Source organism: Lepidochelys kempii, chromosome 6 (genome assembly GCF_965140265.1).
Source record: "Lepidochelys kempii isolate rLepKem1 chromosome 6, rLepKem1.hap2, whole genome shotgun sequence".
Lineage (NCBI taxonomy): Eukaryota > Metazoa > Chordata > Testudines > Cheloniidae > Lepidochelys > Lepidochelys kempii.
Genome location: NC_133261.1, coordinates 67,038,878 through 67,154,067, shown reverse-complemented (window position 1 = coordinate 67,154,067; position 115,190 = coordinate 67,038,878). Strand labels below are relative to the sequence as shown.

At 43.7% G+C, this 115,190-nt stretch overlaps 1 protein-coding gene across 1 annotated transcript; it reads left to right on the top strand.

The window, feature by feature from the left end:
* Positions 1 to 651: 651 nt before the first annotated feature.
* MAP3K9 (mitogen-activated protein kinase kinase kinase 9) lies at positions 652 to 90,433 on the top strand. Its single transcript, XM_073348505.1, has 11 exons — positions 652 to 1,256; positions 7,904 to 8,317; positions 40,015 to 40,195; positions 50,149 to 50,297; positions 59,987 to 60,162; positions 67,562 to 67,802; positions 69,078 to 69,200; positions 70,227 to 70,380; positions 77,833 to 77,945; positions 79,098 to 79,895; positions 81,590 to 90,433. Exons 1-11 carry the CDS (start codon positions 902 to 904, stop codon positions 82,069 to 82,071), a joined length of 3,186 nt encoding a protein of 1,061 aa, XP_073204606.1. The 5' UTR covers positions 652 to 901; the 3' UTR covers positions 82,072 to 90,433.
* The last annotated feature ends 24,757 nt before the right edge of the window (positions 90,434 to 115,190 follow it).

Sequence of the window (115,190 nt, the reverse complement as noted above, 5' to 3'; positions counted from 1 at the left end):
GGAGGGAGAAGGCCTGTGAGCGCTCTGAGGGGACGAGAGCTCGCACCCCTGCGGTGTCCTTTATGGGTTCGCTAGTGACTCACGCCGCCCCCAAGAGCGGTACATAGGGGCAGCCCCCCGGTAAGCCAGGCAGACACCACTTGCCGCGGCTACTGCTGGTACGCCACCTCTCCGGCACCACACTCAGGACCCCCAGCCCACTTGACGTCTACTACGTTGCTGTTGGGCGGCAGTGTCTTACTTTAACCCCCCTCCCAACCAATGGCAAACAAACAAATGTTCTCCTCGGGGCCAATTGCCCAATCCAAATGAAGCGTTTAATTTCATGGTTCACGCCCACATCCTCCGAGCCAATGAAAGGAGTAACACAGAGAATAGACTCCTCCACCGCAAAGAGGCAGAAGGGGCGGTGCTCTGGCGGTTTAACTGACGTAGGCCGTCAGGCCAATGAAAAACCACCGCTGATGGGGCGTGGGGCCAACTGTCCCCTGCCGGTAAGCGCGAGACATCAGGAACGGGTGGGTGGGGATTTTCCTGAGAGGGGCGCGGCTGAGTATCTTCAATCAGGTAGGGGAGGTCCTGATGGACAACCTCATCAGCCAATAGAGATGATATCTGGGAGAGGAGGGCAGGGCCCGCGCTCCCGAGCAGAAGCTGCGGGAGAGGAGAGTCAGGTGGCTGGGGATGTACGGCAGTCAGAGGCGGGGAATGCGGCGGCGGCGGCTCAGGAGTGCCCGGCGCTTGCCCGTGCCTGTCCCTAGACTGGGCTAAGGAAGCCCCCGCTGACCGCCGCCCGTACCTGATGCGCTGCCTGGAGGCGCCCCTGGGTCCGGCTGCATGAGCAGTGGACGCGGCGGCGCCCGGCTTCTGCGGGCGCCTCGCCCTATGGAGCAGCCGCTCCATGGAGCCCTTCACAGCGCGCAGCACCAGTCCGCAGCCGGAGGCGGGGGCCGACGGCGCCGGCAGCAGCGGCAGCCCCGGAGAGGAGCCCTCTCCGGGCGGGCCGCTCTGGACCGCAGTGTTCGAGTACGAGGCGTGCGGCGACGACGAGTTGAGCCTGCGGCCGGGGGACGTGGTGCAGGTGCTGTCCCGGGACGCGCTCGTGTCTGGGGACGAGGGCTGGTGGACGGGGCGGATCGACCAACGCGTCGGCATCTTCCCCAGCAACTACGTGAGCAGCAGCAGTGCGCACAGCCGCCGCCAGGGCGGCGCCCAGGAGCTGCGACCCCACTACCCGCCGCCCCCGGCCATACACCGTAAGGGAGCAGCGGGCCATTGGCGGGGGGCGGGGTGGGTATTATTGAGGGGCTGGAGACCCCCATCGGTGGGCCCGGGTCCGGTCGCACTGGGGCGGAAAGGGGTGGGGGCGGCCCATTGGCGGCCTAGCCTGTCACCATTTCTTGTCTCTTAATTTTAGCCAGTAAGTGACATCAAGGAGTTGCTTCCTCTGTGCTGAGGAGCCTGCAAGGGGTGGGTTGGGAGGCAGCTCCTCAGCCGCGGTAGGGCTGCTTGGTCAGGCAGTGCCAGGCTTCTGCTGCTCAAGTGTATGATTTATCATGACCTTGTCCTTAAAGTGTCTACACTGACTCCTCACCCACCCCATGGATTTTGGTATTGGTGTGGAATTATCTAGGCCAAGTGGGGCACACTGTCAATCTGGTACAGGGTTTGAGGTCACAGACACAGCTTTTTCGTCCTATTTATCCTGTCACTTGCAGCAGGGAGCTTGCAAGCTAGAAGTCAAGGTTCTAGGATCCTTACTTAGCAATAGCTCATGAAAGGATTTGATGCAGATGAAGTACTGTATACAATCCATCATGTCCTGTCTGAGAGGTGCAGGGATCCCTGTAAAAAAAATTCAGTTTCTTTACTAGTACATTACATATCCTGTTCCACCAAATGTCACTGTTCTCCTTATCCTAACACACATTTCTTCCTTTTCCACATCCTTCTCTAATTTCCAGAGGACTACACCTCCTATATTATAGGTGTAGGTCATCTCATTGTTGTTTCATTAACCTGAATATCTATCACTTTTTGCTAAACTAACCTGTTTTCAAGATGGTATGGTCATGCATGATGATAAAAATTTCAGGGTTAAAGCTTCCAAGATTGTTTATGTAGTTTGGTGTTTCTCCCAATACACTTAGGGAAGGGTTGTTTGGAAAGAGACCAGTTAATTCTTAATTAGACATGTCAATGTACTGCTGCTACTTATCCCATATATTCCAGTTACAGTTGTGGAAAGCAAAACATTCTAGAATGTCTGCATCTAGAATATGTTTCTATCTTCTCTGTTAATATCTTTTCCATTAATGCTGGGAATTTAAACCCAAAATTAAGATTTTATTTTTTGAATAAGCTTATTTTGTTTAAAGCAGTGATAGAGTATACAAAAATGCTCATATAGGACAGTAAACTCCTTCAAGGAAGATCAGTGAAATGTCTTTCTCTTAATGTCTTTCTCTCTGGCTCCCTGTATGCTCAAAAGTATGTAACTGGGATTAAATAGTAAATCATGTTGCCTATGGGAGAATCCTGGTTTATGAGCACCAAGAAACAGACGCTGTTCAGATCGTTAAAGCTGAGTGTTGGAGCAATGATTCTGCCCTCCTCTGCTTAGCAGTTGTATGGTCCAATCTTTCCATTCAGGGAACAGCCCAAATATTTAGTGGTATGCTAGATAGCTCTGAGGGAGGCGTGGAAAGGAATCCCTCCATCACAGAGCCATTTCTGCTTCCCTGAGACTGCCCAAGATCCTGTGGCCCTAACTTTTTATTGGGAGTGCAGGGGAAATGTACATAGCAATGGATTCTCCAACCCTGTTCCATTCCCTGTGCATTGGTGCTCAGAGAGCTGCTGTAGAGTACCCCCCTTCCAGCAGCCCCAAATCCTGCTGCTCCACATGTACAGCAGAACTGTAGTGCCTCTGCTGTATAAGGCCTCTTTGCACTTCCTGCTGATAGGATTTGCCTCTGTGCATTAGGGATTTTGTGTGCCCTAGTGTCTTGCTACTAAGAAGTGATGGAATTTGATCAAGCTGTATACTCATCTGTTGTGTGTGTGGCTCCTGTTGAATTGGGTTTTTACCTCAATGCTTGCGAAAGGTGCTGGACTGAAAGTCCTGGCAACTTCGTTCATGCAGATAGATGGAATAGCTTGGGCAGTAGCAGGACATTCTCTTCCACCACTCAGCCAATGTGCCTCAGTCCTAACTTGGACGGATTACCTCAAGAGGTGAAAGGATAGGTCAGGGTTCCATGCTCTGTTAATCCATGGCCTCTTTTTTGAGGCTGCCAGCAGGGGTGCTGAAGGACTGTGAATACCAATATGTGTTGTGGATTCTTGTCCACTAGCAAGTGAAATAATCATTGATGAAATGGTAATTATGCTCACATTCAACTTAGTTTGGGTGTGAACCAGTGATCTATAGGCTCTGCAGCTTACAGTTTTTTGATTGAGGAATCCGTATACCTTTAATCTACTTCAGTTTATTTGATTTCTCTGTTAATTCTTAGTAATGTTACTGTCTTGGGATTTAAGTATTGTTAAAATATTCTTTCTCTTAATTTTTACACATTACATTTGAAATTAGAAAGTGAGTTAGTACTTCCAGCAAGGTGAAGAAAAATGAGGATTTCTAAAACAAGTAGTTTTTTGTGCATGTCTACATCCTTGCACTACAGTAGACCAACTCATACATCTCAGTCAGTGGATTTTTATAACTATCTTTATGAAGAATGAGAATCTAGTCAGTCATAATACTTAGTCCTGCTTTGAGTGCAGGGGACTGGACTAGATGACCTCTCGAGGTCCCTTCCAGTTCTGTGATTGTCTTTTATTTTGTTGATTTCTCCAAAGGTAAACTCCTAGTTATTCCCTTAGATTTTCTTGATTAGACTGTCCGTGGGTGAAGGAAGATTGTGAGGTTGCTATCCCAATTTACCTGAAAGCAACATACAAACAGAAAATGAAACTGAAAACAAACTTTTAAGTTCACAAGTACTTTCTTATTCTAACAACAAATGAAGTTTTGCTGTGAGACGCAAGCTTATGTGTGGAGGAACAAAGACTCAAATAATCACTGGGCATAAAACCACATTCTGTTTCCAGCATGACAGTATAACTTGCAAATCAGGATAGAATTACAAGATACAAACATGGCAGTTCTGTCTCTCCCCTTCCTTGTGGAGAATCTGTCATGCTTTGGCTTTCTTTTTAATAACCCATTTCTTCCTTCCATCCCCAGCACTGCCTTCTACATTTTCTGTGTTTCCTTTGTATGTCAGTTTTTAGGGTAAGCTTTGTAATGGAGCAGAGCGTCTGGAAGAATTTTATTACTACATCCAGAGTCACTTCTGTTCCTTCCCCAGCTTTTGAGCCATTAACTAAACAAGATGCATTGCCAGAGGAACTGTCCATTCAGCACCCCTGGGGTCACTGGACTCTTTTCACTGGAGTGTGTAGGTTGATATCAAATCTGGGTGTAAAGATTTTGCTATATGTCTCAAGTTTCTCTAACTAATTAACATCAGGCCAGCACTGATTCATCACTTTTCTGCACTCCTTTCCTCTACCTTTTTAGCTTATTAGCTAAAGTACATATGGGAAAATCCTATGATCAACAGCCTCTCTAAAGCATTTTCAGAGGGTAGATTGTTGGATCCATAAAGCTAGTTTTGTAGTTGTGTATCTGCACATAAAGTACATTTTAACTTCCCTTTTTCTCTATAGAAGCAGGCTATAGGGAAACTGTGCAACTGCTGGAATTCAGCTGAAAGATTCAAAAAGTAGAAGAGGGGCACTGTTTCCTGTTTTGAATCTTCTTCTAGCAAGAGGTACCAGGGCTAGTCCTTGCACTGGAGGGCCTCAACACAACTGTAATAATGCCTCTTAAATGCTTTCGGTGCCAAAATAATTGGCTCATGTCAGTTATTGCTCTTGTCTTAGAAAGGCTTGATTTAAAATATCACTAATATTTTTGGTCAGAAACTGGTACTGTGATTTCTGCAGTCATGTAGATAACCAGTGTTAGAACACCAAAGTGCCATTACTGTAGGAGTGACACTGTCTTCTTGTGTAGGAGAAAAAGGCTGCATACCGTTAGCTTTCCAGCTCTGTTCAACAGGGTGGTTACATGAAGAAAAATAGATCTTCGGAATGATTGACAAGTGTAACCTGGGCTCCCCTGTGTTAGGCTTTCTTTTTTCTTTCTTTTTTTTTTTTTTTGGTCTTTTGGACTACAAAGGACTTTTCCCTCTTGTATTGAAAGAGTCATAGGAGTCAAGAAAGCTGTATGGGTTGAAAACTCCTGGTGCTGAAGGAAGGCAGTGTAATGCTAGATGAAATAGTTGAGGTGTTGAAGGTGAGAATTCTGTTGCGCTGATGCTATTGTGTGAGGAAGCTTTATAGCTAACCTTGGCAGAATTTGATTTTTAGTAACAATTTTGATGCATATTGATCTTTTAAAGCATTCTTTTCAGTTTAAATTTTCAGTTGTGGGAAATTTGGGTGTGGGTCAGACCATTATTTAATGAAATGTTGAGATTCAAAAAGTTAAAAGTTTATGATTATTAAAACACATTATCAACAGCACATGAAAATATACGAAGCAAATACCCTTAAATCAGTCTCTAAATTCTCAAGCTGCATTTTTCTTACTTTGCCTATCTGTAAAGTTGGAGTATTATTGATGGAATTATTTTCTTGTGGATTTGTGTGTGTTTGGTGAAATTGATGTTTACTGACATTCGCTGATTAAAAATCTAATCCTTCCAAGCCTAATTATAGCATCTCAGTCTTGCTTGTGTCTAATCCATGTTTTCTTGATCTTGGTCAGAAACAAGTCAACCAAAATTACAAACAAACTTAATTTTGTGCAATTACCAGTCCGATGAGCCAGTATATACAGTTCAAGGTTCTGTTGTGTTGTGTTTGGGTGTGTTTAAATAAATCTTTAAAATGATGACCCTCTGGTTTTCCATATTAAATATTTCCTTATCAAAGACACATTATGTGTTGGTCTAAAGATGACTTCTCTTTTTATCAGTTCTGCAACCTCAGTGTGAAGTCTGAAAATCCAGCTGTGCTCTCTGTCAAATAATGTCAGTGACATCAGAATTCTGCTGACAATTCTGTTGACCTGTTCGGCAGACGGCCCTGCAGCCTATACACCCAAACAGTAGTGAAAACATGTTTTGTAGCAGTTGAATAAGCATAGACACAGAAGGAGCAAATGCAATTTTTGTTTGCTTTTGACTAAGTCTGTAGCAGTGACTACTATGTGAATAGAGTGTAATCCTGACACATCATGTGATGGGGTCAGGAAATAAAAAAAATAGTATTTTAACAGCATTTATTTGTGTCAAACTGTGGCTGTTTTAATAAAGGTGCATCACAAACTAAACACACAGCCTGAAGATAAAGCTCAATGAACTTGTGTGCGGATGAAGAACATTTTGTACTCCTGAGGGCATTCTGCACCAAAAAATTAAAAATTCTGCGCACAGTATCTTAAAATTCTGCAAAATTCTGTAAATTTAATTTGTCAAATAAATGTGGAGGCTCCAGCATGGCATTGGGGAGCACAGGCCACTGGCTGCACAGAGGTGGGAGATCACTCTGCAAATCGCGCCCTGGAACATGGACTCAGTGGTGAGGCTGCACCCAACCCTGACACAGCACAAGTACTGGACCTGCCCCAGAAACACCCCAGGGCCTTGCCCCTCCATACCAGGTGCACCAGGTGTGGGCAGGCAGGCTCAGCCCAGCAGGATCCAAGTATGGAAGGGCTTAGTGTGGGGGGGATCCAGATGTGAGTTGAGAGGTTTCTGTGTGGGGCAATCAGGGTGTGGGCGGCTCAGTGGGGGATCCGAGGGCAGGGAGGATCTGGATGCACAGGGGCTTGTTGGGTGGTTATGGGTGCAACTGTAATGGGACTCAGCGGGGTGTGGGGGGGATAGAGCTCAGCAGGGGGGTATGGGTATGGGGGTTTACTGGGGGGTTGCTGGGGGAGTGGGGCTTGGTGGGGATCGGGTTGCAGGTGGCTTGGTGGGCTGGTCTGGGTGCAGAGGGGTTCATGGGGGGGCAAGGTTCAGAGTGCTGTGAGGGGTGGCTCAGTGGGTATGAGGTGGTCTGGATGCATGGGGGTTGAACGGATGGGGGAGCAGTTCCCCATACAGTGATCCCTCCCCCTGCAGCTGAGGAGTGATGTGCGCAGGAAGCGGGGCACAGGTAGTTTGCAGATCTTCCTGCAGCCTGGGGAAAAATCTGGGGGTGGGTCTGATCCAGCCCCGGATGCTGTGCAGGGGAAGAGGAAGTCCTGTCTTCCCCAGCCCAGCCAGGAGTAGCAGCTGAGCCTGTCGCAGGGTAGGAGCCACCAGTTTGGTCTTCCCCAGTCCTGCCCCCTTCCCCACAGTGATTTAAGTCTCTGCTGGCTGCCCTGGGCACCCAAAACATACTGCTGAGGTGGGGGGGAGGGGGTGGTGTCCCGTGACTGCTTTTATGGCTTCCCTTTGCTTCCCCATCAGAGAGGGTTTTTTTTGTTTTTATTTTGGTTTTTTGGCAGGGAAGCAAAGAAATCTGCAGGGGGACATGAATTCTGCACATGCGCAGCAATGCAGAATTCCCCCAGGAGTAATTTTCACCATGGGTTTTTACAAAGTATTTATAAAAATTTGCCTGCCCCCAGAAGATCTCTCAGATCACAGTAGAGAGGCACAGAGCTATCTTTTTCATTCCTACTATTTAAGGGGGAGTCTAGTAAGTAGTTCACTTATGGCTTCTATTAGAGATTGACTTATTTTGTAAGGATGGCATTGGGCATCACAGACTTTTCCACGTATGAACTAGTGGTTGGGTAATTCTTAAGAACAGTTTAACATTTATTTTTCTCTCTCCATAGTACTGGAGATTGACTTCTCAGAGCTGTCTCTGGAGGAAATCATTGGCATAGGAGGCTTTGGAAAAGTCTATCGAGCTGTTTGGGAAGGAGACGAAGTTGCTGTCAAGGCAGCTCGTTATGACCCTGATGAGGATATCAGCCAGACCATTGAGAATGTCCGCCAAGAGGCCAAGCTCTTTGCTATGTTAAAGCATCCCAACATCATTGCCCTCAGGGGAGTGTGTCTGAAGGAACCTACCCTCTGCCTGATCATGGAGTTTGCCCGTGGTGGGTCGCTAAATAGGGTGCTGTCAGGTAAAAGGATCCCCCCAGACATACTAGTCAACTGGGCTGTCCAGATTGTCAGGGGAATGAATTACCTGCATGATGAAGCGATTGTTCCTATTATCCACCGTGACCTCAAGTCCAGCAACAGTAAGTACTATGCATTATGTGGCCGGGGTTGGGATTGGGTTTTGAAAGGGAGTGCTAAAGGAGGAGGAATATTGCTAATTTAAATCCTGTGTTGTGAACCACTGTATCTTCTAATGCAATCCATTGGAGGTAAGAAAACTGAGTGTTGCAAGGAAGCTAAGTTCTCAGCGATATGGTGGTAAGCATCTTATAAACAAAGAGTTAGAGCAAGTGTTAATTTCACAGTGTCAGTCGTGTACTTTGCAGAGGTAACCAAGTTGCTTGCATGCAGTAAAGGACAATATTTCCCCAATAGGAAGCATATTTGTACAGTGAGCTAATATACATACTTATTTACAAACAACCAATACTCCTGAGATCTCAAAAGAAGTTGAATTGAGTCACTTCAACATATATCAGTATGTAGGAAAGTACCACTGAATTTAAAATGCAAATTTGCATTATCCTTTGGTAGGATAATGAGTCTCGTTAAACCTGAGGTAAATGTAAGTAATACTTAATATTAGGAACATAGGAATTGCCATACTGGATCAGGCCAGTGGTCCAGATGTGGTTGAGTTTGCTGTTTCTAACAGTGGCCAGTACCAGATGCTGCAGAAAAAAGTACAAGAGACCTTACATTTGGCATATGTGGAATGATCTGCTCTCATTGTTAGGTCTCCCCTTAATCCCTTATAATTAGAGATTGGGATTAAGATCTGAAGCATAATGTTGCTTTCAAATTTGTAAGCATTAACTGTTATAACTTTAGATATCCTCCTCCCTGTAAATGTTCAATCCCTTTTTGAATCTTAAGTTTTTGACCTCAGGGAAATTCTGTGGCTATAAATTTCATAGTTGAATTATGAGTTGTATGGAAAAAGTGTTTAGTCTTTGTTACATTTTTAATCAATTGAATGTCCCTCTGGTCTTGTGTTTCAAGACAGGGAGCACAGACATTCTCAACCAACTTTCTCTATAACATTAATTCTTACATGCTGCTGTCATTGCTCCTTTTATTCATCTCTTTTCTAAAGTAAATAATTGCGGTTTTTAAATGTCTTCATAGGAGAGTTTTTCCCAGAATCCTAAACATTTTCATTTCCCTTCTGTGTTGTGGACGTGTTAAAGGCATATTAGTAAATGCGCTGAAGTGAAGAGTTGACCAGAGTAGGTCCTAGCTCTGACGCTGACCTATTCGTGAATTGTTGTGCCTGTTTTCTCCATTTCATAAGGAGGCTGTGAGACTTCATTCATTAACACTCTCAGAACATTTTGCATTATTCAGTGAAAGGTACCATAAAACATAAAACTTATTTTAAAACTCTTTTTGTCTGTACATTTCATTTTGAATTCGTTGAGTCTTAAAAATGTAGAGCATTGCAAGTTGCATGATAAGTTAAGTACCTCAGCAAAGCACAGAGTTTTGGTCAACATCAGAGGGATAGAGAAGCAAAATGTTATAGCTTATCCGTACCATCTGTTCTGTGAAGAGCAACAGTAAATGTTGACAAAGTAAATTGGTGGTGCCTGCTCCACTGCAGATGAAGTCAGGCCAACTAAGACGTGAGAGAATTTTTCAAAAATCCCACCCAACCCGATTTGGGAGGAAACAGTACGTTAAGTATTAAGCGGGGGGGGGAATGAGTGAGTGCCTGGATGAGGTAAAGGCAAAGAGAATATGAGAATTATTTTTCAAGTCCAGAGGCCTCTCTTGTTGAGAGGGGAAAGGCTGAGAATATTTTGCATCAATGCTGTGCAGCTGTGCCATTTAGGCCTGCCCAGCAGCACTCCATCGAGGACTGTGAGTTAAAGATGTTATCAGAAAAAAAAAACAGGAACATTGGAAGGGGAAAAGTTTCTGCTCTAACCCAGCAAGAGCTGCAGAAAGCAGCAGGACAGTAAACAAGCTAAATACCAAGGTTGGTAGTAGAGGAAGGGGTGTTAAAATAATGGAATCTTATTATAGATAATCTGTCTCCCACAGTTTGCAAATATGGAAGCAATCTAGTTGGTACTACAACTATGGACTCAGCATAGTATAGATGCTTGATTGCTCAGTTTTTTTAAAGTTTATCTGTCAAACTATATAACTGCAATGAGTGACTTTGTTTTTATTGTTTTACATCCAGAAGAGAGTGTCTATATCTATGAAATACTTAAATTCCCAGATTATTTTGGCATTGAGGACACAAATCAAGTTGTAAACTTTATTTTCCTGTGGTGCATGATGTATGACCTTCAGAGCCTCAGAGTTTAGAAAGAGTTCATGTTTGAATGTATACTCTGTATAAATATTAACAAACAAGAGTTTTGAAAAAAAAATATGGAATATTTTTGAGGGACTGAATGGTTTAATTGGCAGGTACTGGAGAAGCTGTGTCTTTCAAAGTAGAATCCTATTTCTATACCTTCCAAAGGTTTTGAAAATAATGGGCTTGGACTTGTTCTTTGGGAAGATGTCACAGGTTGGCTGACCCTCTTTTAAGGGGTATTGGGCCCAGCCTTGCCTGTGACAGATCAGCTACCCTCCCAGCTGATTCTGATGGGGCCATCTGATAACTAGCCTAATTATTAGACCTAACTAAGAAGGGGTCATGGGCTGCCTACAAAAGAGCTGTGAGAGCTCAGTTGGGAGAGGAAACTGCAGAAGGACAGTTGGCGCCTATGGTAGGTCCTGTAGAAGGGTAACTCCCAGATAAATTGCCTGGAGGAGGATTGAGCAGTGTTGCAGGAGGGAGGCTGGCTCCTGTGATTGGGAGCTCTGAGGATCTGATACGAGGGGTTTGGTTGTTTCGTGGACAGTGTCAGAAAACAAATGTAATCCTTAAAGATGGCTGACCCTGTACTCATGACTTTTGAGAGGTCTGTGCCGTACTTTAGGGTGCATAATGATATTTTGCTGCCAAGTGACTTCCAACAAGGACAACACTTAGGACAGAAGAATCCCATGCACTACTACAGACGAGGGACCGAATGGCTAGGCTGCAGTTCTGCAGAAAAGGACCTAGGGATTACAGTGGATGAGAAGCTGGATATGAGTCAACAGTGTGCCCTTGTTGCCAAGAAGGCGAACGGCATTTTGGGCTGTAAAGTAGGGGCATTGCCAGCAGTTTGAGGGACAAGATCGTTCCTCTCTATTTGACATTGGTGAGGCCTCATCTGGAATACTGTGTCCAGTTTTGGGCCCCACGCTACAAGAATGATGTGGAAAAATTGGAAAGAGTCCAGCGGAGGGTAACAAAAATGATTGGGGGCTGGAGCACGTGACTTACAAGGGAACTGGGATTGTTTTGTCTGCAGAAGAGAATAATGAGGGGGGATTTGATGGCTGCTTTCAACTACCTGAAGGGTGGTTCCAAAGAGGATGGATCTAGACTGTTCTCAGTGGTACTAGATGACAGAACAAGGAGTAATGGTCTCAAGTTGCAGTGGGGGAGGTTTAGGTTGGATGTTAGGAAAAAAAATTTCACTAGGAGGGTGGTGAAGCACTAGAATGGGTTACCTAGGGAAGTGGTGGAATCTCCTTCCTTAGAGGTTTTCAAGGTCAGACTTGATAAAGCCCTGGCTGGGATGATTTAGTTGGGGATTGGTCCTGTTTTGAGCAGGGGGTTGGACTAGATGACCTCCCGAGGTCCCTTCCAACCCTGATATTCTATGAATTGTATTGTAATGGACAGACTTAGAATCTGTTAGGCAAGCTTTCTAATGGTTCCTTCAATGGGGTGTATAATTCCAATTATGTGACTGTGTAAGTACAGCAGCTGTTTTGGGATTTATCCCCCGCACAATGCCTTTTCTCCTTTAAAAAAAAATGGAGAAAGGTGTTTTTTTTCCCTCTAGTATGTTATTAATATGGTTTCCCTTTGAATTGCATAGTGTTTGATAGGCTCAGAATTTATCCAGCATAAGGAATTAAACAAATTGGCCAAGACTTTCAGATACTGATCATTCCCCATCTCTGACTTCTACCCCTTTTTGTGTTTCTAGTGGGATAAAGGAAGTAACATAGCTTTTCTTGTTTACTTCTCTCATGCATCAACCTTAGAGATGGCCGCACAGGAATAATGCCAATTAACTGATGCTGCAAGGAGCCAGCCAGCAAGGGATACTTGGTTGGTTCAGTAAAATATGGTTATTTTTTGCAATATATTGTGGGGTTATTTTTCAGATATTACTCATCCAAGATCTTAAAAGCACTTTACAAAAGGCAGTCTCTATTTTACAAAAAGTGAAACTGAAGCGCAGGGCAATTAAGTGATATGGTCAAGGTGATATAGTGTGGTAAGGGCAGAGCTGAGAATAAAACCCAGGAGTTCTGATTCCAATCTTGTGTTTTTAATATATCCTTCCTTTCTAACACATTGAATCTAAAAGGTATTGCAGTTTTTGGTGTATCCTGTAAAGTACAAAATATCCATATCGATACTTCAAAGCTGCTGCTTTCTAATGACTTCCCATCACTGCCATGCTTTTGGCTCCCCATTCTATAAAACTGTGAAACCTCCTTTCCAACAACTCCCAAATACAACTAACTTCAGCATGAATCTGAACAGCTGACCCAGCAATTCATAATATTAATTGATTTTAAAAAAATAGGTGTAGCGCATTTAACCTTTATTTCCAGGTAAGTATCTTAAATCCAGCTCAAGGGTAATAGTGACTGAAATTTGTTACTGTTTGATAGGTCTGTATGAAATGGTGGCCTCAATTAATTTTCTAGGTATAGCATAGCCCAATTACAACTGACCCTCTTCCTGACAGTCTCATCAGAGGGAAAAACTGAGTGGATATGAAACCACTGCCTTTCTCTCCTCTCTTCCCACCCTCAACTGCCACAATCCCAGAGTTGGATCCATTCAGGGCAAGGTTAAGGTGCACTGGCAGGGCAGCATGGAAGTCTGCTGTGTGTGTGTAAACCGCTGACTAAACTCTCCCAGACTTTCAATCTGGCATCTTCCATCAGAATTGAACTTGCTCACCAACACTACTTTCTTTAAAAAGGTAAGATTTCTATATAAGGTGAGGGAGGCTGTTTTATGAGGTAATCAGAGTTATTTGTTCTTAGGCATAGAGATTGGTGCCTCCCCACCAATACGAGGGTGAGAGATGGGAGCATTGTCACTTTCTAGCCGATAAACTGGTATGAAGAAAAGGAGTACTTGTGGCACCTTAGAGACTAACCAATTTATTTGAGCGTAAGCTTTCGTGAGCTACAGCTCACTTCATCGGATGCATACTGTGGAAAGTTTAGAAGATCTTATTATATACACACAAAGCATGAAAAAAACCTCCTCCCACGCCACTCTCCTGCTGGTAATAGCTTATCTAAAGTGATCACTCTCCTTACAATGTGTATGATAATCAAGTTGGGCCATTTCCAGCACAAATCCAGGTTTTCTCACCCCCCCCCCCCACACACACTGTAAACTGGTATGCTAATTTTACACACATACATGTAGGTTCAGTAGGGAGTGCAGGGAGCACTAATTAGTTCTGTATTTTTTTAAGATCATAAAGGTGAGCAAGAATATATACTTGAGGAATATTGTAGACTGACCTTTCGAGGTTCTGTCGTTTGTCAGTTTGCCAGTCTTTGTGGATACATTTTACAATGCTACTAGAAATCTACAGGATGTGGTGAGCTCTCTACTCCTGCATTATTCTCTGCCAAAAAGAAGTCTCTCACTTACTGCCCACTCATCAGTCACAATATTGGTTATTGGGCCTGAGGAGTTATTTCCCTGTCTGCATGCAATTATATGCTGGTGCTAACTTTTTATTTTTGCTACTGATATATTGGAAAATCCATTCATTAAGACTTTCAAGAGAGTGGGAAAGTTTTAGTTAGGCCCCTACCTTGGTTCTTTGTTTTTCTTAACTGGTCTAAATTAATGGCGCCTCTTTTTTCTTAAGGAGATTATACAGATACTTTCTTGTTTTCAATTATACAACTTTGAAGGCAGTTGTTACTCTAATTCTGTGATCTAAGGGGGGGCTGTTACTTTCATTTTGAAAAGTCTTTTGGTTCAGTATTTTAATAAATATTACATTATACCAATTCTAAGTCGCATGCTCAAAACGCAGAGACTATATGGGGTATTTGATACCCATGAGACCAGTCTGAATAAAACCACCAAATATTATTAAGACAAAACTGAACAAACAGAAGTTCTTATTTCTTTGGGCAGAAATAGAATTACCTACTGGAAGAGTCAAAATTCCATTCATATTAAACAAGGTTGTATTTTTAAACCTGGTTAATAACTGATTGCTGCAGGGTCTGAGATTCTGCTGTATAATAACTGTTGATATCATTAAGTCATAATCTAATTGCTGTGTAGTGAGACCACATGAGATATAGATATAATACTGTTTGGGGTGGGGGAACTAGGTGATTCACCTTACCACCTCTTCTGTATTACAGGGCTTCCTATTGGCTCTCTTTATTGAGTGTGCTTGTGGTATGAAAGGGAGGAGACAGACTAACCTTTAAGGGGGAACTGACTGCATTGTAGCAGGAAGCCTTTTACCTTCCAGAACCTCATTTGTTTCCTGGTAATAGGTAGGATCAACTCTGTGCACTCCCATCAGGTTGCTGCCTCTCCTGTCTTGGGATTTGAGTGTTTTTTTGTTTTAATTGTAGCACACAGTCAGGTTGTGATGCTAATAGTACTGTCAGCTGTAGTTTGCAATCCATCATGGATCTGTGAGCCTCTCTGTAGCCACTGTTTAGAAGCATGGAGTTAGTTCCATTTTCTGTTAAAATCGAAGTTAGATTTAGATATTAAACATCAACTTCTAGGGTACTGCACTTATACTGATACCTAGGGCCCAACGAAATTCATGGTCCATTTTGGTCAATTTCACAGTCATGGGATTTTAAAAATCATAAATTTCATGATTTCAACTATTTAAATCTGAAATTTCATGGTGTTGTAGCTGTAGGGGTCCTGACCCAAAAGGAGTTGTGGGGAGGTAGCAAGGTTATTGTAGGGAGAGTTGCGGTACTACTACCCATACTTCTGCACAGCTGCTGCTGGCGGCTCTGCCTTCAGAGCTGGGCAGCTGGAGAGCGGCAGCTGCTGGTTGGGAGCCCAGCTCTGAAGGCAGAGCCACCATGAGCAACTGCACAGAAGTAAGGATGGCATGACATGGTATTGCCACCCTTATTTCTGTGCTGCTGACTGCAGAGCTGGGTCCTCACTCAGCAGCCACCACTCTTAGCAGCACAGAAGTAAAAGGCAGCAGCACAGAAGTAAAAGTGGCATTGTATGCTATTGCCACCCTTAATTCTGCGCTACTGCTGGCAGGGTGCTGGCTTCGGAGTGGGTGTCCGGCCATCAGCCGCCGCTCTCTGCCCTCCCAGCTCTGAAGGCAGCACAGACGTAAGGGCGGCAATACCGTGACCCTCCTAAAATAACCTTGTGACCCTCCCCGGCAACTCCCTTTTGGGTCAAGATCCCCAATTTGAGAAACACTGGTCTCCCCCGGTGAAATCTGTGTAGTATAGAGTAAAAGCACACAAAAGACCAGATTTCACGGTCCATGACGTGTTTTTCATGGCCATGAATTTGGTAGAGCCCTACTCATAGCTATGGGGATATACTGCCCCCCAGTTACTATGGAGCTGTGCTGCGGTGAGGGAAGGAGGTTAAGGAGAGAGATCTCACGCTGCATATAACTAAAAGAAAACTGCACAAAGTGGAAACGTGATGGCAAATGTAGCAACAAATCTATTCCACTTTACCTTTATATTTCCAGCTGGAGATGGCTCCTGCTGAAGCTTTGTCAAATATACTGTAATAAATATATATAGATACTATTATAATAGACCTATACTTTCAAAAATCTTAGTGGACCTAATTCAGAAAATGTCATTAATGCGATTCCTGCCTGATACTCCCATGACATTGCTGATGTTTCTTGATTTTGCTGTCTTGATTCCAGGAAGTCCCTTTATCCTCAAACTTTCAAGTTGATGTGATTTGAGAAAGAACTGAGCTGGCTTCTAGACTTAATTATTTCCCATGGAACACTTAAATGATTATAAAGTGCAGGCTAATTCAAGCCTAAAAAAGAAAGGTGCTCTAAATGAAGCAATTGGCAGGAATTGAATCTCAATCCACAAAGGAGAAACTACACTTTTTTTCCAGGGTTCTCTTCTTCCCCCCCCCCCCCCACCCCAAACATTCAAGATGTTTTTACACTAAAATAAAAAAACTTACTTCACCCTAGCTGAGTGAAATATATCAATTCTAAATTTATCATGGCTCTGGAGGCCTTCCCCTTCCCCCATTAAGCATTAGCTCTTTAGTGTTACTGTACAGTACATCTTAAACTCCAGGAAGCTGTCACATTCATCACATCCTCCAGATTGATAGACTGGGACAGCTGGCGAGCTTTGCTGGACTCACACACATCTGATAATTAAAATGCTTTTGCTTCCACGATGTAGGCAAATATGTTCCCCCTTTTAATATAGCTGATGCTGGATAGGGTTGGGTGTGGAAGAATATCTGCTTGTTAGCAGAATCAGCATTCACATCGTGTTTTTTCTTTCCAAATTATGGAATTTCAAGGGTGGCCAATGAAGTCCTTGCTACAGAATCTTTTAAAATGTTTAACTTGTGGGGCTAAATTCACACCTGGTGTAAGAAGACACAGTCCCCCTGAACTAGTGGCAAAGTATCCAGCACAGCAGGTGATGACAGGGCCTATAATCATGTAATGAGGGGGAGTATGCACATAGTGTGTAGGGAAGCCCAAACCTAGTCCATATGCAAGTCTGTTACTCACTTCAAGTACAGTAGTTGAAAGAATTTCTTTCCTAAATGCAGGATCACCAAGAACAAATTGCACAAGGAAGTGACTCAGTCATTCATGAAGCAGAATTATGTAGGCTGAGTAATTGAAAATTGGAGTAGGGATGAAGTTTATTTCAGTAAACCAGTAAAACGTGTTTTGATGAGAAGTTTATGTATACAAAACATGGAAGGTTGTTTTATTTAATAAAAATACATTTTGTATGCTGTTTAAATTCCAGTTACCATCCTATGCAGCTTGACACAAATCATGAACAAAAAGTTACTTGTCTAGTAAATAGTGATATATCATTCACCATTTTCTAATATATTAAAGGTGTTACAACTAGTAAGAATCTGAAAATATTAAGCTATATAATGCTTAAATAAAGGTGTGTATATATGGTATACCCTTTTAGGCCTGGTCTACACTACATGGTTAAGTTGACATAAACTGCTTTGTGTCAACCTATCTGTGGAAGTGTTTTCACTTAATTTTGGCTCCTGCTAAAATAAGTGCCTCTCCACACTGCTTTAGTAACACCACCGCCCTAAATGGCGTAGAGTCATGGTCAATGTCATGAAATTGACAGTGTCTGTGTAGATGCTGCATTGCTTATGTTGACTGTTACTGGCCTTCAGGAGCTGTCCCACAGTGCCCCACGCTGACAATACAATCAATACAAGTGCTCCTGGTGAGGATGCATACCACTGACACAAGGAGCCAAGTGTGCACACACAAGTAATTTAATAACTGCAGTGGTTGTATGTTGACATAATCTAGGTCGACAAAGTTTTGTAATGTAGATCTGGCCTTACGTGTGGAAGGTTTTTCTTGCTGTGCTGCAGATAACCGCTCTGAGGCCATCTCCTACTCTTCAGCATGTATTAGACTTCATATTGATTCCCTTTAAGAAAGAGGGTTCTTTTAAGCTATACAGCTCCATAAAAATGTCTGAGGCAGCATGGTCTAATGCAGGGGTCTCGAACTCCCGGCCTGCGGGTCATCTGTGGCCCGCAAACCTCCCCATTTTATATGCCGCGGGACTCCAGCGGTTTTGAGGCCTGGTCTCTCCCTTGGCCTCACCTGCTGCCCCCGGGTGCTCCCCCCAGAGGCCACAGCAGAGCTGAGCAGCATCTGCTTGCTCGCTCCAGTGGCTGCCGGCCCTGCCCTGGGACGGGACAGGGCTGTGCCTCTGTGCGCTGCCCCCTGTCCCGAGCACCCCTGCGGCCAATGGGGAAGCTGCAGGGGCAGTGCTTGGGGGCAGCAGCACACTGAAGGCCCCCTGGCTTGCCCTGCCTAGGAGCCCCAGGTAAGCGCTACACCCCCAACCTCCTCCCAGAGCCTGCACCAGCACCCCTTTCCCACACCCCACCTCCTGCCCCCAGACTCCCTCCCAGAGCCTGCACCCCAGTCTCCTACCCCAGACCTCCTCCCCTGACCCAAATGCCCTCCCAGAGCCTAGGCAGTCGGGGGACGGGTTCTGGGTGGCATGAGTGACATTACTGGCCCGCTGGGAAGAATTGAGGACTGGTACTGGCGCTAAGGTAAATTGAGTTTGAGACCCCTGGTCTAATGGCTAGGAGTGGTGATTGGATTCTGGTTCTGACTCCAGCAGTGACTTGTTTTGGGCAAGTAACTTAACCCCCATTTCCTTATCTCTAAAATGGTAGTAATACAATAATTAGTAAGTCCAGTCCTGTACAGTGCTTTGAGTTCCTACTATAGAAGGTGCTATGTAAATTCTAACGGTTTCCAGGGCCCATAGCTTAATCACATCTCACTAGTGTTTGGTGAAGGTCAGCTTCTTCAAGCTCATGCCTGTTGTACTGATTTTCATATCCTGGCCAGCAGTTAACACACACCAAGTAGAAGACACTTTTGTCAGGGGTAGGGATTAGGAACCCATCCCATAGCCGCAGAAGCAATGGCAGCAACCCAAAAGGGAATGCTAAAAGAGGAATAGGCAAGTCCACGTGTGAAACTATTAGTTGCTCTCCTGTACCTTGCCATTTCCCATCCTTTTTAGTGCATTCCCTCTGCTGACATCACAAGGCACACTGTGCCGTTATTTGATACTTGCCAGCTAGTCCCAGATGAATGCATGTTTGAACTGCATTAGCAAATAGGTTTCTGGTCCTCATGTGCCAGACTCATTTAGCAGCATCATGCATAGGCTGATGAGGTGTGGTGAAGTGTAAGCTGGAGAGTGCTAGAAACTAACCGTCTTGCAGGATTTTCTGCCATCTCTCGCCTGCTTGTGAGAGAATGTACATTCCAGGCAGAGAGGATAGGGAACGCTGATCTAGCTGCTGACATGAAGGTGCGGGGGAGTTGCTAAGCAATGTGGTGATCCTATGAAGTAACGGCCATCCTTGCTATTCGGGTGTATATGAAAATGTTGGTCCATAGTTCTTAATAGGAATGTAGGACTATACATTTGAAATATAGGGCTGTTGAACATAATTTTGTTTCTTTCCAGCCTCTTCACCTCCCTCCAAAATGCAATGAGCTAGTGGGATAGGTGTAGAAACTGCTTAGGGGAGCCAAGGGCTTGTGTTTGTAAAACAGTGCTCAGGTGGTACAGGAGCCAAATGCTAAGGCTGTCAGTGACACAAAAGTTTGAGATTTATCCTGAATAAGAACATTCTGAAAAGATTTAAGGCATGAACTAAAACAGGAGAGAAAACACATTTATCTGAGTATCTGATCCAGACCTCTTCTATAGGGCTGGCTTGCTTACTTTCTCAACTCTTACCAGCCCTGACTTGTGCTGCAGCATCACATTTCCCCTTGCTTTACACATCTCCCCACTGTGGTCTGTTTCCCCCGTTCCCACAAGTGTTGCTGCATTATAGGAACCTCCATTTTTCCAATCTCTTTCCCTCACCAATTCAGGCTTGCACTGCTGTTCACATGTGTTTCTGTGTGTTCTACTTTTCCTGTTCTTTTCTTTTCCCTTTAGACATTGTTAGAAATGTTCCATCCTGAAACGCAAGCCATTTAATTAAAACAGCTTTTGTCAATTAAATATTCTCATTCCTGAAAGAAAGCCCAAACGCTTCTTGAATGGGTTGTGGAAAGTTGGACTGCCTTCTACTGGTGTGCATCTATGGGAAATTACCTGACTAAAGAGATAAGGGGTCAAGGAGAAAAAAGCCTATATTGAAACATTCTCTAGGAATAACCTCAGACAGATGTATAAGCTCTGATTTAATAAAATAAGATAGACTTCTTGAGGAAGTCTGGGAAATTAAACACTGAGCCCTGGTATTGGTGATGGCAGTGTGGTGTCGGTGCAATTCTTAGCTAGCTACTTCCCTCTGGAAAGGGGCTATTTTGCTCTCACGTGACAGATGGCATCTGATAGGGTTAATGCAACACTTTACAGAGCAGATCTTCAGTGGTTAGTAAATTTAGCAGTAGTGCGATGTACTCAGAAACAGAGTGACCCTGGGTGAAAACAAGGGTGCTTACAATCGGATTAGCTGTTTTGATAAGGTGCTTTGTCAGTGAGCTTTTCCACCTCAAAGTCGGAAAATATAATTTAGTCTTCAGTTTTTTTATAAAAAGAACAAGGAGTACTTGTGGGACCTTAGAGACTAACAAATTTATTGGGCATAAATTTTATAGTGCACTATGAATTAATTCAGAGCTGCCAACTATAAGGCCACTAGAAGGAGCTGAAGCCACCCAAACCAGGAGGTGCTACCATGACCGGCAGTTAGTTCTGTATTTTGTGGGATGGAAACTGCACATAAGGGTGGGGAAGATGCTAATGACAAGGTGTTTTACTCTGAATAATCAATTTGGGATGCTCCCTCCTTTCTTCACTCTGTCTTTGCAAGAAGCTATGCACAGCTTTCAGCATGGACAAGGCAAGGGGCTGCTTTGAGGCCCCATTCAGGATTCTTGCTCACAGGAAGACGCCATGTCTTCCTTAAGAAGTGGGACTAGAAAAAGAGGCAGCACTTCACCACGTTATGCTGCCTTCCAGCATTGCTCTGGCAATCAGATGAGGAACAATCTTCCACCTTTCTGCTGGCCTCTTCCTTCTTACTGGCAGTAGGTCAGTGTGGTTTGAACCCTTTCTTGCTGTGCCCATTTCCCTGCCTGGTCAAGGCAGTGAGATAATTGTGAAGTGGATATGCAATTTTCTATCTGATCTTCCTCTCCAAAGACTTTTGGCTTTGCAAGTGATGAGGCTGGCCTTGTGACTGATAGTAGAAAGCCTGCCTCATGCTTCTAGGTGGTGTTTTAAATGCCCACTGGTGGTGGCTGAAATATCAGGTTTCCAGCTCCAGTAGAAGTGTATGAAGAGGATATAGGAGCAAAGAAAAGTGGTTTTTTCCTTAAAAGCCTGTTTCTTCTCCCTGCACCTGGACTAATAACTTTTCTTTTGAGACTTCCCTGCTATTACAGGAGTTCATCCAGCTGTTGAGGTCCCTTTCCACTTGCCGTGATCCCCCATCCACCAAACCTACTCTGAACACATCTAACATCCAATAAAACTTTATGCATAGTGGCTAGGAGGGGAGGGAGTCTCTCCCTCCCCACCACTCTCCATATGGAACAGCCACACTTCCAAGTCTGGAGGCCTCCTGCTCTGTCCAGTAATGCCCTGTACCATCTTGAGTAGCTGGTAAGGCCTGAATGGCTATGCCCAAATTGAAGTATCCCTGTGTTCAAGCTCAAAGTGTTACCAGTGTTTCTGATCCATGAACAACTTGTAAGTACTCTGCATTGCAATTCAGAGCATGATGGGAAGGAGACTAGAAGGCCAAAAAAAGAGGGAAACCTTTCTAAAGCTACCAGTTAATATGGAATGATTGAAGAGCAGTTATTACTTCCTTCTCTGTCTGCAGCAGATGTAACACTTTCCATAGCAGAATGCACATATTGCCACTTGCTCCTCTGCATTCACTCCTGTACATGTGTAACACCTCCAGAGTGTCGGTTTAGTTTTTTATAATGGCCTGCATTACCATAGCAACAGAGTGCCTCATGCACAACTCATTGCTCTTCCTGTCACTTTGGCTGCCACTAATATATATATACACACACACACACACACACACACACACCACAATTATTGTAGAAATAAGAAAAGGAGGACTTGTGGCACCTTAGAGACTAACCAGTTTATTAGAGCATAAGCTTTCGTGAGCTACAGCTCACTTCATCGGATGCACGAAAGCTTATGCTCAAATAAATTGGTTAGTCTCTAAGGTGCCACAAGTCCTCCTTTTCTTTTTGCGAATACAGACTAACACGGCTGCTACTCTGAAACCTGTAGAAATAAGGATATTCCCAAACCAAATTCTTATTGTGGTAATCTTATTCCTTGTTTATCAACATAGCTGTGAAAGAGTGTTATAATTGCAAGGGTTAAACACAGTTTGGAAATTATTAGTGAAGGCTGTTGGTGAACGTGCTCCTTAACAACTTTGTACTATTAAAAATGGAACTTAGTCCTTCTGTAGCTCTTATATTGCTATTTTATGCATACTAGAATATAAATTTAATAGATTATACTTCAGTGAATGTTAGTTTCTTCTCCATCAGTCTCACAATGCCTTCTTACATTTGAACAATCTTCCACACTGTGAATGTCGTTATATTCTTATATGTTGTGTACATGTGTAATCTGGCTGCATTAAGGGCCTGCTTTCTGAAAAAGTAAGCATGGAGTTGTACATATAAATGTATGCACAGTTGTGTAAATTTACATTCATACAAAAGTCCAAGTATGGCTATAATTTACTAGTTGTGCATGTAAGTATCTAGCATGTACATTCAGAGTAATTGTTCGCAAATAGCAAAAATGATGTTGCTTGTTTGAGAACTAGGCCTTCTGCCGTAATTGTTTTTTTTGTTTTGTTTTTGCATTAATTTATTTTAAAGTTATCACATACAGTTTGAATTAGTTTACATCAGTAAGGTGAATGGGGTGTGAAGCAATGACTTCCAACCTCCAGCCACTATTGTGGGCTTGGACATAACTTTCTGCACAGCTCAGGTAACAGTTGGCTTCCATTTTGGTAGCTTCCCTTGGAATGGCAAAAATGATTAACTTACACTTTAAAAAAAAAGTAGCTTAAAATTTACAGGATAGTGAGAGGATGTGGCAAAAATTGAACAATTAAACTCTTCAAACAACTTACTTCCATTATTTTTACCTATTCCTAAATTAATGGGATTTTTATACTTGTAAGATTGTTTTGTGTGGCAAATACTTACTTGCAATCTCCCTTGTGTATCAGCAACCTGAAACCTGGTCATGCAGAAAGAATGTGCACTGTGGTGATAGTGCTGGAGAATTTCTGATGTCCAAGCTGTCTCTTCCTGCAGATCTGTTTCCACCCCACCCATCTCATCCCATCCCATGTGCTTTAATGGGTGTGGAAGAAGTCTGTTATCCTGCATTACCTTGGAAGGCAGAAGGTTAAAAGCAAAAGTTGTCAAACTGAGTCCACTACTTCTAAAGTGGAAGTTTTCAAATACTCTGCAAAGTAGCTATTCATCAGCTGAAAACCCTATACTCAAAATGTACAGAAGATCTTTTGGGCTTCCTGGGTAAAGGGGTATTAACTCTAAATCAGTTATTGAGTCTGTAAGGCCCAGGGCTGTGCTCTGTGTGGCCCTGTACGCTGTTGGGTGCCTTCAGCTCCTGTTGACTTCACTGGGAGTTCAGTGCTTGGCACCTGGCAGGATCAGGCCTTTAAATAAGGAAGTCTAAATTCAGTGGGAATTTTCTTGGTTGTGATCAATATGGGTAAGAAAAGGTGGAATTAGAATTACCTTTTTAAATAACCAGGAATGATGCGGGGAAGACTGATACTTTGTGTATAGAAAATTAACAATTTATTGTTCAGTAACTTGGACAACTGTTACTTCCTACCACCATTTAGCACTGACTCACTGACACTGAACCAAGATATTTTTGTAATAGTTGATGTTTCCATTTGTCCCCAAATCTCCAAGCACTCTACACCCATCTTTCTGTTTCTATAGATGGAAGGCTAAGATACCAAGAAGGTAAGCAAGTTGATCAGGGACATACAGGAAATTTTTGACAGAACCACAATTTCCTGACTCCCCACCCTGTGCTCCAGTTCTTGCTTTTTTAAAAATTATTTTTGGATTGTATAATGACAGAATGAGAATCAAGAGCCAAGCACCAATTTTTCTCCTGTTCCTTTTTGGTAGTCAATATTTGTGTGCTGGTAGGCTACAAGAATGTTGTTTGTAGAATGTGGAGTTGGGCAGCAAAATTCTCTGAAGACTACATCTCCACTCCAGGCCCTCAGTTCCTTTGTGCTGTCTGAACTGTGCAGATGCCAGTCCCACAGAGCCACTGTGCTTGCTCAATCCAGGGATAAGAAGGACTTTGCCTGACTTAACCTCAGAGGTGTTGAGCTGGACCAGGGGATGGGGAATAGATTGGGACAAAGAGCTGGGGGAGGGGTGGGAAGAATGAAATTGAGGACCCAGGAGGAGGAAACTGGACCTAATGAGTATGAGGAGGGGCGGTAGACTGTGACTGGGATGAGGAGCCTGGCAGGCTGGAGACTGGGACTGCCTTGGTGTGGAGTTTGTGAATAGGACAAGGAGATGGGAATTGTGGGTGGCAGACAAGGAGACGGGTGAGAGAGTAAACAAGATTAGAATGGAGATGGGATAGGGACAGGGACTGATGGTGTCAGGTTTGCAGGGAACGTGAGCAAAAGGATCTTGTCACTGGAACACCCTCCTTTAGAACCCAGAATGGAACTCAAGATCCCAGTGTCAGCAAATAGCTGTGAAACCCACTACCAAAGCATTCACAAAAAGAAAAGGTGTACTTGTGGCACCTTAGAGACTAACAAATCCGATGAAGTGAGCTGTAGCTCACGAAAGCTTATGCTCAAATAAATTTGTTAGTCTCTAAGGTGCCACAAGTACTCCTTTTCTTTTTGCAAATACAGACTAACATGGCTGCTACTCTGAAACCTACCAAAGCATTGTTGTCCTCCTCTAGTGGCTGGCTCACAGAGGATGACAAACCTACTATCAAATACTCTGCTCAAGTGGAAGAGCGATGGGCTGTGGATAGAAGGATTCGAACTCTGCTCATGACCCATGTGGGTGTCCATATATTTCACATGATGAAATTTTCTGGGGGCTTTTCAGTTTGCTTTTGTAAAAACCTAACAAATTACATCCAAAAAATCTTACTCTGTGACCTTAATGTTCTTTTCATGTATTTTTATTTGTAATTAATATTTAATCCACTTCACCACCCATATTTGCATGTCTACAGTTTATCTTTTCCACTGTGCAGGGCGGGGAGGGGAAGGGAAGTGGTACTGTCTGTACGCACAGGAATAGATTTTTGCATAGACCAGGTTAGAGCAGGCTAGCAGTGATTGATGACTAACAAGCTAACAGTCTGGATGTTCCTGCTGAATCAGCCCTCCTTGTGCGCAGTGTAGTTGAAGACCAGGCCCTGCATCTTGGCTGCCAACCAGTTCCTTTTTTAAAGATGGGAGTGACACTTTAAAAGACGTTTACACCTTGACCCCTGCCCTCATTTTTCTTTTTCATCCTGCTGAATTAATAGACCTGCAGGAAGTAAATTTTCCTGTTAACGGATGGGTTTGGGGGAGGATGGGTTGTATGGGTGCCCTATTCCTATACTTCCCCCATAGTTTTACTAGACAACACGTAAGAAAATAAAGCTTCCCCTGTGCAGGCAAAGCAGTTTCTTCTGGATCTCACTTCAGCTGGCTCACCTTGCTATAGGTTCTATCTTGAGCATACCGACTAGTGCTATTAAGAGATGGATGGACCTATGACACTGCTCTGTGAAATGTGACTAGCTATTATAAGAAGAGGGGGATGCATGGTAAAAATCAATGATTCAAGCTTGGGCTGCAGTAGCATGAAGCACAGCAGTTCTAGTGAGGAAAGAGTGTAGTCCAATGACTTAAATATATAAATGGGGAATTTATAATGTCCGCTTTTACATGGTCTTCCTCTGTGGACTTTGTCATGGGACTGTGTCTCATTGGCTTAGTCTGTATGTGAAACAAGGACTTAAATAAATATAAGTGAGCACAAATTCTTTTGTTAGACCTTAATACAAAGAAAGCTAACTTTCTGAACACACTGTAAATTAAGCAACCAGATTTAGATGATCTCTTGCCCAGGATGGACTGCGGACCCTAAAAATGTCTCTTACCTTTCCCTTGCTGCGATGTGGTGAACGAGACCTGTTAATCACAGACACAGGGATATGATCCTCCTTCCAAAGAGCCTGACAGTTGTTCTGCTTCCAGCAGCTGCAAGGGAGCGTCATACCTTTCTGCAGAGCTTTGCAACAGCACTTGCCAAATCAATTTTATTTTCCTCTTCAGAAATCCACTTCAGTTCTATTTTGAGACCCAGGTATAACTGGTTTCACATTTTAAGTTCAGTTTGATTGTTCTGGGTTGAGCTTTTACGAGGGAGCTAGAAATGGTATATGCCATAAAAATGAACCAGATAGAAGATGCACTCCAGGAGTTCATAAGGGATCTATGTATTTATTCTCTGGGAACTTTCTTCCCAGAAGAATAAATACATAGATTATCCAGCTGGTAGGGTGGTGATTATCTAGCTGGTAGGGCTTCTGTCCCTCAGCTTAGGTCAGCTGGGAGCTGGGCACTGCTCAGGGGCACCAAGGATAAGCCTCTCTGAGAATGCCTCAGTTGCTTTGCTGTGCTGCAGATTGTGGCTCCAGCAACATGTATTTCCATTCTCAGGGAGATGGATTATACATTCTTAGCTCCACACCAGGGAGTAGCTTTGCTCTACTCCCATACGCAGCAGAGATAAGAGAGGGAAGTTTTAGTCCTGTTCAGCTGCGTGTTAGCTAGTGCTCCTTCAATGAAGCTCGGTGTGAGGGAGCCAGGCAGTACTTTATTAGGGCTCCAGCCTTTCCTTTCTCTCCTCTTAAGAATATAAGCATGGAGGAAATGGGGCATTCAGTGGCATTAGTGTGACATTACTGACATAACCTGGAACCTTATAAATCATTATTGCAACCACTGTTATATATTTGCAGCAAATATTCTACAAAGGTTGTTGTGTAAGGTATCTATGGAAAGGTTATGATTTGCTAATTATGATTATGCTATCTGTGTGTGTGTACCATTTTTGTAGTTGAATTTATGAATATTGGTTATGTACTTGTATCTCAATGTGTTTTGATTCTAAGTAGCCTTAAAAAGAAAAGGAGTACTTGTGGCACCTTAGAGACTAACAAATTTATTTGAGCATAAGCTTTCGTGAGCTACAGCTCACTTCATTGGATGCCTTAGTAAAGCATTTGGTCAGCTTCTTGAGAAAGGAATTTGCAAGTTTAAGTGCCCAATCAAGAAACACTTAACTGACAATAGACCTCGGGAGACTCCAATCCACAAGTCTTTCTGGGGACGTTCAAGATGGCATGCAGGCAATGGCTGCCACCTGTAAAGAACTAAGTCATGCATGGACATGTGACTCACCCATATGACTCCAAACTCCATTTTGTGGTAATTTTCCATAGTAAGAACAAAGAGGTGTTCTTACACCTGGAAGAGACTATAAAAGGCAGCTGCCTGATCTCCATCTTGTCTTCAGTCCTGCTTCTGACCTCTGGAGGGACTTTGCTACAAACTGAAGCTTTGAACAAAGGACTGAATGACCCATCCCAGCTGTGGATGTACTCCAGATACTTTTATTTGAACTTGCAGTTTATTCTATCACTGCTACAAGCCGGAACCAGTTGCCATTACTGTATGTAATTTATTCCATTTAACCAATTCTAGCTCTCATCTGTATCTTTTTCCTTTTATGAATAAATCTTCAGATTTTAGATTCTAAAGGATTGGCAACAGCATGATTTGTGGGCAAGATCTGATTTGTATATTGACCTGCGTCTGGGGCTTGGTCCTTTGGGGTTGAGAGAACCTCTTTTCTTTTACTGGGGTATTGGTTTTCATAACCATTTGTCCCCATAACGAGTGGAAGTGGTGGTGATACTGGGAAACTGGAGTGTCTAAGGGAATTGCTTGTATGACTTATGGGTTAGCCAGTGGTAAAACCTTCTCTGTTTGGCTGGGTTGGTTTGCCTTGGTGTGCATAGAAACCCCAGCCTTGGGCTGTAACTGCCCTGCTTTAAGCAATTTGTCCTGAATTGGCACTCTCAGTTGGGTCCCACCAGAACCAGCATCATTACAATTAGTAAGGCGACTTTATGGAGGGAATTTCAAGTTCATCACCTCCCACCCTGTCCGTTATTTTTATTGATTCAAGAACTTTCTAAAGTACCGAAAATGAGGTGGTCATCCTCTGGCTCCCATTACCCACAACCAGAGCTGGTCAAAAAAACTTGAACTGAACAACATTTTGTAGAAAAATGCACTTTTGTCAAAATTGAAATGTTTCACATAAATATCAATCTTTGACACAAATTTGGGGGGGAGTCAATGTTTTGCTTTGACTTTTATATTATATTAACTATAAGATGCATAAAAATCTAATATATCATCCGACAAATATTATAAAAGTCTAAACAAAATGAATCAAATTGGAAAAAGTTGAAATGAGAGTTTTGATGGTCCTGAATCAGAAATCTGAGGGTGTGTGTGTGTGTGTGTGTGTGTGTGTTAAATCTCAAAATTTTGGCTTTTTTGTTCAGTTGGAACAGTGTTTTGTTTTTTTTTTTTAAAGTCAGAATTTCCTGCAAAATGGAAATTTTGATTCCTGACTGTCCTCAAAACCTTTTTACAGTTCAGTTTAGGATCTCTTCCTTGCTCCGAGTCACTGAATTGAGCAGAGAAGCAATAGAAGATGTGTGTATTCATTTAGTTAGCTAGGCAGCAGGCAAAATTCCATCTCCAAGCTACCTTCCTCCATCAAAAAGAAAAGGAGTACTAGTGGCACCTTAGAGACTAACCAATTTATTTGAGCATAAGCTTTTGAGCTGTAGCTCACGAAAGCTTATGCTCAAATAAATTGGTTAGTCTCTAAGTGCCACTAGTACTCCTTTTCTTTTTGCGAATACAGACTAACTCGGCTGTTCCTCCATCAGTGTCTTTTTTTGGTAGCAATTAGCCAGGATTGGGTACTTCTGGGAACTGGAGGAAAGTGCCACAAATAAAATCAACCAAAAAACTCCCAAACAAATCTGAAGATTTCTTAAATGGTGAAGGGGCGCCTGTGGCTTAGGGTGCTTGAAAAGTTACTTTTAGCAGAATTGCTTTTGCCGGAGTTTCTGTTGTATTCGTATGGGAGAAAGTCAATGAGGTTAAGCACCCCCGTTAAATTTAAATTTTCGAATAATTGAAGGCCTTCTCCACCCAACCCAAGCACTTGATACTTAACACACTATTTTCCCAAACGAATATCAACCTAGAAGTTGAGACTTCTTGTATCTCTGTGGAATATGAAAGGAAGTTTTTCCTGTCTTCAGAAAAGAGCTGTGTTTTTAGGCTGAGGTCTGAAATGTCTCTTTGATTACTAGGATTGCCTTGATCTCTGCTCTGGAGCTGGACCAGTTTGTGGAGAATGCACTATTAATTGATGAATCTATGCTTGATTGGAGTAATGAGTAGCTCCAAAGAGCCAGAGTGTTGATGCTCTACCTCTAACCATGGTGTCTGCTAATAATACAGAAGCAGTTTGTAGGGGGTTTTAGCCTGTTTGTGTGCTAATGCCATGACTTTCAATGCACTTGGAGGGAGCTTATTCCTGGTGCTTGATTGGCAGTAAGTATGCCTCCCACCAATTGCAGATGGCCTTGTAAGCTGCCTTTACTGTTGGACTGGGAGAGCAGGCTAAACTGAACACACAGTTCCCCACCCATAGTGATTTATAGACTGGCTGCTGTGTGCAGCCCTCAAGCCTGGAGAACCACACCAGTCCCACTTGGTGGTGGTGTGGAAATCTTAAATTCTCCCAAGTATGGTTTTCCTAGGCTTCAGTCATAATACAGATGCCCTGTGACTATACATTTAAAAGTCTGATTCCCCCCCGCCCCCCCATACAGTAAATGTGGCTTCTGTTGATCCGGCTGTTGGAGGAAATGGCCGTCATATTTTCCCCAGCTGACAAGTTACACCGCACAAGTTACTGTTGCCTTCATAAGGTTTAGAAATTCTGCTTTCCATGCTGTCTGGCCACCATGTCTCAACCCTGAACTAATGCCCCCTCCCTGAGAAGCCATTCTTCATGGCTCTTAGTCTGCCATTCTGGGATTGTGTGCAAAGACTTTTTGTATGGACACGTATCTACTGGAATTAGATTGAGAGCTCCAATTTATTTGTCCTACATAAATGAAAAGCTGTCTGATTGGTTCTGACTGAAAAGTAATCACAACCTCATTCTGTATAAACCTGTAGTCTACAGGAGCCATATAAGGCACAATATCCCATTACTAACTTCTTGAGCCAACCAATCCCACACAGGTGAAGGGATTCTAAAGCGTGCAAAAAAAAAATGGCAGGACAAAAATGTGCCCTTTTTTGGGGCTGATAAAGTTGTATAAATGAATACTTGTTCTGGGTCAAGAACAAAAAAAATCTCATATGCAGTGAATCCTAAGTAATACAAACCCAGCACTCCTCCTATGCACCATTCCATTTGTCATAAATATAAAGGGAAGGGTAAACCCCTTTGAAATCCCTCCTGGCCAGGGGGAAGCTCCTCTCACCTGTAAAGGGTTAAGAAGCTAAAGGTAACCTCGCTGGCACCTGACCAAAATGACCAATGAGGAGACAAGATACTTTCAAAAGCTGGGAGGAGGGAGAGAAACAAAGGGTCTGTGTCTGTCTGTAGTCGTCTTGGCCGGGGACAGAACAGGAATGGAGTCTTAGAACTTTTAGTAAGTAATCTAGCTAGGTATGTGTTAGATTATGATTTCTTTAAATGGCTGAGAAAAGAATTGTGCTGAATAGAATAACTATTTCTGTCTGTGTATCTTTTTTGTAACTTAAGGTTTTGCCTAGAGGGGTTCTCTGTTTTTGAATCTAATTACCCTGTAAGATATCTACCATCCTGATTTTACAGGGGGGATTTCTTTATTTCTATTTACTTCTATTTTTTTATTAAAAGTCTTCTTGTAAAACACTGAATGCTTTTTCATTGTTCTCAGATCCAAGGGTTTGGGTCTGTGGTCACCTATGCAAATTGGTGAGGTTTTTTATCCAACATTTCCCAGGAAAGGGGGGGTGCAAGTGTTGGGAGGATTGTTCATTGTTCTTAAGATCCAAGGGTCTGGGTCTGTAGTCACCTAGGCAAATTGGTGAGGCTTTTTACCAAACCTTGTCCAGGAAGTGGGGTGCAAGGTTTTGGGAAGTATTTTGGGGGGAAGGACGCGTCCAAACAGCTCTTCCCCAGTAACCAGTATTAGTTTGGTGGTGGTAGCGGCCAGTCCAAGGATAACGGGGGTAATATTTTGTACCTTGGGGAAGTTTTGACCTAAGCTGGTAAAGATAAGCTTAGGAGGTTTTTCATGCAGGTCCCCACATCTGTACCCTAGAGTTCAGAGTGGGGGAGGAACCGTGACATGGTGGCACAGTGGTGGGATTAACCTGAAATCATTTTGAGATCCAGTTGAGATTTTTTGAACTAGAAATACAGATTTTAAAAAATAATTTTTTTTTCCTTTGGAAAGGAAGCAGTTGAAACTGAAAGCAGATTGTTTTTTCTCTGCTTTGTGGCCAAGCAGAAACAAAAGGGGATTATCTTGTGAATTGCAGGTTTTCTTTGCCTGGAGGCAGGGTACTTAACTCCTGCAGGGAAATTCAGTCTTCCAACCCAGAGGTTTTTTTTTTTTTCTTTTCTTCCTAAAAGTAAATAGGGGGTGTGTGCTCTACCCATTTGCCTGGAGACAAAAGTGGCAGGGGTTTTTTTTAGGATTTTGATTTTTTTTTTGTTTTACAAGGAGCACAGGTTTGAAAAGAAATTTTTTTTTTCTTTGGGCTGGGTAAGCAGGTTTCCAAGTAGTTGGAGGTTTTTTGCTTTAATTTGGGCCCAGAGCAGAGACAAGGGAATTGTCTTTTTCTGTAGGCTGACCATCACTATCAGAGAATAGGTATTCTATTCCAGCACAGCAAAATTTTACAGCCAAGTTTTGTTTATTTCTAAACCTCGGGTGTAAAGTTAGTTAAAAACAGAGAGGTTAGAATGGCCAAATCCTCGGCTCGACTACAGCTGGAATTAGCCAAATTTCAGGCTGAGGAAAAACAAAGGGAACATGAAAGACAAATAGAACTCATGCGGCTGGAGAAGGAGGTACAGGAGGCTGCCCACAAGAGGGAAATGGAGGCAAGGAAGCATGTGGAGGAGATGGAGAGGATAAAGGCCCAGCAGAATATACCAACAAACCCTAGCAATCCTTCTCCAGGTACCACTTCCCATCCCAGAAAGTTCCCCACCTACAAGGCAGGTGATGATACTGAGGCCTTCTTAGAAAACTTCGAAAGGGCCTGCCTTGGGTACAACATCTCTACTGACCAATACATGGTAGAGCTGAGGCCGCAGCTCAGTGGACCCTTAGCTGAGGTGGCAGCTGAAATGCCTAAAGAACATATGAACAAGTATGAACTGTTTAAATCCAAGGCGAGAGTCAGAATGGGGATAACACCCGAGCAGTCTCGTCAGAGGTTCCGAGCCCTAAGGTGGAAACCAGACATGTCATTTACCCGACATGCCTACCACATTGTGAAACATTGGGATGCCTGGATATCAGGAGCAAGTGTTGAATCTCCAGTAAATTTGCCCTTCCTAATGCAAATGGAACAATTTTTAGAGGGTGTTCCTGAGGAAATAGAAAGATACATCCTAGATGGGAAACCCAAAACTAATTGAGGCAGGAGAGATTGGAGCCAGATGGGTGGAGGTGGCAGAGAAGAAGAAAACTGGTCGCAGTTGGAGCGGAGACCAGAAGGGACCACCCCAGACCACACCCTATTACCGGGGGCCGCCCAAAGCCCCACCTACCTCCCAAAGAACCCTCCAGACCCCTTATCGTCCCACCACCCCGTTCTCCAGCAACCCACCTCGCCCCGGTGACCCGTCAGCTGGACGATGTTTTAAATGTAACGAGCTGGGGCATGTAAAGGCCAACTGCCCCAAGAACCCCAACAGATTACAGTTCATTGCACCGGAATCACACCAGAGGTCCACAGGCCCAGATACCTCCCAGATACCCTTGGAGCGGAGGGAAACTGTGAGTGTGGGCGGGAAGAAGGTCACCGCGTGGAGGGACACCGGAGCACAAGTGTCAGCTATCCATGCTTTCTTAGTGGACCCCAATTTAATCAACCCAGAGATCCAAGTGACGATTCAACCCTTCAAGTCCAACTCTTTCAATTTGCCTACAGCCAAGTTGCCTGTCCAGTACAAGGGCTGGTCAGGAATGTGGACTTTTGCAGTCTATGATGATTATCCCATCCCCATGCTGTTGGGGGAAGACTTGGCCAATCACGTGAAGCAGGCCAAGAGGGTGGGAACGGTCACCCGCAGCCAGGCTAAACAAGCCGTGAGGCCTAGCTCTGTTCCGGAAACTTCTATCAGGGCCCGGTCAGAGGTGATGGACCCGGACCCCAGGCCAATGTCTGCAACAGCAGTAGTGGATCCAGTCCCAGAGACCCAGACGGAACCAGTCCCAGAACCGGAACCAGCCGAACAACCAACACCAGACCCCGTGTCAGCACTGAATCCAGTACTTGCAACCTCAACACCAGAGGGCCCCACTGAACCTGAACTGGCAGCAGCCGATAACCCTACCCAAGAGGCTCAGCCGGAGCCTGAATCCCAACATAGTGCACCAGCGGAGAGCGGTTCACAGTCAACAGAAGCAGCTCCATCCTCTATATCGCTTCCAGAGGGACCAAGCCTATGTCCCCAATCCAATGAGGAACTGATGTCTCCAGCATCAAGGGAACAGTTCCAGACCGAACAGGAAGCAGATGAAAGCCTCCAGAGAGCGTGGACGGCGGCACAGAGCAACCCACCGCCTCTCAGGTCTTCTAATCGATCCAGGTTTGTTGTAGAAAGAGGACTTTTATACAAGGAAACTTTCTGGGGGACACCAGGAAGACTGGCATCCTCAGAGACAGTTGGTAGTTCCCACTAAATACCGGGCCAAGCTCTTGAGCTTAGCCCATGATCACCCTAGTGGCCATGCTGGGGTGAACAGGACCAAAGACCGTTTGGGGGGGTCATTCCACTGGGAGGGAATGGGCAAGGATGTTTCTACCTATGTCCAGTCTTGTGAGGTGTGCCAAAGAGTGGGAAAACCCCAAGACCAGGTCAAAGCTCCTCTCCAGCCACTCCCCATCATTGAAGTTCCATTTCAGCGAGTAGCTGTGGATATTCTGGGTCCTTTTCCGAAAAAGACACCCAGAGGAAAGCAGTACATACTGACTTTCATGGATTTTGCCACCCGATGGCCAGAAGCAGTAGCTCTAAGCAACACCAGGGCTAAAAGTGTGTGCCAGGCACTAGCAGACATTTTTGCCAGGGTAGGTTGGCCCTCCGACATCCTCACAGATGCAGGGACTAATTTCCTGGCAGGAACTATGAAAAACCTTTGGGAAGCTCATGGGGTAAATCACTTGGTTGCCACTCCTTACCATCATCAAACAAATGGCATGGTGGAGAAGTTTAATGGAACTTTGGGGGCCATGATACGTAAATTCGTAAATGAGCACTCCAATGATTGGGACCTAGTATTGCAGCAGTTGCTCTTTGCCTACAGAGCTGTACCACATCCCAGTTTAGGGTTTTCCCCAGTTGAACTTGTATATGGCCGTGAGGTGAAGGGGCCATTGCAGTTGGTGAAGCAGCAATGGGAGGGATTTACACCTTCTCCAGGAACTAACATTCTGGACTTTGTAACCAACCTACAAAACACCCTCCGAACCTCTTTAGCCCTTGCTAGAGAAAACTTACAGGATGCTCAAAAAGAGCAAAAAGCCTGGTATGATAAACATGCCAGAGAGCGTTCCTTCAAAGTAGGAGACCAGGTCATGGTCTTAAAGGCGCTCCAGGCCCATAAAATGGAAGCATCGTGGGAAGGGCCATTCGTGGTCCAGGAGCGCCTGGGAGCTGTTAATTATCTCATAGCATTCCCCACCTCCAACCGAAAGCCTAAGGTGTATCATATTAATTCTCTAAAGCCCTTTTATTCCAGAGAATTAAAGGTTTGTCAGTTTACAGCCCAGGGAGGAGACGACGCTGAGTGGCCTGAAGGTGTCTATTACGAAGGGAAATGTGCTGGTGGTGTGGAAGAGGTGAACCTCTCCATGACCCTTGGGCGTATGCAGCGACAGCAGATCCAGGAGCTGTGCACTAGCTACGCGCCAACGTTCTCAGCCACCCCAGGACTGACTGAACGGGCATACCACTCCATTGACACAGGTAATGCTCACCCAATTAGGGTCCACCCTTACCGGGTGTCTCCTCAAGCTAAAACTGCTATAGAACGGGAGATCCAGGATATGTTACAGATGGGTGTAATCCGCCCCTCTGAAAGTGCATGGGCATCTCCAGTGGTTCTAGTTCCCAAACCAGATGGGGAAATACGTTTTTGCGTGGACTACCGTAAGCTAAATGCTGTAACTCGCCCAGACAACTATCCAATGCCACGCACTGATGAACTATTAGAGAAACTGGGACGGGCCCAGTTCATCTCTACCTTGGACTTAACCAAGGGGTACTGGCAGGTACCGCTAGATGAATCTGCCAAGGAAAGGTCAGCCTTCATCACACATCTCGGGCTGTATGAATTTAATGTACTCCCTTTCGGGCTGCGAAATGCACCCGCCACTTTCCAAAGACTTGTAGATGGTCTCCTAGCGGGATTAGGAGAATATGCAGTCGCCTACCTTGACGATGTGGCCATATTTTCGGATTCCTGGGCAGACCACCTGGAACATCTACACAAAGTCCTTGAGCGCATAAGGGAGGCAGGACTAACTGTTAAGGCTAAGAAGTGTCAAATAGGCCTAAACAGAGTGACTTACCTTGGACACCAGGTGGGTCAAGGAACTATCAGCCCCTACAGGCCAAAGTGGATGCTATCCAAAAGTGGCCTGTCCCAAAGTCAAAGAAACAGGTTCAATCCTTCTTAGGCTTGGCCGGTTATTACAGACGATTTGTACCGCACTACAGCCAAATCGCTGCCCCACTGACAGACCTAACCAAAAAGAATCAGCCAAATGCTGTTCAGTGGACCGGAAAGTGTCAGAAGGCCTTTAACAAGCTTAAAGCGACACTCATGTCTGACCCTGTACTAAGGGCCCCAGACTTTGACAAACCGTTCCTAGTAACCACAGATGCATCCGAGCGTGGTGTGGGAGCAGTTTTAATGCAGAAAGGACCTGATCAAGAATTCCACCCTGTAGTGTTTCTCAGCAAAAAACTGTCTGAGAGGGAAAGCAACTGGTCAGTCACTGAAAAAGAATGTTATGCCATTGTCTACGCTCTGGAAAAGCTACGCCCATATGTTTGGGGACGGCGTTTCCACCTGCAAACCGACCATGCTGCACTAAAGTGGCTTCACACCGTCAAAGAAACTAACAAAAAACTTCTTCGGTGGAGTTTAGCTCTCCAAGATTTTGATTTCGACATCCAACACATCTCAGGAGCTTCTAACAAAGTGGCTGATGCACTCTCCCGTGAAAGTTTCCCAGAATCAACTGGTTAAAATCGTCCTTGAGATGTGGAAAATATTGTTAGTCTTTATGTACTTGGTAGTATATTTAGAGATGCATGTGTCTTATTAACTCTGTTTTCCTAGAGCTCCAGGAAGAAATCCCAGCCAGTGTTTCACCCTAGCTGAGATTTGGGGGGCGTGTCATAAATATAAAGGGAAGGGTAAACCCCTTTGAAATCCCTCCTGGCCAGGGGAAAGCTCCTCTCACCTGTAAAGGGTTAAGAAGCTAAAGGTAACCTCGCTGGCACCTGACCAAAATGACCAATGAGGAGACAAGATACTTTCAAAAGCTGGGAGGAGGGAGAGAAACAAAGGGTCTGTGTCTGTCTGTAGTCGTCTTGGCCGGGGACAGAACAGGAATGGAGTCTTAGAACTTTTAGTAAGTAATCTAGCTAGGTATGTGTTAGATTATGATTTCTTTAAATGGCTGAGAAAAGAATTGTGCTGAATAGAATAACTATTTCTGTCTGTGTATCTTTTTTGTAACTTAAGGTTTTGCCTAGAGGGGTTCTCTATGTTTTTGAATCTAATTACCCTGTAAGATATCTACCATCCTGATTTTACAGGGGGGATTTCTTTATTTCTATTTACTTCTATTTTTTATTAAAAGTCTTCTTGTAAAACACTGAATGCTTTTTCATTGTTCTCAGATCCAAGGGTTTGGGTCTGTGGTCACCTATGCAAATTGGTGAGGTTTTTTATCCAACATTTCCCAGGAAAGGGGGGGTGCAAGTGTTGGGAGGATTGTTCATTGTTCTTAAGATCCAAGGGTCTGGGTCTGTAGTCACCTAGGCAAATTGGTGAGGCTTTTTACCAAACCTTGTCCAGGAAGTGGGGTGCAAGGTTTTGGGAAGTATTTTGGGGGGAAGGACGCATCCAAACAGCTCTTCCCCAGTAACCAGTATTAGTTTGGTGGTGGTAGCGGCCAGTCCAAGGATAACGGGGGTAATATTTTGTACCTTGGGGAAGTTTTGACCTAAGCTGGTAAAGATAAGCTTAGGAGGTTTTTCATGCAGGTCCCCACATCTGTACCCTAGAGTTCAGAGTGGGGGAGGAACCGTGACACCATTGAATATAGTTATTGTTAATGATACTGCTGCTCATGTGCTATAGTTACAGGTAGGTCATTTGGTGGTTGTGCTCCTTCTTTTACAGGGTTTGCATTTGGATGTAAAGTTACTGTATATGCCTGCCTATTTCCTTGAATCTTATTCTAGCCTCTCTCCTATCTTTTTCTATAACACAGACTTAAGTATTACATATTTAGCTCCTAAGAAAACTTGGACATTTAACATTAAAGTGTTACTAAAGCTGAATGGTAGTGTTTTAAATCCACTTTGCATTCACTTTATAGTGGTGTAAATGACAGCATAAGGTGCAAAGCAATGGAGAAACAGGCATCATGCTTATAGGATTCTTGTACTCTATGGTAAACTCACATTAATTCTGTGGCAAAGACTCCTTTTATTGCTGTATCATGTTGCAACAGACTAGGAACGGTGGCAGCTTTATTAAAAATAAAAAAGGAGGTGCTGTAAAGTTAAATAAGAAAATGATTAATAAAATTAGTACAATAGCCCCTGTGGTGCTCATTTTTTATATTAAATCCAATGTAGTTTTTGCTGTTCGTACCATTTGTTTTAAATATATTACAGATTTTTGTGCAGACAATGCATAATTACATCTTAAAAGTTGCTAGAATAGAAGATGAAGGTTTTGGCACATGAGAAAGTGTCCAGTTGACACCTAGGAAGCTGTTGAAGGGGGTCTTGAATTGTAGAATAATCACACTAGCTGGATTTTTGTGCTAAAATTATCAGCAATGTCAGCATTTAACGGTTTCACTTAAACTGTCATCTTTAAATTTCAGTGTTAACTCATTAAGATGAATGAAGTGGTTCAGACAGCTGTTTAAGCTATTTCAGGCTGTCTGCAGACTTGGAAAGACAACATTATGTTGGTTTACATTTGGTTGGCTTTAAGTTTTTTGTTGCTACCATAAGAACTAGACTTGTAAATTTTTAAAAAGTTAAGAATCTAGAGTATACATCCATGTCTGGATTCTGCACACTCTGAGCCCTGTCCATAGATAATGGCCAAGGCGGATTTCAATTTGATTTCATACTGGAGTAGAACTGTAATACCATTAACACATTTCATCTGTTTGCTCAGTTTAACTGGTAGCAGTCTTGTTACTACTTATGTTTCTCTTTGCTCCTGCCTCAACCCTCTTCCCTCCCTGCACTCCACTGTGACACATCACATGCAACTTACTCACTTGGCCAAGATTTACAAAAGTGCCTAGTGATTTTTTGGGTGCCTCAATTTTGGTGTTCCCAACTGAGGCAGTTTAAAGGAGCCTGATTTTCAGGAAGTGCTGAGCATCCATTCTCTGAAAATCAAGCCCTTTTAAGGTGGGTCAAATCGGGCACACAAAATCACTGCGACTTTTGAAAATCCTGACCTGAAGATGAGTTTATCGAATGGCCATTTTCACTTTAATGTATTTTTAAATATAAGTATACATCCACCCTTATGGGGTTGTTCTCCTTTTAAGCAGTATGTGAGAAAGATGTGATAGTTGCTTTGCTCAGAAAGGATTAATTAGGAAATTATATACAAGGCATCTCCCCTTTTTTGGATTTCTAGAAGTTACAGTGGTTCACTTCCCTTTACCAGAGGATTGTTTATATAGAATAACAGTACACAGTACGCCAAATGGTTCTTATGTCCTATTTACCTATACCTTGGATATCCTGATGCATTAAAAACCAAAGGCCACATGTCTCCAGCATCCTAGAAGTGCATATATGATGCTATAACCTTATATCCTGAATTGTGTTCTAGTAAGGACTGATTAAAAACTGAGCAAGGATTTCAGGATTTGGCCAATTCTGCTTCTGAAATCCTTGTTTCATGTCTTGACTGCAATTAATGTTTATTAATTGTGGGAATGGACTCATTAATTACAGTTTGATTTTGTCAGATTGAGGGAGCAGTTTGAGACCTCTTTTACAAGGCAAGATAATGTGTAAAGCATTCAGAAGCAGAGATTAGCTAAAAGTCAAGGCAAGACTTAAATTTGGGAAATGGCTTTTCTTGGGGGGTGAGAGGGGATCTTTGTGGATAAATCCTAGCCTCACTGTGCATGCGTTTCATTTCCCCCTTCTCCCCTTTCCTCCAGTATTGATACTCGAGAAGGTGGAAAACGGAGACCTGAGCAACAAGATATTGAAGATCACGGATTTCGGCTTGGCCAGAGAATGGCATAAAACCACCAAAATGAGTGCAGCTGGGACATATGCCTGGATGGCTCCTGAGGTCATCCGCTCCTCCATGTTCTCCAAAGGCAGCGATGTGTGGAGGTATTGATTTGGCACTGAGTACTTGGATACTAAACATTTAAGTGCTGGGGACTGCCAGGCAACCTACTGTATGCTTAATACAGTACGAATCCTGGTTAATCAAATCCCCAAACTCCTGTTTAACTAAAGCTCTGTGTCCCCTAGCTTTCCATCCTGCTGTATCATCACCCTCCTTTGAGGGTTAGGAATCCAGAACACAGGCTTTTCAAAGTGGCCAGCCAACTTCTGCAGCCCTCCAAATCCCTGTTGCTTTATGGGTTCGGACATGTGCTTTTCCAATCTTTATTACCCTCACTTCTCTGCAGTATATAAAACAAAATCTGTGCACTTATTTTAACAATTGTCTTTTGAATAAGACACACAACCAAGGTCCTATCCACTTGTGATTATTAAAGAGTTAATTTTTGAAAGTGTAAGGGATTCAGCTGATGTTCTGGCAGTATTCCAGCTCTGGTATTACATTCTGTCTATCTAAACTGCAGGGGGAGTTTTACCTGGACATGGTATTCCTTATTTTCATTCCTAAATTGGTGTGATACAGTGTCTTTTCCGGTATTCCAAGAGGTGGATACATTTCAATGGTAGGTGAAATATTGGCTGTGAGATATGCAAACTATAGTTAATGCTGTACACTTACTTGACACTTTAATAAATCACTGGGATTCTTCTGAATGGAATCTGATATGGAAAAGTAAATGATTACGATAATGCCAAATGGCCAATATTTTGTGTGTGTTTGTATGTGTGCTTTTCTTGTGATACAATCAGTAAATTCAGTGTCCAGGAGGTAGTCCCAGGATGGTGGGGTGTGTATTTGGGAAATTACATAGAGTCAGTGCTTTGGGATAGCAAATGAGATTTTCTCATGTCTGTACAAAGGTGAATGTCCCCCACTTGGTTCATTAGACTAAAGCAGCTTGCTATTGTTTTGTATTCACAGCTGGCCTTATGCTGAATTGCAGCTGGAGTGATTTGAGTGAGCAGAGGTGTTTCTCTTCATGCATTACTGTATTTGAGGGCAGGTTTTAGACATATTGTGTTTGGATTTATTTTTTCTGTGGAAAGAAGGTTCCTGAAATCCTAACACTGCTGTAACTGGACCTTATTATTATAAAGTCCTGTTATTCACAATTAGTTGGCAGCCCCCCTCTTCACATGCGGTGAATTATGTGATTATTTTTGTGAAGTAATTCAGGAAAGTGAAGGGGTAAAACTCTGCTCTGTACATGAGAGGAAGAATGGTCTAGCTGTTAGAGGAGACATGTTGGGAGGATTCTTGATTTTCCTTACGTGTGTGCCAAAGACTTGCTGGGTGGCCATGGGTAATGGATTTGGGTTTCATGCATATAGTCACTCTTGTAGATAGTGTTGAAAACCAGGACCTTTTATCACCAGACCCCAAAACTACTGCCACCTGAGCTAAAGGAGTAACTCTGTTTGCTTGCTCTGCATCAATGATAAGAGCCTGCTGTTTATTTACAGCAATGAAGGAACATGATTACATGCACTTTGCTAGTTTTCAGTGTTGCATATTTAATGCAAATCACTTCAACTTTTTGTTCCTCAGTTTCCTCATCTATATAATGTTGTTATGAAGTTTAGAACTTATCAGTACAAAGACTTTTTGATGTTGGTGCACCGGTGCATGCCTTTGGTGCAACACATGTATTCTAATGTAAAAAGTGATTTGCAGCAGTGTGGCAATACTCATTACCTTGGTGTAGCAAATCTGTACGAGGGGTTTTGCACCAAACCCCACTAAACCTGTGCAAAAAATACTCTTGGGGGAAGTCTGCGCCTAAAAATCCTGCAAAATTCTGCATGTTTTTTTCTCTAAATAACACAATATAATCACACCCCTTTCAATTATTTTGGTAATTTATTTCAAAATAGATATACTTGCTGACAGGTAACAATACAGAAAACAAAAAAGATTCAGGACATGTTTTTTGACCAGTAGATTTTCCTACTCCACAGAGCAGATGGCAATACTAATATTTCCTTGTATGTCAAGCACAGAAGACTTTAATGATATGTCTGCTCATCCAACTTGGCCTCTCAGGGCTCAGGCTGCAGGGCTGTTTTCATTGCTATGCAGACATTTGGGCTCAGACTAGAGCTGGAGCTCTAGGATCCCACTAAACCGCTGTCCTAGAGCCTCTGCTCCAACCCCAGTCTGGAAGTCTACACAGCAATGAAACAGCTCCGCACGGCAAGGCCTGTGAGCCCAAAGTGGCTCGCACAGGCCAGCCATGGGCTTTTCTTTGCTGTGTAAACATATCCTAAAGGGCAGTACATGGGCTTAGGAGTGAAGTTAGGCCATGATCTGACACAGCACTTAAATATGTGCATAAAGTATCCCCACTGAAACTGATGCTTTGCCAGATTGGCACCTTACTGAATGGCATAGCTAAGCAGTACTCAACATGTCACCGTACAGCCACTGGTCTAGAACTGAAATTGCTGCAGACAATAGATGAGAAGGGCAATGGGAGTGGAGGCTCCAGCACAGCAGTGCAGAGTGCAGGCCACTGGCTGCATGGAGGTGGGGGATCATCCTGCAGCCCGCACCCCCTCCCTGGGACGTGGATGCGGCGGTAATGCTGCGCCTCACCCTGACACAGCACAAGGGACAGGCCTGTCCCAGGAACACCCCAGGACCATACCCATCAACTCTGGGCACACTGTGATAGTGAGCAAGAGGGAGGGGCTCAGTATGGTGGTCCAGGTGTGGGGTGTGGCTGGGTGGGGGTTCAGATGTGGGAGACTCAGCAGGGGTAGGGTCTGGATCCAGGGAGGTGGTCTGCGTGCAGGAGTGGTGTCTGGATACAGGGGGTAGGGCTCGGCGAGAAAAGGTCTGTGTGTGTGTGTGTGTGTGAGGGTGGCAGATGCACAGGGGTTGGGCGGATGGCGTGGCAGCTCCTTATTTAATTATCCCTCCCCTGCGGCTAGGAAGCAATGGGTGCTGGAAGCAGCAGGGGTGTGTGCAGAGCTTCCTGCAGCTGAGGGAGGTTCCTGGGGGTGGGTGTGACCCATGCAGCAGAAGAGGAAGTCCTGTCCCCTTGCCCAGCCGGAACTAGCAGCTGGAGCCTGGTGCACCATGGGAGCCACTGGCCAAGACATCCCCAGTCCTGCCCCTCCCTGACTCTAGGCGCACTGCGAGAGGATGCAAGCGGGACAGAGTCTTGCATGCCCAGCCACAGCCCCTGAGGTGGTGATTCATGTCTCCCAACGCTGCTCCTGATGTCTGAACTAGACCTTGTTCAGGAGTGTTTCCTGGGTGGAGTGCATGAATCAATTATTCTGTGGGGAGGCATTAATTCTGCACTTGCACAGTGTTGCAGAATTCCCTCAGGAGTAAAAACAGCTCAGTGTAGACAAGGCTTTAATGAATGTGCATAGCATGTTGAGAACCTATAATATCTATGCACAGTATTATAATCCTCCTGTGAGTCCCCTCCCCATTTTCCTTGTTTCACATCTCTCAACTACAAAGTCCTGTCTTCTGGCTACCAGCCTTCTCCCAGAGAGCAGAATGAATCTCCCTTTGAAGCCATCTGTGGTGTTCTTTAGTTGGAGAGATTTGCTAGTGAGAGAGCCACGATGTTCTGCCTCTCCCCAGGTCTGAAATATTTGTTGCTTCTGTGGTATTCTTAGCCCTGGCAACAAGATACTGGCACTTGCAGGATCACAACTGAGGTGTGTTGGATAGAGCATGGTCCACTTAGGCATTGGGCCCTGGCTACATGGTGTCTGAGATACGCATATGGAGGAGCAAATATTGCCACACAGGCAATATTATCATTTGAGAGCATTAGCCTCTTCACAAACAGACACAATTAAAGACTCCTCCTCCCACCTAAGCATGCAGTTCAAATCCTTGACTGGATAGACTTTTTTTTATCTTCTTAGACCTGTCTCTCCCCCACACCACTCTCCTGGCTAATCAGCCAAATTCCAGTCTGGCTGTGATAAGCATCCTTACAATTAATCTCTATAAGAACAACAACAATTAGCTGTCTCCCTTCCTGAGGTATGCAAACTCTTTTATCCCAACACCTTTCCCAAAAAGTCTCTCAATTTATTGGAAGAGCTCCTGTCTGAATGGGGGTCCTAGCCTTTTGACAGAGGTCTTATCTAGCTCATCTCCTTGATGTACAAATGCACAGGTAGCTGTTGGAGAAGATGCTTATTATAGGCCACAGCAATATTCTGAGGAGTGGTTTCTGCCACCAGTGCCCTAGTTAGGCCTGCTGGTAAACAATAATTTGCACTTATCTAGAATGCATGCCTTACTAGTCTCACTTTATTTTTTTATGTTGCAGTAGCACCTAGGAGCCCCAGTCACAGACAGTGCTGTACAAACACATAACGAACAGTCTCTCCAGCTGAGGCTCTCAATGTACTTTATAGACACTTAATTCTTACAACAGCCCTGTCAGGTAAAATAGGTATTTATTTCCACTTTGCAAAGGGTGAAAATGAAGTGCAGAGATTGCAACTTGTACATGGTCACACAGTAAGTAGATATCAGCTGGATCCTGTAACTACTTAACTGTGATTCCTGTCTGTTGTTTGCCACACACCAAACATCACTACTCCTAAAAACTTTAAAAATGGATGTCCATACCTTTCTATTTGTAGATGTGGTTTCTGCTGATATCTAGAATACCTTGCTTTTGTATAGCACCTTTCATCCATGGATGTAGCTCACCTGGGAAGGGGCATGCCCAGCAAACTACTTCAATATTCAAATCTTGTTTTATAGGACATTACCCCTATTTATTCCTCTGTACATTTTCCTTTCTCCCAGCTTCTGGAATGCTCAGTTGTTTTTTGGAAACATCCAAAAATGGGTTTTGGTGGGGGAAGGGAGGAATCTCAAAGTAAACGCTTCCTAGAGAGCCATTTTATTAGTGAGGAGAAGTGCAAGACCAGCAGGCCATATGGGGGTGTAACAAGGTTTTTTCCATTTTCTCATGGAAACTTCTAACCGCTGTGTGTACTTTACTTTGATACATTTACACTTTTTACAATAAATTTTTTCTTTCTGTGTCAGTGATACTACCATAATGCAGGAAGTGATGTCACAATATCGCCTAGCCTCTTTAATTAAATATGTACAAGATGCACCTTCAGACCAATTATCTGCCCAGAATTTTAAAATTTTCACCTGTGGAAATAGAGTAGTGGAACCATTTAGATGTGTCTGACGAGCAGATTGAGAGGATTCAGAGTCTGGTATTGGATATAGATTATTCTTATTCTTACCTTTTAGAATGCTAATTTGAATCCAGCCGAGTCTGTTGTGACTGAAACAGACCATGCAACGATCTAGGTGAAATGAGTTCATGGTAGGCAGTTCCTATCCCAATTGATAGGTGCTTATCTCATGAACACTGTCCAGCTACTGTCTCAAAATCACGAATTATCCTCTGTTTGCATTCTTAACAGAAAAGCCAAGAATTCAGTAGTGAAGTTAAACTCCCCTTTCAGCCTCAGTGGTGGTCCCTCCAGGTCAGCATAGGGTTGGGAGGGGGAAGCTGGCACTTCATGCTATACCTGTTCTGAGGATAAACAGTCTCCCGGGCTCAGTCCAGTACTATTTGTCAGCACTAAATTATAATTAGTACTTTTTAAAAATGAAGTAAGATTTCATTCTTGATAGAAATGATTTGTTTTCCAGGTGGGTTTTACATTAGGAAGGTGAAGGAACTTGGCTGTGGGGTTCCATCCTTTGGATCCCCTGTCTGACTTTGCTGTTACTTGTTGGGAGGGGGGGAAATTCCTTTTTCATGTTAAGTGCAGACCCTTGAGGGAGGCAGAGAAGGAAAACAGAGCACTACTGACATTTAAAAATTAAAAACCAGAGGAGGAATTAAGACCTTTGAATAAGTTCAGAGACGTCAGGGAAGGTGGCAGTATCACATAGCCCCTCCAACTCTCTGAAAATCCACTGAGTAGGATTGAACTTGATGTTGAATGTCTTAAAGGATTACTGGATTACTAGGAGATGATTAATTATTCATACAAATGTTGGTTCACTTGGGTGTACAGTCAGTATCATGTGGTTCCTCTTGTAATTAAAGTCCAAACAACACTCCAGAATGCTGTAAAAAGATCTGGGCCTCATCTCCTTCTCTATCTCCTTAGTGGGGATAGAGAGTCTCTCCTGCTGTTTTTCCTTTCAGTGTGTTAACCTCTCCCACCCTCTGGTTTCTGTTTTGTGACCACCAACCTTCTGCATGAGAGGGGCTGAAAGACACTGTGTGTTCAATATCTGTCATTATCACTTCTTAATTGGTTGGAAAAGTGCAGCTTTCCCTTACCATTTGGGGCTGAGAACATTATCTCCAGAGAATTCTGAGCACCCTACAGAAGAAATGGTGACAGGATTGGGAGCAGGAATCAAAATCATGTCTCCTGCAAGCATTTAAACTCGGCACCAGATTGCTGGAATCCCATATTTGCCCATCCCCTCTGCTTTTTGAAACTTCCCTGCAGAGAGAGTATCATGTTCATAATGCTTGCCCTGCAGCATTCATAGAAGCAGCGGCTGCAGAATGAGACTGTTGAGGGACCTGGTAAATTTCATTCTGCTGCTACTCCTGGATGAGGAAAAAAGACGAATGTATGATCTGTTGCTGGAGCTGCTCCTTCAGAGATACAAGAGAGACAGACTACTTCTTAGACAATGTCCTGTTGAACCTCTTGATACTATCACCTTAAACCTCTGCATCTGTCTCATAAGACTGAATGACATGACAGAACAGTGTATGGTATGTTGGGTTGATATTGCCTTCTAATGTATTATGTCACATCAGTTGCTAAATAAAAAGCAGGACATGATTCATATTCCAACTTCACATCACTTAAAAATTTCCCTTATGGCTTAAATCGGATTTGGTGCTTCCTTCCCTTCTTTTGTGTTGCTGTCAGCGATAAGTGGCTGCCCTCTTTCATTCCAGAGGTATTTGCTATAATTAGAAAAGTGCTGTGGGATGTTTCTGAATGAATGTTAAATAAACAGTAAATTATGAATGGTACATCAGTTCATGTACAGTAGGACCTAGTTGTATGACATGCTCTTTAGTGTCAATAGATGTCCGGTACAGACACATCTACTTGGTTCAAGACACTTCAGGTTTTTCCAAACATGGGTGCCAGCTTGCCTGGGGATAAGGTCTGGGATGGTGTTTCACGGCCAAGCCTTTCCTTAACCACAGTATGGGGGAAAACCTCTAAAAGCTGAACTTCCATAAATAAAGTTGCAGCATCAAACACTGGTTAGCTGGTATGTCACCACTGCTGGCAGAAGTGCCTCTTGTGGGAGTACTCGTTCTTGTGGTAACATCATAGATAATGGTTAATATTCAAAACCCAGTACAGCTGCTGCTAAGTCAGATTTTTCAGACCCCCTGTGACGAGGTCCACTGACTACAGTGGTGCCTCCTGCAGACCATCATGGGGATTAGTTCTGCCAGCCAGTGCACCCTCTCCAGGTGATTGCCTCTCCCGTCATCTTCTCAGTCCAAGTCCTCTTCATGACTCGGCCATCTGTATTTCCTCCTTCCAGGATGGGTACTACTGTTCAGTAGTCAAGCCATTTCCCCAGTGGAATGAAGTGAATTAGGGGACCTGGGCCCACCTAATACGCTGGGTCCTGACCCAGGGACCCTGCAGATAGCAGCCCCGAACTGGGTCTCCTTAACTTCCTTCAGTGGTGCTTCATTTCCATGGACCACTTCCCCTTGGCCCCAGCACCTTCTCCCTCTTCTCAGGGCATTCAGCCAGTAAGTCTCAGCAGCCAGCCAGAATCTCCTTGTTCCCCTGGTCCCTGCCAGCAACTGTTCTGTCCAAGGTGCTACCTTTGTTGCATCTTGCTGGGAGCACAGTTCTCACTCCTTGGGCTCCCCTCAGTAACTCACTCTTCTCTGCCCTATATTCCTTTGGTACTAGCTGTCTGAGCCCCGATTGGCTGCTCCATGCAGTCTCCCTCCAATTGGCTGCTTCCTGTGCAGCTTCCCTAGGCTGCTAGGAGGACTCACCTCCCCTGCTCCTTTCTGGGAGGAGGTGTGGCAGGCCCCCAAGGCCTCTATTAATCACTAGGGTGTGTGATGAACACTCCCTCACACCCCTACAGACCTGCCAAGTCTATTTTCCCCTCTTTCCACTGCCATATTGCCCTTTCTACTACTAGACCTGCTTCCCCCCCACCCCCCGATACCTGTTTCAAGGTTTATTGCAGAAGGATTTCATAGGAAATCAGAAAATCATTTGTATTTAAAACAACAAAGAAGGCAGGGCCTGATAGTGTTTTTAAAGTCCTCCTCTTCTGTTTCCCTAACTTCTCTCATAATTTAAAGGATCCAGATGTAGATTACCCAGACTCTCTCACAAGACTTAATTCAAAGAAAATATTTTTCTCCCCTTTTTCTGAAAACCCCCTCACATTTCTGAGCTATCCACATTGCATTCTGAGATTTGTTAGGCCGACTACTAGGGACCATGCTGGAATTTTTGTCAGAAAAACACTTCTTAGCAGGAATAAATGGTAATGGCTTTATTTATTTATTTTAAATTCCAGACTCAAGTCTAAGACCTTAAGATGTAATTATTGGTGTCTAAGAACACAGTATTGTTGAAAACTGCTTGACTTTCTGCATTTCTTATGGAAATTAAACTAGGGTAGTACTAATGGGCATTCCTCCTTCCCATTGCATGGGGCTTATTGTCATGAAAAAGAGAACAGGACTAATACTGAAAGTATGGCATGTCAATGTACATACTTATTTTTAGATTTATATACATGACACCTAGCTAGCCCTCTGCTCCCCATAAACACAATCAGCTCTCCACATTGCATTTTTGTAACAGCATAACTTTAAAATGGAGTGGCATGTGGTTTTGAAGTTTTGTACCTGAGTGTATGCAGTTATATGAAATTTATGCAAAAACATAATTTGGTAGGCTTATTACCCCCTCTCCCCAGTTAGGTTGTTGGGTGGGTTATGTCACTACACATCCTTCTTTAAGGTTCAGTAGCATATTACAGGAAAGAGCTAGCATCCCTCCCACTCATCCCCCAAATAATCAGTACTCAAGTATTTTGCAGGAGTGGTATAACAAAATACTTATTTCTGGAGCACCACATTTAATCATAAATCAGTCCATATCGTTAAATTGCCACAGAAGTTACTTCTACAGGCTTGTGAACCAGAGTGATCAGAAAGACCACAAATTGCTCTGCCTTCAGGGCAAAAAGTATAGCCTAGCCACTTCTTTGACCTAGCCATCCCAAATCAATACAAGCATATAAAAGCTATTTCCTTTTGGGGGATGGAGAGGTGCAGAAATCCATCAAGGTGTGATTTGGAATTTAAGTACTTGAAAACGATAGTAATGAGCACAGTAAAAATACTTGGAAGACTAAATTCTGTCCAAAGAAAAAATGTCCAGTCTTAGTACAGATCCACATAAAATAGAGCATGTAGCAAAATAGTCTTAGAAAGTTTAGATGGTGGAATTAAGAAACTTTTGCACAATTAAAAAAAAAATATTTGCTGCTCAAAATGAAAAGGGTAAACTGTTTATTTAAAAAGAGTGAAACCCAAATTGTTGCTAGATTGACTGTGCTTTTGTAAACTTTGACAAATCAGGAGCCCTGTCACATCCTCAGGGGAAAGGGAGGATGCCAAAACAGAACCGCTAAATTCAGGAAGAGGGGGCTGCACAGATTAATTCTGGGCAAACATCCCACAAAATCAGGTGGTCTCTCTACAGATGTGTACTAGTCCATTTAAATTTTTTCTTTGTTTGTAAATGTATTTATTTAGTATCCTTTATGTGTGGGGCAGTCTTGATAAATGAGAGCCATATGCCCTGTTTCAGCTTGAGGTTTATTAAAGTGTTTGTTATAGCCAAACACACACTTTCTGTCTCTCTCCCAATAGTTACGGTGTGCTCCTTTGGGAACTGCTAACTGGGGAGGTACCATTCCGAGGAATTGATGGTCTAGCAGTAGCATACGGAGTTGCCATGAATAAACTTGCCCTTCCGATCCCATCCACATGCCCGGAACCTTTTGCCAAACTCATGGAAGGTAAGAGCCAATTGCAGTGGGAGAGAGAATGTTAATATATTTTTCTCGAGTGCTTTTGATGAGTGCCCGTTTTTGTAAGTTTCAGTAGCTCAGACCACAGAATTAGATGGCTTTACTCAGTGGACCGTGTTATTACAGAAGCCAGACTGTCTGCTATGACAGTTACTGTATCAGAAGACCTCTAGGCTACAGAAATAAAAGCCTTTGTGAAGAGGGGAAGGGGATGTTCGTGTCTTGATTGTGGGTGATGAGCTTACACCAAACCCCCAGATCCAAATACCACCACATTGAGAAAAAAGAAAAGGAGTACTTGTGGCACCTTAGAGACTAACAAATTTATTTGAGCATAAGCTTTCGTGAGCTACAGCTCACTTCCTCAGATGCATTCTGTGGAAAATACAGTGGGGAGATTTATATACATAGAGAACATGAAACAATGGGTGTTACCATACACACTGTAATAAGAGTTATCACTTATGGTGAGCTATTACCAGCAGGAGAGCGGAGGGTGGGGGGACCTTTTGTAGTGATAATCAAGGTGGGCCATTTCCAGCAATAACGTCTGAGGAACGGTGGGGGGCGGAATAAACAAGGAGAAATAGTTTTACTTTGTGTAATGACCCATCCACTCCCAGTCTCTATTCAAGCCTAAGTTAATTGTATCCAGTTTGCAAATTAATTCTAATTCAGCAGTCTCTCCTTGGAGTCTGTTTTTGAAGTTTTTTTATTGAAGAATTGCCATTTCTAGGTCTGTAATCTTGTGACCAAAGAGATTGAAGTTTTCTCCGACTGGTTTTTGAATGTTATAATTCTTGACGTCTGATTTGTGTCCATTTATTCTTTTCCATAGAGACTGTCCAGTTTGACCAATGTACATAGCAGAGGGGCATTGCTGGCACATGATAGCATACATCACATTGGTAGATGTGCAGGTGAACGAGCCTCTGATAGTGTGGCTGATGTGATGAGGCCCTATGATGGTGTCTCCTGAATAGATATGTGGACACAGTTGACAACAGGCTTTGTTGCAAGGATAGGTTCCTGGGTTAGTGGTTCTGTTGTGTGGTTGCTGGTGAGTATTTGCTTCAGGATGGGGGGCTGTCTGTAAGCAAGGACTGGCCTGTCTCCCAAGATCTGTGAGTGATGGGTCATCCTTCAGGATAGGTTGTAGGTCCTTGATGCAGTGGAGAGGTTTTAGTTGGGGGCTGAAGGTGATGGCTAGTGGCGTTCTGTTATTTTTTTTGTTGGGCCTGTCCTGTAGTAGGTGACTTCTGGGTACTCTTCTGGCTCTGTCAATCTGTTTCTTCACTTCAGCAGGTGGGTATTGTAGTTGTAAGAATGCTTGATAGAGATCTTGTAGGTGTTTGTCTCTGTCTGAGGGGTTGGAGCAAATGCAGTTGTATCGTAGAGCTTGGCTGTAGACAATGGATCGTGTGGTGTGGTCTGGATGAAAGCTGGAGGCATGTAGGTAGGCATAGCGGTCAGTAGGTTTCCGGTATAGGGTGGTGTTTGTGACCATCGCTTATTAGCACTATAGTGTCCAGGAAGTGGATCTCTTGTGTGGACTGGTCCAGGCTGAAGTTGATGGTGGGATGGAAATTGTTGAAATCATGGTGGAATTCTTCAAGGGCTTCTTTTCCATGGGTCCAGATGATGAAGATGTCATCAATGTAGCACAAGTAGAGTTGGGACATTAGGGGGCGAGAGCTGAGGAAGCATTGTTCTAAATCAGCCATAAAAATATTGGCATACTATGGGGCCATGCAGGAACCCATGGTAGTGCCGCTGATTTGAAGGTATACATTGTCCCCAAATGTGAAATATTTATGGGTGAGGACAAAGTCTCAAAGTTCAGCCACCAAGTTTGCCGTGACATTATCGGGGATACTGTTCCTGACGGCTTGTAGTCCATCTTTGTGTGGAATGTTGGTGTAGAGGGCTTCTACATCCATAGTGGCCAGGATGGTGTTATCAGGAAGATCACCGATGGATTGTAGTTTCCTCAGGAAGTCAGTGGTGTCTCAAAGATTGCTGGGAGTGCTGGTAGCGTAGGGCCTGAGGAGGGAGTCTACATAGCCAGACAATCCTGCTGTCAGAGTGCCAATGCCTGAGGTGATGAAGTGTCCAGGATTTCCAGGTTTATGGATCTTGGGTAGCAGATACAATACCCCAGGTTGGGGTTCCAAACAAACACCTACAAGATCTCTATCAAGAATTCTTACAAGTACAATACCCACCTGCTGAAGTGAAGAAACAGATTGACAGAGCCAGAAGAGTACCCAGAAGTCACCTACTACAGGACAGGCCCAACAAAGAAAATAAGAGAACGCCACTAGCCATCACCTTCAGCCCCCAACTAAAACCTCTCCACTGCATCATCAAGGACCTACAACCTATCCTGAAGGACGACCCATCACTCTCACAGATCTTGGGAGACAGGCCAGTCCTTGCCTACAGACAGCCCCCCAACCTGAAGCAAATACTCACCAGCAACCACACACCACACAACAGAACCACTAACCCAGGAACCTGTCCTTGCAACAAAGCCCGTTGTCAACTGTGTCCACATATCTATTCAGGAGACACCATCATATGGCCTCATCACATCAGCCACACTATCAGAGGCTCATTCACCTGCACATCTACCAATGTGATGTATGCCATCATGTGCCAGCAATGCCCCTCTGCTATGTACATTGGTCAAACTGGACAGTCTCTACGTAAAAGAACAAATGGACACAAATCAGATGTCAAGAATTATAACATTCAAAAACCAGTCGGCAAACACTTCAATCTCTTTGGTCACTCGATTACAGACCTAAAAGTGACAATTCTTCAACAAAAAAACTTCAAAAACAGACTCCAAGGAGAGACTGCTGAATTGGAATTAATTTGCAAACTGGATACAATTAACTTAGGCTTGAATAGAGACTGGGAGTGGATGGGTCATTACACAAAGTAAAACTATTTCCCCTTGTTTATTCTGCCCCCCACCCCCCACTGTTCCTCAGACGTTTTTGTCAACTGCTGGAAATGGTCCACCTTGATTATCACTACAAAAGGTTCTCCCTCCCTACCCCTGCTCTCCTGCTGGTAATAGCTCACCTTACCTGATCACTCTCATTGCAGTGTGTATTGTAACACCCATTGTTTCATGTTCTCTGTGTATATAAATCTCCCCACTGTATTTTCCATTGAATGCATCTGATGAAGTGATGAACCACAGCCCCACTCCCAGCTCCATGGGGTTGGGGGCACAGATAGGAGTAAGGGGGGGGGTGCGAGGTAAAAAGTTTGTGGACCACTGGTCTAGTGGATTGAACTCTTGGCTGGGGATCAGAAGGTCAGAGTTCTATTCGTGCTGTGCTGTTGACTTGGTGGGCCACATTAATGTAAATTGTAATCAATGGAATAGTACCTGCTTACAGTATTGACACAATAATTGAAATGAATGCGTACTTACAGTACACCAGTGGTGAAGTGGGCCTGGTATGTGACTTTTGATGGGTCACTTATCTCACAAAGGAGGGTTGTGAGGTTTAATGTGTATATAGTTCTCGTGCTAATCATCATCTGTGTCCCCCTCGATCTGGTAATGTCATACTCAAATTTTGGGGAAGGGGATTTAAGCATGACTGACACGCTGAAAAGCCCCAGGTGGTTGAAGGTTTGTTTAAAAAAAAAAAAAATCAGTTTCCAGAGGTGAGTTATAGTATGAATATAGTACCAAAGGAAGGAATAAAATCTTTTGTAGGGTGCAATTCAGGTGATGGCCCCGATGGGTTCTCTGGCTATTTTAACTCTGCAAACGTCCCCTGAGCCATCCACTCCAGACCAATTCTTAATTTTTATCAAAATATGTATATAGAATTCTAGAAGAATGCTTAGAACTTCTATATTGTGCCTTACAGCTGAGGCTCTCATAGCGCTTTACAACTGTTACAGAATTAAACCTCACAACCCTCCTGTGAGTCTGGTAGTATTACCCCCACTTTACAGATGGGGGAAAACGGAGGCATAGAGAGGTGAAGTGACTTGTTCAGTGTCACCCAATGAGTTAGTGGCAGGGCTGGCAATAAACCCAGAGTATCTGACTCCCCCTGTTAGTGGGATAGACTTGCCTTTGACTTAAATAGGTGTCACTGAGAGGTTTGTCTGCTTCTGGAATACTTTTGTTTCTCTCTGTCCTTTGATACAGATTACAAACACAGTTCAATTAAAAATCTAGAATTCTGTGTAATGTTTTGCTAAAACCATGAGCCATAAGATTACAAACAATGGAAGTGCAGCTACAGTACATACATCTGCATTACTACAACTATGACCTTAAGTGACAGTCCGGTTACGAAATTGGGTAACCAACTTGTCGGGTGGATGGGATTACCAAGAAACTACTGTAAATGCACACTTGAAAGTATAGTAGCCACTAAGGATGGAAACAATGTAACTTGTTCACTGAGATTCCCCTGGTCAGATACACAGGACATGCTATGCGATCAATGGGAATCTGATAGTATGCCAGTGAATTTAAGTACATCGCAAAGAATGCAGTGCAACAAGCTCAGTCTAAAAGAGCTAATGACAGCATCGAGCAGTCATAGTTTCAGTGCATTTTATACTGACAGTGTTTCTTAAAATCAAACATGGCTGTTGGTGGGGTGGAAAATATTGGGAGGTGTGAAATATTTCAACCCAATACCATAGAATAAGGGAATAAGAAAGCAATCACTTTCCTCCCCCTTCGTCAAAATTGTTTGTCAAAAACACCATTTCCCTTCTTGGTGAACTCTGGTTCCTCTAATGCTGATTTTGCTTTTGAGTTACTGCCCTGGTGGTCTTTACTGAGATGACAAACCTGAACTTACAAATCTTTTCTCTGAAGAGGGCAAGTTACAACTGTCCTCATTAGTGCAGATAATGACAGTTCTAGGTCTGGGAAAATAAAAGCCATAGATCACCTGCATAGTTATCAAGCTCACTCACTCATGAACTTGGCTGGTTGCAGTGCTTTGTTTTACACAGAGTCATGTTTGCTTTGCTATGCTTAAAAAGTGGGATAGAGGGGCACTTTATGCCCTTGACAAATTATGCCCTTGACAATTTTTCTATATTACCCATCATCACTAATTGGTCAGCATCAGGGAAGCTTCGAAGCAGTTTTGGACATCCCTGGTTCTGCACATAGATATAAGAGGCATCTTGTGAGCCATAAAAACAAAAATTTTCATTCTGTGTTGCTTTTGGGACCCAGATGTCTGAAGAACAGCATCCTGCTGCACAGAATCTCAGTACTATAACTCCTCACTTAGTCGTCCCAGTTAACGTTGTTTTGTTACATTGCTGATCAATTAAAGAACATTCTCGTTTAAAGTTGTGCAATTCTCCCTTATAAAGTCGTCTGGTAGCCGCCTGCTTTGTCCACTGCTTGCAGGAAGAGGAGCCCGTTGCAGCTAGCTCGTGGGGGCTTGGAACCAGCGTGAACCGGCAGCCCCCTATCAGCTCCCCGTTCCCCTAAGTTCCCTGTGCGGCAGCTGCCTAGCAGGCTATCAATTGCTGGTAGTTCAGCTGTCCCTCCCCAACTGCCATGTGTTGCTCCTGCCCTCTGCCTCAGAGCTGCTCCCCCAGACTCCTGCTTGCTGTGCCGGGGGGTGGGGGGGCTAATGTCAGGGTATCCCCTTCCCCCCTGCTCCTGCACCCCACTTACCCCATCTTCCACAGAGCAGGGGGATGCATGACAGGGTCAGGATGGGGGGGAAGAGCTTCCTCGCAGCAGCTGCCATCTCATCTTGCTGATTAACTTAAAAAGGCAGAGTACTTGAGAGTCAGCTTACTTAAAGAAGCAATGCGTGTCTCTCTCTCTCTCACACACATGGTGTGTGTGTCCCTGTCTCCCCTCCCTCCATTTGTGCTGCCTTGTAGAGTGTGAGGCTACATTAACTAACAACAATGAGTTAACCCTTGAGGGCTCAGCCAATTGCTAGTTCATCATTTAGCAGTAAGGCATCCACTGGGGAAATATCCCACCCTCTGACTTCACCACCTCAACCAAGCGTCAATCATCATCGCTGTGTACCAGTATTAAATTTTGTTTAAAACTTATACTGTGTGTATGCGTTGTGGCAGAGCTCCGACTTTGTCCCCATAGGTCCCACACTTCCAGGCAGTTTATGCTAGCTTCAGAGGCTCACTGCAACCCTCCACATAGCCCTTCTCTTTCTAGCGCCAGGGGATACAGTCTACTGAGCCCTTTTCATCATAAGCCAGCAAGGAGGCTGGTGAGAGAATTCCCACAGTTTCTGTTGCTCCTACGGCCTTATACCAAAACAGTTTAGCCTCCTCTCCTGACAGGGGCCTGTTTTCCCCTCCCAGGAGGTGTTTCTGTAATGGCGGGTTGGGGGGGGAACCGGGGCCCGCCCTCTACTCCAGGTTCCAGGCCAGGGACCCTAATGGTAGTAGCTGTTGGCAGCCAATCTTTCACTGCCAGAGTTGCTACATTTCCCTGGGTCACTTCCCCACAGCTCTCCTACTTTTCCCTTACCAATGACTTGAGAGTGTCTTCATTAACCAGCACTTCATCTGCACTTGCTCTCCTCTGCCTGACTGGAGTGAGCCCTTTTACAGTATCAGAGGGGCCTTAATTAGAGTCAGGTGGTCACATTAGCCTAATGGCCTCACCTGACTCTTTGCAGGTTAATTGGAGTCAGGTGTTCTTATTAGCCTGGAGTAGCCCCTGCTCTGGTCAGTCAGGGAATGGAAAACTGTTAATCCAGTGGCCAGTATATCTGCCTTCTGCTACTTTGCTGTAGTGGGCGCTGTCCGGGGTCCTCTGCTCGGTGTCCCCGTCCAGTTCCCTTCGTTTGACCCTTTGACCACACTCCCGTCCCTGTTTTTCATTAGTTGTCCCCCGTAATTAGTTGGCTTCCCAGGTCCTGTGGATCCCCCCTTAGGCTGAGGGGGATCCTTTCGTAGTGGACGAGCTCCGCCCGCCCACTTCCTGGATCCCAATAGGGCTACTTTGCTGTAGTGGGCGCTGTCCGGGGTCCTCTGCTCGGTGTCCCCGTCCGGTTCCCTTCGTTTGACCCTTTGACCGCACTCCTGTCCCTGTTGTTCATTAGTTGTCCCCTGTAATTACTTGGTTTTCCAGGTCCTGTGGAGACCCCCCCTTAGGCTGGGGGGTGATCCTTTAGCAAAGCCCGCCCACTTCCTGGATCCCAATAAGGCTACTTTGCTGTACCCAACTGGCCTGGGTCTATCACAGTGTGTGTATATAATATATAGTCTTTTGTCCTAACCCCCCTATTTACATTAATTCTTATGGGGAAATTGGATACATTACAATTGCTTAACATCGTTTTGCTTAAAGTCACATTTTTTCAGGAACATAACTACAATGTCAAGCAAGGAGTTACTGTATCAAAATTCCCAAATGGAGAATTGCAATAATTTCAAAATAAAAAAAATACAAAATCAGGATCCCAGCAGAGTCAAAAGGGATAAGAAATAGGAGTTCAGACTAATCCCTGGTGTAACTGTTAAATGAATAGAATTATTGCAGAGATGAATTTGGCTCATGATGTCTTCTAATCTAACTGGCAATTTTAAAATTATAAAGCATCAGTAGAATGTTAATGTTCTTAGAATGTTCTAAACTTCCCTTTTTATGGGGGAGAAAAAAAAAGCAGGCAATATCCCACTTTCTTGCACAACTTCTCTTGGTCATGTGGGAAGCCTGTGCTTCAGCCCCTCCAGGTACTGGTTAAAAGGGATGGTTACATTTACACATTGGGAAGGCCCTCTGCATTACAGCATCTGTATCTGCAACTGGGGGATTGAGGTTGTTGTACTCTGCCACATCTGGGACTATGGTCATGTGATAGGCCTTTCCTATCTGACTTCTTGTTGGGGCTTGGCATGAAGGAGTTCTCTAGCATTAAAGGGAATAAGTGTATGACTCAGGCAGGAATCTATGAAGACTGCACTAGGAGACAAAATGTAGAATGAGCAATTAACATTTGCTGAGAAAGGGGGCCTACATTTGAGGTAAGGGGGTGGAATGATTGGGATTTTCCTCATCATGAGAGTTTCAGATCCTCCACTTAACATGATGGTATCTTTAAAAGCAGGATCTTGGTAATTTAAGAGTTTGGGATTTTATTATACACCATTCTCTATTTAATCTCTCTGGCCCACATTGCTATAGTACCTGAGCATCTTTTTTATACTATTGCCTGTTAGGAGCTGCTAAGAATTGTACATGTTGTGGTAAGATGGTGCCTTAAATTCTGTATTTTGGGAGCTATATAATAGAACAAGTTACTGCATTTTGAGTTCACGTTTTGAAACGTGGCAGCTCAAATCTGGTTTAGATTAAGTGGGGAAAGTTGCTTGTTCTTTGCTCATGTAAAACAAACAAACACCGCACAACTTGGTGTCAATGACCGAGTGTGTCATGTATATTGCAGATGAGAATTGAAGATGTATAGGATATATTTTTCACTGCAAGGTTAGCTCAGGATCTTACTCAGTTGTTGCCCCTCACCTCCCTTTCATCCACACACTCAGCCCTCTTAGCTGAGTTAAGTGGTTCTTTCAACCTCAACTAGCTGGCGTATCTGGGGGTATAGGTTAGAGCCCAGCTTTGCTTTCACTCAAACTGGTAACCTGCTCACTTTGCAGTGAGGTTGCAGGCTAAATCACAAGAGTGCTGATAGTCCTTCAAGCCTTCTCACAATTCCTTCTGTGTGCAGGACAGATCAGTTCTCCTACAATTCACTGGAAAAGAATCTGTGCTCTGCTAACTGCAGCAAAAAGAGCTATGAGACATGCTCACAGAAGTCACAGAGAGGCTGGGGACAGATATTAATACCTGGTGGTAGGGGCCCCCCTGGTGAGGGCCTTACGTGCTAATTGCATTTCTTGGGGGGAGGGATAGCTCAGTGGTTTGAGCTTTGGCCTGCTAAACCCAGGGTTGTGAGTTCAATCCTTGAGGGGGCCATTTAGGGATATGGGGCAAAAATTGGGGATTGGTCCTGTTTTGAGCAGAGGGTTGGACTAGATGACCTCCTGAGGTCCCTTCCAACCCTGATATTCTATTATTCTAAGTCCTAGCAGCACAAATGGGGGAGCACAGCACCAATGAGGACACAGTAACTTGGGTATGGCTTTGTATTGTGGCTGCTCACCCCAGTCTAGGCTAATTTAAGTACCATTCACCCAATTAACTCTGCAGTAAAGTGCAGAAGAAGCTTATACTAACCCTTGCTTCTCTATGCCGAGCTATGCTCTCAACAGCAAAATCAGTCTCTGTTCTATAACCACTTAGAGTTTTAAGCAAAGTATTTGGGGAAAATATTTATGCTGTGTGGTTTTTAACAAGCTTGGTAGTGTAGTTATCTATAAACTGAGTCAGTCTCTAACAGTATTTTATTTATTTAATATTTATATTTCAGTAGCATTTAGAAGCCACCAAATCAGGACATATTTAAAAAGGGAGTCCCTGCCCCAAAGAGCGTAGTCTACAAGAGAAGACATGAGGATGAGGTTGGGGGATGGGAGAGGCCGGGTAACAAAAATGTGATAATGCACAATTCTTAGCCAGTCAGAAGGAGTAAACACAACTTGCCACCTGCTTAGTCTCTAACCTCCTTATTCTGATGTTTAACAACTTGCTTGCTTTTGTCCTGTTTTAGACTGTTGGAATTCTGACCCACACTCACGACCATCTTTCGCCAATATACTAGACCAGCTCACTACCATAGAGGAGTCTGGCTTCTTTGAAATGCCCAAAGATTCCTTCCACTCCTTGCAGGAAGACTGGAAACATGAGATCCAGGAGATGTTTGATCAGCTCAGGGCCAAAGAGAAGGTAAACAGGGAAAAACATTCCACTCTCATGTGATCTTGGACTGTGATCTTGTCTAGTTTCACGGCCTAAACAGTATCATCTTTGTGTGTTGGTTTCTTTTACTGGCATTTTTAATATGTACATAAAGGGGTTGGAATGGGAACAAAATAGGTTGTAGTACTCTTCCATGCTGTGTCCACACCTAAACCTTGTCCGCTTGTGACATCAAAATGAGAGTCCAGTCACAAATACTGAAGATTTTCCATAATATGGTAGTTCCTCTCCATTTTTCCATGTGTCACCTGGCAATGAAATTGTTAACAATCATGACAAATACATTATCATTAGGCTTATATGTCAACACCCAAATAATATGGAAGAGGCAGTTCACATTCTCAGAGCTATTGTTTCAAGCTGCCTGAAAATTCAAGCAAACATCAGTATTGGTTACACGATGGTCATCTTTTCAAGGTTTTGGTCACAACCACAAGGGCTAGAGACTTACATTTTTAAAAAAAATTATATTTCAGATACTGGAGCACAAGGTACATCTGTCAGCCCAATTTGACTCTTTGTAGGGAATTAGGTCAGCTCATCATGTAATCGGGAAGCTTTTAGAAATGTCAGTATGCCTGTGTTTTTAGGGGTCTCTTGACATAATCATGCTAGTAATGGTATTGACCTATTTCTATCACCAATCATACAAGTTTCCCACTTAATTGATTTAGTTGGTATGGCACTAAATTTTGCAGTGCTGTTCTAGGTGTCAATTACACACATACACTTAAAATGTACTGGATTTGGCCTGCACCATATGGCCTGCAGTATCAGTGACCAGATTGTGACACATGGAGCCTCTAATCTCTGTCCTCCCCAGGCTCTGATCTTGAGACCATAGGGATTGTCAACAGGCAAGAGCAACAGTAAAAAAAAACAAAATGAAAATAGCTTCAGAGGATGGATCAGTGAGAAGAGAAGCTCAAGTAGATAGAGCTGTTGTACCCTGATTTGCCCCCTCCCCATTGCAGGAGTTCTCAGTGTGTCTGGAACTGATGCAAGGCCAGGGGAAAAGAAACACAGCTGGTGGCTGGCTCACTTAAAAGCTATCTGCCTTCCATATACTTTATGGTCTCTGCTACAAATAGTCATTGGAGTCACTGAAGCAGCTGTCGCCCGGCTACTCCCTACCCTGTTTCCTCTGTTTTCCTGGAATGCACCAGCAGGTCCCTTTGCCTTCCCTTTTCCGCCTTCCCCTTCTCCGTAGTAGCACTGAGCTCTCTAGTAAGTGTAAGAGAAACGCTGGGTGATTGAGTGTGGCAGCAGACTAAGTGGAGACAGCATTAGAGGATAGTAAGGACAAGGGGATGTCCGTCACCAAAAATGAAGGATGCTCAGTGAATGGGGGTGGAGTTCTCATGTACTGTCAGAAAAGTGAACATAAACTGCAGCAGCTCTGTTACTGCCCTTGTAGAACATCTGCTTACTATGATCAGTATAAAAAGGGGGGACGAAGTCTCCATCAGTGTATTACAATGGAGTGACTTAATATGTCCACCAGTTGGGCTGGTGGATATATGCCTAACCAAAGTTAAGGGAATGATGAGCTTATCTATAATGAAATTGTCACTTAAAGGTCAATTTGCTTTAGGCTCAAATGTTAATTTAGGGGTTGAGTGAGAAGGGGCTCTCTGTTGGTTTGTGTTTTTTAAACCAGCCAAAAAAAAAAACCAAAAAACCTTTATGTAACTAGGAATGTGTTAAGAACTTTTTTTAAATTACATGTGGTGGTGGTGTCCGTTGGTACACGTGGTACAACAGGATTATGTTAGTGCTTTAGAGGCAGAAAATGAATTCACTCTAATTAGTCCAAGTTCAGTGTCCAGTCTTAGTGATCTGCAAACAGTAAACAAAACCATCAATTGTGAGAATTAAATTTTAAAATTATTTAAATGTGTAGTTTTTCTTAAATTTTTCAGATCAGGAACCGTCTGTTTGTACAGTGCATAGCACAGTGGGTCCCCAATCCCAATTGGAGCTTCTGGTGCTACTATTATAGAAGGAAAAATGTGAATCATCTATAGCATTTAGAAAAGGACATTTTGAAGAATACTTACTTTGACAACGAGTGTGTTTTTTTTTTTAATAAAGCTTATTATCAAGCTTGTAGGACGGTATTACAGATAACAGTGAGGTTACCAAAAAAAAAAGACAGAAGAAAAGAAAGAGAAGGAAAGAGAGAGAGAGAGAGAGAGAGAGAGAAAATCAGTTTAAAAGTGTGTTTAAAATTTAACAGTATGCTTCCAAACCAAAAGGAATTAAAGTTGAACTCTTCAACTTTTACCTCTGCAGTGAAATTGACCAACTGGAGATAATTATTCTGTGATTTTCTGAAACCTTTTGTCCTTGTGGTGAGAAGGAAGGAATGTAATGGGGAGAGCAAAGGATTTAGAGATCTCAGGAACAATTAATTCCAATTGATCCATTTCATCAACAAAGGGCAAGGTGAAAAGTTAACTTTAAAGTCCTCCATGTTCACAGGGATGCTGCACCCTACCATGAATTGATAGGAACGACCTCTATATAATGAACATTTAAAAGGAAACAAATAAACCTCACTTCATCTCTCTTGATAATGTTATTGTATAGATTTGTGTTAGAGCTCATAGATTCAGTCTTTAAGGCTAGAAGAAACCATCGTGATCATCTAATCTGATGTCCTGCACATTATAGGCCGCAGAACCTCACTCACCCATTCCTGCAATAAACCCATAATCTCAGCTGAGTTACTGAAGTCCTCAAATAATGATTTAAAGACTTCAAGTTACAGAGAATTCACCATTTACTCTAATTCAAAGAGCAAGTGACCCAAGCATCAGAGAATGGCAGAGACCGTGGGGCTCTATTGCCTACTTGACCTGGGGGAAAATTCCTTCCCAACCTCAAATATGGCAGTCAGTTAGACCCTGAGTGTATCAATGAGACCCACCAACCAGATATCTGGGAAATAATTTACTGTAGTAATTCAGAGCCCTCCCTATCTATTGTCTCATCTCTGGCTGTTGGAGAGATTTACTTCTAGCAGTTGCAGATTGTCTACGATGGCATGTAGCCTATCTCATCATACCATCCCCTCGACAAACTTACCAACCTCAGTCTTGAAACCATTTGGGTTTTTTGTCCCTGCTGTTTCCCTTGAAAGACTGTTCCAGATCTTCACTCCACTGATGATTAGGAACCTTCATCTAATTTCAAGCCTAAACTTGTTGATTGCCAGTTTATATCCATTTGTTCTGGTGCCAACATTGGCCCTTAACTTCAATAACTCCTCTCTTTTGTGTTTATCCCTCCTAATGTATCTATAGCGAGCAACCATATCTCCCCTCAGCCTTTGTTTTGTTAGGCTAAACAAACCAAGCTCCTTGAGTCTCCTCTCATAAGATAGGTTTTCCATTCCTCTGATCATCCTAGTAGCCCTTCTCTGCACCAGTTCCAATTTGAATTCATCTATCTCAACCATGGGAGACTGGAACTGTGCACAGAGTATTCCAGATGACGTCTCACCAGTGTTTTGTACAATGATACTAACGCTTCCCTGTCTCTGTTGGAAATACCTCGCCTGATGCATCCTAGGATTGCATTAGCCTTTTTCACAGCCACATCACATTGGTGACTCTTAGTCATCTTGTGATCGACCAGTAGACCCAGGTCTTTCTCTTCCTCTGTCACTTCCAACTGATAGATCCCCTGCTAATAGCAAAAATTCTTGCAGTTAGTCCATAAAGGCATGTCCTTGCACTCTGCACTATTAAATTTCATCTCATTTCTATTATTCCAGTTTTCAGGGTCATTTTGTAGAATATTCCGGTCCTCCTCCAGAGTGGCGGATTAGCCACTGGGCCGATGGGCCCCAGGGCCCTGGCCAACTGGGGGACTCTGGAAAAATGGGTGCCCCTGCAACCCGACCCTGCTCCCCGGCATGTTTCAGCTCACAGGGAGTGGACGGAGCAGCTTTTCCCTTACGCTCTGGGTCTTGCCTTAGCAGCTGGACACCACCTCCTGGGTCCTACTGCTATCCTGTTTCCTCTACAACCGTGAGTGCCTGCAGAGAGGTAGGAGGGATGCAGAGCAAGGGAGGTGGGGTGAGGGGAAGGGAAGGGGAGAGGAAGGAGATGGGGAAGAGAAGGGGATACAGGAATGGGTGGGGGGAAGTAGGAGCCCAGCATGTGGCATTCTCTGGGCCACCAGCAGCTCCAGCAGGGAGGCAACCGCAGCAACACCAGAACAGGGACATTGCTGCAGCTGCCGATGCAGGAGTGATTGCCAGCAGCAGCTGGGGCCTCCCCTGTTACGCCATCCTGTCCCCCCCCAGCACCAGCAGCCCAGGTAGCACTGTAGGCGGAAAGCGAGAGCCAGTGAACCAAGGGGACTGGCTTCAGCGTGCATGTGTGCGTGTGTATGGGCGCGCTTTGCCCCCCTACCCCCACCCCCCCAAATATAGCAGTCAAACTACAACTATAGCCCTGGGACTGGAGGAGCTCCAGCTCCCTGCTGCGGGCCTCAGAGCCAGGGGAGCTCTCACTCCCAGGTGTGGTCTGGGGCCATGGCAGGGGGGAAGGGCACAGAGCTTCTCTGGTGTTGGGGCTGCAGTGGGGGGATTGAGGGACAGAAAGGAACAAGGTTGTGGAGCTCCTGGGGGAGGGGAGCAGAATAGGGCTGATTGTGTGTGGAACACAGCAGAGCGGTGCAGGGAGGGACAGATTGGGGTGGGACTGTGGGTGGGACTGTGGGTGGAAGGAGGGGTGAAGAGGGGCCCCCACTTGGTCTGGCCCAGGGCCCCACGAAACCTTAACCCGCCTCTACTCCTCCATATTGACAATACCTCCCAACTTTGAGTTATCTGCAAATTTTATTAGTCCACTTTTTTTTTTAGTCCACTTTATTGGCCACTTTTGTGCCAAGGTGATGAATGAAAATGTTAAATAAGATTAGTCCCAAGCCGGATACCTGAGGAACTCCACTAGTATCATCTCTCCACCTGACAGTTCACGTTTCAATATGACCCAGTATAGTCTCCCTTTTAACCAGTTCTTTATCCACCTTTCAATTCTCGTATCAATCCCGTATTCTCAAATTTAACTAATAATTTCCCATGTAGAACTGTATCAAATGCCTTACTGAAATCCAGGTAGATTAGATCTACTGCATTTCCTTTGTCAAGAAAATTTGTGATCTTCTCAAAGAAAGAGATCACGTTGGTCTGCCATAATCTACCTTTTGTAAAACCATGTTGTATTTTATACCAGTTACCATTTACCTCTGTCCTTAACTACTTCATTTTTCAAAATTTGTTCCAAAACCTTGCATACAACTGAGGCCAAACTAATGGGCCTGTGGCTTCCTTTCTTAAAAATAGGTGCTATATTAGCAATATTCCAGTCACAGTGTGCAACCCCCAAGTTTATGGATTCATTAAAAATCCTTTGCTGTAGGGCTGGCAATTTCATGTGCCAGTTCCATTAATATTCTTGAATGGAGATCATCCAGGCCTGCCAATTTGGTCCTATAAACTTTTGGTCCTATAAGCTTCCACCTCATATGATTTCTACTTCCGTAAGCTTGTTATCATTAGCCACCCTGCCACTACCCCCTAAGATCCTCATTACCTTTATTAAAACCGAGGCAAGGTATTCATTTAGGTGTTGGACTATGCCTAGATTATCTTTAATCTCCACTCCACCCTCAGTGCTTAGTGGTCCCCCTTCTTTCCATATTTCCTTTTTATTTAAATGGCTAAATAATCTTTTATGATTGTTTTTAATTTCCTTTGGAAGTTCCAACTCTGCTTAGCTTTCGGCAGTTCTCACTTTTCTCCTATACTTTGGGACATACAAGAGGTAGCTTTCCTTGTTGATCCATTCCTTGTAGGCTTTCTGCTTTCTCTTAATAAGATGACTGGGATGCTTGTTCATCCAGTTTGGTCTGCAACCCTTCCCTATGAATTTTTTCCCCTTGCTTGGGATGCAGGCTTCAGACAGCTTCTGCAACTTCGACTTAAAGTAATTCCAAGCCTCCTTCACATTCAGATCCTTAAGTTCTTCAGTCCAGTCCACTTCCCTAACTACTTCCCTTAATTTTTTTTTAAAGTTTACCCTTTTGAAATCAAAGATCCTACTTGCAGACCTATTTTTGTTTATCCTTCCATTTAGTGTCAACTAAATTAGTTTATGATCACTTGATCCAAAGTTGTCCTTTATAGCCAGTTCTTCTGTGAGGTGCTTGTTGCTTACCAATACCAAATTTAAAATGGCGTCATCTCTTGTTGGTTTGGTGACTATTTGGTGGAGAAAACTTTCAGCCATCACATCGAGCAATATCTGGGCCCAACTGTTATTAGTAGCACTTGTCCTTCGATCTATATCTTAGAAATTAAAGCCTCCCATAATCACACAATTCCTACTAGTACTTATTTCATTAAAGATATTAGTTGTCTCTATCCATGTCCAAATAGGATCCTTTGGGGCTGCAGCATATCCCAAGCACTATCTCATTGGAGCCTCTGTTACTTTTCTTCCCCAAAGTGATTTTGGTCCCCAACAAATTCTGTCTTTCCATTCCATCTCTTCTAATTTCTTTATAGTCTGCCTTGTGATTAATATGCAATGCTACTCCACTGCCTATACCTTTTATTTCTGTCTTTCCTCAACAGCACATACCCTTCAGTACCTGTACTCCAGTCATGACTACTATTCCACCATGTTTCTGTTATCCCTGTTATATCTTGTTTCACTTCCTGCACCAGTAATTCTAGTTGCTCCATTTGGTTGCCTTATGTTGGAGCTAGGTTTTTTTGTTTTGTTTTCTGTCTTATGATGCGCTAGATGGGAACATTTAATTTTTAGACTGCTTTGAAGTCAATTTAAACAAATTAATGTAGATGCTGATTTAGGCAGGAAAACAAGGGGGAGTTAACAGTTGGAAATTCTGAACAAATCCTGCAAAAATAAGCTGCCATGTCCCATGTCTTTCCCCTTCCCACTCTCTCAAATACCTGGAAAACAAGCTTCCAGGTTCAACTGTTTATTTTATTTTTACAGTCAGTATAGTGTTTGAAAGGTGCCTGGCTTACCTCTGTAGAGACTGAATAACAGATCAGACACCTCATGACCAGCAGCAGAATAAGCTTCTCCCACATTGCCCTATCAAGGCGCCTCAACCCTGAGCTGCAGGGACAGCTTTGCAGGGGGAGAGTGGAGTTCAGTCTCTGTCACTTCACTCCTTGGCCTCCTTGCTGAGCGTGTGAACCAGGCCAGTAATGAACTCCAGCCATCTTTGGATTTGCTCCTCTAGTAGATAGAATAATTTCAGAACTCATATGTCATACTTGTAATCTATAGAATTCTCCTCTCTTTCCTCCCTGCAGGAGCTGCGCACATGGGAGGAGGAGCTGACCCGTGCTGCACTCCAGCAGAAGAACCATGAGGAGCTGCTGCGGCGGCGGGAGCAGGAGTTGGCAGAACGTGAGATTGACATCCTGGAAAGGGAGCTCAACATCATTATCCACCAGCTGTGCCAGGAGAAGCCTCAGGTGAAGAAGCGCATGGGCAAGTTCAAGAAAAACCGTCTTAAGTTGAAAGATGGCAATCGCATCAGCCTCCCTTCAGGTCAGTGATGCTGCAGTGCTGGGTTGTAGGGGGGTCCTCTTGTGCCAAATGAGTTTCTGTTAAATGTTGCTGCTTTGTGCCTGCAATCATAGAATGGTCACAAGATGTGCCTTAAGAAATCCCAGCCTCTTTGGCATCAAGAAATTAAAGGTCAGTGGTTGTAGGGAAAAACACAGGAAATGGTAGCAATAGGGTGCACTGTGACTAACATTGTCCAAAGGGTAAGGATATGGGTGAAGAGGAATGTTGAATGTTTGAGTGTTTGTAGCACGTATTACTAGTCTGCAGCTGGTATCAGGAAGTTCACTTTTAAAGCAAAATCTTAATTTTAACTATCAATGCAACATTTAGTTCAACAACACCCCAAATGCACACTTTCATTGAAGGTATTACCTGAAAATGGTGGAAGTGTCTATTCTGGAGTCGTCTTATTGTTAAATAAAGCTGATGTGGGTATGTTTGATATCAGAACAGCAACCATAGCCCATTGCACTGCTGGTGTGGGAAATGACCTTGGGACTCTTGAGTCATGTTGGGTAGCTAAGGGAAGATTATGAAGACTACAGCACTCAACTTCTCAGCATTACTATTTAGCAAATAAATACAGAATTAGACTGTTGCTTCATTCCCTCAAGACTGGATGGAAAATGTCACTTGGTTGGTCAACAATTGGGAAAGTGGGTGGGAAAATGAGGATGGCTGTCGATGGAAGTGAGTCCATTGTGATAAGAGAGGGTACCGAATGTGCAAATTGCTTGGAGTTCCAAACTGGCAAGAAACGGAAAGCTGCGTGTGTTTGATTATATAATTCACCCAGAGTTGGCAGCCATGTTATAGATGGTTCTTAACATGTACTGCACTGTTAACTCTGTCTCTCAAGGGAGACTGAGAGTTGGGGAGAGTGGATGTGGTAGATTATATTTTTAATAATAACCATCTTGTAAACATTTGTTTCATGAATTTTTGCTTGCCCCAGAAGTCTCTTTGGGAAATGAGATGAAAAGGTTTTTACCTAAAAAATGATGCAGGTACATATGGGTAGGAATGTCAGTCCCCAACTAGACACATTTATATGCTGCTCCTTTGCAGCTGTATGTCCAGATGCAAAGCACTAATCTTCAGGCTGCATTAGGGGTGTGTGCAAATTGGGGGTTTATGTGCCTGCAAAAATGCACTGAAACACTGGTGCCATTCTGCAAAGGTACGAGAAAGAATTAATAATCTTTGTTGTGTTTCATGAATGAGTATTTTAATTGTGACTGTTTTTTTTAACAGATTTCCAGCACAAGTTCACTGTGCAGGCATCTCCAACCATGGACAAAAGGAAAAGTTTGATCAGTAGTTGTTCCAGTCCTCCTGCAAGTCCTACCATTATTCCCAGACTCAGGGCCATACAGTGTAAGGAGCTTGCTATAGCATTGAACATGGGAAGAATATAATATGCCTAGCAGGCACTGCAGTGGGGATTTTTGGGTCTTGTTTAGGAAAAGATGGTGAAACTTCCTGAATGAAGTGTAACTGTGGGGAGTGGTGGTGGGGAATGTTCCTTCTCCCAGAAATTGAGCCTCACTTGTTTGTGTTTCTGGGCACTTGCTGATTGATTGTACTGGAAGTATATTTCTCAGGGATACAGCCTGCTTGCTATAACTGAATTTATGGAATTTATATTTGCAAGTTCAGAATGTATTCTTGAGGTGGATCAGATGGATAGGCTGAAAGAGAAGTGTGTGGCAAAGGAATGGAAATTGTTTAGTAAAAACATTTCAAGAAAAATGAAAGCAATTGGTGTGGGAATGTGGCCCTGTCATAACAAGCAGACGGGAAGTGGAGACCTTACAGGGGACACAAGTACATTTTGAAGAGCAATATGACGGTAGTGTTGTCTAGTGATTAGCGTGGGTCTCAGCATCTTGAGAGTTGGATTTCTATTCTCTTGTTGGCAGTTTTAGAAGAGAACCCAAGGATTAAATAGGCTATGAAGGCCTCTCTGGGAGCTTTTTCCGGCTCAGGGTTGAGGCATGATGAGGGAGGATTTCATAGCCTTTGCCTTTGCCATACCCCTTTTGGATTTGTGTTTTATTCCCTGCTTTGCCACAGATTTCCAGTGTGACCCCTAGGCAAGCTACTTAACCTCTGTGCCAGTTTCTCCATCTCTAAAATAAGGATTAAAACAAATCTATCTGTATCATGTGAGTGTTGTGTGGCTAAATCGTTTGATGTTGGTGAGCACTTCACGCTCTTCAGGTGGTTGGTTAAGTGGTGTTAATACATTTCCTTCAGGGTCTGTAGCATTGTGCCTTACTTCTCTTTTCACCAGTGCTGAAGAGTGGTACATTGCCACTCAGGAGGTGCAGGCAGCATTTTGTGTTTTTCCTGCCCCACATGCCCATCCTTTCCCTCCCTCTCCCTTATTGGTTTCCATAGTGACACCTGGAGAAAGCAGCAAAGCTTGGGGCTGCAACTCAGGTCTACAGAAGGAGGAAGAAGAGGAGGAAGAGAAGAGAAGCCAGAAGAAGAAAGGGCGTACCTGGGGACCAAGTTCTCTTTGTCATAGGGAGACAGCTGCAGGAGAAGATGGGTAAGAACAAACAGGACTGGGTCCAGGGGGAAGTGTGAATGGCCAAAGTTTTCTGAACTTTAAAGCTGCTTATGAGCACTTGGTTCTCAGAAGGGCTGCCTGGTAAAACTCCAGCTCTGTCCTGCAGAGCTGCCACACTTTTCGGCTGAAATAATTATTTATCCATAGTCTCATAGACATTAGAGATAGAAGAAAGAGGTAAAGTCACATCTAATCCATCCTCAGAGGTCCAGTGCAGGATTGTTATTTTCAGTGTGCTTTCCAGAACTTTATCCAGTGTAGTTTTAAAGTGGTGGGACTTCTTCGATTTTGCTTCGGAGACTATTGCACAGCTAATAACTCTCAGATATTAGGTGTCGTTTCCTGATATTCAGTCTAAATTTTCTGTAACTCGATATCCTCCAGCTTCTAATTATACCCCCTTTGGACTACCCTGAAATATTCTTCTCCATCCTTCATATTTACACCCTTCAAATACATATTTTCCTTCTCATGTGTAGTATTATTTAACTGGGACTGGAGAAGCCAGATAAGTATTTTTTCAACCTTTTTAAAAAGTATGTGTATACTTGTAGAGATGTTGTGCCAAGTCTGCTGCTGTTGATTTCTACTCTGTGGTTCCAGTCTTACCTGAAGACAGTATACCAGGATTCAAACCTCAGCATTTTTGTGATGCTGCTTAAAAGATTAGTATTTATTTTTAATGATATGATTAAAAAAAAATTGAGGTGACTGGATGCCTAACAGGTTTGAAGGTTGGATAAAGAACCTTTCACCCCTAGGTTGCTAGTTTGATAGCTGGTCAGTAGCCTATCTGAAATGAGTCTGGTGTCTGTCAGTTTGCCAAATTCCTGGAAGACAAGTGTCCATATAATAAACCTGCCCACCAAAATTGGCATTGATTGCCCTCCTCAGAAAAGCCAAGGATTGAATGGTCCATGGAAATTACATTACAATCTCCCTTAAACGGTGGTCTTTCTAGCCCAGGCTTTTGAAGCATATTAGCAGGACAGTGTGGAGAGAGCTTGCATGGCCACTGCTCAGGCTGTGTCTGTTCTGTAGATAACTCTTGAGAATTAATTCCTTTATTTATCACATAGTCCCATGCCTTTCACCAGCATTAAATTTAAAAGGGGGAGGAAAAAATGTTGATGGTAGAAAAATACTTCTGCCTTGAAGTCCAGAAGCCTTTTGTTGGAACTCTGAGAGAAAGCCTCTTCATCTCTTCCACTTCTTCCCCTGCAAAACAACAGCTGGAAAGGGTGAAGCATCTATTGTGCACAGGGAGCTAGGAGGATGGGATTTGCCAGTTTGCTAAGAGTGGCTGAAATTAACTTAATCCTGTTCCCTGCAAAACTGAGATGCTATCTCTGTGATTGACTTTTTGTCTCTTACAGATGAACTCAGTAAGGTCACAGCATCATACAGAGCAGCATCTGGAACATGGCGACTATTTTGCTGAATGGGCAATGCAGTGAATATATGATGAGCCCTTGCTGCTCATTTAAATCATGCCAGACTGAGAGGCTGTTCAATGCAAACAGAGCTGCAATAAGCTGCAGTCACTCTGAGGCACACTACCCATTTTTATTTTCTTTTTGGTTAGTTAAAGGTAAATTTTAAGGCTCACTCACTTAAGTGCCAGACATAGGTGAAAAATCCCCTTGTAAGCTTTTCCCACAGAGCTGTGCCAGTGCTCTTTAATCCTGGCTAGCAACATTCTTGTCATTTTAGTTGCCTACATAGCTCTCTGCCAAGTCATCTTGAATCCTTATCTCCTTTATCCTTTGCCGTGTCTTTTCCAACAGGGATTTAAAAAAAACAACCACACAAGTTACAGTAAGTTGATAAATCGGAGAGGGATCAGGGAAGAGCCATGAGAATGATTAAAGGATTAAAAGACCTGTATTATAGTGATGGACTTGAGGAGCTCAATCTGTTTAGGTTAACAAAGAGAAGGTTATGGGATGACTTGAGTTCAATAGAAGTACTTACGTGGTGAACAAATATTTGATAACGAGCTCTTCAATTTATCAGCGAAAGATATAACACAATCCAATGGCTAGAAGTTGAAACTAGGCAAATTCAGAGTGTGTGGGGAGAAGCATAAATTTTTAACAGTGAGAGTGGTTAACCATTGGAAAAATTTACTAAGGGTTGTGGTGGATTCTCAGTCACTGGCTACTTTTAAATCAAGATTGGATGGTTTTCTAAGATATCCTCTAGGAATTTTTTCAAACAAGTTCTGTGGGCTTTGTTATACCAAAGGTCAGACTAGATCAGTGGTTCTTAAACTTATTTGATTGGGCCCCCGTTCTGTGTATCTGTAATCCTTTACACTCTTCCCTCCTCCTCCCCCCCCCATACATATACTGCCACCCAGCTCTGAAGAGAGTGGAGAGCAGCGGCTGCTCACTGGTGCTCAGCTCTGAAGGCAGCACTACGCAAGCAGCAGCAGAGAAGTAAGGATGGCAATGTAAAAAGTGATATTCGTCCGTATCACTTTTCACAGCAGACTTAGCGCATCATTGCCACCCTTACTTCTGTGCTGCTGCTGCCACCCCAGGGCTGACAGCTGGAGCCCCGGTGCCTCCAGGTGAGGGATTGGGTGTGGGGAGGAAGGAGAGCCCAGGCTGCCTCCCTGTGAGATATTGGTGGGGGGAGAGCCCAAGGCTGGGCTGCTTCCCAGTCAGAGATTGAGGGAGGGGGAAGGAGAGCCTGAGCCTGGGTGGTGGGGCTCTGGCTGTACCTTTTATCCCCACCTCCTGGGTGTGCACATCCCTTTTGCACGAGCCTCAGCTACCTGGGGCTGATAGCCAGAGCTCTTAAAAAAAAACAAAAACAAACAAACAAACAAAAAATACCTGCATTCTAAATTCAGGTTTATATAAAGCCAGTCACTGAAAAATGACAGTGATTATTTTTATCCTTTTTAAAGTTTGTCGATGAACTGCAGAGATATGCATTTCTGATAAGAGGCTGATATGCTGAACTGGCAGAGACTGATTAAGGTTGAACATAACTTGGAACAGTGCCATGACATTTACATTGTGACTTTGTGATATTTACTTTAGGGTGTCTGATGGAAACCCTTAGACTCCTAATTCTGAGCTCCACTTCCCCTAGTAATGCTCAAGTCAGCTGATAGAGTGACCTGGCCTCAGCCTGCTGTTGTGACATGGGAGATTTTTGTTCTGCCTAGGGATAGACACTTTCAGCTTTTTCACACAAGCAGTTGGGTTGTCAGTGTTTGTGTGATTTTAATGTTCTGTTGGACTGAAGGTGACATTTATGGATTTATGGTAGCTTGTCATAAATATAAAGGGAAGGGTAAACCCCTTTAAAATCGCTCCTGGCCAGAGGAAAAATCCTCTCACCTGTAAAGGGTTAAGAAGCTAGGATAACCTCGCTGGCACCTGACCAAAATGACCAATGAGGAGACAAGATACTTTCAAAAGCTGAGGGGAGGAAAAAACAAAGGGTCTGTCTGTGTGATGCTTTTGCCAGGGACAGAACAGGAATGGAGTCTTAGAACTTAGTAAGTAATCTAGCTAGATAGGCATTAGATTATGATTTCTTTAAATGGCTGAGAAATTAAGCTGTGCTGAATAGAATGGATATTCCTGTCTGTGTGTCTTTTTGTAACTTAAGGTTTTGCCTTGAGGGATTCTCTATGTTTTGAATCTAATTACCTGGTAAGGTATTTACCATCCTGATTTTACAGAGGTGATTCTTTTTTACTTTTTACTTCTATTAAAATCCTTCTTTTCAGAAACTGAATGCTTTTTCATTGTTCTTAAGATCCAAGGGTTTGGGTCTGTGGTCACCTAGGCAAATTGGTGAGGATTTTACCAAACCTTCCCCAGGAAGTGGGATGCAAGGGTTGGGAGGATTTTGGGGGGAAAGACGTTTCCAAACAACACTTTCCTAGTAAACCCAGATAAACATTCGGTGGTGGCAGTGGAAGTCCAAGGGCAAAGGCTAAAATAGTTTGTACCTTGGGGAAGTTTTAACCTAAGCTGGTAAAAGTAAGCTTAGGAGGTTTTCATGCAGGTCCCCACATCTGTGCCCTAGAGTTCAGAATGGGGGAGGAACCTTGACATAGCTATTGGTCCTTGAGCTGTGATCCCTTTCAGATCTCGCCAGCTAAGCAGGACGTAACCTGATCAATACATAGATGAGGGACTTTCAAAGAAAACTCATTTGCTGCAAAAAGTGGTGTTTGAAATTCAGTAGCAGACACACTTTTCTCTGAGTCAGTATTGTATCAATGCCCCATCATGGTGTTTAAAGGACAGTGTACTGCTGAAGACTCTCTCTTTCAGATTAGACATTATTAAGGATCCCATTACACATTTGGCAATTTACTGACCAAATGACATCTAATCAACACTCAGGCTAAAGAAGGAGCTTGTAGGAATCCCAAGGAGCGGGATAATGGGTTTTCTAGTGGGAAGGGAAGACAAATGTAGTTACTACTTTCTCATAACATAAATATATGAATACCCGATCAACTTTCCCACCCAAATAGGCTACTGAAAAAATCTAAACCTAGCCAAAAAAATAAAATAAAATAAAATAAAAAAGGGTGCCAAGGTGGGGGGCGGGGGAGAAGTAGGTAGTTTAGCTGCTAGTGCTGTCAGCTAGTACTGTTCCAGAGATGATGTGCTTTAGCAAGTGGAATTTATATGTTGAACTGCTTTCAAGCGCACCCTAGTGGCATGTATGTTGTGCAGCAGTCTCCTTGTCAGGCCTGCAGGGACTGTGGGTAGCAATGTTTGTAATTTGGATGGGAGTGATATGTAAGAATGAGGTGAAAATAATAATTAGTCAACTTCAGCAAAGTCTTGGAATTATTCTGATCACTCCTAGTCTTCATATTCAAAGTAAGGCTCACTTTCAGTGCCAATGAATCTTCGACCTCTGCTTTTTTATGAAGGAAGCTGTCTAGAAGGAGGCATAGAGAAGCAGAAGAAGTTGATGTGTCGTGCTGTGCCACAAAGGGCAGCCCAGAACTCCCCTGTAATCTTCAGGGATATCAGGACGAAGGTGAAGGCTAGACTGACAATAGTTGTGCATTATTCACTGTTTTGCTGTTTACTGTCTGTATACATTGAGAACCTAGTACATACCCTTCCAACTCCATGGAGAAAGACTCCATACTAATCGTCTTATCAAAGGCCTTGGCATTTACCCTTGAGGTGAGCACATTGCCCCCTCTTCTTTTTGCTTGCATTCACCATCTATACATTCCTTAATGTCTCCTTTTCTGTGTTTATTTGTCCAGGTATATATAGGTGGGATGCTTAAATATAACTAAAGCTACCAGGTTATTTTATCACATAGTTACAGCACATCTTGGGATGAATAAATTGTGACATAGAATTTTGTCCTTGTAAAGGTCACCCCATCAATCACACTCTTGTTGCTAAGTCACATGGACGCCTTCCATTGGGGCATAAGATCAACATTGCGCTGACTGGATTCAAACACATGGCAGGATATTGCACAAACTTTAGTGGGAGTGATTAATGTGGAAGAATGATAATATCTCAAGACAGATGAGAACAGAACGCTTTTAATGTAATCTAAAATTATGCCCCTACGTTGGAAATAATATTTGTGGTTCCAGGGTAATACAAATATAACAGTCATCAGGCAACTGATCATGTGCAAAATCAAGTGTAGACTTTGCAACCTTGCTGCAAAAAGATAGTCCTCTGTCCAGTGAGCTATAGGAGCACCTTAATTAAAGAGTAAAGGAAATCCATACCCACAAAGTGGAATCTGTAATAATAATACTCTGAGATCCAGATTGTAGGTGAAAGGTACTAAAAAGTGCAGAGTGCCTCCAGTAATGAATTAAACTTCATGAGAACCCTGGGAGGAGGTCAGTATCATTCACATTTTATAGATTTGTGAAACAAAGCACAGGAGAATTTTATGACTTCCCCAAGATCACACAAGTCAACAACACAGCTAGGAATATAACCCAGATCTCCTGATTTGCACTCTCATTCTCTGACCACTAAACATGCTCTTTCCCAGCCCATTGAGGTAATTTGTACACATCCATAGTACAGCGAGATTGCTGACATTGACTTATCGACATGGTTAGATCTCCTCTCTCTCAGCTTCTGACTCTCTTAGCTGGGTCTTACACTTCACAGCTTAGGTGAAGAGCTATAACTTTAGGAGTTTGAAGGAAGTCATTTCAAATCTGCCAGATATTACAAGACAATGAATGGGTGCTGATATCCTTGCTGATCGCTGATGTGCCAAAAAGTTGCACCACTGAAAGTTCTGACATTCGCAGTGGCTTGACAGTGGCCCCAGGAAGTAAACAATGTGATGGTAACACATTTGTGTGGATGGAAAGTAAGGATCCATCTGGGCCACAAAAAGTTCAGCTGCAGATCCTAACCCTTCTAAAGTTTGAGTTTGGATTAGAGCTTTTAGTTCTGGCCCATATTTAGAAGAAAATTAATGATACAATGATATGTCTGCATTGACTGTTGTGTCTAAAATAAAGTCATTCCAAGGTGCACTGGTGTTACACGTTTGACTATTACCACTGTTAACTGGTTGCTCTAAAATTGTTTTTTGGACAGGGTTAGATATACAAGGCATGACCTTGGCACATCCCATTCCCTGCAATGATTTTCAGCTTTCATTATTGCTTGTGTTTTATGCTGAAATATTCTTGGAGATTAATTTTCTTTGCTCACGATATATTGTTGCACCTGCCTTAAGATGGGAGTTGCAACATTTTGGTAAAAGAACTGAGTTTTGCTTAGTTTCTGTACCTTCTATAATTGCCTCTGCATGTTCTGCTAAAATGGTATTTTGTAAAGTTCTGGACCCACACACATCATTGACTCTCAGCAGACATCCCTGTGCTTGCCACATTGTAGTCCAGTAGGAGAGATGCTTTTTCGTTTTTTTCTTTAGTGGTGGAAACATGTCATTGTTGCAAAATGTCTTACTGGGTGGGTGAGATTCTGTGGCCTGTGTTGTGCAGGAGGTCAGACTAGATGGTCATAATGGTCCCTTCTGACCTTAAAGTCTATGAGTCTATGAGATGAATTGGCCCAGGCTTGCAGTCCTAAACACAATAGTACTATTTGGAAATGTAGGGGGGAAGAGTCATAAGAATGGCCATACTAGGTCAGACCAATGGTCCATCTAGCTTAGTATCCTGTCTTCTGACAGTGACTGGTGGCAGATGCTTCAGAGGGAATGTACAGAACAGAACCAATTCATCAAGTTTCCCAGTCTCAGGTTCTAGCAGTCAGGTTCAGGGATGCCCAGAGCATGAGGATGCATCTCTGATTATCTTCGGTTCATCAATGGCTATTAGCCATCCTCTATTAACTTATTTAATTATTTTTTGAACTCAGTTATATTAGTCTTGTGTAATACATATTTTTCCCTTGTCTTTTCCTCCTCCAGCCTGAAGTCTCTGTTAGATGGATATAAACAATGGTCATCTAGTACTCCAAACCTAGGGAGGGTCCAGAGAACTACTCCTGCCTTGCCGGGATTCACCAGCCTAGCAGAAATGGGTAAGGGCAGACCACGTACTTCATTTCACACACGTGCACGCATCCCTGAGTGAGCAATTCTATTCATCCAAGGCATCTTACTCCAATGTCTTCACTTTGGTGGCTCACTATTTCACCTTAATTTCCCCAAGGAATGCCCTCTTTCTCATCGCTCCTTTTGGATTTTCTCTGTGTGTTCATTCCCCTCCAATCTCTCCACGCTCAGTCTCTCTCACTCCGCAGCTCACCAATTCTCACCTCTCAAAACAACTGTCCAGCTCTCTGTGGTAGCTCTGCACTCCTTAGAAACTTTGTGATCTTTCTTGTTAATAATGCTGTTGGGAAAGGATATTTGGGTGCTGCAACATAGGGATAGATCACACCTGCACTTATAGGAAGTACTATGGGAGTGGTTCTTGTTTCCTTCCCTATCTTTCTATTCATGCCCTTATCAGGTGTAAATCTGCTGCAACTGGGAGGGCTGTCAAGAGCTCTTTTCAGAAATGCTACTCTTGGTCAGCCAGTAGGGGTCACAGCTGAACATGTGATTTATCTTTTCTTTACCTTTTCAGTGCTCCCAGCCTATATCAGCTTTGAGTGCTGGATTCACACCCAAGGGCCAGCTTTTTTTTTTTTTTTTCCTAGATACTAAGGTCAGAAGGGACCATTATGATCATCTAGTCTGACCTCCTGCACAAGGCAGGCCACAGAATCTCACCCACCCACTCCTGCGAAAAACCTCTCACCTATGCCTGAGCTATTGAAGTCCTCAAATCGTGGTTTAAAGACTTCAAGGAGCAGAGAATCCTCCAGCAAGTGACCCATGCTACAGAGGAAGGCGAAAAACCTCCAGGGCCTCTTCCAGTCTGCCCTGGAGGAAAATTCCTTCCCGACCCCAAATATAGCGATCAGCTAAACCCTGAGCATATGGGCAAGATTCACCAGCCAGTCTTTTGTGCAGTCTTGGATTGCCTAGCTTGGACAGAAGAGCCTATTCACATTTGACTATGGTTAAACAGTTAGTGCTTAGATGAAGGCATTTCCTCCTTTGCATGCTTTGTGAAGGTTAATCCATTCATATTTGTAATGTATATTTGTAATCCATTCATATTTGTGGTGATTCTCTGATGAAAATGTTATGCCAATGCAAAGTATGTTTTATTTGCTTTACAGAGGATGAAGACAGCGAGTGTCTTAATGGAGACAAAGTGCACCCTTCACCTGGGCGCACCCCATCGTACCTCTGCATCCCATTTCAGAAGAGCGGAGACTTGGATGGCCCACCCTGTGATGCCAATGAGGAGTCCACTCCCATGAATTCTGCTACAAGCACCCCTCAGCTCACGCCCACCAATAGCCTTAAGCGAGGTGGCTCCCAGCATAAGCGGTGGGAGGTTGCCTTGCTCGGTTGCGGGGCAGTGCTGGCTGCTGCAGGCCTGGGCTTTGATCTGTTGGAGGCAGGCAAGTGCCAGTTGCTGACCCAGGATGAGCTGGATCCACCCAAGGAGGAGAAGAAGAAGCGTGACAGTATTTTCCAGCGGGCTGGGCGACCACGCAGAAGCACCAGCCCACCTTCCCGGAAGCTCTTCAAGAAAGAGGACCCCTTGTTGCTGCTGAGCGAGCCATCCACCTCACTGACCCTCCTTTCCCTGTCTTCCATTTCTGAATGTAACTCCACCCGCTCCCTGCTGCGCTCAGACAGTGATGAGATTGTGGTGTATGAGATGCCCGTCAGCCCTGTGGCAGTCAAGGCTCCCTTGCCAGTAGTTACCAACCCGCTGGTTAATGTACGCATTGAGAGGTTCAAGCAGGATCCCAACCAATCCCTGACTCCCACACATGTGACTCTCTCTTCCCATGCCCAGCAAAGGGGGCACAGGCGAACTCCTTCTGATGGAGCCATCAAAGTGGCTGAACTGGTTGCTAATGGGTGCTCTCCCAGTAACTGTCTAACTGGTGCACTGGGCACAGGTAAGTTTCCCCTCCTCCTCTTTCTCAGCCTTCAGAATGAAGGCCAGACGATTGGTGCAGTGGTTCTCCTATTCCTCCCTCTTGTGCCTTTGTTCATTAAGAGAGTAAGTACTCTGTGTTTATATAGTGCCTAGCACAATGGTCTGTGGCAAAGGCTCTGAGGCATTACCTTTATACTAATAATAAATAAAATAATACTCTAATCCAGCGGTTCTCAAACTGTGGGTCGGGACCGCATTTTAATGGGGTCGCCAGGGCTGGCTTAGACTTGCTGGGGCACAGGGCTGAAGCCAAAGCCCCACTGCCCAGGGCCAAAGCTGAAACCCGAGGGTTTCAGCCCTGGGTGCCGGGGCTCAGGTTACAGGCCCCTTGTCTAGGGCTGAACCCCTGGGGCTTTGGCTTTGGCCCCCCACCTGGGGCAGCGGAGCTCAGGTGGACTCAGGCTTTGGTTCCCCCTCCTGGGGTTGTGTGTTGTTTTTTGTTGTCAGAAGGGGGTTGAAGTGCAATGAAGTTTGAGAACCTCTGCTCTAATCAGTTGAGGCCTGGTGTCACCACTGATTCACTGTGCAACTTCGGGCAACTCACATAACCTCTCTTGTCTCTGTTTCCTCATCATGGGGTATTATGAGGCTTACTATATTAGTTTCTTAGACAGAAGGCACTATCCAAATATAATGTCATTTCTGTTGTTCATTCTTGAGGATTCCACCTTCAGCCTTTGTCCTTCCTTAAGTCCCTCCTATGCTTTCAAGGCAACTTCTACTCTGAAAGCCAACAAAAAAAGGACGTGAGGTCTTTTGGACTGAGCCAGTGCCACTTTCTGTTCATTGGCCGGAGAGTTCCTGTTGGGGAGTACAAGGTGTTCTCTGCCTCCAAACGTTTACCTGGGACTGAGTCTCCACAACATCCCAAATTCCTTACCAGTATGGGGGGGAACACTGTAATTGTTCTCTGATCTAAGTGGCTGTAGCTATTTAGGCCACTGTCCTGTCAGGCTGCAGTTGTTCTATTGTATCAGGGTCTGTACTGAGATACAAGTTAACATAGTCATTTATGCTCATAAAAATAGCTTCAGTGAAAACTTCATTTACTGAACAATAAATTCTGCTTTGGAATTCTTCGCCACATACAAATTCCTATGATGAGATATTATGCTTATTATGTATATTCTATTAAAATACATTTAATGAACATTAAGATGGTAGAGTGAAGTATCCCAGAGCCACTGAGTGAAAAGATTAAGGTTTCCTACATGAGCTTTAAGTGATCTGATTTTATAGCATTGGAGCAGCTGTATCTCACTAGTGTGTCCAGAACAGCCCAGGAGCCGGTGGACAGTCCCTCATCTCAAATCAGTACAACGGGGGCATAGACTTCTTTGTTGTTTGGAGAACTATATTTGTCCCTTTTTAATAATTTGTCCACACAGGAACTTCTATTCTGAACTCAATGTTTCCTGTATTTATTAATGCAATGCAAAAATTTTCTGGTGGAAAGGATCAAAACTCCCAGTGGTCTACCTCACATATAGTGTTTCAGATGAAAACTAGGGGGGTTCTGAATTTTGAATATATAATTTTATTTTTGCACATGCCTTTAGTGTATTTGGGCAGTAAGGTCAGATAGATGCCTTAAATAGCTCCAACTTAATTGATAGGTCTTCTCTCTCTCTCTCTCCTCTTTTTTTTGGATAGGTGTATTAAAAACTCCCAGCCCAAGTCGAGATCCAAATGAGGTCCCTCGCCTGCCAGACCCCAACCTTGTCTTTCCTCCAACTCCAAGACGCTGGAATGCACATCAGGACTCCACACTGGAAAGACCCAAGACCTTGGAGTTTTTGCCGAGGCCACGCCCTTCAGCCAACCGGCAGCGGCTTGATCCCTGGTGGTTTGTGTCGCCCAGCCAAGCCAGGGGTGAATCCTCTGCCAATAGTTCAAGTACTGAAACCCCAAGCAATCTGGACTCCTGCTTTGCTAGTAGCAGCAGCACTGTAGAGGAGAGGCCAGGACTTTCTGCTCTGCTTCCTTTCCAGGTGGGTGTTCCTGTAGTGGAGCAGATGCTATTGGACATAGATGTTGAGGGTCAGAGCCAGGACAGCACGGTTCCACTATGCAGAACTGAACTTAAAACAACCAAACCTGCAGCGTATGAACTGAAACAAGAGTTCTGGTCTTAGCATGAAATCCGTTAGGGGGCGGTAAGCCGCTTTAGAGTCAATCATACTACTTGCACTAAGAATGCACTTTGAAGACGGATAAAATGGAGGGATGCTACTGAGATCATATAATGGTGCTGCCTCTACTGAAAATGTTGTCTGACTGCCTGATTTTTGTCTGCAGTTGGATGTAACTGCGCAACTGAAAGCTGCTGACTTTTGCTGTGGGGATTTTATGTAGTCTTCCTTATCTTGTCTTTGCAGTTTGAAACTGCAATAAGCAAAAATGATCGTATCAAAGTCTCTGTTTTTGACCTCACAGAGCTTGACAAATGTTGTATATTGGTATATATCCCAGTATTAACCTTGATCCTGAGATCCCAAGTATTACACTATATCAGGTACCGGTGTTTGGTATTTTCCCAAGGCTGTCCAAGTGGGAGAAATGGCAAATATTTGGAGATTTGCTCCACTGAATGCTATTCTTATGGCAGGGTTGGTCTGGTATCTACCCGCTACCCTGGCAGAAGCACCTGGCCCACATATGTTTGGATTTTATGGGCTCTAATAAATTTCTTTGTTAAATGCTCCTCAGATGCAGTTTTCATCTGGAATTCTGACACATTCCATCTAATCAAATCTATCTTATGTAGTCCCTTTGTGTGAGTGGACCTGTAGCTAGAACAGTAATTCACTCTTTCTGTTGAGTTCTGTGTGACCTCAAATGCAAGCTCTCCACACTGATGTTGTATAACAAAGCCAACAGCATTAGGAATCAGACAGGTATATTTGTCTTGCAGAAAGAATTCAATGTATTCAGTAGTGAGGTTCTTACTCACCCTGTCAATGCTCGGAAAATCAGGCATATAATACTCATGGCCTGCTTCCATTGAAATCAGTGGGAGCCAGATCTGGCACTGAGGCCTCATATCATGAAGAAAAAATGTATCTGGATTAAGCAAAGGTCCTAACCACTTCCATTCTTTATCCTATCCTATTCCTACTCCTACATTTTTTATCCTGGGTTAATGTCTTTCCTACTTTAATCTCTTTTCTTCTGTCCTGTTGTCAGTAGCTGGGATGCTCCAAATCTCCAATAGAATTCTTAGATACAATTCACTAGGAGCTAGGAAGCTGAGAGCCAATTAGAAGAGCACAAATCCCCATTGCTACTTTTGACCACATGTTGCCAAATGGAGAAATCTCAGTTCAGTCCCAGTATTCAATGTAATAATTAATGTGTCGCTCTAACCAAACATTCTTGAGGAGGGGAAGGTGGGCAGTGTAAATTCATTATGGGAAAACCACCATTCAGGTAAATATATTAGTTCTTTGGTATCTGAATAATTCATGTGCCATTTGCCAAGCAAGGAAGGGAAAGCGCGTGACTGGAGTTTCACTTGAGTTGACCAAGAAATAATGGCAAAAGACTGGGGTAAAAGGTTTAAAGTTTAAAAATAGTTTCCAAGAAGAGGGGGGGAATGGCAAATGTTGGTATCTGCTATAACAGCAGCAAATAGAGTGGTGCTAAGATATTTACATCTGAGAAACTCCATTCTTTTTAAAAACTGCTATCTAGGAATTGAATTGAATAAATAACATTTTCAAAGTAACTCCCACATTTGTCTTTGTGGATCTTTTCTTCTTTTGTTTCTGTTCTTACCCAGTCCCATCAGTTCATTCTATTTTCTGTTACTTTAATTTACAAAGTGAGATGCTGAATTGGGAAATCGAAAAACTCCCTCAGGCCCTTATAATATGAAGCCTTGAAGATTTTGGTTCTCCTTTGTTTCTCCTTGTTCATCCTGTACAACCAGAACAACCAAAACCGAAGAACCACAGGTCTCTTTTGATTAATCTCTGGTAGACTGAAAAACTTTATTGGAGATATGACCTTTATGTAAGAAACCAGAATGGCAGTAGCTGCAGCCTCTTCCCAGACCCGTTAGATGATCCTGCTCTGCCATCAGAGATCCCATCCCATCTCCCTGAGTTCCACATCAATAGTACAATATTATTTTTCTTAGGGTTTTTTTTTTCAGTGTACTATTGTTGCCTCAGGTGGTTGCTGTGTATGGGACAGGGAGTCTCAGTGTATAGTTTCTTTTGAGAGTAGCTGCCCATGCAGGTTAGCACTTTTAAGAGATTAATCTATTGGCATCAGTGTGGGGAAAAAAGTGTTATGATTTAGCAAAACTTAGTGAAGGTAATATCCTTTCATTGCTATAGATGTAGAAGTATAGGAATAGTTGCCTCCTCCCCCAGGGTACAGTTGCGGGATCTTCTTGTGATCAATAGGGGCAGTATAGCATTCATAGTGGAGATCTCAGTCTGTTAAAACCCATAAAGAGCATACAGAGAAACTGGATAACCTCTCACTCTATCCAGGTGTTTGCTGTTTGACATCTTAAGGTAGTTGAAAGAATAAACATTGAACTCAAAAGTTTATTGCTATTCAGAGCATTTTATTTAAAAAAAAAAAGTCCTTTTGAAAACTTATTTACATTACCTAGCTTCCATTTGTAGTGTGATTCCCCACCCCCGTGTTAGTATTTATATTTGTAGTCAAAGGCAACATTAGATACATGACAAAGATTCAGGAATCAAGCCTAGTATTGCATCCCAAGGCTCACGTGACATCCTGCCACTTTCTTGAATAATCAAGACCAGCTCTGAAATCTTGATGTTTCCTGGGTTTTTCAGAGCTTCTTTTTCCAGAAAAAGATGCTCACTACTTGCTCATAAATGTTGGAGATAATCTAAAAATGCATTCTTTTTTTAGGAAATATAATGACCAGCAGTAAAATATTGCACAGTGATACAAATCTGCTGCAACCATGATGTGCATTTAGGTTCTGCTTTATCTTGTGATTGTCTGTTTTTAGCCTTCTTGCCATTCCTTTGAGAGATGAATATAGCTTTTTAGAAAATGAACTACATTTGGTTTTTGTTTAAAATAATCCCTCCCAGCCTGAAAACATGTATATGAGGTTTCAAATTTTAAATTTTTGCCACTGATCGGGTGGGGCAGCTGCAGCCACCTGAAAACCATACTGCTTCCTTAGAATAAAGAATAAGATTCCTTCTTTTCCCTTCTGGGGAAGCTTCTCTGCCACAGCAGCTCTCTACATGGAGAAGAGAAGTTCAACTCCTGCCAAGAATGAGGAAGAGATTTCTCGTTCTTTCGGTTCCAGATGCCTGGGAGCATCATTGTCCTACTGAATGTGGGTTCCTTGGATTGATTTGTGAGCTGCATAGAACAAATGCTATGTATTTTAGGTACAAAGAATCATAGAAATGTAGGGACCTCGAGGTCATCTAGTCCAGCTCGTGCTCTGCGGCAGGACCAAGTATATCTGGATCATCCCTGACTGTCTCACCTGTCCTTAAAAACCTCCAGTGATGGGGATTGCACAACCTCCTTTGGAAGCCTAGTCCAGAGTTTAACTACCTTAATAATTAGGTGGGGTTTTTTTGGCATCCTAGGTTCCTTTATATTTCATGTCTGCTCTCTGGGGTTTTGTTTCTTTTGAAAGGACCACACTGTGGCTTTCAGTACTGTAGTATGCTTCATAGCATGTCAGATCAAACACCTGACTTATAGAATTTATACCTTCCCATTAACTGAAACATTCACAGAATCTTCTCTGTTACTGGGGTAAAAATAAGCAAGCAGTTACCTTCTCTCAGTTATTGTTCTAAATCTCTACTTTCAATGACTTGCTCCGTCCCCGCGATCTTCATCAGTTTATTATTTATTTATTTATTTATTTTAATTGTGGTAGTGCCTTAGGGTCCAAATTAGGATCAGGAAATTGCGCACACACACAATAGGTAGTGTCAGGTCCTAAAGAAGCTCATAATTTAGGCATAAAAAAGAGTCAACAAATGGAGAAAAACAAAGATGGAGGCAGTGGGGGAGCTGGGGGGATGGACCAGGCAACAGTGAAATGATTTGTGTTTAGTACAGTAAGAAGCAGTCACAAGATATCATGTGCCTAATCATTGTTGAGAGGTTTGTGGGTATCACAGCAAAGGTGAGTATAAAAGAAGGAATTTGAAGGAGATCAGTGTAGCAGCTTTGTGCTTTTTTACAGGACGCTCCACCCATTCATAGGGATCAGAATGTGGGGAAGGCACAAAGATTTTTTGAGTGAATATTGGATTAGTGAGCTATGAGCTGGCACAGCAAAGGTAGAAATCAGTGTGATAACACTTATTGTGTTGGGTCTCAGATATTCAAATATATGATGTAAAATAAGATAGAATGTATGTGCTTTATTTAAAAGATTCTGCTTATTTTTCCATTGCTGGAGTCTCAAAATAATCAGCATGTTTCTTGGCAGTTTATGACCTGCATAGTTGTTTGCCCTCAGTCCAACCAGTCATTAGCTGCAAGACGTATTGGCTTTTACTACTGTTAACAATACAGATACATAAACATGCAGATTAAAAAAATGCCATCCTATGTATTTTAAAGTAGAACTGCACATTACCATGATGCATTTCTCTAGTTACAATACTGGTCCTTTAATCTATCTATATCTAATGCACTCATCACCTTAACATCTGAGTGTTAGTATCTAGCAGTTAGTCCAGGGCAGCAACTATTAGGAAAGCATGATGTATTCTTAGTGCCCAAAGCAGTGAATATTATTAAGAGCTTCACCTCTCCACCCAAAATGTAAAGAAATGCTGGATGGTTGAGTAATACATGAGGAGTTGAGGGGATGTTATATTGTCCAGGAATGCAGGGAGTAGGGATCGTTGAAAATTTTCTGTTTCACAGTTTTTGGATGGAAAATTGAGTTTCATCTAAAATTGAAACAAAACTCTAAATCAGTTCAGATAAAAGAAATTTTTCACAAGAAGACTTCTTATGGAAACTTGTGATGTTTTTCATCAAAAATTTGAATGCCCAAACCCCAAAATATTTCCATTTTGAAATGCTGCCACAGTGCCTCATGGGAATTATAATGTTGGCTAGATGTGGCCTCTTGCTTAATTACACTGTTAGCTCTGGAGTTGATGATTCAACTGGACAAACAAATAGCAAATGAGGACCTGATGTAAGTTTGAGGATAACCCAGTGGGGCATGCTTATTTTGATTCTTTGCGAGATACAGTCTCATGTTGGGACAAATACCCCGTCACCATCTAGAAATGCTTATTCTCGTCAAATATCCCATTTGGGGTATTCCAAACTCCACTCAAATGAAATGCCACTCATACCAGATGATCAGAATATGATCACATCTGTTCCCTGGGATCCTTGGGCTTGGCTGCTCCTCACTGAGGTCCCAAAACACCCATGTCTTTGTTCTTGACTTCTCCTCAATAAGGCTCATATCCCTGCTGGGCTTCTTGAACTTGATTCTCCATTTAGGGGATCTTAGATGCTCTAGTGAGCATCTTGGGTTTGGCTTCTTGATGGAAGTGGGAAAGCATGGCAGTAGCTCTCAAGTCCAGTCATTCGTGGCACAAGAATGAACTGTCACAAAGTAAATTGTGGAGATCTTCATGATATGGTTCTCCCCCTTTCCTACATGCTTTGAGACGTGAAATAGCCAGTGTTTTAAGCACTGTTACCACTGAGTATTTGCATGGGATAGTTAATACCTCCCAGAACTGTTGTTTTGGGCTCTTAAACACTAGCAGACGTTGCTGCATCAGTAATGCTCTGGTCACATTTTCAAGGCTATCTCAGCAACCATAACAGGTAGATGTTTCCCCTTTTTACATCTTAGACTCTGGAGAATAAAATAGCAGCGTGACAGAGGTGCCACTATTGCATACTGCCATGTACCAGTTGAATTTGAGCTCTGCTTTGCAGAGATTGAAAGGTGTTCCTTTTTAAAATGGATCCATCGGGGGGAGGGGTTAGGTTGCCGAGTGGAAAAAGGATGTTGAGCAACTACAGCTCCCACTGAAGTCAATAGATGTCTCTGCATCTCAGGATTGAGCACCTTATTCAGAAGTTGAAAATACACTAAAGGTCTATGTAATCCGAACACTAAAATGTGTTAAATCTTGGGGTTGGATGATGAGTTTTCTAATGCAAGAGTTATTTTGGCTGAGCATCTGGAACTCCAGCGCAGATTCACCAGTGGATCAGTTTAGTTTAGGGTGAGAGTAGGCCATTGTTTAATTCAGAGAGGAACTGTCCCAATGGCAAATGATTTTAAGTGGAGAGCATCTAGGTAGAAAAGATGTGGTTCCTCTGGTTCTGCTACCTATTGGCTATACACACACTAAGGAAATGAATGGACCCTTTTAGACCCTGTTCCTGCAAAACACTTGAGCACATACATCCATTCCCATTCAGCAAACCACTTAAGCACACGTTTAAGTTCCAGTAAAGTCAATGGAACTGAAGTGCTTTGCTGAAATGGTGCCTTAGAGCTCTTCTGTGCTAAAGTGGAGGGTTGTGCTCCTATATGTTCTAACCAGGCTGTTCTTCTTAGGATACATCTAAACTGCGATTAGATACCTGTGGCTGGCCCGTGCCAGCTGACTCGGGCTCAGAGGGCTCAGGCTGTGGAGCTGTTTAATTGTAATGTAGATGCTCCAGCTGCATCCTGAGCTGAGCTTTCGGACCCTCCCACCTTGCAGGGTTCTAGAGTCCGCACCCCAGCCTGAGCCTGGATGTCTACACTGCAGTTAAACAACCCTTTAGCCTCAGTCAGCTGTCATGGGCCAGCCGTGGGTTTTGAATTGCAGTGTAGACATAACCTTAGAGGAGTGGCAGTGTATGATTGTCACTTGACAGGTAACTCCTTCCTCCAGTTCTTCAACAAGGCTTTAAGAAAATGCCAGCTTGTGTGTGCTTGTATCTGCTGACTGCTGTTGTGATGTTAGCTCTTATACTTTGAATAGGCACTTTCAGAAGTTTGGAAGTTTCTCTTGCCAAAAGTGGAGGCACTGTTTCCATGTGGACTGGTTGTGAGCTGTGAAGGGGCGTGGGTGGGTGAGGGGACAGAAGTGTCAGTAACCCTGATGCCTTTTCTCCAATTTATTTCCCCCACCCCCTTGCAGAATACACACTCAGGATAGTGTTCTGTCTTGGCTACAATTGCCAAGCCCAGCAACAGTCTCTTGTGCCACCTTCAGCTACTTGTTGCTGGTCCAGCACAGTATTTGCTGATGTGTATAATTTGTTCACTGTAAATGTGGGGATGTTTCTGGTGCATCCGAGATGTTTGGTCTGAGCTACGTGTTGAGTGGTTTATATCTAAGGAGTAGGTCAGGGAAATCACTGTCCTTTTAAATACTAACTGTTCTGTGTATCTGAAAGGTCATTATCATCTCAGCCAGGGATGTATTTTCTGCTCTTTTTATGCAGTATATTTCTCCTCTGTTTGCCTTATCTACTAGCTGTGAAGCTGATCTTGCTCTCATTAAAGTCAATGGCAAAAATCCCATTGACCTAATTCTGCTGTATTACAACGCTGTAATTATGGATTCACACCATTAAACTGTCGTAACTGGAACAGAATCAGGCAAACAGATTTCAGTGGTGTTTGACTGTGCCCTTATGCTCAGTCTTTTGAGGTGCAGAACTCTTTCTGCTCCTGTTGAAGTCAGTTAGGAGTAAAGGGTGCTGGACACCTCATAAGCACCATGCATTCTGCAGGAGTGGGCCTTTATTATGACCTGCTAATTACCTCAGTTTGCAGTGTGGCTTCTCTCTCCTGTCTAGGGTCTTCACAAATTTGTCATGATAGGAAGCATTACTGGAAGGTGTTCTTTGCCCAAAGTACACAGTATATTTGTCAACAGCAAAGTGGTCAAAACTGCAAATGCTAATTTCCTCCTGTAAGTTAAATAAAATAATTGAGGCCACTCTTTCCTTATTTGTGTGTGTGATGACTTATTGTTAAATGAAGTGATTCGTTGGAGCCTTCCTTTAGCTTCTGCTCAGCAGCAAGACTATGGGGAAAATAAGACTGAATTCATTTTTTAAAAAGCTTTATTTGTGACACAGCTGTTGCCTCTGACCCATTAGGGCTTAAAAAAGTAGTTAAATTACATCAGTCTGGTTTGTTTCACTGTAGCTAACACATCAGCTGATTACTCTTGTGTATAATCTACTGTATCTCTTTCCTCAGTTCCGTGTCAATGTACTGTGTGTATCTTGGATTTCAGTTATTTTTGTATTAAGTTCTTTTGTTATAGAATAATATTTAAATGAAGCAAAGAGCTAATTAATGTTGTCAGGTTTTTTGTTCATTTCTCTGCCTTTTTTTGGATGTCCTGTAAATTGTAAACCAAGGATGCCAAGCAGGCTTGGTTCAATGGCTAAAATTATTATTGTATTACAGTATAATGCTGATCTAGGCCTTGTCTCAACACAGACAACAGAGACTTGAATAAAACTGTTGCGTCATCTACTTTAGGTTTTGAGTTTTTGTTCCATTTTTCAAGTATTTTTGAGCAGGCTTTGATAATTGTGACAATGACTGCAGAAAACTGATGGTCTTTCCTAAAGCCGAGCATACATCTACAATCTCGCCCTATGTAGCTCTGCCAGTGCTCCTCAATTCAGACCTGCAGCATCCCTGCTGTTCCAGCCTTGGACCTCCACATAGTTCTGCAAATCCGCCTCCGTGCTGACGAGTACCACCACTGCTGTTCCATTCCTGGTACTTAGTACAGCTTTGCCTTTGCCTCTCAATTCTGACCTTCAAGACCACCTGCTAACCTAGTCCTGGACCGCCTTTGAACAGGCTGTTTAATTGTATATTGGTTTTTATTAAGGGTAATGTTCATATAGGAATTAGCTAAGACTATCCTTCTCCTTATTCTACATATGACGAAGCGAAAATGTGACTACAGCTGTCCAGAGTCGAAAGGCTAATGCAGTAACCCACTTGGCTCATGAGTCATGACATTTAGCAGATGACTTTTTCAATTTTAATGACAACTTTGTTTGGTCTTCCTACCATTTCACTGAACCTGTCAGACTGCTGTGTGGCAGAGGCCTTTTCAGAATCTTTACTCTGCTCTTGTGATGGCAGATGGAAATGTGTAGGGATCTGAGTTTCAATCCTGGGTTTATCTCCAGACTGGCAGCATACTCTTCTCCTAGTGGAAGGAGGGACCTCATACACCTGTCAGGCAGCCTCCTCTACTAAATTAGGGGAGCTGCACTGATGGCCCTATGGGCAGGCAAGTTATCCAGCCCCCTTTGAGAAGGAGGATTTTATAACATTAGGGTGTGGCGGAAAGGGGATAAAATTGGGTGGATCTCTCCACCAAAAGTAAAAAGAAATGCTGGGTGGTTGAGTAATGCATGAGGAATAGAGGGGATGTTATATAGCCCAGGAATGAATGGAGTAAGGCTAGTTGAAAGTTTTCTGTTGCAACAGTTTTTAGATGGAAAATTGAATTTTGTCTAAAATTAAAACAAAATTCTGATTCAGTTCAGATAAATGAAAATGTTCACAAAAAGCCATCCTGTGGAAACTTTTGATGTTTTCCATCAAACCCCAAAATATTTCCATTTTGAAATGCTGCTATGGGGTGCCTCATGGGAGTTGTAGCTCGGGTACCTTATGCTCCCATTCCCCTCAGAGTCCATCTGGGCAGCCTGCTCCATAATCTCCCATGATGCACAATGGCAATTTGACTGCCAGGAAGCACCGCTTCCCCTCACCAAGAGGCCAGGCCATGGTGCAGCATAGCAGAAGCATTCAGACTAGGGAACACAGCCTATAGAGAAGAATGGGAGTATATGGCATAGCAGCAGCAAAAACTCAAAATTCCTTGGTGTTGGCGTCCATTTTCTGATCAGCTCTAGTAGACGAAGGGTCCTTGAGGGGATGATCTGTTACTGAGTATGCATCTTGGATTAAGAGGCAGCATGAGTGGGGGCACTAAGGCTGAATTATACACAGAAAGAGGAACCTAGGGAGTTACTTTGTGGCTGAGTAGTATAATTATTTTTCTGCCTATAAAAGGAAGGTGGACACATTCTGGAGTACAGCTTCTTATACGGTCTCTGTGCTTTATACAAGATCAGGTGTAGAGGTGAACATGTACTATGTTTACCTAGTTCCCTTGGAGGCTTTGATTTACTAAAGCATTGGAGCAGCCAGCAGATGGCACATGCTAGAACAGCTCATTTAATTATCTTTTTTTTTTTTTTTTTTACCAGAAGAATATATTTCTTTGAGGAAACTCCTAGCAGCTTTCTAGGCAGATTAAGGAGAAAGAGCCCAGACTTCTCCATCTGATCCAGCTTCAGCTAATAAAATAATATTAATCTCCTGCCTTTTTAAGTAAATGTTTACTTGCTTAGCTCTTCTTAAATATAAGGGAAGTGGAGAAAGGCAATATCAGTAAAGCACCCACTGTGCTTAGCAGAAATCTAATTGGTTGCATAATGATAGGTTTGCTTGGAAGTTCTTGCTGCTGGCTAGTAAATTGACATAGTCGTTTTAGGGAGTTTGCAGACTTTAGTGAAAGCGCTGGAGTGAATGTGCAGCTGAACAAATGTTACTGTAGTTTAAGCAGGGCTCACTGCCACACTGAGGCAACTGAAAGTGTGATTATCTGGTGATAGGCGTAGCTATGGCAGTAGGGAAAATGTGAGACAGAGGTAAGATTGTAGCTAGTGATAGATAAAACTGCAAATGGTTCAGTTAAGCATTCAGAAGTTTGGAAATTTATCTGAACCCCATCTTGACTTCCTGATAAATTGGCCTGGGCTGGAAATTGAGAATGGGCCCTCTTGTGTGTGATATGCTGATACTTCAGATTTCCATCTGGGAGGGAAACACTGGGTGGAATAGCCTTTGTCATTGAACATAGACACTTTTGGTCCTGGCTGGGACCCAGAACTGTGGCAGTGTCTGAAAATTAGAGATAATCCTGAGCTGGAAAGTTAGAATCCTGATCTGAATTGTCACAAATTTCTCAGGGTTGTTTGCATTGCAGGTTTTGGTTTGGGGACAAAAAGTTACCTTAATTTTTCCAAACCTGTAAGAATTTTGGGTTTGTTTTGGGCAGGTTTGGGTTGTTGTTTTATTACAATCAGTTTGTTCCCTCTCTGGTGTGGACCCCCTTAATCTGCCAGAGTAGAAAGTATTGCAGTCTCAAAGGAAACTACAGTTCAGTTGGCTGGTGGGTTGAAGCTGTAACCAGCTTACAGAGAGAAGAATGGGTAGTTGGTTATATTTTTGACTCACAGGATTCTACATATTCCATGGAGACTTTCTATGAGATTCTGGCATACAGACTACCTCTTAAAATGGCTTAATCTGGAGCTTTACTATATCACATATGATTAGTGCATTTAAATCCTCCTTAATTAACAAAGAACAAATCCTTCAACAAAATATCCAAGTGCAGTGAAAGGTGGTGGGATCAAAGATGGCACTCTAACATAAATACAAGAGAGAAAAAGACTAAACTACCACTATTAAGTATACCCAGAGCCCCATGTATTTGCTGTGGAATTCACCCCTTTCCACAAAAATTATGCTCCAGAATCTCAGCTCTCATTTTAAAACCAAGTTTCTATCCCTTATGGTTGCCCGAATAACCTTGAATATGCAAACAAAGTGTAAATTGATAGTGTTGCATCTGAGACGGCAGCTAACCTGTGCTCATAGCTCTAACTGCTACGAATATCACATTCATCTCAATTTGCACAGCTGTGGATCTTGTGAGACAGTGGCTGTGAGTTAGTGAGCATGCTAAATTCTGTGGCATTTTTCCAGAATGCCACAGAATTTAGCATTTCTATCATCAAAGAATTCACCATTTTGATGCAGCATTTTGTTTTCTAGCTCCCTGACCTCCTGGGACCTGACTGTAGCTGCCTCAGTCATGCTCAGTCTCTAGCTTTTCTCACAGCGTGCAGGTATTTGGATAGGATAACAGAGCATGCTTCCAGCAGTGTTCGATAGAGCTGGGCAGCAGGGATCAGGGTCAGGGAACCAGAGCGGCAGTCCAACTTGCAGCCAGGGAGTGGGGATTGAGGGAGTCAGAAGTATAAACTAGGCAGCCTAGAGAACAACACAGAAGCTGAGGCATATTCATCTGAGGAGTGACACCATTAATGCCAGTTACAGGCTCTCTCTTTGCCTAGCGCAAATAAGAGGAAGGAAATTCTGAGCTAGGCTGCCTGGACAGCACTATGGATGCAGAGACTAGGGGAGTGGAGCTGAGCTGTCTGAAAAGCATAACAAAAAACCCACCTTCAAAAAATAATCACAGATTAATTTTAAATCTGTGAGTATTTCCAAGTATGAGCTCCAGCAAGTACATGTTTTGGGTGGGGCTTGGGAGGTGGGAACAAAGAGAATCTCATAGTAACAGAATAAATTCATGTCGCTTTGGAATTTATGAATTGCTGCTGCAGTTTTGGGGTATTGTTGCTGTGGAATATGATCCCGCTGTGCAATGGCCCCGAATATAACAGAGCTGAATGTCGATATGATATAAGTATAATGCAGATGGTTGGAGAGAAATAAAGCTATGTACCATGTGACATGCAAGACACAAGTTATGCAAAAAGGCCTCCTGATTTAGGCAGCAGAGCAATACTGAATTATGCATCAAACTGGAAATTATACAGCAATTTATGGGAGCAGAGTCCTACGATCAAGGGTTTTAGGAATGGTGATAGGGTATGCACCACAAACAGGCTCTGAAGAGTTGTGGGCCTGAGAGGCCAATTATGGTATCTGGCTGCATCTGGAGGGAGAGCTAGACTTAACTGAACATGAAGCCCAGCTAGACAGGAGCAGGCTGGTTAGTATAAAGCCAGGAAGTTGAGAGCAGAAGGAGGCTGCAGGGTGAGTCTGCAGTCTCTGGCAGTGGGGAGGAGAGGAGACAACTGAAGAGGGAGAATAAGCCCTGGGATCCTAGCCCTGGAAGAAGGGTCCACCTCAGAGGAATTGTGGGGAAAGAGAGAGCTGAATAGGAAGAAGCCCAGGAAAACAGCTGCAAGGAGTAGGACTGAGCAGACCTTGGCTGCACTTTATAGGGTTCTTGGGCTGATACCCTCTGTAGATGGTGGGCCTGGGTTCCCCTACCAGCCACTGAGAAGTGGGACAAGATTGTTGGAGACGCTAATTGGACAGCTTGTCTGGAGGGACTTTGTTACCCTGGAAGAGGAGGACTCTATAGTGCCCTGGCTGGAGGGCTGAGTCCTGAAGAGGGAGCACCCCAAGTTGTGAAGAGAGAAAGAGAGCAGTGACAGGCTGAGTAACTGATGGGAAGGGGTGCCATATTGGGTGAGAGCTGATCCCCAGAGCAGCCACAAGGAGGCACCACCTGCAGTGAGTAGACCCTTCACAGAGGTTCCCGTGGCAATTACCACCTCCTGTAGGCATCCCCCTCTCCTCAAGAGCTGCAGCCTCTTTTGTCACTGGCAGTCCTGTTCCCCCAGCCAGACACTCACAGCTTCTCCTCCTAACACCAGGAATGGTGCGATTTAAGAAGCTGGGTGCTTCCCTTTAGCACAGCCTGCATGATCAAACTAATCAAAGACTTCACCTCTGAGAGGCCTGAGTGAGTGGATTGTTCCTTGCTGCTGTCTTCAGTCTGGAATGATCTTCCTCTCGCTGCCTTCGACTTCATCCTTTTAAAGGCCGTAGAGCAGGAAGCAGAAACTTAGAATCTGCTGAAGTGCCCCTCGTGGGGAAGCCACAGAATGAAGAGACAGATAGGGAGGAAGTAGGCAGGAAAGTAAAGTGGCAAGGGCAGAAGATGCAGCATTTCTGTGGACTCACGACACAAACAGGACAAAAAGGTAAACTACATTGTTGTTTGCTTAACCACTTAATCTCTCTCTCCACAGGGTCCAAGGTGTAAAATTAATCCAAAGAATTCCTGTAACTTCCCTTTCTTGGAGATACCAGAAAATGGAGATGGAATTGGGTTTTGTCATTTGGAAAGTCTGAATGTGTGCAGACACGAGTCACTGGTGATGTGTACCATGAAGGGTTGCTCAAGATCTTTCAAATCAGCTTTAAAATGTTACTTTAAATGTCTTGGAAAATATTATTCAAATGTATAATTTTGAAAGTATGACATATAACGGATCCACCTCTTCTATACAGTCACTGTGCTATGTTACTGGTAAATCAGAAAAAAAGAATCACTTTTTCCTTCATAGATATACTGAGCTAACTAATAGTTTCTGTCCAGTTTTAAAACAAAATAGGCACAAACCCTGTGGGAACTCATAGGAACTGCTCAGGTACATGATGCTAAATGCCCTTATAAGAATGTAGACACAGAACAAATGAAGGCCCTAATACAGCAAAACTTTGTTTCATTTGTTACACTGTATTTCCACTGACTTCAGTGGGATTACTCTGTGTGTGTAAAGTTGGGGACACGTGCAAGGTCTGGTCTAGACTTAAAGATTAGATTGACCCAGTTATGTTGCTGAGGACTGTGAAAAATTTTGCTCCCTGAGTGCTGGAGTAGACACGACTAGGTTGAAGGAAGGAAGGCTACTTCCATTGACCTAGTTACTGTCTCTTGGAGAGATGGACTAACTACATAGGTGGAAAAACCCCTTCGGATGATGTAGGAAGCATCTACCTTAAGGCACCCACAGCAGCACAACTGCAGCGCTGTAGCTGTTCCATTGAAGCAGCTGTAATGTAGACATGCCCATAGTATTTGCAGGATCGGGGCCTAAGGAATAGCAAGCTACCAAAAAAGCAAGATTAAAACGGGTTTCAGTTTTAAGGACCTGATTCTGCAAGCCCTCCATGTGTGGCGCTCCCAATGAAGTTAATAAGTCCCACACATGAGCAGTAGATGAGCCAGGTACCAAATTATTACATAAATTTCACTGGAATCCCTCCATACTTTCGATGAAGGATTACTGCTGACAGAGAACTGTTTGCGAGACAGTTTAAGGCAGAGATGTGGGGCCTAACCTGCTTTCTCTATTGATGTGAGTACTCCCATTGAAGTCAAGAATGTGGCCAATTTTCCATATCTTATGATGACATAGCAAGTTTAATAACTTTGGCATCAATTAACTATTGTGTTATCAGATATTCTGAACCCAAATATGGAATGGACAGGTCAAATGGCAATCAATCCTATGTGGTGTTGGTAACATTCATGCTCGTGCTACATGGGAATAAAATACTACCATCCTGAGTTGGCAGCATTTTACACCAGCTTTGCACAAGTGTACATGACTACACAAAGGTGCAAGAAAATGGAAAATCAGGACCACTATGTGTATAGTCTTTAGTGTTCTCCATTGTGCAGTACCACTTGCTACCACTGGGTTGCTCCTGATGGGTCTGGAGCTTCTATATCCCCTGGTGGTTATAGTGGCTGAAACACACCTACCTGCCACCCAGGGGACCCCAGCCCCACCAGGCACCCTTATAGAACAAAAGAAGCAGGCACAGAACAAAGCATAGCCATTCATGTGCTTGTAACTTATATTAGCCGCCCAGAAACAAGGTATGGGACTCCCTGCATCCATGTATCCGTCCCCCCCGGTCCCCCTTCCCGCTTGCCCTATCGCTATTTTTCAAGGTGCAACCAAGGTAAGGGAAACTTCTCAGCTGTTGGGGAGGGGAGGAGGAATGTTTCTGAATATGTGCCTGGAGGGGGTAGGAATGAGAGTGGGAGGATTTCTGAACCAGGCTGGGTATATAGGATGGAAGGGGGATAGGCTGCAGAACTGTGGGAAGGGGGATTCTGAGCTGGGGAAGGGTTGCTTGCTGGGGAGGTTGGGTTGGAGGGAACCAAGAGGTTCTGAACAGGGAGGAGGAAGGTTTGGGTTGGCAAGGCTGAATGTGGGATGATCACTGGTGAGTATGGAAGCAAGTGCACGTGAGAGTAGGATAGAATGGAATGACTGGGAGTTGGGGGGTGAAATTCTAGTGAGAGAATGAGGATGTGCAGAGAGTAGGGATAGCCTGGTGGGTGAGGGGGAGAGTAAAGGCCAGAGGGGGAGAGAACAGCCAAGTGGCCACAAAGGGATAAATTCTTTCCTCCTGCCATTTGGTCAGGCTGCTGAGAGAGGGTGATGGGGAAGGCGGTGTCACAAAGAGGGAAAGGAGGCAATGTGGGGAGCAGCCCCATCAGTTATTTTGGGCACCTGCTACCACTCCTGAGTGATAAAAAAGGTGAATATAATTGTTTAGGGGTCTGGTTGTCCTACCATGGTTTTTTTTGCTAGGCGGCAAAAACTGATGATTATGATGATTTGTGAAGGGCTTTCTCAACAATCTTCTGCTGTGCTAGTTTCATTTGATTCTTATTTACTTTGCTCTTGTTCTCATTTATTATTTATGTGAACATTTCTTAATTTCTGTGACAGTTCAATACTATCCTTTGAGTCAACATTTAAATGTCATTTGAAATTTGGAGTTACTCACGATGAAAGGCTACCTTCCTCTTTAATGCCATAATTATTGCTTTCATACTTCTAAAGTTGCTAGCAAATCACATACAGACATGAGTAAATGTTTTTGTTGGTTTACGATGTCTAATTTTTACTAAGACTGAACTTGTTGCTATGTTAATTGGTAAAATAAAATTGTGTGTGTACATACTTACACACACACACACACACACAGATTTCTGAAGGGTCCCATCTTGCTACCATTTCAGTAAATAACAAGTTCAGGATCTGGCGTACAATTTTTTAGCTGTTCTCAACAGAGCTCCTGATGTAAATCTCTCCTGTTTAGCTATTATTTTGTCTATTTCTGTAATTCATTATTTGACCATGGGATGGTGTTCCATGAAGGAGGAGTGCTGGGCAGAGACGGGCTCCATCTTACGAAGAGAGGAAAGAGCATCTTTGCCAGCAGGCTGGCTAACCTAGTGAGGAGGGCTTTAAACTAGGTTCACCGGGGGAAGGAGACCAAAGCCCTGAGGTAAGTGGGAAAGCGGGATACCGGGAGGAAGCACAGGCAGGAATGTCTGTGAGGGGAGGGCTCCTGCCTCATACTGGGAATGAGGGGCGATCAACAGGTTATCTCAAGTGCTTATATACAAATGCACAAAGCCTTGGAAACAAGCAGGGAGAACTGGAGGTCCTGGTGATGTCAAGGAACTATGACGTGATCGGAATAACAGAGACTTGGTGGGATAACTCACATGACTGGAGTACTGTCATGGATGGTTATAAACTGTTCAGGAAGGACAGGCAGGGCAGAAAAGGTGGGGGAGTAGCCCTGAATGTAAGGGAGCAGTATGACTGCTCAGAGCTCCGGTACGAAACTGCAGAAAAACCTGAGTGTCTCTGGATTAAGTTTAGAAGTGTGTGCAACAAGAGTGATGTAGTGGTGGGAGTCTGCTATAGACCACCGGACCAGGGGGATGAGGTGGATGAGGCTTTCTTCCGGCAGCTCACGGAAGCTACTAGATCGCATGCCCTGATTCTCATGGGTGACTTTAATTTACCTGATATCTGCTGGGAGAGCAATACAGCGGTGCATAGACAATCCAGGAAGTTTTTGGAAAGCGTAGGGGACAATTTCCTGGCGCAAGTGCTAGAGGAGCCAACTAGGGGGGCGCTTTTCTTGACCTGCTGCTCACAAATCGGGTAGAATTAGTGGGGGAAGCAAAAGTGGATGGGAATCTGGAGGCAGTGACCATGAGTTGGTTGAGTTCAGGATCCTGATGCAGGGAAGAAAGGTAAGCAGCAGGATACGGACCCTGGACTTCAGGAAAGCAGACTTCGACTCCCTCAGGGAACGGATGGCCAGGATCCCCTGGGGGACTAACTTGAAGGGGAAAGGAGTCCAGGAGAGCTGGCTGTATTTCAAGGAATCCCTGTTGAGGTTACAGGGACAAACCATCCCGATGAGTCGAAAGAATAGTAAATATGGCAGGCGACCAGCTTGGCTTAATGGTGAAATCCTAGCGGATCTTAAACATAAAAAAGAAGCTTACAAGAAGTGGAAGGTTGGACATATGACCAGGGAAGAGTATAAAAATATTGCTCGGGCATGTAGGAATGTTATCAGGAGGGCCAAATCGCACCTGGAGCTGCAGCTAGCCAGAGATGTCAAGAGTAACAAGAAGGGTTTCTTCAGGTATGTTGGCAACAAGAAGAAAGCCAAGGAATGTGTGGGCCCCTTACTGAATGAGGGAGGCAACCTAGTGACAGAGGATGTGGAAAAAGCTAATGTACTCAATGCTTTTTTTGCCTCTGTTTTCACTAACAAGGTCAGCTCCCAGACTGCTGCGCTGGGCATCACAAAATGCAGAAGAGATGGCCAGCCCTCTGTGGAGATAGAGGTGGTTAGGGACTATTTAGAAAAGCTGGACGTGCACAAGTCCATGGGGCCGGACGAGTTGCATCCGAGAGTGCTGAAGGAATTGGCGGCTGTGATTGCAGAGCCACTGGCCATTATCTTTGAAAACTCGTGGCGAACCGGGGAAGTCCCGGATGACTGGAAAAAGGCTAATGTAGTGCCAATCTTTAAAAAAGGGAAGAAGGAAGATCCTGGGAACTACAGGCCAGTCAGCCTCACCTCAGTCCCTGGAAAATTCATGGAGCAGGTCCTCAAAGAATCAATCCTGAAGCACTTGCATGAGAGGAAAGTGATCAGGAACAGCCAGCATGGATTCACCAAGGGAAGGTCATGCCTGACTAATCTAATCGCCTTTTATGATGAGATTACTGGTTCTGTGGATGAAGGGAAAGCAGTGGATGTATTGTTTCTTGACTTTAGCAAAGCTTTTGACACGGTCTCCCATAGTATTCTTGTCACCAAGTTAAGGAAGTATGGGCTGGATGAATGCACTATAAGGTGGGTAGAAAGCTGGCTAGATTGTCGGGCTCAACGGGTAGTGATCAATGGCTCCATGTCTAGTTGGCAGCCGGTATCAAGTGGAGTGCCCCAAGGGTCGGTCCTGGGGCCGGTTTTATTCAATATCTTCATAAATGATCTGGAGGATGGTGTGGATTGCACTCTCAGCAAATTTGCGGATGATACTAAACTGGGAGGAGTGGTAGATACGCTGGAGGGGAGGGATAGGATACAGAAGGACCTAGACCAATTGGAAGATTGGGCCAAAAGGAATCTGATGAGGTTCAATAAGGATAAGTGCAGGGTCCTGCACTTAGGACGGAAGAACCCAATGCACAGCTACAGACTAGGGACCGAATGGCTAGGCAGCAGTTCTGCGGAAAAGGACCTAGGGGTGACAGTGGACGAGAAGCTGGATATGAGTCAGCAGTGTGCCCTTGTTGCCAAGAAGGCCAATGGCATTTTGGGATGTATAAGTAGGGGCATAGCGAGCAGATCGAGGGACGTGATCGTTCCCCTCTATTCGACATTGGTGAGGCCTCATCTGGAGTACTGTGTCCAGTTTTGGGCCCCACACTACAAGAAGGATGTGGATAAATTGGAGAGAGTCCAGCGAAGGGCAACAAAAATGATTAGGGGACTGGAACACATGACTTATGAGGAGAGGCTGAGGGAGCTGGGATTGTTTAGCCTGCAGAAGAGAAGAATGAGGGGGGATTTGATAGCTGCTTTCAACTACCTGAAAGGGGGTTCCAAAGAGGATGGCTCTAGACTGTTCTCAATGGTAGCAGATGACAGAACAAGGAGTAATGGTCTCAAGTTGCAGTGGGGGAGGTTTAGATTGGATATTAGGAAAAACTTTTTCACTAAGAGGGTGGTGAAACACTGGAATGAGTTACCTAGGGAGATGGTAGAATCTCCTTCCTTAGAGGTTTTTAAGGTCAGGCTTGACAAAGCCCTGGCTGGGATGATTTAACTGGGAATTGGTCCTGCTTTGAGCAGGGGGTTGGACTAGATGACCTTCTGGGGTCCCTTCCAACCCTGATATTCTATGATTCTATGATTATGGCAACAAAATGCAATTTAAAAAAGGAAATAGTGGCTGAAAACACATTGGTGGCTGCTGAGCTGTGTTTTTTCAGAGATGCTCAGGGCTCTCTGAACAGGCTTTGCTTGAAAGCTGTGTTGGCATACATGCTGGGAGAATATATGAGGGCCTTGTGAGAAATGGAAAACAGACGAACAGACCTGAGCTGGACCTGGCCCAGGAAACAGAGGCCTAATGAGATGCTGTCCTTTCTTGACATGAGCAGGATCTCGGCACACTACTCTTTCTGTCTTTGGATCCTGCAGGTGCTGATGAGCTTTCAGTCTTAGCATCTGCTGCTGACTATCAGCCTGCAGGGCTTCTCCTGCAAGCTACTCTGCATCCCCACTGAAGCCAATGTCCTCAAAGAGTACTAAGGATTATGAAGACATTATTAGGTGATGGGTGCCACCTGGAACTGAGGTACAGCTGAACCCTCTGTCTCAGCAATCTGGGTTCCTTCTTGCTCCAGGACGTTGTGACAAGCTGCAAAGCCCTCCAAGCTAGCACTCACACCAACATCCACAGTCAGGGTCTATACCCAGCTGTATTCATGAATGCTCTGGCCAGCCACTCATGAACCCACAATAGAGAGGCTACAGCTAAAATACCCCCAGCTCCCCAGCCTAATACCCCAGAGCTGTACCGTCCTGCCCTGGTCAAAACCCAACCAGTATGAATGTATTACTCAGTCCACCACTTCTACAAAGGAAAGTGGACATGCACCAACTCTTATTCATGAGCTGAGATTTATCCCCTTTGTACTTCAAACAATACATAGTGTTTTAGATAAAATCTAAAATAAATTTATTAACAACAGAAAGATCACTTTTAAGTAATAGCAAACCGATCAAAGGAGATGATTTAGTAAATAAACAAAACTGCAAACTAAGCCAAAGATATTAGAAAAATTGGATATGAATTAACAATTTCTCATGCTGGCTGATGATACAAGCAGTCCACCAGGTATCCATACACAGGCTAAAAATCCCTTTGGCCTGGGACCAGTATTCTTCCCCTCCCACCCCCATCCCCAGTTCAGTCTTTTTCCTCTAGTACTTTCAGGTGTGTAGTTGTGAGGAGAGTGAGGTACCATCATGAAGTCATTGTCCCCCTTGTATATCTTCTTCCCACTTGCTGGAAAGCTCGTTTGCTGTTGTGACCTGGGTCAAACAGTTCCCATTGTGTAGTGCTATCTCTGAGAGGTTTCTCTTGTACACAATTCCTGGGGTAATCCTTGTGTTTGTGTGCATTTCCTCAATAAGCCATTAACATTGTTTGGCCTTTTTACTGTTGTACCTGAAAGGCTGCTTGTGGGCGCTTTCAACCTCACAACATGTTTCAGTAACACATACACAGCCAAACTTCATAACTTCATGTACGACGATAGCACATACAATCCAACGAGATATCAATGTCTCGCAGATCAAGACTTTTAAAATACTTGTCCAAAACACATCAATTATGTGACAGTGGTGAATATGGGGTGCCAGGGTAGCACAATGGGAATACCACCTAATTGAAGCACTCACCATGGGATGGTTAGCTGTTGATATAGATTGTGTCCAGTAATTCTGTCAGTTCTCACAAAGTAAAATGGACTGGGCTGGGTCAGTACTTGGATGGGAGACTATTAGAAACCTCTCTAGGTAGTGATTCAGTTTGTAGTGCTGCTCTCCACCAGTTAAGAAAAAATGCAGAGGAGATATTCAATATTCGGTTTTGTTCAATATCTTCATAAATGATCTGGAGGATGGTGTGGATTGCACTCTCAGCAAATTTGCAGATGATACTAAACTAGGAGGAGTGGTTGATACGCTGGAGGGCAGGTATAGGATACAGAGGGACCTAGACAAATTGGAGGATTGGGCCAAAAGAAATCTGATGAGGTTCAATAAGGATAAGAGCAGGGTCCTGCACTTAGGACGGAAGAACCCAATGCACAGCTACAGACTAGGGACCGAATGGCTAGGCAGCAGTTCTGCGGAAAAGGACCTAGGGGTGGCAGTGGACGAGAAACTGGATATGAGTCAGCAATGTGCCCTTGTTGCCAAGAAGGCCAATGGCATTTTGGGATGTATAAGTAGGGGCATTACCAGCAGATCGAGGGATGTGATCGTTCCCCTCTATTCGACATTGGTGAGGCCTCATCTGGAGTACTGTGTCCAGTTTTGGGCCCCACACTACAAGAAGGATGTGGATAAATTGGAGAGAGTCCAGCGAAGGGCAACAAAAATTATTAGGGGTCTGGAACACATGACTTATGAGGAGAGGCTGAGGGAAATGGGATTGTTTAATCTGCAGAAGAGAAGAATGAGTGGGGATTTGATAGCTGCTTTCAACTACCTGAGAGGTGGTTCCAGAGAGGATGGTTCTAGACTATTCTCAGTGGTAGAAGAGGACAGGACAAGGAGTAATGGTCTCAATTTGCAGTGGGGGAGGTTTAGTTTGGATATTAGGAAAAACTTTTTCACTAGGAGGGTGGTGAAACACTGGAATGCGTTACCTAGGGAGGTGGTAGAATCTCCTTCCTTAGAAGTTTTTAAGGTCAGGCTAGACAAAGCCCTGGCTGGGATGATTTAATTGGGGATTGGTCCTGCTTTGAGCAGGGGGTTGGACTAGATGACCTCCTGAGGTCCCTTTCAACCCTGATATTCTATGATTCTATGATATGCTCCCTTGGCTGAGACATTGAGCTGAAATCTCATAGCGCTTTTCACATCAGTAGGGGGTTTAACCCCAGTCACCCAGCAAAATTCCAGTGCAGGAAATTGCATTCTGATTTCCCCTGCAGTTTTCATTAGATATGGGATTCTTCATTTTCTGTCCTAAACTGTTTTTCAGTGTTTGTGTGCTGTTTGTCACATCCCACTCCAAGAAGCTGTATTTTAGTGACGGGTGAAGTGATTCCTATATATAATGTAGTTTATAGACCACTTTGGCTCCTTAAGGATGAAAGGTGTCCTAGTAATGTAATTTATTATTAAAACTGTATGTGTGCAGACGCATACATTTTGATTTACCAGATGTGTTTAATGACCCGTTCATTGTTCTTTGTTTCTGTTATTCTACAAACTTATCTCATCAGATCTTTTTATCTTTGATCAGAGCATGTTACCCCCTACGTGGGTATCACACATCTTTTATGAAAAACAATAAATCCTTGTCTTCAAACTCGTAATGTGTGTACTTTTGACTTAGTTCATTCCAGCTGTAACTTTGAGTTCTGTCATGGATAAATTTAGCTCCTCCTGTCAGAAATACCTTCTATTGGTAGGTCTAAGTATTGTACTTTTAGTACAGGAAATGACTTTTTGAAATACATTAGGATACCTTGGTATCCTTAGCACAATGTTGCTTGTGTGGAGATTTAAAATGGGTTAATGGGCTGTCAGCATCAAACCTCAAGGTCTGTCTTTCCTTACAACTCCCACCTCCAAATTCCAGGGAGGTACAGTATACCATTGGTCTCACTGACCAATAGTAGTAGTAAATACATGAAATCAGAGGGAGACCTATCTTTTCAAATGGCCTCATGATACAGTACTTAGTCCAATAATCTTGTACATCTTGTACTTATTGAAGTTATTTTCATTTTTAAGTAACTAAATAAACCGCTGGGAATAGTTTGAAATGTGAATCGTAACCTTGGTATATAGGATGTTTATCCTAATTACATGTCTGCTTCTCAACAGATATGTAAGAAGATGTTCCATCTCCATTAGCCTTCTTTCTTTTAAATTTCCTCTATTAGTGGGAGGGAATGTCATGCAGATCATATGACATTTTCACTTTTTTGTATCTTGCTTAAGCGTCTAAAATGTTAATTTAGTAAGTTGACTTGAAGGACAGTCTGGTGCTTCTCTCACTTGGCAGTTAAAGAAGCAGCAATTTGTTTCTGTATTGACTGTATCTTGAGAGATGATAAAATCTGTCAGCGTGGACTGCGGGAGTCAGACGTTCATTTATTTGCAATGAATTTATGATGGTGCTGCCACATAAACCCTTTCTCCTGTTTTGACGGAGGTGGGAATCTTACCTGTGGTGACTGTGACAGGGGCTGTCCTGCTCTGTCCTAGCAACATAGGGAATCAATTTCTGAAGCTTCTTAATAGTGCTTCCCCCAAACCCATCCACACTATATGCTTTCCTTTCTACCATTGTTTTGGAAAACTGAAGACTGAGGTTTAGAAGGAGATATGGGTGCGCTATTGTTACTATTACATAGCAAAACTGATAGTCTCCGTGTAGTGTATTTAGCGATAGTCTCTGAACTCTCCTCTCTTACAGTGTAGCTGTCACTTCCTCTCACCTCTGAAGTGTTTTTGTTACTGACTTTAGAATGAGAAAAGACTGTTTCATTGAGCAAACTACTCTCTAAATGTATATGCCGCCTTTTCCCCCCTTCAAGATTCTACTGCGTCTGCAACACTATCGGACAGTTCCATCACTCAGTTCCCTACACAGCTCCGCCAGTGCACTTCTGTCCTGAATTGCAGTCAACCCCCAAAACAGACTGTTTCAGTCCTAAGCCCCTGCACACCTATGGCATTGTTCTTCAGTTTGCAGTATCCTCAGCTAGTCTAATTTTGTCACTGTTCTCTGGCAGAGCACCTGAATCCTGATCTGCACCAATCCCTACTATTCTAGTCTGGAGCCAGCTCCCCTGCCCTCTACAAATGCATAGCCTTTGATCCTGACCAATAGCGTCCCTGGTATTCTAGTCCTGGCTCCCCCATGATTCTGTCAGTGCTGTCAATCTTGACACTGTCATGTTGTTTCAATCCTGGGCTTCTACTGAGCAGACTACATATCAAAACTGAACTGTATGATGGTTCTCTAACCTGCATAAATCTCTAGTATTACTAACCTTGAAGGATCCCCCACTCTGACTCCGAGGTAAAATATAAATATTCTAAACTCGGATCCACACAGGTGAAAGGCTAGTATACTAACCCACTGCACCTTTTATTATTGATTATTGTGTCACATGTGCTCTTGGCCCTTTTACAGTAAAAGTAAGAAGACATTCCTTGCCCCAAAGAGGTTAGTATCTAAATAAACAATGGACAGATGAAGGATGGGATAAAACAAAATAGTACTTAGATGGTTTTTCTTCTGTTCTGACCTTTTTCACGGAAATACTAAGGTTGATAGGCTATTGGAAGATGTTTGCTGTAAGGAAGGACTTGAATCAGTCTAACATTCCTCAAAAAAGAAACAACTATTACGTTCTATAGAGAAATATATGCTTTCCATAAGTTTTTTTGCAGCATCCTAAGGAATTCTATAACAGGGATATAATTATCTATTAAATTCTAAAGGCTACTTCAAAATACCTATAAGGCTATAATTTTCTATGTGACTTTTCCATAAGAGTCTTACAAATCAAACATCTTAGACCATCAAGTGGGTCTAAATTTCAGTGGATTTTGAATAAGTCCAACTGCATTCACTCTTTGTCTAAGTAGTTTAAGAAGGAAATGCCTTGGGACATTTCTGCAACAGCCAATTTTAAAGTAAAGAAGAAGAATCTAATCAATAAAAAAGAATAAAATGATTTTTAAACACCATATGATGACCCTGGGTCTCGCAGCATGTCTTATCTGTCTGGTGTTTAGAGGGTAAGCGCTTGCAGGCAAGGATTGTGTCTTGTAGAAGACTAAACACACTGTTAATAAATGGGCACCCTGAGCAGTCAGATGCAAGCTCTGCCTTGACTACTAGGAGATGGCAATCATGCCATAGTCCCTTGAAAAGGTTATTTCCTGTAAATATGCAGTGAAGTCTCAAATTTGCCCTATGATATCAATGCCATAACTGCATGGGCATCGTCAAAGATTTATTCCTTGGGCAGGTAATTCTGTTATGCAACATACCACTAGGGGGAGCTAAAAGGTAATTAGCCTTTGCAGATTATGGTGAGGGTTTCAGGCTGTGCTGTGAGCTCCTAGATTCCCACCTTGTTCACATGGAGCTCAGTATTGGAACTTTTTCCTTGTAAGCGTCTAACCAGAATAAAACTATTCCCCTGTTATACCTTTAAACAGCTTGTCACACTCATCCTATTGGGAGTGAGAAGAATCCTTTCGCAGGTCTTCACAGTTGGTATGTCGGGACAACCTCACTACGTACAGACCCCACCCTTCAGCAGGGCCTCAAGTTGCCTCACCCTTTGGCCCTTGTAGTAGTGTCTAGTTCATTTATTGGAATTTGTGTGGCACACACCACCATAGAACCTGAGCTGCTCCCATAAATCGGTGAACATGAATAGGTCTTGGAACATCATGATGTGGAGAAGTTTGATCCCCATTTTACAGATGGGGAAATAGAGGGAGAGGGATGTTAACTGCCTTGTCAACGATCATACAGTGAGTCTGCAGCAGAGCCAGGAGCAGAGGCTACATCTTCGCTTTCCCAGTCCTGTACCTTAATCAGGCTATGCTTCCGGCCCTTCTAAGATGAGCACATAGGGTGCAGAACTTGCAAGAGATGTGGTGCTCCAAATGAGCAGGGCACAAGAAGCTATTTCCTTTGTGTACGCTTACAGCCAGCCTTGGTGCGTGGGTAGGCTTGTATTGTGTATAGTGTAATGATCTCCTGGTGATTATTAGCAACTTACAGTAAAAGCAATTTGCTGCTGTAGCATTAACACGTGCAATGTGTGTCTGGGGCTCTGGACCCTGACCCGTATTCTGATCTGGAAAGCAATGAACTGAAATTACTCTGAGGTCTGAACCTAGGTCCATGCAAGTGTTCAGAAGAGATTAGCTATCACTCTCCAGATTGATCAGAGACCTGACAATTCTCCTTTGCTGATTCTCTGTCTCTTTGTCTGTCACTCTCCCACACCTACCCTTAAGGATCCCATTCATCAGCATGTTACAGATGTGTGTCTACCTTCATTTTTACACAGCTCAGTGAATGCACCACTTGCTTGATGCTCAGCAGTATGAGTGTAGAAGGCACTCATCTGTGTCTTGGTGTCAGGCTGGAGTTAGGCCAGGGGTCCCCAAACTGTGAGGCGCAACCCCCCACAGAGGGGTGCAGAGGAATATTCAGGGGCACAGTGGGACCTGGGCCAGTCACAACAGGGAGTATGGAGGAAGCTCCACCCAGCCCTGCACTGCCCTAAGCTCCGCTCCAGCACTGGCCTTGGCCTCTAGTGTGGCCTCACCCCCGGCCATGGTCCCCAGGTCTCACCTGCACCCCCAACCATGGCCCTGCTCTCAACCCCAGTGCCTGGGGGGAGGGGGGCCATGGGCAGATTACATTAAGAGTAAGGCAGGGGCTGACTTCAAACGTTTGGGAACCACTGAGTTAGGCTGATGTGCACTATAAGGTGTATTTTAATTGTAAGTGCAGGTGAAATGCCTTGATTTGACCACAGGAGGTAATGGCATATGTGAAACTTGTATGGGACGCAGCTCTTTTGTCTTCTCAGTAGTGCTGGCATGGGTCAATTTAAAGTCCATGACCAGTGGACAAGATTTGGCACCAGATCTCCCAGAATGTCTGTGTTGCCACAATAATTTCCTTTTGGGAATAAAGGTTTGTGACCAAAGTAATGCCACAGCAGCCAGGAACAGTTCTTTTACTGAGTGTGGTATTCAGTATCTGACGCCAGATGGTAGTCTCTCATTGCAGCTTCTTCTGATGACCAAGGAGGAGCTGCTCCTGGTCTCCAGCTGCAGGACCCATACCTATCAGTGCAAAAGGATCACTGATCACTAGCAGCTCTGTGCCATAGGAGGTTGTAGAATGATTCCACTGAAATACCTGGCATGGGTGGAGAGCACAAATTTGTTGTTTGTCAGTGCCCTGATGTTCCATGTGCTGTTTTTAACAGTCTAGAAGGACAAAATTTGCTGCAAGGGTTGTTTCCTTTTCACCTGCTCATCTTGCCTCCACACCATAGCACTGAAGTTTCTCTGTCAGGGAGTGGTTCATCAGGAAGTGGTGTCACTAAGCTATTGAGATGAATGCAAATGGAAACAGCACATGCTGTTAAATAGGCAGTTGGTAATGAGGACAGGAAGCCTTTCATAGATTTCACCTGCCTGATTCTGCTCTAGGGCAGTGGTCACCACGAGCATGTGGCAGCTGCTGAGTGGTTAAGAATTAGGGGGAGTTGGTTTCAGTATGGTTCCTAGTAGGCTTTTGTGCTCTGGCCTATCTCATTTGACAGTACATTTTAGACCTGTCACACCATTGGAGGGGATTGTATCTAGGTGTTAGAATTGGGGGATTCCTGGGTTCTACTCCCAATTCTGTCCCAGATTTTCCTGTGACTCTGGGTAAATCAGTTACCCTTTTGTCCCTCAGTAGTCCAATCTGTAAAACAGGGATATTACTATTACCCACCCAGGAGTACTGTGCTGGGTAATGCATTATTTATAAAGCATTTTAAAATCCTGGGATGAAAGATGTTTTATAAGAGCAAAGAATTATTATAACTCCGGTTCAAAAGGAATTGTTTTGGGGGAAGTCCTGTGTGGATGGCCTGTGTTGCACAAGAGGTCAGACCCTGATGGTCCCTTCTGGCCTTGGAATTGATGAATCTGTGAACTGGCTCCATTTGCTGGGAGTTTAAAAGGGGGGCAGGGAGGGGAGTCAAGACTGAAGAATGAACGCTCTTCTCAGGGCTAGTCACCTCAGTGCAGTTGTATGAGCCCCAGGCAGAATTGAGACATATTGGCAGGGCAGCATTGCAGGTGCTTGCTCTGCTGCTGCCCACGTTGTACCTGTTCTGGGGATATTGGGTGTCCTGCCCCAGGGCTTTTAGTCAGCAATAAATTCACTGCAAAAAATCTGATGGCACAAAAGACATGAGTGTAACACCGTGGCCCCCAGCTGATAGGACTGCATGCTCTGCAGTTTATAGCTAGAGATGCCAGATAGGACTTTGTTTTGGTTTTGGATTAGCCTTTTTTATTTTTGAGGGTCTTTTAAAAAATGTATGCAGCCTTTTTTAATAGAAAACCAGGTTTTCCTGCATGGTTCTTAGCAATGCTCAGTGAGAATCTCTTAATGGTGTCAGCACATGGTGCTGATCCCATGCAGATCAAGGGGAGATGGGAGTTATACTGTTAGCATGATATAAATCATGAAGTCAAAAAGCACTCTCCACCTCTCACCCCACCCCCATGCTCCTTGTCTGAGAGAGTGGGCAAAAAGGTGTCTCCATTTCTGCGCTGACAGACCAGGCAACAACCTGAAAACAAAAGATCAGCTGGTTTTGTGATTTTTTTTTTGCCCCTCTGTAACATACCTTGGAGGGCAGGTTACCCTGAGTGAGGACTGAATTCTGCAAAGGGTCAACACTTCCACAGCTGTGTGCAGTCTGATAAGGGGGATGACAATATCTCTGGCTGATAAAGGGGCATGCTGAGCATTTAATTAGGATTCCCTGAAGGTACCCAGAGTTGTCTCAGGTAGCTGAAAGAGAAGTGTTTGTGTGGATTGAAGGGAGAATATGCAGGGATTCTGGATCCTGTGGAGCAGGGGAGAAAGAAATTACGTTATTCAGAATTCAATTGGGGGGCAAATCAACTGTGCTCTGTGGACTTTATCACTCTACAGGGACCTGGAGTTACCAGGTGCACAGGAAATGGGTGTGCACTTTCTTTCTAATGGAATTCAGTGGCTTTCTGCCTTCACATCAAGCATGCAACCTGTGTGAAAATTTGATTTTGCTGAGGACGTGGGACTTGAATTGTAGAATGGGCATTAGGCAGTGTGCCAGCACCCAACCACTGCCTGCATCTGTCCTGAGACAAGCCGCAACTTGTCAGCTTGCTAGTGGGGTTTAGAACATAAGAACGGCCATATTGGGTCAGATCTATGATCCATCTAGCCCAGTATCCTGGCTTCCAACAGTGGCCAATACCAGGTGCTTCAGAGGGAATGAACAGAACAGGTAATCATCAAGTGATCCATCCCCTGTCGCCCATTCCCAGCTTCTGGCAAATAGAGGCTAGGGACACCATCCCTGCCCATCCTGGCTAATAGCTATTCTCTGGGTGCTGAACTTCCATGTTCTTTCACCCAAATCAACTTCCCTAAGCCATCGCATCCCATCTCAAGGAAAATGTCCTATCAGCTTTGTACAGAAAGCCAGGTAGCAGCTGCAGATTAATTTGCTAGTGATAAACAGGTTTTGGGAGCTTAAACCTATTTCGGACCCTGCATCAACTGATGGGTGGCTTACTGACTAGACCGGTTACCGGAATACAGTGCAGATCCCCTGACTGATCTTTCCTCTCACAATGAATGGAGTGCTCACAAAACAGGTATAGCACAAGTAAAGGCAGTGGAAGCTTTCCCCTCTGTGCTTCAATCTTGACCCAGAAGGCAGTTCAGTCTCCATGGCTCATTCAGCCCTTGGCCTCTGGGCTGAGACTGCTCGTTGCCATGGTGGTTTTAGGAGGTGGACACCTGCACATTAGGAACTAGATGGAGATGACAAAAGTCATTTCACAGAGGCCAACAGTCGTCAGATGGTAAAGACTTTCCACCAGGGCTAATCTGGTGATCAGGAAATGCTTCATGTTGCACTACCAATTCCATGAGTTAGCCAGTCTCGCCTCCCTGCTGTCCCACGTGCTCTGTATGCCCATATTCCATCCATTTCTGCTTTTGTCCTCTCTAGCCACCTGCTCCCACTCTATTTCCTTGTTCATGCCTGATTGCTTGTGTTCCTGTCAATTTCTGACTCACTTCCACATATCCCACCTACTGCCACTCAGTTTCTCTTTGCCCTGCTCTCTCCTACTGTGTGTCCTTTTCTACATTTTCTCATAGATCAGTTAATCAGATTTTATAGCATCTGCCAAGTTATGTATTTACAAGAATAGCACTGAAGCATACAATTAGACTGGGAGTGGCTGGGTCACTACAAAAAGTAATTTTCCCTCTGTTGATACTCACACCTTCTTGTCAGCTGTTGGGAATGGGCCACATCCACCCTGATTGAATTGGCCTTGTTAGTACTGACCCCCCAACTTGGTAAGGTAACTCCCATCTTTTCATGTGCTGTATATTTATACCTGCCTACTGTATTTTTCACTCCATGCATCTGATGAAATGGGTTATAGCCCACAAAAGTTTATGCCCAAATAAATTTGTTAGTCGCTAAGGTGCCACAACGCCTCCTCATTATGTTTGCTGATACAGACTAACATGGCTACCACTTTGAAACCTGTCACAATATTAAATGAAGATCAGCAAACAATAGTCATTGAATTGGACTCAGCTCTTGTCATTTTCGGGTTCAGCTGCTTAAATTTGCCTTTGGGATGCCTTGTCCTCCTAATTATTTCTCCTTTCTGTTTCTGCTATTGCTAGTAGGCTTTGGTGGAGGGATGGGTTTTGCGCCAGGCTCTGAAACGGCTCAGGGTCAGTCTATCTGGCAGTGAGTACCATGCTTTAAGATTCAGCATTGAGAATGAACATAAGAATGTAGCACTGGAAAGGACCTCCTGGGTCATTGAGTCCAGTCCCCTGCTATCACAGTCACATGTCATATAATCCTGTTCATAAGCTTATCAAGAGCCACTATAAAACCAGTTGGGTTTCTAGTCCCCACTGTCCTTCCCAGGAGGCTGTTCTAGCACTTCAACTCTCTGATAGTAACAAACCTTTTTCTAATCCCACCCTGGTAACTTTACTCACGGCTAGTTCATACCCATTTGTTCCTGGTCCAGCATTGCCTGTTAGCTTAAATAGCTCTTCACCATCCCTGGTGTTTACCCCGGATGCTCGGTCTTCGTCGCTCAAAAATTTCAGCTGGAGACTTCTAGTTTCCACAACTTCACTCATGGAGGATATCTTGGCGGGTCGTGGATGGTGAGTTGGCCTCTGGGTAGTCTGGGCTGAAAGTCACAGAGGCAAGGACCTTGATTTGAATCTGGAAACAAACAGGGAGCCAGGTGAGAGTGTGGGGTGCTCAGATGATCCATCTTCTTTCAGGGAAGTCAGTTTTCCTCATTGTGTATTTATTAAAATAAAGACTGAACTTTGGATCCTGCATGTTCTTGCATGGTGCAAACATTTGTTGCGCTCCAGTGCAAGTGTGAATGGAGGCTCTGTATGACTGCAAGTAAAGCTAAGCCCTATGGTGACCACACTGAGTGGTAGAAAGTGGCAGGAGTGTTTGTAACTGCTCAGGGTAAAAATAGAGGGGGGGGGGTGTTAGGGGAAGATCTGGTTCCTCTGTGCTCCCTCTCTTGCTCATAAATGTTTACTGGCTGCATATTGCAACTTGCTTTTTAGAGGATCAGGCCCTGAAAGTGGCCATCAAAAGAAAGGGTGGAGAGAGAGAGAGAGAGAGAGAAACATTTGGGACAAAAACGTGTTTCCAGGGGAAAAAAAAATCTGACAATTGAAAATTTATCCAAACCTCAAAATATGGGGTCAAAACAGCTTTTCCATCAAAAAGTGAGAACGTTTGGATACAACGAGTGTTTGGTCACCAGCTGGTAAAAACGTGTTTCAGTGAAACAATCTGATCGTCTTGCATCAACAAATTGTGAGGGGGCAGTGGAAAGGGCAGCCCTGTGAAATACAGGCTCGCTTTGCCCTTGCGTCCTGTTGCCCCTTGTAGCTCCAAGGGTTCTATGGCACTTTACAAACACCAATTAGTTCTCTTAACAACCCTGCAGGACTGCTCACTCTTATTATCAGACTCCTTTTACAAACAAACTGAGGCACAGAAATTTCTTTTGCAAGGTACAAACTGACGACCAGAGCTGGGACTAGAAGCTAGTAAGACTCTTACTTCCTAATCCCCTCCTCTGGCCACATGTCCAGACTCAGACCTGATCCATGTATACATCAGCTAACTCTTGGAGAGTTAAACGCAATTGTTAGCACAGATAATGACATGAAAACAAAGTAGCTGTTCCTGGCTAGAGATCAATGGAGAAAAACACAAGGTTCCCGTAAGAGCAGCACTACCAGGAAAATGTGGAATCCCATGGCAAGTTACGGAGTAAGCAATGCACCAAAAGAGCCAGCCCTTTAATGGTTCATTAGGAAGAAGAATTACTTGTGAAAGCTGCCGAGGGCCTTTTTGTTTTTCTTTTAATCGTTCCTGAAAAAGCATTTCAGTGTATCCAGAGCAGCCCTTGATCTGCTCATTGTTAATTTCATGGGGAAGGATAAAATGGAGGTGGTGGAGGATTGGGTGGGCACAGAAGGGCAAAAGCATTTCCCTTCATCAAGATTTGCAGTCTTCAAATAAGTATCTATGTCTGCTAGGCCATGTCTATTGCATGTTCTTCTATCTGAAC

Excerpts from the sequence above, each read along its gene's own strand:
- MAP3K9 (XM_073348505.1), top strand. The coding sequence starts at position 902 with ATGGAGCCCTTCACAGCGCGCAGCACCAGTCCGCAGCCGGAGGCGGGG. Across the intron at positions 8,318-40,014 it reads TGACCTCAAGTCCAGCAACA|TATTGATACTCGAGAAGGTG; the intron begins GTAAGTACTATG and ends CCTTTCCTCCAG. Across the intron at positions 70,381-77,832 it reads ACAGCTGCAGGAGAAGATGG|CCTGAAGTCTCTGTTAGATG; the intron begins GTAAGAACAAAC and ends TTCCTCCTCCAG.